This window comes from Balaenoptera acutorostrata, chromosome 4, assembly GCF_949987535.1.
Source record: "Balaenoptera acutorostrata chromosome 4, mBalAcu1.1, whole genome shotgun sequence".
NCBI classification, from domain to species: Eukaryota; Metazoa; Chordata; class Mammalia; order Artiodactyla; family Balaenopteridae; genus Balaenoptera; species Balaenoptera acutorostrata.
Window position 1 is genome coordinate 31,156,972 of NC_080067.1, and position 144,179 is coordinate 31,301,150.

Below are 144,179 nucleotides of genomic sequence, written 5' to 3' on the forward strand. Positions count from 1 at the left end.
TTTCCACACAGTTATTCATTTAAAAATTTAATTAGATCATATGACTTCCCTGTCGTCAAGGCTTCCCCTCACACTTGGAATAATATCCAAAATCCTGATAAAGCCCAAAATAATATTGCTCCTGGCTTCATCTCTGAAATCATCTATCATTCACTGCTGCAATAGCATTGGTTTATTAATTTTTCTGGTACGCACAGCCCTCCATCTCAGCATCTTTGCACTGCTTTCTGACTCTAAAACAGATCACCCCATTTAGGAGAAAGGATACTCTCTCACCTCAAAGAGGCCTTTGCTCAAACATCAGGGAGGACTTCCCCTCCCATGAAACAAAAATATCATCCCCTTCCTTTCTCTAATTCAGGGGTTGGGTTGGTAAATATTTTCTGTAAAGAGCAAGGTAGTAAATATTTTAGGTATCACAAGCCACATATAGTCTCTGTTGCTTTTGTTTGTTTATTTTTACAATATAAAATTTTAAAATATAGAAACCATTCTTAGCTTGTAGGCTGTACAAAGTCAGGCCACGGGCCACTTTTGACCCATTGGCTATAATTTGGCCACCCCTGCTTAGGTTCAGTCCATTCCCTGGCTCCACTTTTCTTCACACCACTTATCATATAAGAGCAGGGACTTCTTAAGTTCAATGTTATATTTCTAGCACCTAGAGCAGTGCTTGGCAAATAGTAGGTAGAAGAGGAAAGGCTGTGATATTAAATTCCAGGCTTTGCTGGATTTCACTCTAAGCAGCCTCATTTCTTGACTCACTCCCCCTTGCTCCTTCACTGTTTATCCACATTTGCCTTCCCTTAAGTCTCCTGTTTCAGGGACTTTTTCACAGGCAATTTTTTCTGCCCAGAATCTTTAACTCTTTATACTCTTTCAGTTTTGTGTTTAAATGTCATTTCCTCAACATGGTATTTGCTTCCTTAACCTAAAATAGCTTACCTTCCATCATCTGTACTTGCAATATACTATTATTTTTCCTCCACAACCTTATGAAAATTGTGACTCTATTGTTATTTGCATGATCATGTGTTTATTGTACAAACCTCTCCCTTACTAAACTGAAATCTTCATGAAGGCAGGGATTACATTATTTTTGTTGTTTTTCTCATCTTTGTATTCCTAACTTCTAAAATTGTGCTTAGCATCTGAAAAGCACTCAATATTACCCTAATAAAATCTGTGCCTCCTTAGAGTTCATCACAAAGTGGTGTCATATTCAAAAGCAATGTTATAAGTAATTAATGCTGTAAAGTAATTGGAATCTTTACTGAAGTCTCTGGAAGAGGCACCAAATGGGCAATTTCTTTTCATGAATACACCTGTCTCTTGAGTTCTCATGGCAATCACTCCAAATGTCATTTCTCTCTGTATTTATCTATATATGCCTGTCTGTCTGTCTATCTATCTATCTATTTATCTATCTCCTCCATGTCTATCTATCTATCTCCTCCATGTTGTGACTTAGCTCTTCAATGAATGGATAAATTTAGTCTTTTTAGAGTCATTTAAAATACTGCAATATTTCGATTATCATAAATAATCCCCCCAAAACTTTCAGATAAATACAAAACTATCCTTATCAATCACCAGGCAGTCGAGTGTTTAAATACTTACAAGTATTTGTCCTTTACAAAAATGGATAAATGGATGATTGATAGAACAGTGTTCTGCGTGTGAATGGGGGTATTGTAGTGGACGAGCATGGCTTTCAAATCAGTCTGTCTTGGCCCAAATTCCTTCTACAGCATTTATTAACCGGTAAACATTGAAAGGTTAATTATCCTCTCTAAAACTCATTGTTCTGGTCTGTAAAATGGCAGTAAACATACCATGTGTAGAGAATTGTGAGAATTACATAAAACGATATTAAATAACTAGCAGATTAGACAGAGCATAGTGCCAGCTCAACAAATATACTATGCCTCTTCTTTAAAAAGGCAAGTAACCCCATATAAATGTGTGCTTTTAGCTTTTAGCGCTGGGTGCTATCTCAAGTTTTAGAATTCTTCACATCAAACAGGTCATATTCGCTTAAGAATGCGGTATCAAGGAAACTGCATTTTCTCTCTCTTGAAGGGCAGGTGAGACTCCTCAGCTACTTTTCACCACTGATTATAAACCACTTAGCATCTCTTTATCAAACAGCAAAAAAATGACAACATACATTTTATAAAATTCCTGGGGAAAGTGATTTTTCACTTAGTTGTGATGTATTCTTACCCGTCACCTGGGTTGGGAGGTACTTTCTGTGATTTGATGAAAGAGGCAGTGCTATTCTCTTCCTCATTCTTACATTTATTCTTTAGCATCTGGAAAAAAAATACAACAAAATACCCAAGTTGTGTTTTTCCTGGCAGTTGACAACAGCTGGATTCTGAGAGATGAGTAATACCTTGAGCAGCCTCAACACCACGATTCACAGATTCCTTTGAACCTGAATTGAGTGCTGATAGTTCTATTTATTCTATATCTGAGATGACAGTTACGGCTAATATTTTCTCTGTGTGAAAAACATCCTTAAGGAAACAAGTTTTGCAAGCTTAACAGTGAGTTGTGCCACAGCAACAGTAAAGACCCATCTTATTCTTAAAATTTCAGCAACAACAATAGATGAAAGATATGATGTCATAAAGTATATATTATAATATTTGTTACAGTGATAGAAGGTGAACCACATGTTATTGCAAAAGAAGATCCAATTTACTGCCTGCTGCCTTCAATTTTGATTTGACAAATGCTCAATCTTGTGCTGAATTTCAACTCTCTTCATTTATCTTTTGGAGCATATACAGTAATGTCTCCTTAAGGCAAATAAAAGAATCTTTCCATTTCATTTACTAAAAATGTTCATGTATGTTGGAGTTTACTAAATGCAAATATAGGAAAATCATTTTCTGTTGTTAAGGATTTCTTTAACAGTGTGAGATTGATCCTGACTTTATTGTTTAAGGTTGAAACTACTGATCGCATCTGTGTTTGTGTGACAAGAAGCAAGCCTACCAAAGTTATTCTTATTTTCCACACATGTACAACATATAATTAAGTGATCCATATCAGATTTATTTAAATAACTGCATCAAGTCAAAGTGTTTAATTATTCACCTTAATTAGTTTAATTGAATATGAAAGCAAAAGTTTTCTATAGGCTTTTGTTATTTTACATTTTGCATTTAAAATCAAGAGAAATCTCTTAAAACATCAAAAAATGTTAGTTCTGTTTATTCATTCACTCCTAGACAATTATTGTAGAAAAATACAAAATATTATGTGAAAGCATATCTCGGAAACTAAATCTCAAAATTTTTAAATAATCACAAAGACTTCCAGCTAAACTTGTCATATGAGACACATTTGTTTCTTGCCACTCTCTCTAAAAATTCCAACAAAAGACAGCAAATGAATAAAAGGGATATATTCTCTAATACATAGAGAAAAGAGAGGGAAAGAAAGGCGGTGAAATATACCAACCACAGTTTAGGAGGATGAAAAGTGTATGGATGAGTGCTACCTGACTTTCAGGGTAGAAAAGCTGAAATCTAGATGCCAAGTGAAGAGAAAGCTAAAACTTAATTCAATGCACAGCAAAATACTCAAGAAGAGATTAGGAACTGATGGCAACAGGTGTCTCTGGTAGACTTACCAGGTAAAATATAAAACTCAGCTAAACCTGAAAATTATAACTTTTGGAAGCATAAATGTGTCCCAAACAATGCACGGGGCCTACTTATTCAAAGATATATATTTACTGTTTTTCTGAAATTCAAATGTAACTAAGAATCCTTTAATTTTATATATCTTTCCACCTACTCTGAGAGTGGGTGAGAAGTGTTGCTGTATATGGATTAGTTGAAAGTAGGTATAAGAAGCAGTGTCGTCTCTAGATTTCCTCCCCCCACCCCACCCATCCATGGAGGACAAGATACCTCCTGAAGCCCGGTAGACATTGCAGAAAATGAGTCAGAGAAACTGGGTTTAGGGGCAAGTACTCTGTACAGCAAATCAGGTTGAGTCATCATTCTGAAAACACTGATATTAAGTAAAAGTCTAGATAAGGAAGAGTGAGACCCTCTAGCATCCTTTCCCCACTCAGGTTATAGATTCTAGAAGACAGAATTACCTACATCCACATGCATCAAGCCAGAGATTAGAGAACCCTTTTAAGAATAGGCCTAAGAGAAAAAAATCCATAGATACCCATGTTTGAAAGTCACCAAGCAAAATGGTCCACCTCTCTCCCTGTGACCACTCCACAGTAAAACTGAGACGCTGACAAGTTCAAACCTGCTCATAGGCATTCATAACAGATTTTCAGTATCTGCTTTTAAAATAAAGACTGCCAAATGATCATCTATTCTTCCAACAAAAAGTACTATTCTAGACACTGAGATGCCTCAGTAAACAAAAGATCAAGAAATATTTGACAAAATTTTCTAATATGGGAGGAAGAAAACAAAAGAAAAAAGATAACAAAGAATAAACAATAAGAAAAACTATAGTTAATAAACTCAGAGAAGGAAAAATATATTTTGTCCCTAACCTAAAAACAGTTTATTTTTAAAAAGAAACATTTAGATGATAACAAAAAGCCTTTGGAAATTAAAAGAATAATAATAATAACATTACAGACAAAAATTATTAGAAAGATGACAATAAAGTTGAGAAAATATCACATATAAAAGAAAAATCAGACAGAGAATAAGAGAGAAATGATTAAAAAATTAGAGACAACAGTTAATACAACCAACACAAGTTACCAAAAGGGAAAAAAGGAAGAAAAATGGAGCTGAGGAAATTACTTAAAAATTACACAAAAAATAAAATTCCACAACTAAGGAATATGAGTTTTCACATTGAAAGGTGTGCAAAATGTTCAGCATGATAGATACACACACACAAAATCTCATGTTTGTGAGACTGTAAAACAATAGAGATAAAAGGAATATCCTAAAAGCTTCCAAAGTGAGGGGAAAAGGTTCAGGTCCTCAAATGAAGGACCAGAATGAGAATGACATTGTACTTCTCAAAAGCAGTACAAGGTGCTATAAGAGCAATGAGTAATGCCTTAAAAAAAACTCAGGAAAATTTATTTGCAACTGAGAATTCTAACAAATTTACCAATCAAATGTGAAAGTAAAAAGAGCATGTTTTCAGATTTGCAAGATCTGAAAAACTTATCTCCAAAGCATCTATTCTCAGCAATAAATGTAAGAGAATTTATCTCTTCCACAGAAGAAGACGATAGGTAATGTGTGTAGTGAAAAAATAGCATTATAAACTGTTATGTTTGCATCAGAAGAGGTAAAGAATTGAAAGTGATTTCCTCTGGAGCTTGGGATATGAGTGTGTTATGTTTCATGTAAAGGATTGTGTTTTTTGTTTTGGGCTTTTGAGTATTCTGCCTTTTTAAACTAGGTACAGACAATACTTTGGTAAACATAAAAGTTAAACAAAACAAAAATTCCACAGAGTACTACACAATCCAATTACCCCTCTTAATAAAATAAGGAACACAAGTAAACGTTATATAAATTGGAGCCATAGAATTCCAATCAACTTTTGGAATTGATTTGTGCAGTTTGGATAAAACATTTGCTTAACTGTGACTTTAATTACTTGAACAAAATAATGCTAACAAAGCAATGTTAGAAAAGCACAAAGTTCTGCACAGCAAAGGAAACTATAAACAAGACGAAAACACAACCCTCAGAATGGGAGAAAATATTTGCAAACGAATCCACAAAGGATTAATCTCCAAAATATATAAACGGCTCATGAAGCTCAGTATTAAAAAAACAAAAACAACCCAATCAAAAAATGGGCAGAAGACCTCGATAGACATTTTTCCAAAGAAAACATACAGATGGCCAAGAGGCACACGAAAAGCTGCTCAACATCACTAATTATTAGAGAAATGCAAATCAATACTACAGAGAGGTATCACCTTACACTAGTTAGAATGGGCATCATTGGAAAATCTATAAACAATAAATGCTGGAGGGGGTGTGGAGAAAAGGGAACCCTCTTGCACTGTCGGTGGGAATGTAAATTGATACAGCCACTGTGGAGAACAGTATGGAGGTTCCTTAAAAAACTAAACATAGAATTACCATATGACCCAGGAATCCCACTACTGGGCATATACCCAGAGAAAACCATAATTCAAAAAGATACATGCGGAATAAAAATGATGAGGGGGAGGGAGAAGATGGCGGAAGAGTAAGACGCGGAGATCACCTTCCTTCCCACAGATACAGTAGAAATACATCTACACGTGGAACTGCTCCTACAGAACACCCACTGAACGCTGGCAGAAAACGTCCGACCTCCAAAAAGGCAAGAAACTTCCCCCGTACTTGGGTAGGGCAAAAGAAAAAAGAAATAACAGAGACAAAAGAATAGGGACGGCACCTGCACCAGTGGGAGGGAGCCGTGAAGGAGGAAAGGTTTCCACGCACTAGGAGCCCCTTCGCGGGCGGAGACTGCGGGGGGCGGAGGGGGGAAGCTTCAGAGCCACGGAGGAGAGCGCAGCCACAGAGGTGCGGAGGGCAAAGCGGAGAGGTTCCCGCACAGAGGCTCGGCGCCGAGCAGCACTCACCAGCCCGAGAGGCTTGTCTGCTCCCCCGCCGGGGCGGGCGGGGCTGGGAGCCGAGGCTCGGGCTTCGGTCGGATCGCAGGGAGAGGACTGGGGCTGGCAGCGTGAACACAGCCTGAAGGGGTTAGCGCACCACAGCTAGCCGGGAGGGAGTCCGGGGAAAAAGTCTGCAGCTGCCGAAGAGGCAAGAGACTTTTTCTTGCCTCTTAGTTTCGCTGCGCGCAAGGAGAGGGGATTCAGAGCGCCGCTTAAAGGAGCTCCAGAGATGGGCGCGAGCCGCGGCGATCAGCACGGACCCCAGAGACGGGCGTGAGACGCTGGGGCTGCTGCTGCCGCCTCCAAAAAGCCTGTGTGTGAGCACAGGTCACTCTCCACACCGCCCCTCCCGGTAGCCTGTGCAGCCCGCCACTGCCAGGGTCCCGGGATCCGGGGACAACATCCCCGGGAGAACGCACTGCGCACCTCGAGCTGGTGCAACGTCACGCCGGCCTCGGCCGCCGCAGGCTCGCCCCGCCTCCTCCGTACCGCTCCCTCCCCGCGGCCTGGGTGAGCCAGAGCCCCCGAAGCAGCTGCTCCTTTAACCCCGTCCTGTCTGGGCGGGGAACAGACGCCCTCAGGCGACCTACACGCAGAGGCAGGTCCAAATCCAAAGCTGAACCCCAGGAGCTGTGCGAACAGGGAAGAGAAGGGGAAATCTCTCCCAGCAGCCTCAGAAGCAGCGGATTAAAACTCCACAAACAACTTGAGGTGCCTGCATCTGTTGAATACCTGAATAGACAACGAATCAGCCCAAATTCAGGAGGTGGACTCTGGGAGCAGGAGATATTAATTTTTCCCCTTTTCCTTTTTTTTGTGAGTGTATATGTATATGCTTCTGGGTGAGATTTTGTCTGTATAGCTTTGCTTTACAATAGTTTTATTTTACTTCACTATATTATAGCCTCTTTCTTTCTTTCTTTCTATTTTTTCTCCCTTTTACTCTGAGCTGTGTGGACGAAAGGCTCTTGGTGCTCCAGCCAGGCATCAGGGCCGTGCCTCTGAGGTGGGAGAGCCAACTTCAGAACACTGGTCCACAAGAGACCTCCCAGCTCCACGTAATACCAAATGGCAAAAATCTCCCAGAGATCTCCATCTCAACATCAAGACCCAGCTTCACCCAACGACCAGCAAGCTACAGTGCTGGACACCCTATGCCAAACAACTAGCTAGACAGGAACACAACCCCATCCATTACCAGAGAGGCTGCCTAAAATCATAATAAGGCCACAGACACACCAAAATACACCACCAGACGTGGACGTGCCCACCAGAAAGACAAGATCTAGCCTCATCCACCAGAACTCAGGCACTAGTTCCCTCCACCAGGAAGCCTACACAACCCACTGAACCAACCTTAGCCACTGGGGACAGATACCAAAAACAACGGGAACTACGAACCTGCAGCCTGTGAAAAGGAAACCCCAAACACAGTAAGATAGGCAAAATGAGACGACAGAAAAACACACAGCAGATGAAGGAGCAGGCTCAAAACACACTGGACTTAACAAATGAAGAGGAAATAGGTAGTCTACCTGAAAAAGAATTCAGAATAATGATAGTAAGGATGATCCAAAATCTTGGAAATAGAATAGACAAAATGCAAGAAACATTTAACAAGGATGTAGAAGAACTAAAGAGGAACCAAGCAATGATGAAGAACACAATAAATGAAATTAAAAATACTCTAGATGGGATCAATAGTAGAATAACTGAGGCAGAAGAAAGGATAAGTGACCTGGAAGATAAAATGGTGGAAATAACTACTACAGAGCAGGATAAAGAAAAAAGAATGAAAAGAACTGAGGACAGTCTCAGGGACCTCTGGGACAACATTAAACGCTCCAACATTCTAATTATAGGGGTACCAGAAGAAGAAGAGAAAAAGAAAGGGACTGAGAAAATTTTTGAAGAGATTATAGTTGAAAACTTCCCTAATATGGGAAAGGAAATAGTTAATCAAGTCCTGGAAGCACAGAGAGTCCCATACAGGATAAACCCAAGGAGGAACACGCCAAGACACATATTAATCAAACTGTCAAAAATTAAATATAAGGAAAACATATTAAAGGCAGCAAGGGAAAAAAAACAAATAACACACAAGGGAATCCCCATAAGGTTAACATCTGACCTATCAGCAGAAACTCTGCAAGCCAGAAGGGAGTGGCAGGATATACTTAAAGTGATGAAGGAGAAAAACCTACAACCAAGATTACTCTACCCAGCAAGGATCTCATTCAGATTTGATGGAGAAATTAAAACCTTTACAGACAAGCAAAAGCTGAGAGAGTTCAGCACCACCAAACCAGCTTTACAACAAATGCTAAAGGAACTTCTCTAGGCAAGAAACACAAGAGAAGGAAAACACCTACAATAACAAACCCAATACATTTAAGAAAATGGGAATAGGAACATACATATCGATAATTACCTTGAATGTAAATGGATTAAATGCTCCCACCAAAAGACACAGGCTGGCTGAATGGATACAAAAACAAGACCCATATATATGCTGTCTACAAGAGACCCACTTCAGACCTAGAGACACATACAGACTGAAAGTGAGGGGATGGAAAAAGATTCCATGCAAATGGAAATCAAAAGAAAGCTGGAGTAGCAATTCTCATATCAGACAAAATAGACTTTAAAATAAAGACTATTACAAGAGACAAAGAAGGACACTATATAATGATCAAGGGATCTTTCCAAGAGGAAGGTATAACAATTGTAAATATTTATGCACCCAACATAGGAGCACCTCAATACATAAGGCAAATACTAACAGCCATAAAAGGGGAAATCGACAGCAACACAATCATAGTAGGGGACTTTAACACCCCACTTTCACCAATGGACAGATCATCCAAAATGAAAATAAATAAGGAAACACAAGCTTTAAATGATACATTAAACAATATGGACTTAATTGATATTTATAGGACATTCTACCCAAAAACAACAGAATACACATTTTTCTCAAGTGCTCATGGAACATTCTCCAGGATAGATCATATCTTGGGTCACAAATCAAGCCTTGGTAAATTTAAGAAAATTGAAATCGTATCAAGTATCTTTTCCGACCACAACGCTATGAGACTAGGTATCAATTACAGGAAAAGATCTGTAAAAAATACAAACACATGGAGGCTACACAATACATTACTTAATAACGAAGTGATTACTGAAGAAATCAAAGGGGAAATCAAAAAATACCTAGAAACAAATGACAACGGAGACACGACGACCCAAAACCTATGGGACGCAGCAAAAGCAGTGCTAAGAGGGAAGTTTATAGCAATACAAGCCTACCTCAAGAAACAGGAAACATCTCGAATAAACAACCTAACCTTGCACCTAAAGTAATTAGAGAAAGAAGAACAAAAAAACCCCAAAGCCAGCAGAAGGAAAGAAATTATAAAGATCAGGTCAGAAATAAATGAAAAAGAAATGAAGGAAACAATAGCAAAAATCAATGAAACTAAAAGCTGGTTCTTTGAGAAGATAAACAAAGTTGATAAACCATTAGCCAGACTCATCAAGAAAAAAAGGGAGAAGACCCAGATCAATAGAATTAGAAATGAAAAAGGAGAAGTAACCACTGACACTGCAGAAATACAAAAGATCATGAGAGATTACTACAAGCAACTCTATGCCAATAAAATGGACAACCTGGAAGAAATGGACAGATTCTTAGAAATGCACAAACTGCCAAGACTGAACCAGGAAGAAATAGAAAATATGAACAGACCAATCACAAGCACTGAAATTGAAACTGTGATTAAAAACCTTCCAACAAACAAAAGCTCAGGACCAGATGGCTTCACAGGTGAATTCTATCAAACATTTAGAGAAGAGCTAACACCTATCCTTCTCAAACTCTTCCAAAATATTGCAGAGGGAGGAACACTCCCAAACTCATTCTACGAGGCCACCATCACCCTGATACCAAAACCAGACAAAGATGTCACAAAGAAAGAAAACTACAGGCCAATATCACTGATGAACATAGATGCAAAAATCCTCAACAAAATACTAGCAAACAGAATCCAACAGCACATTAAAAGGATCATACACCATGATCAAGTGGGGTTTATCCCAGGAATGCAAGGATTCTTCAATATACGCAAATCAATCAATGTGATACACCATATTAACAAATTGAAGGAGAAAAACCATATGATCATCTCAATAGATGCAGAGAAAGCTTTCGACAAAATTCAACACCCATTTATGATAAAAGCCCTGCAGAAAGTAGGCATAGAGGGAACTTTCCTCAACATAATAAAGGCCATATATGACAAACCCACAGCCAACATTGTCCTCAATGGTGAAAAACTGAAACCATTTCCACTAAGATCAGGAACAAGACAAGGTTGCCCACTCTCACCACTATTATTCAACATAGTTCTGGAAGTCCTAGCCACAGCAATCAGAGAAGACAAAGAAATAAAAGGAATCCAAATCGGAAAAGAAGAAGTAAAGCTGTCACTATTTGCAGATGACATGATACTATACATAGAGAATCCTAAAGATGCTACCAGAAAACTCGTAGAGCTAATCAATGAATTTGGTAAAGTAGCAGGATACAAAATTAATGCACAGAAATCTCTTGTATTTCTATACACTAATGACGAAAAATCTGAAAGTGAAATTAAGAAAACACTCCCATTTACCATTGCAACAAAAAGAATAAAATATCTAGGAATAAACCTACCTAAGGAGACAAAAGACCTGTATGCAGAAAATTATAAGACACTGATGAAAGAAATTAAAGATGATACAAATAGATGGAGAGATATACCATGTTCCTGGATTGGAAGAATCAACATTGTGAAAATGACTCTACTTCCCAAAGCAATCTACAGATTCAATGCAATCCCTATCAAACTACCACTGGCATTTTTCACAGAACTAGAACAAAAAATTTCACAATTTGTATGGAAACACAAAAGACCCCAAATAGCCAAAGCCATCTTGAGAACGAAAAATGGAGCTGGGGGAATCAGGCTCCCTGACTTCAGACTATATTACAAAGCTTCAGTAATCAAGACAGTTTGGTACTGGCACAAAAACAGAAATATAGATCAATGGAACAGGATAGAAAGCCCAGAGATAAACCCACACACATATGGTCAACTTATCTTTGATAAAGGAGGCAAGCATATACAGTGGAGAAAAGACAGCCTCTTCAATAAGTGGTGCTGGGAAAATTGGACAGGAACATGTAAAAGTATGAAATTAGAACACTCCCTGACACCATGCTCAAAAATAAACTCAAAATGGATTAAAGACCTAAGTGTAAGGGCAGACACTATCAAACTCTTAGAGGAAAACATAGGCAGAACACTCTATGACATACATCGCAGCAAGATTCTTTTTGACCCAGCTCCCAGAGAAATGGAAATAAGAACACAAATAAACAAATGGGACCTAATGAAACTTAAAAGCTTTTGCACAGCAAAGGAAACCATAAACAAGACCAAAAGACAACCCTCAGAATGGGAGAAAATATTTGCAAATGAAGCAACTGACAAAGGATTAATCTCCAAGATTTACAAGCAGCTCATGCAGCTCAATAACAAAAAAACGAACAACCCAATCCAAAAATGGGCAGAAGATCTAAATAGACATTTCTCCAAAGAAGATATACAGATGGCCTACAGACACATGAAAGAATGCTCAACATCATTAATCATTAGAGAAATGCAAATCAAAACTACAATGAGATATCATCTCACACCTGTCAGAATGGCCATCATCAAAAAATCTAGAAACAATAAATGCTGGAGAGGGTGTGGAGGAAAGGGAACACTCTTGCACTGTTGGTGGGAATGTAAATTGATACAGCCACTATGGAGAACAGTATGGAGGTTCCTTAAAAAACTACAAATAGAACTACCATACGACCCAGCAATCCCACTACTGGGCATATACCCTGAGAAAACCATAGGTCAAAAAGAGTCATGTACCAAAATGTTCATTGCAGCTCTATTTACAATAGCCAGGACATGGAAGCAACCTAAATGCCCATCGACAGATGAATGGATGAAGAAGATGTGGCACATATATACAATGGAATATTACTCAGCCATAAAAAGAAATGAAATGGAGGTATTTGTAATGAGGTGGATGGAGTTAGAGTCTGTCATACAGAGTGAAGTAAGTCAGAAAGAGAAAAACAAATACAGTATGCTAACACATATATACGGAATCTAAGGGAAAAAAAAAAAAAAGGCCATGAAGAACCTAGTGGCAAGACGGGAATAAAGACACAGACCTACTAGAGAATGGACTTGAGGATATGGGGAGGGGGTGGGGTGAGATGTGACAGGGTAAGAGAGTGTCATGGACATATATACACTACCAAATGTAAAATAGATAACTAGTGGGAAGCAGCCACATAGCACAGGGAGATCAGCTCGGTGCTTTGTGACCACCTAGAGGGGTGGGATGAGGAGGGTGGGAGGGAGGGAGATGCAAGAGGGGAGAGAAATGGGAACATATTGTATATGTATAACTGATTCACTTTGTTATAAAGCAGAAGCTAACACACTATTGTAAGGCAATTAAACTTCAATAAAGATGTTAAAAAAAAAAAAAAAAAAAGATACATGCATCCCAATGTTCACTGCAACACTGTTTACAATAGCCAGGTCATGGAAGCAACTAAATGCCCACTGACAGACGAATGGATAAAGAAGTTGTGGTACATATATACAATGGAATATTACGCAGCCATAAAAAGGAATCAAGTTGGGTCATTTGTAGAGACGCAGATGGACCTAGAGACTGTCATATAGAGTGAAGTAAGTCAGAAAGAGAAAAACAAATATCATATATTAATGCATATATGTGGATTCTAGAAAAAAGGTACAGATGAACTGGTTTGCAAGGCAGAAATAGAGACATGGATGTAGAGAACAAATGTATGGACACCAAGGGGGGAAAGTTGTGGTGGGATGAATTGGGAGATTGGGATTGACATACACACACTAATATGTATAAAATAGATAACTAATAAGAACTTGTTGTATAGCACAGGGAACTCCACTTCACTGTACAGTAGAAACTAACACAACATTGTAAAACAACTATACCCCAATAAGAAAAAAAAAAGAAAACGGTGGGAAAAAAAAAAGCACAAAGATTCATATACTCTCTAAAACAAAAAGTCAATAAAACATATTTCCTGAAGGTATACAATTTACCACACTTCTGAAAGCTACTCCCAAGTCATTTAGTCACATAAGTACTATAAGATGACACATGCTACTTAATGCTTTTCATAGATCTAGGTTCTTTGGTTCCAAACATTACACAAACTTGGTGAAAATAATTTTGTCAGTTAATCACAGGCTTAATGATTAAAATATAGGTGACTTTTAGTACAATGATGAAAAGGTAATTAATAGTAGGTCCTACCAAGGAAATCAAGCAGAAAATTGCTGAGTCTATTTTAAAAAGAAGAGCAAGATAGAAGTGACAGCAAGGACTAAGACAGTTTTATGCTACCTTAGTTACCCCAAAGTAGTAATTATTTGAAGACACACCAATCTAGAGTGGGTCCTGACTGACATGAGCCTCAGATGGCTTCTATCTCTTCAAATATTGTCACTTGAATTATCTATAGAATGATAGACCATGCTTAGAATGAGAAAGTTTATTTATACCAAATATTCCTGGTATATGTGTCAAAAACTGGTATATGTGTAGTACCCAATAAAATAGCTCCTTGGCTGGCTTCTTTGGTAAAGCTTTGGCCAGATTACTTATCCCTCTCTGTTTGATCTATACATTTTATTTACCCTGTGGATAATAATGGTAACAGTGAGTATGCCCCTCTAGATTGTTGGGGAAACTGCCAAAAAGCTGTTATTCCTATCCTGCTTCTTACTACACAAGAGAGCTAGGAAGATAACTTATGGTAGAAACAGGACTTAGACTGCTATGTGTTTATGTGCAAACCAGAAAATATAAAGATATAGGGTTTTCTGATGCCAGGCAGGAGTCAAACAAGAGGGAAACTAGGGAGGTTGGTAGTGGAGAGAAGTGGAAAACAGACCCAAGGATGAGAAGGAGTCTACTCTTTAGCACATAGTGTTAATTAATTATTTATTGATATTTTTTAATAATAAATGATGACTGTCATGCAAACATTCAGTATCTCTATTAGAAAATTGTTGTTGCCCTGGAAATGATTTCTAGGTTGTTTTATTCAGTCACTTAAAAATATTCATTGAGAAGTGTTTATTAAAACATACTTAAGCTCTCACTGTATACCAGGTCTTTTTATAAGTACAAAAACATTTTATAAGTACAAAACTGTGTACTAAGAGACAATAGTCTCTACTTCAGTGAAACTTACATTCTAATGGAGGCAGTAGGAGGCTGACAATAAATCAAAAAAGTAAGGAAATATATATTATGTAAGATGAAGATAAATACAAAAAACTAGGAAAAACAATAGAATATTTCAATAATCCATCGAAATATGCTGATGGCTTGGCCCAGGGTAGAGGTGGTGGTTGGAAGACAGTAGTAGTGTAGTTGTATGATTGCGAAAAATTTTAAGAAAAACACTTTTCTAAATTAGACTGTTGTTCATTGCCCATATTCAAAGAAAGGATTTTGGATGAGTTCATGTTGACCCTTGACAGTTAGTTTTTAGGATTAATTGTTGCTGATGTTAAAAATTTAGCTTGTTGGTCATTTTTTTCTTAAATTTCTTATGCTGCCAAGAGCAAATCTATAATCACAGAATTTGCTTAAGCCTTTTACAAATGGATTTATTGGCCTGTCTCTACTGATAGTTCCTAACCTCCTGTAAAGCAGTCTCCAAAACTTGTCTATTTATAACAGTCACTTGGCTTGCTTATTAATACTGCAGATTTCTGAGCTTCACTGCAGATGCAATGAATCAGAATCTCTGTATATGAGACAAAACGGTTTTAATAAACAGCCCAGGTAATTTACACATACCTGAAAGTCGGACAGTCACTCATTTGCTAATGTGGTAAGGTATGATGAACAAATTCTTATTCATTCAGTTCATACTCTCATATACTTAGAAATCGAGTACAAGGACAATCAGATTCTGTCTCTCCAGCCTTACCACCCTCTATACATTTGTGTATAATCAGAGGATTACCATAAAGATCATGAAGGATAAGCTGCAGAGACCCTCATTTTCATTTGCCTCTTCCAGGGCTTTGTACTTCAATTTGTGATGATCCCAAACACTGCATAAGCCTATTGTCTCACCAAACATAAGGGGTCCCTGTTTACTTATTCTTTTAGAGAAGAGTTTCTTGCAAACTAGAAACCAAAGGTGAGGCTCACAGGAAGAGCCAAGATTCCAAGCCAAGTTCTCTTAATATTGTATTGTATAAATTACACATTTGCAACTGTTTTAAACCAACTGTCACTTCTTGATATAAAGTTTTACTTACTAGCCTTTTATTGAATTAACATATATAGAAAAAAAATAAAATTTTGGTATTTAAAATTTTAAATACCAATACCAATCATCTGAATGAACATCTATATTTAATGTTCTTCACTTTTGCTGTTGATTTACTACTACTACACAACTACTACAATTACTACTGCTACTGCTATATACACACACACACACACACACACACAAATTCACAAAAATTTTATATTTCAGATTATCAAGAGGTCATTTAGTATAATAGAATTGTGTTATAAAAATATGAAAGAATGCGTTTGCCTGTTTAGGAAAAGATGCCTTGATAAGTTTTAAATACTCAGTTTGTCTAATTGCTAAAATACTTAATATAGTCTTTCCATATATGTTTTCAGATTTAAAAAGTAGCTGGTGGTTTATCTTGCACAATTAAAATATTATAAAATTACTTTCAAAATAAATGAAGTCCTATAGTGACTTCCATTTTGTAAGGTCATCATAGCCTTAAAATCAGTTATTCATTCAATTTTTGTTGTTATCTTGAGACACACACACAATCAGGAAGGACACACACACACACACTCACAATTGCTGGCAGATTATTGAGAATGCAATTTTTCTGGCATAGAAGATATGTTTATGGAAAACTAAGAGGAACTCAAGGTCAGTAATAGGTGTTTCTGGAACACTTGTGGACAGCACAGTGAGTAAATGCAGGCTTGGCATTCAATAAATGTTTGATGATGAATGAATTCATATCTATGTTCTAGCCTGAAAACTAAAGTGACTTCTTTACCATGTGCTTGAATAAAAAGATGTTTAATTACAAACTTGATCACAACTATTGCTTCAATAGTTTTTAGACTCTAAAATACAGTAAACAGATCAATTTATCAGGAGATCACTATTCATGATCCAGCATTATTGGTTCAGGATTGAGAACTAATGGCTTCTTCCAGTGTCGAAATTCAGACTCAAAAATAATTTATTTACAGGCATCCGAATGACACTCAGTTTCAGTTCCTATAGAAACACATTAGAGAAAATGGGTGTTTTTTTTTAAGAATTGTTTTCCCTGACATATGTTGCAGTGTGATATTTATACTGCTGTCTCTGCTCATTATGGATTGCATTGATTATACAGCAGGAGTGTCAACATAACAGTGGTTTATTCCTCCATGGGACCATAGCACAAATGAAGTAGTCTAGCTTACCTCAGTGTGTCCTTATTGCTTAAGAAAATTTTTCATAAATAAAATCCTATCAACCCTTCCTGTTTCAGATTTAACCACACCCTTCAAAAAAAAAACAAAGTTCACTGCAGGGACTTTTATTAATTAATTGTGGAAATTGAAAATTAATGGATTGATGTATTGCTGTCAAATAATGAACTAGCAGAAGGTTTGTACAAAATAAGGCAATCCAATGTTCTATCAGTGCATTCAGGCTCTAGATAGCCTGTGTAATACTTAAAGACTTTCTTAAATAAGTCAGAATGGCAAAACAATAAGACTTGTGCAATTTTATATGAAAATTATCTTTGGTAGGATTTTTTTTTTTAAGACAAGACAATAAATACTGATCCTAAGGAAAAAATCTGGTATCTTTGATCCGTTATAACATCAAAAGACATCATGCAGAGAGAGAAAATAAAAGCTGCGGAATGTGAGAAGAGCTCAACATCACATACAGCAGACAAAGATTTTATATTTACTTTATATAAAAAGCTCTTACCAGTCAACAAAAAAAATATAAGAAAATGACATATCAGTTTTCATAAAAGAGGATAAAAAGGATATCCAAGTGACCAATAAATATAAGGCCATGAAATCTATATTAGGGCAACAATGTAATACCATTAATAGCCAAAGAATGGTTGTAAAAGAAAAAGGCTGAGAAGACGAGGCATGGTAAGGATGTAGCCCAAGCAAAGCTCTTATATATTTCAGGAGGCAGATAAATTTGTAAAGTTTGGCATTGTCTACTAAAGATGAACATACACAACTACTCCTACTCAGCAATGCTGCACCTAGGTATAAAATCAATACAATGTGTATGCTTATATACCAAGAGCCATTTACAAGAATAATCATAGCTCAATGATTTGTAACAGACAAAAACTGGGAACTATTAAGATAATTATCAACAGTAGAAAGGGATAAAAAGAATGTATACATGTAATAGAATAATACACAAAAATAAAAATAAACTACAGCATTACACAACATGGATGAATCCCACAAACACAATGATTATGAAAGAAGCTCAAATACAAAAGAGTACATACTATATAATCTCAGTTCGGTGAGTTCTATGCAAAACATAGTGAATTAAACATTAGGTTTTGTGATACATATCACACCATGCAATAGTAAAAATAATATGAAGAAAAGTGGAAAAAATTAATTGCCCTCGCAGTCAGATAAGTTGTTACATGGTAGGGAGGGAGCTGTGGGGGATAACTTCTGGAGGACTGGTGATTTCTCTTTCTTGACCTGACTGGTAGTTATGGGGTATTCTCTTTATAACAATTTATTATACTTAGCATTTATATTGCATTTGGCACTGTAAGTAACCTAGAGATGATTTAAAATATACAGGAGGATGTGTGTAGGTTTTATGCAAATACTACACTGTTTTATATGAGGGACTTGAGCATCCTGGATTTTGGTATCCATGGGGAAAGGCGGGGGAGTCTTGGAACAAATCCCTCAAGGATACTGAGAGACAACTATATAAATAACTGAAAATCAAAAAATAATTAATGAAAATCAATCTCTCTCCTTAGAGAGACAGACAGATATATAGATAGACATAGGTAGATATCAGGAAAAGTGGTTTGAAGCAAATATTTTGGGTATGTTTTTACAATAAAAATCATATTATTTCATTTCTGCCCTTTTCATCAGCTTCTTCATTAGAAAATCAAGGATATTTGTGCTTGGTGGAAAACTGTGGGTTTGTTTTTTATTGCTTTCCTCATGCCAAAAGAATGAATTTGAGATATAAAATAGATTAGTGGGATTAGAATGTTACTCTATTCAATTTTAAACTACATTTTCATATAATGTATTTCCCAGTATGCATTGATAATATGGTCTAAGTAGTGAGAACACAGAGAACGAAATAATTACATCAAATTCTATTTACTCTATTTTCAGCAGAGCCTCTGTTCCACACTAAACAATCCTCCTCTGGAGGGTAAAAGCATTTTCCCTAAACAGACAGAATCAAATCCTGGAGCAGCACCATTATTTCCTTCCACTGTTACCAGGAGACTTAGGGGAGAACTCTAGCTTTCTATTCCTGATGTTTCACCCAGTATTTACCACATTTTACCTACATGGCAAATAAGGAATTTGACTCCTAAGTAGCTTTTTCCATAAACTTACTTTTAAGCTCAACCTATCTTCAGAGTGGTCATATATTATCAGTGTACCACAGTGACCTGAAATTTTTTCATAGAAATTTTCTGTGCTTAAATGACAGATAGATTTGGTCTCAATATTTGACAATGCCTCTTTTCAAAATTTACCTTAAGGAATACATATTTGAAGGTTCAATGCTCATACATTAACACATGTACACAATACATGCACATTATATATATTCAGATACTATTTATATGTACGCACACATATGTATACATGTATATATTTGGTTAGAACTATTTTTTGTACTGTTACTACAAGTAACCTCCTTAGGCACATCAAATATCTGCTGATTTTTTTTTTTTTAATGATGAAGTAGGAAACTGCAGTGAGGATGTAGCTTATTTTTCCTTATTCCCCAAAGGTAGTTATCTCATGCCCTAAGCCACAAATTTAATTATCTACATCTTTACCATGCTTACTTCACAAACTAGAGCTATTTTTAGCAATCATTTAATCTTTTCTTGAATCCAGTGACAGCATTTCCATATCCTCTTGGAACTGAAAAATCTACAACTTCATCACATAATGTACTGGGGAGAGGGGGAAATTTTATTTTATAATTACTTTAAGTTTTATCTAGGTTAATTAGTTCTGTCAAATAAAACTATTATTTCATGTAATGCCTGAGCTTATGCATTTTTCCTCTGGTAGAGATAAATTAGGCAAAGGAGCTTTAAGCTCCTTAATAAATACCAAAGAACTTTCTTCTCAGGATAAAAGAGTCGTAAATGCAAATTCTGAATTAGCATTAACTTTTCCATTTTTCCTCCTGATTACATCCAGCTACTTTAAAAGAAATTTAAATCAAATGTGTCGTGTTTCTTTAGTTATAAAAAATAATTTTTCATAGTAAGTCATTTACTTTGATGAAAGACAACTCTATTTTAAAGTTAATGGTATGGAAGTTTTTAGCAAACTTGAGCAGAGTACCTACTATGTATAAGGAGGCTCTAATCTAGAATTTTTTAAATAATGATTTTTTTAAAATAGTAAAAACATAATTCTTGCTCTCAAAAAAAAGTCAGTGTAGGATGAACCCCGATGAGAAGTGAACATTGGATGCTATTTGAAAATTAATGAATGCATAGTAATTTTTTCCTTCTGGTGTTCAATATCATATTGTAATACCATATTATCATTGAGAAAGTTATCGATTCACCATTTTTTAATGAGCACTATGTCTAGATTAAACTCTGCCACACATTTCATAAGAACATAAATAATGACAGTAGGACCATGTACAGAGGGATTACCATGTGTAAGGCACTGCTCTAAGCTCTTTAGAGGCATTATGAAATTTAATAACTATAGAATAGTTATTGTAATTATCCAGTTTTTTTGTTGAAACAACTGAGTGATGAACATGCTAAATTTCTCATGATTACAGAACCTTCAGAAATTTACTTTAACATTTTAAAGTTAAAATTCAGGCAACCTGATTCCAGAACCCACACTCTAAAGCCTATGCAGTGCCCTTTACTTTCTCATATAATAACTCTTCAAGTTCTTTAGCTTTCAGTTTAACACGACGATAAGTGTTAACTTCTATCTTGTTATGTGTGTGTATGTTTTTTTATTTGTTTATTTTTTTAAGCAACAAGGATCTACTGTACAGCACAGGGAACTATACCCAATATTTTGTAATAACCTATAATGGAATATAATCTGCAAAAAAAACCCCAAAAAACCCAAATCCCTATGCTTACACCTGAAACAAACACAACACTGTAAATCAACTATACTTCAATTAAAAGAAGAACTATGTGGAACTTATATACCAAGATCTATCAAGACAGTATATAGGATGGCCAAGCAAAAACTGGACCATTACTTAGTATAAAGATCTTGCAGAAAACATAACTCTGTTAATGACTTCACTAACGATAATGTTGCTTAAGCAATTAAAAGAAAACTATCTGAAAATGCTTTACTAAATAATCATATAATTTTCCTTTTTAATTTGGTGTGGGTCCAATCTTATAACTAACACTATAACACAAAGTACTCTTGTTGCTAATTAGTTTGCCTTGTTGTGTAACAATTTTATGCTAATATAGATAGTTATAGAATACTAATAACTAAAAAAACAGTAAGTATTACAGTAAGATTATAGATTCTGAAATACTAGAAATCTCCATATTATGAAATATCTTAGGTATTATCACTGAATTTTAAAAAACAGGAAAATGTTCCTTCTAAACTTTAAAAATCATGTTTATTTAGCTTATTTTTTAAATATGTAAATTCTAAAAATATATCATATCGAGTATCTGATAAAGACTGTTTATGTCTTCTAGTTCTGCCAGTATTCCCAAAATACATCCATGATGACAATGGCATCATTGGGTATAGGCGGAGGAGGTTGGGGTCCAGCTTCTGAGATAGTCATTGAGGAGGGGGCACACCTCAGTGTGAGTCAAGTTACAAGTAGAATTTAGCCATGGAATAATATGCCTACCTCAGGCATCTTTGCTTACATTTAAATTATTCTTCCATTTTTTTCCCTAAATTTAACCTTTCTTTCCACTATCTCTAGTTCTCGTGTAAGCCCTCATCCTAAACACTCATTTATTTTTACTTTTTTCTCTCTTTTGTTCCACTGGTGTCACATAAGAGGTTATGTTCAGTAAACTATCTTCTGGAGAAGAAAAATCAAAATGTGATCAAAGATAAGAGCTTACCAAATTTAAGTTTTAAAACTCTAAAATACCTAAGTGGTTTAATCACTGGTTGCCCCAAAGTATTCTTTGTTTCTTTTCCAAGAGGATGATAATTCTTCATATATTTCCTTTTTCCATATGGGCACCTTGGCTTTTAAAGTATTAATGCCATAGCTCACAGCTTCGAGGGATGCAACCCTGTGGGCGGAGGACACAACAATGATAAAGCTTGCTTCCGACACTGGAACTAAGCCAAGTGGATAGAACACTGCTATGTGTTGGGTCATTTCTGCCTAATGTCACTACCAATTTTTCTGACTTCATTTTCTGCCATTGGTGGATATGCTTCATACTCTAAGCTAATGACTTTTTTTCCCTTCAAAGTTATTCCTTGTAGTCCCTACAAATAGGGATATTGTACCACAGAGTGGAGAAATCACCAGCTGTGAGATTTCATCTACTGAAAATTTCTCAGATGTGAATTTCATTATATCTTTAGATTTCTCTTCAACTTCATTCATATCTTCCCAAGTGGAAGAGAAGCCCTATCCTCCTATTCCCCCCATTAGGGGGGAATTTTATCTCCTGAATGAAGCAGGAGGAGCTGATCTCCAACCTCGGCATATTCTTGACGAACAGCACGTTACCTGATTTCTGACATCAGCCAGTCTAGGATGGCGCGTTTCTCTCATTCCACAGCTGCAATGCTTTTATTTCTTGTGGCACAGAAATGGTCTCTGAGTGAATTCCTACTATTTCAGCACTTTTTGCAAAATACTACACTACAACCTGGCACCGTGGCACAATCCCGTTAGGGAAGCCTCCCGAGGTATCCCAGTCCGCGGAGGCGGAGGCGCCTTTGTACACGTTTTAAGAAGTGAGGAAAGTTCTATTGAAAGACTGCAATATTATCAACTTGAAAGTTTAAAACTTCAAAGTTAGTAAGTGGTGCATCATTTTAGAATCATTTATATCTAATTAGATAATTTTTTAATTAGAACATTTGTTAGAAATAATTTTTTAATGTGTGATTTTGTTACTTTTCATTTTTAATGAGAAATATACAAATGTTTTATGACTTGTAACAATTAAAATAGATTAATTTGGACTAAATAATCTCTAATATATTATATTTTGCAGGTCTAAAATCTAGGACAGTGAATTTATTTACATCATGAGCAAATACGTATCATTATGATTTAAGGGGAAATAATCTCTGATAATTGGAAACCTGAAATGGTTATTTATATTGTATTCTAATACGATATAAACATAATTAAATAAAAGCTTTTTTTCAATTAATTTAACCCTAAAATTGTGATCACTAACTTAAAAAATATTAACAACAGTCAAAAAACAATTTCCACTTAGGTTCACATTTTTTTTGAAAAACTAACTGTATTAGTTTGCTAGGGTAAGAGATATCAGAGACAGTGGCTTAGACAACAGAAATTTATTTTCTTATAGTTCTGGAGGTTAGGACTCTTAGGTCAAGGACTCTCCATCCCCTAAGGGATTTTATTTTGACCCTTATATGAATATACTGCAAGAAAAGGAAAATAATGGAGAGTAATGAACATCTGAAAAGGCACTTACAGAAAAGTAAGACACATTATAAAACAATGACCAAAATGCAGAGAAAGACTATAATAAATGAGCTGAAAGATGTGAAGAAAATGTTAGAAGTCAGAAGAACATAAACTAGAATTATAAAAGCTCTTAAATGAGATGGGTAGACAACAGAAACACATAGAAAGAGATCTTACAGTTCTCAGAAAATAACTTTAAACATTTCAAATATGAAGCTTAAAGTAGAAGAAAAATAAGAGCAAATGGACACCAGGAAAAGTTGGGATATTAATCTTTAATAAGGTTTAGAGTGAGAATGTCTATTGTGGGCAAACATCTACCTAAGCAATTAAACATACATACAGATTACCTTGCCAGAGGAGGCAAGATACTCTGTCTATTGGATGGACTGTTTCTGCTGATAATGGTGGATAACTAGAGGCCCTGTAATTAAGCAGCAACTTAATAAAAAGTAATTGTTGGGTCACTTTGTGATGACAGTGGAATAAATGTTTTGGTGTTAATCCAAGATCTGACAGAAAAAGACACATTACAGTCAAATAATTGAAGACCCAGGCACTATCCTTTTAGCCAGTGAATTGTTTCTTTCCTTTGAGCAGAATGCTAGTCTAGGCTATGCTGGACTGTGTTTTAGCAATGTCATTGTGATACCCCATTTTCCTCCTAGTTTGTAGCAAAAGCACTCTCGTAAAGGGTTTTTACTTTGGCAAAGTGTCTGCTAAGATATTAACTTCAAGCTTTAAAGAAATTCAGTAGGTCAAGAATAAGGAAAATTCTCTGTCTTCAGTACTCAAAGCAACAGAAATAGTAATAATCCTGTAACAACTCTAACATACTGATCATTTACTATTTACTAGGTATTCTGATAAAAAATCTTATATAATGCAATTACAGTGAGAAGAGATGCACAAGAGGCATGTTTAATCCTGTTGGTTTTTTTATATAACCTGTTTTGTTTTTATTTGATTTTTGTCTTCATCCTTGACACCAAGTGGGGAAAAATAGGTGAATTATATAAATGCCAGACTGTTCAATTAATTTGGTAAAGATCATTCAGCCAGAAAGTAACAGAAACCTACATTCAAACTTGGATCAGCTGACCCCTAAATTCCAAACATTTTACATTATTAATTTAACTGAGTCATTTAGCAAAAAATATAAAATATATCAGAAATGTTTTATTGTTTTTTTAAAAAATTTTCATAAACTAAGGCATTCAAGGATATTTTCTTTTGTTTGGCCATGTGGACATTTAATTTTATCAAGTTCTTCAAAATCTGTTAATTCTGTTCCCAAAGAGAAGGTAGTGCTTGATTATAAATTCATATGTTTCTGATTAATCTTTCAATGATTAACTAAAATTCAGTGCAGCAAGCTTTAATAATTTTTTTTTACAAAATATGATTGCATTTAATTATAAAACATTAAATATAGTCTTAACTGTTGAATTTTTAACACTAGAATGCTCATTTTAAATATGATTCAAAGAATAATAATTTGAAGAAATATGAATACTTGAATTGAATCAGGTAATACTTTATTCCAATCCTATAAGTTTTACACCTATTACTTAAAATTAATTAGTTTTCCTCATTGAGAATAAGTAAACAATAGCGTAAAAGTGACCTAGAGGGACTATATTTAAATCAGACAATTTCTAGGTTTATCTTAACCTTTGATTTGGTTGTCTCATCTTTGGGGATGCTATAAAATTTATTCATTATATAAATAGTTTTCTTATATTTGACTATTATTCCCTTGATTTGCCTGCTTAAAATTATTAAAGTTATATATAAAATTCAAAACATTCAAAAGGAACTAAGTCAGAGTAATTAAATTTTCAGATGATTCTTTTTTATGTTTGTGCCGTTATAGTTACAAGGTTATTGAGACTCAAAACTGCACTATGGTTTTAGGACACCCTCTAGATACGATTGTATTTTCTATTTAGGAGAAAGGTTTCCTTCTACTGTTTTGTCTTTCATTCCTGTTTGTGATAACCATTATCACCTGCTTACTCATAGGCTAAATCAGTGAGTGTGAGCCCTGAGACATAAAAAGACAGGCTCTGCACCCAGATAGCTACCATAACCCGCAGGGCTAGAGGTAAACCTACCAGAAGTTGATAGAACAGGAACTGTCGCTAGCTTTGCAGCTCTGTCCTCATACTGTCACTGGTGACAAACTCCAAGCCCCTACCATCAAAACCAGCATCCTCAACAGTCAGAGTAGAACTCATCAAAAATGAGTTAACAGCTATGCAGTTGAATATTTATAACATGGGGTATGCTAGTAAATGTTTAATAACCAACTCTTAAGAAAGAAGGAAAAAAGCCCTTATTTGTGGCATTGCTGATTAATATGGCATGAATATTTCCACCAAGGTCTCCTTCAAGCTGACAATGTCATGTCACTGAATGGAGTTGGGGAGAAAGGCACACGATCAGCTCCCTGGGCCAGTCTGAGTCAGCTGCAGCACACTGATGACTGTTAATACAACAGGGCACTGATTTTCATTCCCTTAGAAAATGTTTAGTGAGGTCCTCCTATACCAGATATTGTTTCAGGTGTTAAAGATATGTAGTGAACGTAGCAGAAATGGTTCTAATTTTTATGAGATTTACATTCTAGTTAGAGCAAGCAAAAAACAAACCTTTAAAGATATATAAGATAATACCAGATTTTGTATAAGTGTTGAGAATCAGTAGAATAGAGTGACCAAGGGTACAGTGGGATTAATTTAAAGCAAGTAGGGAATACTCACATTCAAGCCGATGCTGAACGATAAGAAGGAAACAGGGAAAGCTCTGGACTGAGAATTTCAGACGGAGAGAACAGTAATGGCAGGAACTAGTGTGGTGTACCAGGTACAGAAAAAAGACAGTAGGTGAGGCAGAGAGTGAGGAAGAAAGTAGGGGGAGATGAAAACAGAAACATGGCAGAAGTCAGATAACATAAAGCCTTAGAGAGAATGGTGAGGAGGTTGGAATTTATTCTAAGTGCAAAGTGAAAACTTTTGAGGGTCTTAAGCGGGATTGAGACCTGAAATTATTGATATTTTGAGAATATAATAAGAGTAAAGCAGGAAGACAGTCAAGAGTCTACTGCACAAAAACTGGCAGAAAATATTGGCCATACAGACAAAAGACTGTCAAGAAATTTCACAACTCAACAGACAAACCCATTTAAAAATGGGCAGAAGGTTTGAATAAGCATAGCAAAAGAAAAATGACAAATTCATTCTCCTATGAATGATGAATAAGTACATGAAAAGGTGTTCAACATCCTTAGTCCATATACTGTTATGATGGCTAAAATTAAGACTCACTTTATCAAAGGTTGGAGAGGATGGTGTAAACGAAACTCTCATACACTGCCATTACACTCGTAGGCATTTAGCAAAGAGAAAAGAAAACATATATCCACGTAAGCACTTGTACACAAATGTTCATGGCAACTTTAATTATAATAGCCAAAATACTAGAAACAATCAAATATCCATCAACAAGTGAATGGATAAACAAAATTTTGTAGTGTATCTATGAAATGCAATATTAGCAGGCAACAAATGATAAAATCTCGAAATAATTATGTCAAGCGAAAGAAGTCAGAAAAAAAGACGAGATAAGGGATACATTTTATATACAGAAAATTCTAGATAATTCAAACAAACTTTTAGTGTCATGAAGCAAATCTGCTTAGGGGTGGAGAGAAGGGAGAGCGAGTTATAAAGGTGCATGAGAAAATTCTCAGAGGTGATAGATAGGTTTATTACATTGATTGAGGTGATATTTTAATGGTTGTATACTTATGTCCAATCCAATCAAATTACACACCTTAAAAATGCCAGTTCATTGCACTTCAAATGTGCCTCAGTATAAAAGGAGGAGAAAATAGCATTGATTGTATATCCAAGCAAGAAATTATGATGGTCTGAAATGGCAACAGTTTCAGATGAAAGGAAATGTCAGATTTAAAATAATTTTGAAGTTGAAGCTGACAGGAATTTTATGTGGCTTAAGGAGGAGAGTTAGGACAGAGGGAAATGCACACTGATTTCATGGTATATGTATCTGGAGAGTGGCTATTTCCTGTGTAATTGCTCACCTTCTTCATTATTCTTTTGTACCAACTGATAGAAACATGTTTTGATCTTTCATTACAAAATACTTCTGGCTCATCTACACTGCATGCGTCTCCACTAATTTCAGTTTCAGCCTCTAAAAAAATGTTGAAAATAATAATTTGTTCAATCAGATTCTTAGGTTCTGGCTTTCATAACAATTTATTACCTTGGCATTACAGGTAAAGAAACAGGATACTGAAATTTCTGAAACATTAGTTTCATGCTTAACTATAAATGGATATGCTAACATATTACTCACAAGGAATATTAGCTAGGGTCAAGGAAGAGAAAAAAATTTCATTATATATTCAAAATATATAAATTAAAGAAGAAACACAGCAAAAGTGATAATATTCTTAAGACTGTCAACATTTATCTCTCATATCGTGCAATAACTTTAAAATAAGTGAACCGTTTAATATTTATAATATTTGTTAGCATTAAAACCATTTTACAAATAAGACGGTTGAATTTTGGAGAATTTAAATAACATCCATGGGCAGTCATAAGCGAGCATTTGATGATGTTAGATTAAACTTGATTACTCTAATTCTTTCTACATCAAACCATCACTTTTTCTAATCCACTTATTATAATCAAGAATATTATTTTAAACCTTTACCTTCAGACACTTTAATTTCAGGTTACTTTTTTTTCCCTCTAGCTACAACATTTCTTTTCTTAGCATTAAAAACTTAGAGATTGAGCTGTCAGAACTGAGCTAGATCACTTTCTTTTATTCTAATGTACAGAAAACAACAGAAGTAATCCCCACCCCATGTCCACCATCTTACTGGGAGAACAGTAACTAATGAACAGTGTACCACTTTTTTTCCTATAGCCAAAATTTGTGAGTCTAGGAACAAAGGAGTTGAAATTGGAATGTCACTTGTTTGGCGCATTTGAAAGCTACATGTTTCATTCTTATTCTTTTGAATTCTGCTGGGTTGGAAGACTTAGTACCAGTAAAAGTAGGGATAGGGTCGGTTATGCTATGGCAAATAAGTAAATAAGCAAACAAATCTCTTTGGCATGACAAAAATCATTCTTTCCACATATACTTATCACAGTCTGATGCAGACTGGTCAGTATTTCCCATCTGGTAACTACAACTAGGACATGTGACCTCCAATTCCATTGCAGAAGGGGAGAAAGGGCGATAGGTTCAAATGGGGTTCTTTTAAGGACCACATCTGGAAACAGCTAATGTTATTTCTGACCATATCACATTAACTAAACTTCAGTCACATGGCCCCAAACAAACTGCAGAAATGGATGGGAAAAGTTTTCCTCTGGGTCTTGAAAGAGAAAGCAATGTGGTAGACACATAGCAGAGTTCCTGCCACAAAACCCAAGAAAGGGATATTTCTACATAGTGAAAAACCATTGATTCCTTTAAATTGGAAGCCAAAATTGCTGAAAATATGCCATTAATGGACTCCTTGTGGCACAGAAGAATGGACAAAAAAATGAGTTATGATGTTGACTGGATAGATTGATCCTGATTATCACGGTCCTAGAATCTCAGGACCATTTGCAAAAATGACTCTAACATCTGAACATATAATTTATTCTTATAGCAAACATACTGTCTTCTCTCCCTCTCTCTCTCTCTCTCTCGTTGTATATATATATATTCATATTTTAACTGATTCTTCTTTTCTTACTCTTCTAACATTAGCTGTACTATTTTATACAAGGTAAACTTTTGGAGATTTACTTTACATATTATGATAGGTTACGGAGTGTCAAGATGGGACTTTGAGGAGGTGGTGTAGGGATGCACATCACCTAGGTATCTTGGACTTGGTACAATGTGCCTTGACTACTGGAATGTAAGGTTTCAACCTTTTCAGGAGGTGAGTATGTATCTTCTTTTTTTTTTTTTTTTTACCAGAGGAAAGTTGCATCAGCTTGTGTGAGATGACTTTTCTGTTGGAAAATTTAAGGATAGAAAAAAGCTATATATTGACATTGAGGAGATGCTAGTGTACATTTATCAAATTTTGTGGTCACCCAGAATTTTTGAACACTCCTCTGCCCCATATTAAGATATTTATATTAGTAAGTGCTACCTGCCCAAGGGAAAAGCTAGAAATTTATTTTCTCAACTTTCTTGAACATAACACATGGGCAGGTAACCTAGGCTCTACTAATGAAGTGTAACTGCTTCAGACCTTGACTTGTAAAAGCTACGTGAGGAGGGAGGGATCCTGCAGGAACTAATATCTGATTGAGAGGTAAAGGATGTGTCATGCTTTGCAGAGTGAAGATTTTGACATCTGATTCACAGCATCACGGTATGAGCTGTGTTGTCTGTGCCCTAGGGAAGCAGCCGTGTGGGCTTTCTTAACAGCAGAGTGCAGTGTGATATGGGCATTTGTCCTTGCAGGAAAGTCACCAGATCAGATTCTCTGGTCCTCCTGAGTGTTGATTGACTGTGTGATATCCTTTTATGAATGTTTTTTCTTCTTTAACTAACCACTGATTTCACTGCTTGAATTTAGGAACCTTAACTGGTACAATATAGCAGAAGTTTAGAGACACAAACTTACTTGCCCATGGTCATTCCACAGTGGAAGGAAGGGTCAGCAGGAACATAATTCTTCTAACTCCAAAATGTATTCTGCTCCTATAACTTTCACTCTTACTTTTGCACTATTTCAGAATTGCAGTTTTACATTTTACTTTGGATGGATCTTACTTCATGTCCTCCTGTCTTTCCTTACCCACTTCTAAATTAAATCTAATTTCCTAAACACTAAAAGCTGCTTGGTTTATGTTACTTGGGAATTTCAGGGCTGATATTTATTCTAATTTATTCCCTATCTTCAGAAATGAAAAAGAGGAAAGAATAATGTAATAAACAAGATGAGAAAAAAAACCATAATATGGAGATGGATGAGCAAATTACCAATTAACTAATTACCAACAGTTATAATTTATCTTCATTGAAATATTGAGACAAGTATGATTGGCAAATTGAATGTGAAGGGGAATGCATCCCATTTAGTGACTTAATAGAATAGGTAGGTCCAGATATACAAATGGAATTAACTATGCCTTTAAACTAGTTTATTTTCCATTAGTGCCCTCCAGAAACATTTTGAAAAGAGTGAGTTTTTTTTTTCAAATATGAAAATAAATGTGTTTTTTCTAGAATTTGGGAATTAAATCTTGCTGAGCAAAGCTCTCATTTGCTAATGGAACTTGAAGAGTGTCACCTAAAAAGTTACTAAATAATCAAGTCAGAATAATTTAAAATAGAGACTCTGTTTTCTCAAAGCCTATTCATCAATACCTCAATGAAACTGGTTGTGAATACTCTTTCCCAGTCAGGGTCAAAGATAGTTTTAATTCTATTTAACAGTGTGTGTGTGTGTGTGTGTGTGTGTGTGTGTGTGTGTGTGTGTGCATTTCAGAAGAGAGGTGTAAGTGAGGAAAAAAAAAAATGACAAGCCTAAACGGATCATTCCTAGAAGGAATCTAATCAAATCTATAATGACCTTATAGTGAAGTGGGGGAAGTGTTCTGGTTTCTGATTCAGACCTAGGTTACCCCCAGTCCAAAGAAAATTATACTTCAGAGTATCTTTTATTTATTTACATCTTACCTAGGAAGACACTGTTTCTCTCAAGCAGGTTGTTGTACAAAATGACAAATCACAAAAATGCTTCTATTAAAATATGTAAGCAATGAACTCAGGCTTGTCAAAATAGAAAATAGCAAGTTATCTGGCTGCTTTCAATATTGTTTTTTACTAACAATGATATGGAAAATGCACTTATAGGCCAAGCTTTGTGCTTGTACCCAGAAATGAAGAAATCTAAATAAGCCAATTAGCTATGATAATTACAAATGTGTCACAATTCATTTGCTTACAACTACTAAAGGAGAACACACTTCACAGAGTCAGTAATAATGGGCCATAAAGACACAATAAATATTTTACATTTTTGTTCCTCACCCTGTCCTTCACTTTACTTTGGCATGCTTTATGCAATGATAATTTTTCCAGTGTGTAAAATGAGAACACCAAGACAATAATGGCCTAATTATAATTTATAATTTAAAAGGTTTACAACTCTTTCTTGATGTGTATTTAATATGGTCTAGATCTCCAGATGGTCCCTACACCCTCCATGCTGCTAAGTGCTCAACAGTAACTCTCTTTCCCAGAGCAAATATTCACTATTTCTTGAATTAATGAATTATGAATTTCAATGAATATGAAAGTTAAAAACATATCTACTTTCAAATAGAACTTACTTCACCTCAGCAAATTCTTATTTTATGGTGAAGATAGGGGTAGATAGAGAATCCTTTGGTCTTACTGTATATTTAATAATTATCTCTGAGGAGGTGTACATGAATCTTTTGTTATTGTCTCACAGGTCCCTGAAACTCTGTTCATTTCTGTTTTTTCTCTACTGCTTAGATTAGGTAAATTCTATTGATACACTCTCAAATTCACTGAATCTATTCTCTGTCATTTTCACTCTACTACTGGGTCCATCTAGTGATTTGTTTTTAATTTTTTATTTTCATTATAATATTTTTCAGTTATATCAGCTTCATTTGATTCTTTACTATTACTTCTATTCACTGTTGAGAACTTTTATATTTTCATTTTTCTTAAATGAATTTTTCATTGATTTTGAAACATTTTTATGGTGGCTGCCTTAAAGTCTTTGTCAGATAACTCCAGCATCTCAATGTTGGAATCAGCTGATTTTCTATTCTCATTCAAGTGTTATTTTTCTGGGCTTCCCTGGTGGCACAGTGGTTGAGAATCCGCCTGCCAATGCAGGGGACACGGGTTCGAGCCCTGGTCTGGGAAGATCCCACATGCTGCGGAGCAACAAGGCCCGTGAGCCACAACTACTGAGCCTGCGCGTCTGGAGCCTGTGCTCCGCAACAAGAGAGGCCACGATAGTGAGAGGCCCGCGCACCGCGATGAACAGTGGCCCCCGCTCGCCGCAACTGGAGAAAGCCCTCGCACAGAAACGAAGACCCAACACAGCCAAAAATAAATAAATACAATTAAAAAAAAAAAAGTGTTATTTTCTGATTCTTGGTAAGATCGGTGATATTGGTTTGTATGATGAACATGTTGTCTGTGTTAGGACAGCCTGAGTCCTATTTCAATTTTTTATTTTAGCAAGCAGTCACTCTGTTTAGGTTATGTGCACTGTTGCTATTCTACCTTGTTGTTCTGTGACTCCATAAATTTAATTTTCAGAGACTTCGGTTTACTTGGTTTATCTGATGCCAGTGGGGTGCCCAAACCTAGCTGCTGATGGCATCAGAGGGAGTAGAAGTGTTCCCCCAGTCCAGGCCAGTGTCTCTTGGTAGGAGAAAGGAGTCTCAGGTGCCTAGGGACAAAAAGATTTCCAAGGTTGAACTGCTTGTTGTAGGGTTTCCCATGCTAGTGTCACCTAAAACCTTGGTGTTATCGGAGTCTCTTGAAAAGCAGTTGTAATTTTGATGATGTTCATATTACCATTTTTTGTAGTGTGCATGTGTGCATGTGTACTCACACATGTAATTTTTTGTTTTGTTTTGCTTTTATGCTTAGTGTTTTGTGCATCCTAAAAAATATTTTCTACTCAGTGGTGTAGAGATGTTGTCTTCTGTTTTCTTCTAGAAAATTTTTTTTTTTTTTTTTTTTTAAAAGGCTGTTCTTTAAATTTATTTATTTATTTGGCTGTGTTGGGTCTTCGTTTCTGTGCGAGGGCTTTCTCTAGTTGCGGCAAGCGGGGGCCACTCTTCATCGCGGTGCGCGGGCCTCTCACTATCGCGGCCTCTCTTGTTGCGGAGCACAGGCTCCAGACGCACAGGCTCAGTAGTTGTGGCTCACGGGCCCAGTTGCTCCGCAGCATGTGGGATCTTCCCAGACCAGGGCTCGAACCCGTGTCCCCTGCATTGGCAGGCAGACTCTCAACCACTGCGCCACCAGGGAAGCCCCTAGAAAATTTTTTAACTTTTTGTTTTAGGTGTATGATCCAAAAATTAATTTTCATGTATGGCATGAGGTAGGAGTTGAGAATTTTTTTTTTTTTTACAAATATTTTTCTGGTTGTTTCAGCACTATTGCATTGAAAAGACAATCCTTTCCCCATTGAATTACCTTAGCAACTTTATAAAAAAAAAAAAATCAGTTGACCTTAAATGCTTGGGCTATTTCTAGACCCTCTATTTTGTCCTATTGATCTATTCTTCTAAAATTAAACCAATACCACATATCTTGAGTATTATAGATTTATATTGTCTTGAAGGCAGGTTGCATGTGCCTTCTAATATTCGTCTTCTGTTCAAGAAGTTTTGGATATTCTAGGTCCTTGAAATATCCACATAAGTTTAGAATCAGATTGTTAATTTTACCAAAACAAATGAACAAACAAAAAACCCTTCTAGGGATTTCTATTGAAATCATATTAAAACTATAAGTAAATTTGTAGGGTATTATGTATTGAATTGTGTCCCCCCCCAAAATTCATGTGTTGATCTCATAACCCCTAATACTTAAGAATGTAGTCTTATTTGAAAATAGGGTCATTGCAGATGTAATTAGTTAAAAAGGAACCATACTGGAGTAGAGTAGCCTTCTAACCCAATATGATTGGTGTCCTTATTAAAAGGGGAAATTTAGATACAGACATACACACCAGCAGAACGCCATGTGACATGAAACTAGAAGTTAGGGTGATACCTGTACAAGCCAAGGAACACAAAAGATTACCAGCAAGCCGACATAATATAAGAGAGCAGCATGGAATAGATGTTCCCTCACAGCCAACAGAAAGATCTTAATTTCAGCCTTCTAGCCTCTAGAATGTGAGCAGTAAATTTCTATTATTTAACTACTCAGTTTGTGGTACTTTTCAATGGCAGCTTCAGAAAACTAATACAAAAAGAAAGGACATCTTAACAGTATTGAGTCTTCTCAATAAGTTCATAAACCTGTTATTGTTACCCTACTTACTTAGGTTTTCTTTAATTACTCTGAAACATTTTGTAGTTTTTAGTATAAAGAGATTTTTCATAGCTTAAGTTTTTTTGTTTCTTGATATGTTGTGAGGGATTTTTTTTTTAATTTTCATTTTCTAATTATCTATGCTAGAATATTAATATTTACTTGATTTTTATATATTGACCATGTGCCCTACCTTACTAAATTCACTTGTTAATTTGAGTAGTTACCATTCCAGAATATATGCCATTATTTTATTTTCTTGCATTATTGTCCTGACTAGGACTTCCAGTACAATGTTAAGTAAAAGATAAGAGAACGGTCATCCTTTTCTGATTTCTCATCTTAGATGAAGCATTTAAAATATAACTATTGAGTACTATATTTGATGTAGGATTTCCTTAGTTGTCCTTTAGAAGATTGAGAAACATCCATTTCCCTCTTAGTTTGCTCAGTTTTTATCATGAATGGGTGCTGCATTTTGCCAAATGCTTTATTTCCTATTTAATGACATGATCACTTGATATTCTCCTTAGGCCACCTGCTAACTTACTTTATGTAGATACATATAATACAAATTTTCTTGAATCATGAATGTACTTTTCGACTGCAATTCAATCAGTTAACTCTCTTTTACTTTTCCTGCCTATCAAAATACACATTTAAAAATGAAATCATTTCTAATAAACTGTCTCAGTCTTTGAAAATAAAGTGCACGCATTCTTCCTGTGACAAAGATGACAAGACTATGTATATATGAATATAAATATACATCTTTACAGTTTATACTGAGTCAGGCTTCAATGATTTTAATTACTGCAATCACTGTAATAGAAAATCTTTAATGTAAAACAATCTACTGCTTAATGATACAAAAAATTAAGTGGTGACACAAGGTATTTAGAAATATTAAACTTTTGATAGTGTCACATCATTAATAAATCCATTATAGGCCTATCTATAATTTTAGACCTGTGACCTTACCATGTTAAACATATATAATATGCATATTTGAAAAGCAACATTTAGCATTTAGAATTTCTCATGAGGGACTGAATTAATTATCATAAGATTTAGCTATACATCAGAATAAAATTAGGCTTACTTAGCCCCAAATAAGTCATCTAGATCATTTTTTCTACCCCTACAGGATTAATCCTAACTCTGCCTAATCAGGGGGTCTAAAATCCTCAAGCCAACTGTCATAAACTTTCAAAATTGTCACCCAGGGTAAACATGCTATGATATAATTGTCAGCCAGGGCAAACATGGTAAATAGACACTTCAAGAAAAGGTTTAGACATTATTTATGCCTATATGTCTCAGGAAAGTTAACACAATAGAAAATGATTAATTTTCTAGTACTCAGTAAAACTGACCATCAGTTCTACTAATGTATACAGTTACATTATATGCTACATCTTGTCCAGTCAGTGCAAAAAGAGAACAGCTGGGATCTACTCTCAAAGTCGATAACTAAGGAATCCATGAATTTCACGAGTGCAGTACCTGGTGTGGTGTGCCTCCCGGATTCCTTTCAGGAGTCTGGCACTAATTCCCCCAGCTGCCTCTGGTCATTGTCCTCCAGAAGAGAGCTACCTGCTCCTATTTATGTACTCTTCTCAGAGGCAGCCCACATATAATAGCTGGACAATGTTGGGATAGTAAGGCTCAGCCTTTCACCTTGACTGGAGACGACTCTGTGGGACTGTCCAGCTCTGGAGCTTCAGAAGATCTCCCAAGGCTTCTGTTCCAATAGCATCACGGTTAAACTTTCCCCTCTGCCCAGTCCTGCTTCCCCCTTTAGTACTGTTGTTCCCAAGATGTCTTTCCAATCAACCTTCTGCAGCAAATCTCCAACTCAGAATCTGTTTCTCATGGCATTCTACCTAAGATAATGAGTCACAATGTCTCATTTTTAAGAACACTTTACATCTAGAAAGTTTTTTTTTTTTAATTTATAAAATGCTCTCTCTTACCCTCTATTCACCAACTGGACCTCCTATATGCTACTAATTATTTTAGTACCAGTTCAAAAATAATCTCCTCTTAGAAGACCTCACCTGATCTTTCCCATCCTTGAGAAGGAGCTGTTGCTTCCGTTGTGTTACCATACCACTCTGTTCATAACCTTTTTCCAGCATGTATCATACTATTAGGTAGTGAATTATTATTAAGTAAGAGAAAAATTATATTTACCAGGATTTCAGAGGGTTTTAGACAGGCAGACTTCCTGAGGCACTGGAGAAGGGGGAGTAGGGTAGCAGGATGGGTCTCATGAGAACAGAAAGTAGCGTAGAGAACAAGGAGCCACTGTTCAGGCTGCTCCATGTGGCAGGTGGATAACTAGAAGGGAGTGGGTAGGCTTCAGAAGGCAGGGGAATATCAAGGTCAATAGCATTGATGTGGATGTGACTGAGGCTGCACAGGGTACTCTATGATTCTGCTCTATACACTGAGAGTTAAGAATAGGGCACTATATCCACACTGCTGAGCACGATTGTATCTCTCATGGAATATAGTAAAGGGGGCCAAGTTTCATTCAGGTTTTATACGGACAGAAATAATACAAGTTGCAAGATCTGAGAGCGAGAAGCTTCAAAAATAAGGCACAGAAATGTAGCAATGGCACACTTGGCATCCAGAAGAAGGCTCTTAGGAGTCTGGGCCTTCCTCCCTGGAGACATTTGTAGCTTATGAGTGGATTGTATGGATCTTCATCTTTCTCATCATCCTCCTATTGGTAGAGCTACAGTAATGCGATCAGATTTCAGTGTGTCATCTTAGTGGAAATGTCTACTCATAACTATATATCTGTATAGCTCTATAAGCAGAGTTCAATGTTTAAAGTGTTTCCCTCACTCTAATCTTTTATAGCAAATCCAGATTTTCACTGATCTCTCCTCTTTCTTTCAAGGCCACTATATTAGAAGCAAGAGTTTATTTCTCTCTAGGTTACATCTTCCCAAGACTAAACAAAGCCCTGAGAACTCTTATTATTATATTTGCTCAACAGTTATGCCTTATTAGGAATACAAAATTTATCCCTAATATATATCAAAATATTTATCAAAAAATAGGATTCTTAACTGGTAGATGTGTATTTTTGTACATAAAAACATATTTTTTATAAATTACAATAAATCAGAAAGTTCACAAATTGGTGTATTCTGTTTCAGTATATTTTGTATTTTTATAAAGAGTAAAGATTTTGATTCATGTACTTGACTTTTCTAGTTCAAAATGCCAGTTTCTGAACATAAGTAGAATCCCTATTGGAAGTGAAGATAATTTCCTACAGTGAAAAGGAGCTCAAATCATTTGGAAATTAAAAAATAACAAAAACAAAAAGTAGCTACAATAACTCTCCATCTGCAAAGCATGCTATAAAATGACAATTGGGGGGCAAAAAACTGCAGTGCTGTGAATATATAATGTAACACAGAGAACTGATAAAATGATATGCCTGGAATTATGGCTCTCCTATGTTGTATAAATGTCTTACAGCCAAACATTTTCAAAAAGATATTAAGAATTTCAAAGAAAAATGTAGTAGATGTAGCAAATACTTGATTTCAAGGTTATTAAAAATGATAGAGGCCAATTTAGCAATATCTATATGATCTCTGAGAATGATAGAGTTTAAAGGTCTGTAAATCCCATCCCTTATTTTGGCTATTTCAATAGAGCCCTCAGAACTGAAAATACAGCAATCCATGGCCTCTTAGCCAGACACTGGCTGCTTATCACAACTTAACAGTGAGATGAAGCTTGTCAAGAAGAAAATATGGAGCATTTTAGTGGAAAATCCACTAAGACTAGGCTGCATACAATTATTTGATAAATTTAAAATAGACCGGATTGTCAGAATTATTTCCCAGCAAAGACATTGCTGAATGACAGAGAACTGATGTGTTGCAGAAATAGCTGATAAGGGACTAGACTGCAGCCAACACTAATCAAATCCCAGACTCTAATAGCCCAAGGGAGTTCAAACTCTTCAAGCCAGGGGCACAAACTACAGCCAATTCCATCAGAGTCATTATAACAATATATTTATACGGTAAGCGTGTCTTCCTTCACAAACATAATGATAAATGCTAACCTTCTCTCCTTCAACACCTCCTCTTAAACACCCATGGGGTTTAAAAGCTAGACCAGAAGCAGCCATACATTAGAACCTGTTCCGAATACTAGGCAGCATTCTGCGCTTGATATTTGAGGACCTAAGCAATTTGACTTATCCCTCTAAGTTATGTCTAGTTAAACTGGACAGCTACTGGAGGTATATGGAATGCAGTCTTAGATCAGATTCCCTAGAAGCAGACCCGGAAATAAGCATTTGGGTACATGATATGAAGGAAAGGCTCCCAGGAAAAGCTAGTAAGGGGGCAGAGGAAGGAGAAGAGAAGAGAAGTGGTGTCCAAGCAAGATGCCATCTCAGGCAAAGTCCTGCCATCTCAGGCAGCATCAGCCTGATCCCAGGCGGTCTAGCATACTGTCTTGATTACTGTAGCTTTGTAGTATAGTCTGAAGTCAGGGAGCCTGATTGCAAGGTAAGCCACTGCTGAGTCATCCTGAGCAGGGGAGCTTGGCTCTTACATTCTAGCACCAGTTTGGTCATTGGCTAAAGCCTTCCTCCAGGAACTAAAACTCCCAGGCACTTATAGGTCTTACAGTTTATACCTTAGGGCCAGCAGGCTCCAGTAGCCCAAGGGTTTTCTTCTGATAAAGATATGCAGGCTCTGGCTGTTGGAAGAGAAACTGTACCAGGTGGGAGTAGGGGAGGAAAGAAGGGAGGACAAGAAACAGTAAAAGCGATCCAAGGAAATGTGAGTAAAACATCAACAGATTTCACTATAGGGGCCATTCCTTAAGGATGCTTGTACAGCATAACTGCACCACTTTGTTAAGAATTCTTAGGAATATATACACTCAAGCTATAAGAGGGACACAAAGAGAAAAGCCAAAGAAAGGAGCACCAATATCCAGTTGAGGCACAGCCCAGGCAGAAAAATTCTCATTCAGAGGAGACATCTGAAAAGAACTTTGAAGGATGAACGTGCTTTTTCAAAAGAGCATATGTCACATAGCCTTCTAGAAATAAAAGTAGGATGAACAAAACTGCAGAACTAAAAATATATAGGGTAATCCTGAGATACACTGAATAAAGCATTCTGGGTTATCTATTGGAGGTAGGGAGTGATAGACTTTGAAAAGTGAATAAGCCTTTTTATGAAGACTTTTTAATCAAAATCAATGGTCATTAATTTTTTTTCATTAATTATTTTCTATAATATATTTATTGGAGTAAAATTGCTTTATATTGTTGTGTTAGTTTCCGCTGTATAACAAAGTGAATCAGCTATACGTATACATATATGCCCATATCCCCTCCCTCTTGTGTCTCCCTCCCATCCTCCCTATTGCACCCCTCTAGGTGGTCACAAAGCACCAAACTGATCTCCCTGTGCTATGTGGCTGCTTCCCACTAGCTATATATTTTACATTTGGTAGTGTATATATGTCAATGCCACTCTCTCACTTCATCCCACCTTACCCTTCCCCCCTCCTTTTGTCCTCAAATCCATTCTCTACATCTGCGTCTTTATTTCTCTCCCCCTAGGTTCTTCAGAACCTTTTTTTTTCGTTTTTTAGATTCCATATATATGTGTTAGCATACGGTATTTGTTTTTCTCTTTCTGACTTACTTCACTCTGTATGACACACTCTAGATCCATCCACTTCACTACAAATAACTCAATTTCATTTATTTTTATGGCTGAGTAATATTCCATTGTATATATGTGCCACATCTTCTTTATCCATTTGTCTGTCGATGGACACTTAGGTTGCTTCCATGTCCTGGCTATTGTAAATAGAGCTGCAATGAACATTGTGGTACATGTCTCTTTTTGAATTATGGTTTTCTCAGGGTATATGCCCAGTAGTGGGATTGCTGGGTCATATGGTAGTTCTATTTTTAGTTTTTTAAGGAACCTCCATACTGTTCTCCATAGTGGCTGTATCAATTTACATTCCCAAACAGTGCAAGAGGGTTCCATTTTCTCCACACCCTCTCCAGCATTTATTATTTGTAGATTTTTTAATGATGGCCATTCTGACTGGTGTGAGGTGATACCTCATTGCAGTTTTGATTTGCATTTCTCTGATGATTAGTGATGTTGATCATCCTTTCATGTGTTCATTGGCAATCTGTATATCTTCTTTGGAGAAATGTCTGTTTAGGTCTTCTGCCCATTTTTGGTTTGGGTTGTTTGTTTTTTGATATTGAGCTGCATGAGCTGCTTGTATATTTTGGAGATTCATCCTTTGTCAATTGCTTCATTTGCAAATATTCTCTCCCATTCTGAGGGTTGCCTTTTTGTCTTGTTTATGGTTTGTTTTGCTGTGCAAAAGCTTTTAAGTTTCATTAGGTCCCATTTGTTTATTTGTGTTTTTATTTCCATTTCTCTAGGAGGTGAGTCAAAAAGGATCTTGCTGTGATTTATGTCATAGAGTGTTCTGCCTATGTTTTCCTCTCAGAGTTTTATAGTGTCTGGCCTTTTGTCTAGGTCTTTAATCTATTTTGAGTTTATTTTTGTGTATGGTGTTAGGGAGTGTTCTAATTTCATTCTTTTCCATGTAGCTGTCCGTTTTTCCAGCACCACATATTGAAGAGGCTGTCTTTTCTCCATTGTATATTCTTGCCTCCTTTATGAAAGATAAGGTGGCCATATGTGTGTGGGTTTATCTCTGGGCTTTCTATTCTGTTCCATTGATCTATGTTTCTGTTTTTGTGCCAGTAGCATACTGTCTTGATTACTGTAGCTTTGTAGTATAGTCTGAAGTCAGGGAGCCTGATTCCTCTAGCTCTGTTTTTCTTTCTCGAGATTGCTTTTTCTATTCAGGGTCTTTTGTGTTTCCATACAAATTGTGAAAATTTTTGTTCTAGTTCTGTGAAAAATGCCATTGGTAGTTTGATAGGGATTGCATTGAATCTGTAGATTACTTTGGGTAGTATAGTCATTTTCACAATGTTGATTCTTCCAATCCAAGAACATGGTATATCTCTCCATCTATTTGTATCATCTTTAATTTCTTTCATCAGTGTCTTATAGTTTTCTGCATACAGATCTTTTGTCTCATTAGGTAGGTTTATTTATTCTCCTAGATACTTTATTCCTTTTGTTGCAATGGTAAATGGGAGTGTTACCTTAATTTCTCTTTCAGATTTTTCATCATTTGTGTATAGGAATGCAAGAGATTTCTGTATATTGATTTTGTATCCTGCTATTTTACCAAATTCATTGATTAGCTCTGGTAGTTTTTTGGTGGCATGTTTAGGATTCTCTACGTATAGTATCCTGCCATCTGCAAACAGTGACGGTTTTACTTCTTCTTTTCCAATTTGGATTCCTTTTATTTCTTTTTCTTCCCTGATTGCTGTGGCTAAAACTTCCAAAGCTATGTTGAATAATATTGGTGAGAGTGGGCAGCCTTGTCTTGTTCCTGATCTTGGTGGAAATGTAACAAACAGAAGCCCAGGACCAGACGGCTTCACAGGCAAATTCTTTCAAACATTTAGGGAAAAGCTAACACCTATCCTTCTCAAACTCTTCCAAAATATAGCAGAGGGAGGAACACTCCCAAACTCATTCTACAAGGCCACCATCACCCTGATACCAAAACCAGACAAAGATATCACAAAAACAGAAAACTACAGGCCAATAGCACTGATGAACATATTGCAAAAATCCTCAACAAAATACTAGCAAACAGAATCCAACAGTACATTAAAAGGATCATGCACCATGATCAAGTGGGGTCTATCCCAGGAATGCAAGGATTCTTCAGTATACGCAAATCAATCAATGTGATACACCATATTAACAAATTGAAGAATAAAAACCATATGATAATCTCAATAGATGCAGAAAAAGCTTTCGACAAAATTCAACACCAATTTATGATAAAAAACTCTCCAGAAAGTAGGCATAGAGAGAACTTACCTCAACATAATAAAGGTCATGTATGACAAACCCACAGCCAACATCGTTCTCAATGGTCATTAATTTTTTAGCGATGGGGAGTTATTAGAGTTCTGAGAACTAAGGGGTTATGATTAAATGTATGTATTAGGAAGGACAATTAGCAACTGTGTGTTAGTTGACTTGAAAGTGCTTTAAGAACCCTACAATCTTGAATTTGGGTCCCAGAAAAGAGAATGAAAAGCAGAAGTATTGCAGAAATGGGATCTACAAGGTTTGACAGCTTCCCAAATAGAGAATTCAATGTGGGTATGGCTTTTTTAATCTGGGTAACTGAAAAAATTTTGGTATATTTAATTTCAGACAAAAATCAGTAGATGGTTTGGGAAGGATGATTCAGTTATTTTGTTTGTTTGTTTTTATGCACCCTGATTATTTGCAAAACTGATTTGAGGGAAATTACTATGCTAGAAGTAAAATAAATTATAAAAATAAGTCTAAGAGTGCTTCAGTAAGGCGAGCAAAATGCTTTCACCAAAACACAGAAACAAAGAGCAAAGACAGTTTTTAAACATGTGATGTTAACTCCAGCTGGTGCCTATTACAATCATTAGTAAATGTCTGTTTCTTTGCATATTTTTGATCATTAAACATTATATGGATAGCACATGCTTAGAAGAAAACAAACTAGAACAGATGATGTTGATGTCAAACAAGGTAGACCAGAAGGGCAAACACTCACAAATCATTATGATTTGGTCACTTAAGGAGATGGATATACATGCCCAGTTTGAATATAGGAGTAGGCTGCATTATTGGGTTCCTTGGGAAGTAAAATTACTTCAGGAAGATACCTTGTCAGAATGAAAACAGAGGAAAATTGTTGTGTAAATGTGTAAATACACAATATATATTTGAGAACTTGTGGGAAGTAGTGCACTTACTGCCTATCCCACATGGTCAGTCAACGTAATCAGTAAATCCTATGGTCTGATAACCACATAGTGATATATGTGGTCCCTCACATGTTCTATCAACTAGTTGACATCTTTGCCTCGTACAAACCATACCTGGGAAAAGGTGGAGATTCACTTTCCTTATGTCTCCTGAGAGTGGACTTGGATTGCAGCAAATCAGGCTGCAAATCAGGTCTCCCTGTCACTGTCTTCATGTTAGAGAGGTGATCACCTAGAGGGGTAAACAGAACCAGGAGATAATATATGCCACATGTGTGACCTCAAACATCTAATGGTCATTGATATTGCATAAAGGACAAATCAGTTAAGCCATGGGGGGGAAGAGAAAGAGAAAAATATATATATATTCTTTATATTATATATACATAAACATAAAAGAAGCCCCTGATGAGGAAGTTTTAAAAAAAACTTAATTTTGTAGCAGCCTGAGCAAATGGATTACCTAGCTCTCTTTTTCTATTAGAGGGAAGCATAGAAACCTATGACAGAGACGTTTTGATAGGAAGTTGCTACAGAAAGAAGTCCTTTATATATTGGGCTGAAGTAACTTAATAACAGACATAAGTATAAAAGGGTGTTGGGATAATCATTCAGCAATCATTCTTTTATTCATTCATTCATTCATTCTTTAAATGTTTATTCAATACATACATATTATAAGCCCAGTAGAGAATATTGTTACTAAAAAGGTAGCAAGAAAAAAATCTCAAATGGAACTCAAAATCACTTTCCGTAAAGAAAAATATTGATAAATTGGACCTTAAAAATAAAAAATTTTATTAATCAAAAATTCCCTTAAAAGTATACAAAGTCAAGCCACAGTACGGTGTAAGATGTTTGCAACATAAAATCAACAAAGGGCTAGGATCCAGAATAAAGAACTCTCGCAAATAATAAGGAAAAAGACAGATAATCAAACAGAAAAATGAGCAAAATACTTAAGTAGACACTTCATAAAAGAAGATATCCAAAAGCCCAGTAAACATTATGGAAATATGCTTAAGTGCTCAACCTCATTAATAATCAAGAAAATGCCAACTTAAGATATAACACAAGTGTAATGTGAAATCCTGGTACATATTCACCAGGACGCTTCAAGTGAGAAACACTAATAAACTGTTGGCAAGGATGTAAAGCAAGCAACTAGAACTCATGAGAGTAAAACATAGCTTAATCACTTTGGAGATTAGCATAGTGATGTCACCCAAAACTGAATACACACATGTCCAATGTCTATGCTATTTAACTCCCAGGAATATTTTCAATGAAAACATGTATTCCCCAAGACACAAGTAATTGATTATTCAAAAAAGCATTATTCAGAATATTCTTAAACTGGAAACAACCGAAATGTCCATCAACTACACAATGAATAAGTAAATTGCCGTATATTCTATCAGTGGAAAACTATAGAGTGATGAAAATAATTAGCTACAGTCCACACAATAAAATGTATTAATTTTAAAAGTAAAATATTAAGCAAAACAAGCTACATACACACACACAGGCATGCATGCTAACACACACCCACAGAGCCTTGCTATGTTATTCAACTTCAGAATAGACAAAACTAAAAAAAAAGTTCAGAATAGACAAAACTAAAAAAAAAAAAAAAGGTGTTGTGAATAAGAGTGGTTACTTTTGGAATGGAGGGAGGAAGGAGAGATTCAGAGATGGCACGAGCTTCTTGAGTACAAGCAATATTCTATTTTTATCTGTCATGCTTCATGTGTTCACTTTGCAATATTTTATTGAATTCTATATATTTGATTTTTATACTTTCTTAATAAGTTTTATATTTCTATAGATAAATATTTTTAAAAGTGAACTCTGGATATGAAAATGTAGATAAACCACAATTAATTTATTTCACTTGTATTTCTTTTTCTTTTATGTATGTATGGCAGGTAGAATAATGGCCTCCAGAGATATCCACATCCTAAAATCCCCAAAATTTGTGATTATGTTACCTTATATGCTAAAAGGGATTTTACAAATGTGACTAAATTAAAGATTTTGAGATAGGAAGATTACCCTGGACAAAGGTCCTTATAAGAGAGAAACAGGAGGTTCACAGTCAGAGAAGTTAACGTGATTACAGGAGCAGATGTGAGAATTGGGGAGAGATGGCAGTGGATGGAGAGAGGGAAGAAAGAAGAGAAGAATGGAGGGACAGGGAGAGAAATCTGAAGATACTCTGCTGCTGGCTTTGAAGATGGAGAAGTGGGCTTAGCCAAGGAATATAGGCAGCCCCTAGAAGCTGGAAGAAGTAAGGAAAAGGATTTTCTCCTATTGCTCCAGAAGAAACACACCCCTGCTGACCCATTTTGGACTTCTGATATCCAGATCTGTAGGACAATAAATCTGCATTGTTTTAAACCATTAAGTTTGTGGTAATTCATTACAGCAACAATAGGAAATTAATATAATATGCAAAATGGTGGTGATTTATGAAGGAGTTCAGAACACATCATCCCAAAATATGCCACTGGAACATACTGACTATTTTAAGTTAAAGGCATTTGGAAAAAAGCAGATGCAAGAAGGACACTCTGACCTTCTTCTATTTTATTTTTCTTCCCTGAAAGCAAGAGAGAACAGTCATGGGAAAAATGTTTTCTTTATACCATGAGGAAAGAAACATTCTCACCAGAGATGGGAAGTTGAGGTGGAGAGAAATCTGCACAAATAAAGCTTGTTAAACCAATTCTTATCCTCTTAGTCCCTTTTTCATGATTAACTACCCTAGCCCAACCCCCTTTGACTTGTCAAGGTTTCATAATTTACTACTCTTTGTCCAACTCTGTATATAAACATTTGACTCCAACTGAAACTTTGGGTTTTCATTTTTCTTATGAAGACTCCTGTATACGTGTTAAAAAAAATACTAAAACATTTATGCTTTTCTCCTGTTAATCTGTCCTATGTCCATGTAATTCTTAGGCACAGCCAGAAACACTAAGACAGTAGAGGAGAAATGTTTCCTCCTCTGCATTAAAAAAACAAAAACCTAGGTCTGACTGAGTTGTAAAGATCTTTTTTCCAAAAACATAAAACTAAATTTTTAAATAAGAAAATATTATATTATTGATTAATTAAAAGTCACTTTTTACTTAGTGATAGGTAAAAATAGTTGTATTAGCTTACCTTTGGTGAAATATGGAATGTATTTCTGCAATGGCTGGATTTTGTATAATGAACATAATGAAAGTGTATTTACTTTCTTCCATTAGAACCCATTCCTTAGTTCAAAAAGCTTAACCTACATAAGATTAATTGTAGGATATGTTTATGAAAATGATGGCAAGTGAATTCATTTGGGCTAGTGGGCCTCACTGTCACTGCCTGGGGAAATCATTAGCCTCTGAAATAAATAGATCTTTGCCACTACTCATTGGAGGAGCTTCTTACAGCTATGCATGTGACTGTGAAAATAGGCTTCTTTGAGGAATAATTATATTTTTGAGGTACAGTCTTAACCTCCAAAGTAAATTTTGAATGTGTCACATAACATGTATTCCAAATGGACTATCCAAAACTTACTCTCCAAAATTTGGTAAAAATTTATCCAGCAATTTTCCCAAAATGTGATAACAAATAAAGACAATCAGAAAAAAAAAAAGGTCCTTTTACTCATACAGATTATTTTTCTATTGACCGTAACTGGTAAAATATTTTGACGTGTTCTATAAAGCCTTCATTGCTCCCTGAATCTATTATCACTGCCCTGTACTTTAGGATATATACCAGGATGAGGGGTAAGTCTGGCTACTGTGAATTGAGAACTAGTCTGAGATAGTTGCTATCAAAATGGCAGAACCACTAGGTGTAAAAATCCACCTCACTTATTCCAGATCAGAACAACTGGACACCATCTAAATGCTGTTGCTATTTCACTCATGACTGGAATAAATGTAGGACAAGATGAGATTCTAAAACGCTTTAAATCACAGAAAGAGATGGCAAAATACTGGCTTTGATTAAATCATTTACAAAGAAGTAAGTTGCCATTTAAAAAGATAACACTTTATTTATTTATTTATTTATTTTTTCACACACACACACACACACTGTATTTTATTTTTACAAGAGATAAATAGACTGACACCAAGCATTGTACATGGATGACCACAACTAAAGCAACAATGATTGCAATTACCAAACATGAAACACACTCATACTATGTCATAATATTGACATTCAGTCCAGTAATCCTCCACTGCAACAGCTCCTTTACTTTGCAGTGAAAATTGATTTGTATATTCTTTGCCTCTGAGTCCTTGTGGGATTTTTTTTTTTTTAAATTCAGACAGAAAGTCACAAAAATTATACTCATCCTCATCAGTTCACTCAGTCCCATGTAATTAATTTTTTTTTTCATCTTGATCTTTTGTTAGCACTTTTATGAGTTCATCAGTTTTTCATTAGAGTTCTGAAAATGCTTATTCATTCAGTTCAGCAGTACAGTCAGTTACCAGAAACCTGTACTTGTCAGAGTCTTTTCCATGAATTTCTTGAAGATGAAACCCTTTTATAGGAACATATTTGCAAAATCATCAGAGTACACCCAGAACTGTCTGTAAATGACAAAAGACTTAAAAATGACCACGGTTAAAGATTTGATGAAAGTTGATAATAATGCAGTTGACAAGAAAATTAGTTATTTCTGAGATATACATTTTAAAGTAATAACTAGGATTATTACTTATAACATTATACCAGAACATATAAGATTTTTAGAAATTTCATGTAATGTCTGAAACATTTATTTAGGTAACTGTCTAAAGCAGGGGTCCCCAACCCCCGGGCCACGGACCTGTACTGCACAGCAGGAGGTGAGCGGCAGGTGAGCGAACGAAGCTTCAGCTGTATTTACAGGCGTCCCCCGTCGCTCGCATTACCGCCTGGGCTCCACCTCCTGTCAGATCGGGCGGCGTTATATTCTCTTAGGAGATGGAACCCTACTGTGAACTGTGCATGCGAGGGATCTTGGTTGCGGGCTCCTTATGATAATTTAATGCCTGATGATCTGAGGTGGAGCTGAGGCAGTGATGCTAGCGCTGGGGAGATGCTGCAAATACAGATTATCATTAGCAGAGAGGCTTGACTGCAGAGAGACCATAGTAAATCAATTGCTTGCAGACTCATATCAAAACCCTATCAGTGAGTAGAAAGTGAAAACAAGCTCAGGGCTCCCACTGATTCTGCGTTATGGTGAGTTGTATAATTATTTCATTATATATTACAACATAATAATAATAGAAATAAAGTGCACAATAAATGTAATGCGCTTGAATCATCCCGAAACCATCCCCTCCCCCCACTGGTCTGTGAAAAAATTGTCTTCCACGAAACTGGTCCCTGGTGCCAAAAAAGTTGGGGACCTCTGCTCTAAGGGACCTCTTAACAGTGCAAAATACAATTAAATGTGTCTCTTTCCTTTGAAAGATGGCTAACAGGTCAACCTGTTGCTGTACCATGTTTAAGATACCTATTCTTCACTCTTGAATGGTAATTTAATCTTGTTTTATTCACCTTCTAGAAATATTTGCTACCACTTTTTTAAGGTTATGGCTAAACAAGAACCAGCTTATTATTTTAATATTTCAGAATATGAAGAAGCTAATATTTAAGATTAATTTTCCACAGTTATAAACACAAAGGATGTTATTTATCATTTCCTAAAATAAAAAGGTTTATAAAAATTTTACTATAACTACATTTTCATGCTAATAATATTGCCAGTTCTTATTAGTAGAGTTACTTAACTGAACCACTGGTCCTGTAACAATGAAAAAAGCATCAAATTTTTTAAATATAAAAAAATTATCATTCTGCAGGTCTATTGATTCATCTGACTTTACTATTTTATAAATTATTTATTTAATAATATATTCATTCCCAGCAAAACTTTTTAATAGAAATTTATAAAGAAAATTACCCAGCTGTGAAATTGGAGGCAAAACTTTTGCAGCTCAACTGAATTTTATTTTTTACTATTTTGCCAACAGTAATCTGCAGTTGCTTTTATAGTGCCTCCAACTAAAAAAGGATTATCTAGTCATAATATATCAGTACATAATAAATGTGCTTCATTTCTTCCAAGTTCTTTTAGCTGACAGCCAAAATGAATGTTTGTCTCAGTGCTAGCACCAGGGTAACTTCAGCAGAGACTATTTCATGGTCCACTGAACCCTAAAGGACATTGTTTTTAAAGGCATATTATCAGAAATGGAGAAGCAAGCCATCGGAGAGGCTATTACAGGTATTATTGAAACTGGAGCATGTACTTCTACTTAGTTGGTATGTTGAAGACACTGCTATTCCAAAGATATCAGCTATAAATTGTACATTTCTCAAAAACTTCATAATTTTATCCACCTGATAAATAAAATATCTATCTGTGTATATTTGGAAGGTTTGGCAAGATAAGCATGCAAGTTGTAATGTCTTAAATTGTAAATACTTATGGATGTAAGACCTTTACTTCTCATCATTCAAACCTTTCATCAGATATCCTAGCTTCCTTGAATCTTCACCTGGCCATCCAATCACTAGAAAGAATTATACACTTTGTAACCCTGTATTTCTCCTCTGTGCTGTTGCTGTAATATGTTTAAGACATTTATTGATGCCCTTGTAACCAAGCACTGTGTTTTTTGTTTATATATGGGCTTTCCCTACAAGATTGAATTACTTGAAGGCAGAGTCCAAGGTTTTTCATCCTTATATTCTAACATCAAGCACAATGACTGACAATACTGAAGGAGTTTAATTTTTTGAATATGGAGCAGCTATCAAAATAAATGATACTAGCTACATTACAAATGTAGAAGGTCACACAACTCCATGTTTTATGTTTGGTAATTGGCATAATTTTCTAATGTATTTTTTAAGCTTTGTTCTCTTACCTTATTGAATATTTTCACACACACACACACACAAATATATAACTTTTTGTATTAGTACAATAAAAATAAGTCAATTCAACTGAATCCAAACCACCCACTTGGTGAGTAGAGGCCATCTTATTGTTCAGTTTATAAACAATAAATATATACAGTTTGTTTTTATTGTATCTCGGAAACCTTTTGCTAATGCAGTTATTTAATTTGGTAATTTATAAAATCATTGAATTTTATAATTAGAAAACTCTATGATTATCAAGTTCCTGTACATTGGACATTTAATTGGTTGGTAAGATTGAAATCCTTAGTAAAAACTGAGGTACCTAGGAAAGATTTTTCAACATAATTAATGGTCAGTTGTAATAGTAGAGGTAATTATTTCTGCCTGCACAACAAAAAAATCACCAAAACTCAGCACTTTCTGAAAATAATGGGTTGTTTCTGACTTAAAAGAAAAAAAAAAATGTCCACAAAAAGCCCGTGCATGGATTTTCATATCAGCTTTATTTCTCATCACCAAAACTAGGACTCAACCGAGATATTCTTCACTAGGTGAATAGATAAATAAACTGTGGTAAACCCAGACAATGGGATATTATTCAGTGCTAAAAATAAATGAGCTAGTAAGCCATAATGGAGGACCCTTAAATATATATTACTCATGTTATTAAGTGAAAGAAGCCAATATAAAACATACAATTCCAAATATATGACATTCTGGAGAAGACAAAACTACTGAGACAGTAAAAAGATTAGTGCAGGGGCTATGGGGAGGGAGAAGTTAACAGCCAGAGCAAAGCAAATTTTTAGGATAATGAAACTATTTTGTATGATACTACAATTCTGGATACATGTTGCTATATACTTCTTAAAACCCATAGACTGTTCAACATCAAGAGTGAACCCTAATGTAAACTATGGGCTTTGGATGATAATGATGTATCAATGTAGGTTCATCAATTGTAACAACACTCTAATGAGGGATGTTGATAGTAGGGCGCTGTGCTCATATGGAGACAGGGTATATATGAGAACTCTCTGTACTTCCTGCTCAGTTTTTCTTTGAACCTAAAACTGCTCTTAAAAATTGAAGTCCATTTAAAAGGGGAGGAAAAGGCTGAATGTGGCTTAGAAATCTCTGCTCCATCTTGAAGGTAGTCATGTGGAACACTCTAGAACACACCCCCTGCTCCTGTACACTGAGGTACTTCAACTCCATACACGTTCCACATTCTCCTTGCCTCTATGCCTTTGCAGACATTGCTGTCACTGCCAGGGTTGCATATTTCCCTGCATCCCTCTTCATTGAACTATTGGCAAGTTGTTTTGTAAGACAAAGCCTGGGAAAAATTTGTCTTCTTAGATCCTCATCTTTTCTAGGACAAACCAAATTTAAGCTATGTCAGCATCAGTGAAGTGTAACCTGCATATTAACTTTTCTTTACTTGGAAATTTTGAGGAACTCTGTCTACCTGCCTGCTTTTCATGCAGGGATGTGTGTCTGTCCAAGATTCCTACACATACCAAAATGAGTCATCCTTATTTGAGGGAAACAAATCAACACAATTGCAGAGAAAATCCATACCAGCTACAAATACTGTAGTCTTAGAGTCTTAAATAAAACCAGACCATCCTAACACCAGACACTAGAAGAAATCAAACAACATGAAAATGATGGACTAATCTGAATTAGTGAAGCAAGTGAAATTGGAAGCGTCTATTAATGAAAGAAAAAGAAGTTTTCATGCAGCTGTGCATAACAAGAGATAAAAAGTGTAAGAGAAACATAAAGAGACACATGGAGATAGAACCAAGAGATAGAACATCTACATAATAAAATTTCAGAAAGAAGAATAATTAATTGAGAGGATTGAGAGGAACTCAATAAGAAAAAATAAGAATAAAAAAATAAGAATTAATTGAGAGGATTGAGAGGAACTCAATAAGAAAAAATAAGAATAAAAAAATAAGAATAATTAATTGAGAGGTTGAGAGGAACTAATAAGAAAAAATACAATCACCAGAATGAAAGGGAGCACCAACAATACAGCAAATTTTTAAAATAACACCAATATTTGGAAATATCTTTCTGAATTTTCAAAACTATGAGTATAAAAGCCAAGAGAGAAAAAAAAGAAAAAATGAAAAGTGCCTGTCTTCACATTTTTTACAGCCAGCCTATATCCCAGATGACAATAGTCTGTTGAAGTATTAAGAATTAACTCCATTCTTAGAAAAACTGTCGGCCAAATTTTAAGTCAAAATAAAGTCAGACATTCAACTGACTCAAAATATCTTGCTGTAAAACAAAACAAAACAAAACAAAAAACCAAACAAAAAACAAGATCTCAATAAAAGAATGGTGAGGGTTTTTTTTGGCGCATCTAAATATGACTCAGAAGACAGGAAATGTTAGAAAAAAATTAAAGGAGATTATGCTAGAATATGACACATATACATTCTCCAATTTTTAGAATCAACCTATCAATAAACATAGAAGGCCATCGTCTTTAAAGAATCATTTATAACTGTTATAAACCTGAACTGTGTGAACAAAACTATAAAAAACAGAAATTGGAAAGCAGAGATCGGCAGTAGAGGTTGGGGAAAAAGAGAAATAAGAAATTGTTGCAGAGTCAGCTTGAAATCAGTAAATTCTGTGTCTAATTAACAAACAATCAAATTCGTCTTAATAATATAGATTAATATTATATATAGATTAAGTAAATTATAAATGATTTATAAATATATACATATATATTGCAAAAATATATAATATAAATTAATGAATATCTACAACAAATTGAGTTAAAGAGAAATTGGTAGGGAAGCTAAAAATGTCATTGCTAAAATTAAGAAAATACTAAAGGAAAAGAGAGAGGAGAATGAAACTCAATTATACAAGAAGCCAGAAGACCCTGTTCAAAATTAATATATTCATAAACAATGATATAAACATATAAATATAAATATATAATGTACTCATTTGAAGAACTAAATAAAGAAAAATTCTGGGCAATGTTTGCCTCAGAAGACTGGGCTTAGGAAGGGGTATAGTGAGGAAAATAAAATCTTCACTTGTGCATTCTGTACCTTCATGTGCTGTGGCTGTTACTTTTAAGTGGTCTACAAAGATTACATCACTATTATATCGATAATAACTAAAAACAATAATGGTAGTAAAAACACATTAACTCTTCCAATCTTCAACATTTAGTTGTGTGTAGAAAATCGGGCTCTTTATGAACTTGTACTAATTTAAATGATCAAAGAGTTACAACATTTTTATTAAAATAAGAGAAATCTAATAGAGACTCACACTGTATTTTACTTCCATACATGTAGAAGAGAGAGGTGCTTAAGAACTTATGTTAACTTAATAAAACTCAAAGTATAAGTGTTTATATCATTCAAAAAACAGTGATATCCATTTAAATACAATTTTCAATCATAATTATATATTATGAGTGGTTAAAGACAATTTTCACAGTGGCTGAAATGATCCCTAAATCCAGGTATTCTCTCAAATGCCTTCATTGGAAATGATACTTTCAAGAACAGTTATGAAGCAGGAGAGTATTTGCTATAATATAGCACCATGGAAAGAATAAATCATTTTCTAATTTTTATTTTACTGACCGGCTCTGAGAAAGCTCATAAGTTATCATTGTAAAGAAAACAACCTGGCCTCTTAAGTTATTATTATAAAGAAAAAAACAATCCCTTTAGTATTGGTCTAATTTAAATTTACAATCAAGAACCAGTATTAAAAGAATCCTTTTAAAATTAAGAAGTTAGAAGGTCAAAAGGTTTTGCTTTTTCTTGAATAATTTTAGGAAATGGAGCAAGAAATATTTGGCAATACATTCTTTCTAAAACCCTACTCTGCAATTTTTAAAAATTATTTTACAGTATGTTCCATTAAGTGTTAATAAATCCCCAAGCTTTGTTTTTCTAAGATTTTTAATCACACAGAGATTCCCAATATACTAATTCCAGAAAAGTGCTACACAAAACACAATTTCTATTATTTACTCCTATTTTCCACAGATTTCCAATGTAAAATTTGAAATGTGCATTTATTGAAAAATAATAGCCACCAGCAAGCTTATAACGTACACTGTGAATGACAAAAACAGACAGGTTAGTCAGGCATGAAGAGAAAAACTAATGAAGTGAGAAAAGAAATAAGCCAGGAAATCAAAGGGAGAAAATATAATTAAACAAGAGCAATAATGCTACAGCAAATACACTTTTATTTCCTGCTGCTTCTCCTCTCCATTTATTTTTTTAATATATCTCATACGCAGTACAGGTCTTACACATGCTTAGAGCTAGGGTCTTAAGAAGGCATTGCACTCATTTTTTATACATTCACTAGAAGCAGTAGAGTCAGGCTAATTAGTCCAATATTTGCAATATGGTTAGTGTAACTATTCTTCTGGGTTTGCCAGGAACAGTCACAATTTATATCTTTTGGTCCTGTGTAATTATTAATTGTTCCACCTTTTCCTCTAAAAGTTATTTTGATATAAATGATTTGGGATCATCCTATGTATTGAAGGTTTAACTAAGAAAAGCTTGATACTCAAGTCACATCAGGAAAAATTGTGATCTTACTCCTTCTATTGCAATGGGAAAAAAAGATCTTTAAAAAGTCTTGCTTAAGAAATTTAAAAATTGGCTAACAAAACTGGAAAACTCAGAAATATTTTGGTTTTTAAGTGCACAAGAACCTATTTCAGCGACAGCACCAATGGATAGGGCAGAACTTTGAGCAGTACACCTGGTTGTTAATTTTACCTGGAAGGACAAATGGACAGAGGTACAAGTCTATTCAAGTCCATGGGCTGTACCCAATTATTTGGATGGATGGTTCAAGGATATGGAAGGAAATGATTGGAAAATTGATGACAGGAGGTCTGGGGATGAGGTATGTGGATATATATCTCTCTGAAAGCCAAAACTATGAAGATATTTACCTCTCAGGTGAAGGCTCATGAAAGGATGACTTCAGCACAGAAGAATTTTAATAATTCAGTGACTAGGATCACCTGTCTGCGGAGGCTAGTCAGATACTTTCCCAACCATTCCTGCCCTGCCATTGCTCAAAGGGCCAACGGCCAAAGCAAATATGGTGGGAAGGATGGAGGTCATACACAGGCTTGACAACATGAACTTCCATTCACCAAGGGTGATCTGGCTACAGCCACTGTAATACAGCCTATTTGCCAGTAGCAGAGACCAACACTGAGTCCCCATTATGGCATCATTCCCTGGGGTGATCAGCCAGGCCTCTGGTGGCAGGTTGATCATATTGGACAGCTTCTATCATGGAAGGGCAGGATTATTTTTATTTCTGCAATAGATATTACTCTATATGGATTTATCTTACCTCTAAGCAAATTTTCTTCCAAAATTATCATCCATGGAATTGAAACATGTCTAGTCCACCATGGCGGTATTCCACAGCATTGTTTCTTGTCAAGGAGCTCATCTAATAGTAAATGAAATATAGCAATAGGCCTATGCTCATGGAATTCACTGATCGCACCACGTTCATCCTGAAGCAGCTGGTTTGACAGACTTGCAACAAAAACCTTTTAAAGACGCAGTTACAGTGTGAACTATATGGAAACACTTTGCAGGGCTAGGATAATGTCCTCCGGGATGTGGTGTATGTTCTAAATTAGCATTCAACACATGGTGTTTTTCTCATAACCAGGATTTGTTGTCTAGGAATTAAGAGGTGGAAATGGAGGTGTCTCTGCTCATTATTGCCCACTAGTGATCTACTTGCTAGTGTCGATCCACCAGCAAAACTTTTGCTTCCCATCTTGGTCACCTTAGGTTCTGCTGGTCTAAAGGTCTTAGTTCTAAATGAATGAATGCTTCTCCCAGGAGACACAACAGTGATTGAGTTGGAAGTTAAAACTGTAACCAGGTCAGTTTGGACTCCTCATGCCTTTTAATTCAGAGGCAAAGAAAGGGTTTAATGTACTGGCTGGAGTGACTGACCCTGGTTACCAAGGAGAAATTGGACTGCCACTCCACGACAGAGGTAAGGAAGAGTATGTCTGGAGTACAGGAGATCCCTTAGGACATCACTTAGTACAATCATCTTGTGACCTGAGTCAATGTAAAACTACAACCTAAGTCAGTTCAGGACTACTAAGGTCCCAGACCCTTCAGGAATAAAGGGTTGGTCAAACCACCAGACAAATTACCACAATTATCTGAGGTGTTTGCTAAGGATAAAGGAAATATGGAATGGATAGTGAAAGCAAATAGTTAAAAAACATCTATGACCATGTGACCAATTACAGAAATGAGGACTGTAATACTTATATTTTCTGTAATTTTTTGAATATGTCATATATATGAGATTATCCTAAATAATCTGTTCATCTGTGTGGGCCTGATTCAGTAAATTGAAAAGGTCTTAAGAGAAGAATTGAGGTTTCCCCGAAGAGGAAGAAATTCCACTTATAATCAGCAGCTTCAGCCCATGCCTGAAACCTTCAACCTGACCTTCCTGACAGCCTGCTCTACAGATTTCAGACTTGCCTAGCCAGCCCCATAATCAGATAAACCGATTCTTTGAAAAACATCTTGTAATGTGTATCCCCTACTGGTTCTGCTTCTGTATTTGAATTCTAAGTGATATACTATTTTTCCTGAATGTAGAAAATTACACTAAAATCCCACCACTTCATATCATATGCTGAGCTAAAGCTCTCTGCCAGTTTTCATTCTGAATACTCTTATCAACAGACAGAGCTCACATCATGGATGCACCTTGTATATTTGCTTTTAGAAAAAATGAAAGAATGTTATTACTGAATATAAACTAGAGGAGTGTAGAAGCAGCATCCTTAAAGGAAGTAAACCAAGTATATGTGGACAAAATTTCTTGTTAATAGTTATGTGTTTTACAGGAAATTATGAGGGACATTTTTTCCAATCTAAAAATGTTAACATAATTGATGACCTGGACTTCATGAGAATTGTAAACTACTTTTCTGTGAAAGACAGTCAAGACAATGAGAAGACAAGTCACTGGGGAAAAAAATATTTATAAAAGACAAATCTGATAAAAGACTATTATACCAATACACAAAAAACTCTTAAAACTCAACAATAAGAAAATGAACAACCTGATTTAAAAATAAGCGAAATCCTTAAACTAACACCTTACCAAAGAAGATAAACAGATGGCAAATAAGCATATGAAAAGATGCCCAAAATCATATGTTATTAAGGCATTGCAAATTAACACAACAATGAGATACCACTACTGTTATAATGGTCAAAATCCAAAACACTAACAGCACCAAAGTCTAACAAGGATGTGGAGCAACGGGAACTCTCATTCACTGCTGGTGAGAATTCAAAATAGTACAGCCACTTTGGAAGACAGTTTTTTATAAAATAAAACATACTCTTACCATATGGTCCAGCAATCATGACCCTTGGCTCTTACCCAAAGTCACTGAAAACTTACGTTCACACAAAAACCTATACACAGATGGTTATAGCAACTTTATTCATAATTACCAAAACTGGGAAGCAATCAAGATGTCCCTGAGTAGGTAAATGAAAAATAAACAGTAGTCGATCCAGAAAATGAAATATTACTCAGTACTAAAAGGAAACAGGCTATCAAGCCATGAAAATATATGGAGGGATCTTAAGGCATTTTACTAAGTGAAAGAAGCCAAATGGAAAAGCCTCCATACTGTATGATTCCAGCTATATGACATTCTGGAAAAAACAAAACAATGGAGAGAGTCAAAGATTATTGTTTTCCAATGGTTAAGAAAGGGGAAGGAATAAATAGGTGGAATACAGGACTTTTAGGACAGTGAAACTATTATGTATGACACTATAACAGTAGATACATGCCATTATATTCTTGTCAAAACTAATAGAGTATATAACACTGAGAGAGAACCTTAAAGTGAACTGTGGGCTTTGGGTGATAATGATATGTCATAGTAGGTTCATGACTGTTACAAACACTCTGGTGGGTGATGTTAGTGGTCAGGGAGGGTGTGCATGTGGGGGGCAGGAGGTATATGAGAAAGCTCTGTACCCTTTATTCAATTTTTCTTTGAACCTAAAACTGCTCTAAAAAATAAAATCTATTTTAAAAAATCTCTTTAAGACTTTGCCACCATCACTAAAATGAATTCTAAGAGTATATAAAAAAAAGAAATTAACTATTAGGTCATTAAAGCTTGGGGCTGTGTGTTTCTTCTAATTATAGAACCTCCTTAATTAAATGAGTTGCTATAATGCAAATTTGCACCACCTGAGGTTTCATTATGAATTACTGGGATTTGTTATCATGAGACATTGAATTAACCATTTTGACAAACTTGAGATAGAAAAATAATCAAAATATCCACTAGACAAATAATTTATAATTGCAAAATCACAAATTATGACCAACTTAATATAATTGCACTTCATTAAGAGTATATTATATTGTGAACTCATTATATATTAAATTGCCACAAAGGGATTGTCTAGCTAACATAATAAGATAGTGTTTATATATGATAAAATATATTTGTCAGAAAGGATCTGAAAGAGAAAAATCTATTTTTTCTAAAGTATTCACCTTATTTATTAGGAATCATATTTCAGCATCAGCAAAAACTCCTTAGTGAAGGAGTTTACAATGCTGAAAGAATACAACATTTACAATGAAATGAATCTTTACTTGGATAGAGAGAGTATATTGAATTTTTTGGTTTAACAGCCACGGTGTCAAAGAACTGATAATTTCACTACCAAAAAAAGACCTACCAGTAGCAAAGATGTCAGCAATGAACATTTAACACAACACAGATGAGACAGTTCATTGCAGCTTCAAACTACATGAGTAAAAGAATCTATTATTTTTTACATTTCTCAAATTTTCACCATTTGCAAAGTAATCCATATCATAATTCACTGCCTCAGGGACCTCCAACCCACATATATATCCTCCTGGATTCAGTTTTCATTCTCTACACTGTGTAACTACCTCGTAATATTCATGCCCACCTGCTTTTTTTAATTGGCAGGGACATACCCAAGTCCTAAGACTCACAAACCTGCCTGAACTAGTAAGGAAACAATGACATAAGCCTTTCTATACTCCTATAAATCATATATGCCATAGTAGCTATAATTTTTATTGAACAATAATGAGTTCCGAACTCTGACAGAATAGGAGAGGTAAACTAAAAAATGTTTGAAATCAAAACTCATTGAACAGACACAAAAATTTCTAAGAAATAAAATTTGTCTTTGGAGCCTCTCAGGGCTACTTTCAAAGCTTTTATACACATCTTTGATATTTCTGGTCTTCACTACAAGTTACCAGAGTTGCTTCAACTCAACTCCATATGTCTAATCCATCCTTTCCCACCAGATAACCACACATATAAATCCCTCCTTTAAAAAAAATCCCTCCCTTTTTCCAATTCACCTATTATCACAGTGAAAAACAATAGTTATGAAATAATTTATTTGTATATGATAACAGTTTAATACATTAGCCTCTTTATTTCAACAGAATAGCACTATATTTATCCAAGACATAATATAATGATGGACACCCAGTCAGAATGACAGTTGGGTCAAAGTAATATTTTTGTACATGGGAACTTCTATCACTTGAGACAGTCACTCATGTTTTATAATCTTGACAGGAGAAAGTATTTTTCACCCTTTTCCCCAAACCTCAATTAATTTTGATTCCTCTAGTCATAACCAGGGTTAATTGTCTTCAAAGTGCTGTGTGCAAGGCAATCCATTGAAACGTGGGGAAAATACATTAATTTCTTGTTCACGTTAACAGGTATAGCATTACAGACTATCTCAAACTTAGTGCTGTAAAACAACAATCATTTATTTAGCTCATGAATGTGCAATTTAGGCAGAGCTGGTTGGGGACAGCTTGTCTCTGCTCTGCATGGCATTAGTTGGGGATGCTCAAAGGATGGCATGTGCCAGCCTCACTCACACACCTGGCAGTTAATGTTCTCAGGCAGGACTTAGGCTGGGGCTGCCAAGAAGAATATACACACATGGCTTGCCAACATGGTGAGTAGGATCAAAAAGAAGCAGCCCTGAGAGAGAGAGAGAGAGAACAAGCCCTAGGAGGAACCTAGATTGCCTTCCTGAGCTCAATTCCTGAGCACTCCATTAGTTGAGGCAATTACAGTGCTTTGCTAGGCTCAACAGAAGAAAGAATAGACTACAAATTTTGATGGGGGAATGACAAGGTTCTGGGTGCTTATGTGGGATAAGAAGTATTGTGGCTATTTTTCAAAAATAGAAATCACCCTTTATATTTATTTTTACCAAAAAATAAAGCAGATAATTAATCTTACTCATATTTTATGTGAGGCTCAGTATGGTCCCCTCTCTGAGTTCAGTCCTTATGTTAAAGAGTGACATGTTATTTACTATCAGTGAATTACCGTGAAGGATGTGTGAAAGTTCCAGAACACAGAGATATTGAGAGAGGTGCCTTGCTTTTTCCTTCATTTCTAGCCTACAGTGATATGTGTAGCAGTCAGTGCCCCTGGCTAACTAGCTTTAAGTATATTGTTACGTGGTCTTAACTAAATTATTCCTCACAAAATGGATCAGTGCATTAAAAAAAGAGTTCTGCAAAGAAACTTCAGATTAAGATCAACTCTAATAACACAAACTCATGTGAACCGTGAGAAGATAAGAGTTGTCACTTTCCCTTCTCTCCAGAAAGGTTGTAGATTGACCATTAGACGATGTAAAAATAATAATGACTTAGTCATACAAGAAAAAATGTTGTCCAAAATATTGGTTTTAAATTATCAAGAAGACCATTTGAAATACTGTTGAAGACTGTTATTCGTTTATATTGTACATGGAACTGTTAGCAAATTAATATGAACCCGTCGTGATTTGCAGACATTTGAAAATTAAACAACTGAACCCTGAAAGAAAAAACCTTTAATATCATACAATATTCATACTAGTAATGTATTTAATGTCTCTAAATACAAAATTGAAGCCAATTTCACATTTTGAAATATAGCAGTACCATATGTATGTGTGTATATAGTAAATAGAGATGTGTATAAAACTTTAAAAATAACTAAATATATACAATTATGTATATAGATAGGTACATGATTAACATGTATAATACATGTATAAATATGTCTATAGGAATCTGTGTAAATTCTCTATATAATATATATGAACACATATATGTGAGATAATTATTTTTTCAGTTTTTTTTTCAAGCTTTTGCTTGCTTGAAAGCTCACTTCCATGTAAGAAGTCCAACAATCATGAAAGAACTATGCTGCACGGACAGAGAGAAGAAGCATGAACCCTCTTGGACCTGCCAGCATGGGTGAACTACCAGCTGAATAGTGTAGAGTAAATGACTCTAGTCAAAGCCACAGAAAGCCACAGAAAGCAGAACTGCCCAGAAGAGCACCACATGGATTTCTGACCCATGAATGTTAACCAAATGAAATAAAATGGGTTTTTTTGAATTCCCTGAATTGTGGGGTATGTTCTTAATTTATATAGAGATAGTAAAAATACACACAGTTTTCGTGGAAATCATACGCTTTATCCTGCAATTGCTACTTATTAGCTGTGACTTTGAGCAAATTACTTAACCTCTTTGGGCCTCTATTTCTTTACCTTCAAAAAAGGATCATAAAAGTATTACTTCATAGGATTCTTTTTAGGAATTAATGAGTAAATATATATAAACACTTGAAACAGAACCTAGCACATTTTAAGTTACTTATAAGTGTTGGCTATAATCATTTATCATGAGGGTTTATATAGGTCAGTTCTCTAATAAATAAATCTTTTTTGTTTTCTATGGTACATTTCTTGACCATCACTCCTATTGCAGTTTAATCTCTTACAGACTCATTTACTGGACATATTTAAAACAGTAGAAATGTATTGTGTAAATGACTATATTTTCTCAGAAAAGTCTATCGAATCAATTCATTCATTTAACCATTTATAGAACAATTGAAATTTATCAGACATAAGTGCTAACAATAAATAATGAATTTATTTAAATAATGAATTATATTTCATCTCTGATCTTAAGAAGCTAATCATTTTTTGGTGATATAGAAAGACAAGCAAACCAACTAATGTCAATACAGTATAATAAGTGCTATAATTGAGATAGTAGGGTGTATGACAGCATTAGATGAGGGGCAACCTTTCACTATTTCATGAGAGAGTTTTGGGGTGGAAAAAGGTCAACAGATGACACCACAGGAAAAAGTTAACCTTGAGCTGAGTCATAAAAGATGAGAAGTACTTGGTAAGGTGGAAGACTGTAGAAGGATAATTTCAAAAATTTAGGTACAAATGAAATTTATGTGGATGAAGAATATAGAGAAGTAAAACTGATGAAACTCAAGAAAAATACAATGCCAAGTTGAGATGGAAAATATTTTTAAAGATTTTTTTTTCATATGGACCATTTTTAAAGTCTTTACTGAATTTGTTACAATATTGCTTCCATTTTATGTTTTGGTTTTTTGGCCACAAGGCATGTGGGATCTTAGCTCCCCAACCAGGGATCAAAGCCATAACCCCTGCACAACCCCTGCATTGGAAGGCGACGTCTTAACCACTGTATCATCAGGGAAGTCCCCAAATGGAAAATTTGATATGTAATCTAATGAGTATTAACTTCATCTTAAAAGGCATAGAGCCATTGAAAAGATCTGTTTAGATATCTGTGTTACACAGATTATCGTAGAGGGTAGTTTGGAAGATGAGGAGAATGAAAACAAGACCAACATGGAGATCATTGATAAAGTTTGGTTGATAAGAGTTAGTCTCAAGTAGGAGTAAAGTGGTTAGGAAACAGGGTACAAATTCAAGATATACTTCAAAGGTAGAATCAATAGGACTTGGTGATGGATTAGATGAAGTCAAGGTATTATTTTCGTATTAAAAATATAACAGCAGCATTACATGGTATATATTTTTTTAACATATTTATTAGAGTATAATTGCTTTACAATGGTGTGGTAGATTCTGCTTTATAACAAAGTGAATACATATATCCCCATATCTCCTCCCTCTTGCGTCTCCCTCCCACCCTCCCTATCCCACCTCTCTAGGTGGTCACAAAGCACTGAGCTGATCTCCCTGTGCTATGTGGCTTCTTCCCACTAGCTATCTATTTTACATTTGGTAGTGTATATATGTCCATGTCACTCTCTTTGTCCCAGCTTACCCTTCCCACTCCGCGTATCGAAAATGGGCAGAAGACCTAAATTGACATTTCTCCAAAGAAGATATACAGATTGCCAACGAACACATGAAAGGATGATCAACATCACTAATCATCAGAGAAATGCAAATCAAAACTGCAATGAGGTATCACCTCACACCAGTCAGAATGGCCATCATTAAAAAATCTACAAATAATAAATGCTGGAGAGGGTGTGGAGAAAAGGGAACCCTCTTGCACTGTTGTTGGGAATGCAAATTGATAGAGCCACTATGGAGAACAGTATGGAGGTTCCTTAAAAAACTAAAAATAGAACTACCATATGACCCAGCAATCCCACTACTGGGCATATACCCTGAGAAAACCATAATTCAAAAAGAGACATGTACCACAATGTTCATTGCAGCTCTATTTACAATAGCCAGGACATGAAAGCAACCTAAGTGTCCATCCACAGATGAATGGATAAAGAATATGTGACACATATATACAATGGAATATTACTCAGCCATAAAAATAAATGAAATTGAGTTATTTGTAGTGAAGTGGATGGACCTAGAGTCTGTCATACAGAGTGAAGTAAGTCAGAAAGAGAAAAACAAATACCTTATGCTAACACATATATATGGAATCTAAAAAAAAAAATGGTTCTGAAGTTCTTCAGGGTCAGGACAGGAATAAAGATGCAGACGTACATGGTATATTAGTGTATACTGAATTACACTAAAATATAATTGCATTTTCACATAATATATTTTCTTATATTCAGAGAAAAACATTTATTTTAAAACTGTCAAGTCTACAGGGTTGACGTAAGCAGTGTTGGAAGGAAAGTGTGGATGTGAAACAGAAGGTAAAAGAGCAAAGTAAGCCTCAGCATAGTGGCACTTACTCAAAACACTGCCGTTAGTTGTGAAAGAAGTATTTGGCATCAGGAAGTGGAATAGGCAGAAATATTCTGATTAATATTATGCAAATATTTTAGTCTTTCTTCCAGTGTCTTTTATAAATTATTTAGTTTCTAATGAGAGTATGATGATAATTCAGAGAGGAACAACAGGTAAACATAGGGTATTACTTTTAATGTGAAAACTTCATTTTAGATAATTTTAAGTATTCAGTTCATAACGAATTTGCATTACAATAATTTCTCAGCCTAATTCTTCAAGTAAGCCTGAATAATCCAAGAAACAAGACTTTTCTTTATAAATATAGGCATTAAGAGAACACAGAAAGTTAATTATTCACTTTTTTTAGATTTTCCATGTTTGGACTTAGTAGTCTTTCCAGAACTTACATAATAACTCAGCAGAGTGGCAAGATATATTCACGTGGTAAAATTACTTTAAAAAAAAAAAGTTAAATACACACACACACACACACACACACACACGATCAAGTTGGAAAAAGATCTACTATCTCAATTTTTCTTTAAAATGAAGTGACAAAATGAGTAAAATAATTCTTCCAGAATACTTTCAATAAAAATATGTAGAACCTATGGACTATTTCATAACCATGTTTGAAAAAATATTTTTTTCTCAGAAAAAATGTTTTCCTAAAAGCAATACTTGTCAGTCATTCTCCAGAACACATGTCTGCCCACTGGGAATTTATATTTCTTAGGGAATGAACTATATTCCCTGCATAAAATGCATGATTATTCACAAACATTAATATTCGTATTTAATATAGTCTACATTTTGAATATATAGTTGTAATAAATGTATTAATGATACATCCTCAGTTTAGCTCCTGTTTTAGTTAATTGAAAAAAAATCTTGGATTATCAAGTCTATGTTCTAACAAAAATTGTCTCCATCAATAAGATGAATTAACAAGTCATCAGTGAAGATATGTCTTTAAGTATCATATTAACTGTATAAAAATTTTATTTCCAAATGATTTGTTAGTATTACTTTAAGATCACATAAAGAAAACCAACTTAGGGCCATTAAGACATTTCAAGATTAAACTGCCTAACAATTTCTTTTATGTTAAAAACTTTCCAAATTGGCAGATAGCAAGTTAGAGTTAAGCTGAAATTAAACATGGGCTATAAATTTTAATTAATAAAGGTATGATACATAATTGTTTCATATGAAAAGTCATTATTGATGGAATTTTATTTAAAGATTAAGAAAAAGCTTAGATATAAGGCAGGATATGTTTTTCCTTTATTCCTGGATTCACGTTTACATGTTCCATTACAGAACTTACATTTTTAGAAAATAATTACTCTCTGTATTTTGGAAGAGCCTCCAGCATTGTCTGTATGTATCCTAATAGTTTGAAGTGTATAAATATAATAAGTATAATCTCACAGCAATGTGAAGCGCCCAAAAGAAAATTTAACAAAACAAATCGTTGTGTCAGAAATGTGCATGTGTGCCTTTAATTCACTTCTAGGTTCTTAATGTTCTTGATATTGTTTCTCATTGCATTTGATAAAAGTGAACTATTAAATGTGCTGTCAAAAAACCTAAGCATATTATTTTGGTCTTTTGAGCAAAAATATACTTGGTATTATGTTTAAGTGACAAAAGTTTGTTTTATCTAGAATACTTCTTAGGAGTCCTGGGGAGGACAACACCCAAAAACTGATATTTTTTTGTTTAGAATTTCTCTTTTGACTCTCCACCCCCGTGGAAGACATAAAGTCTCTTAAGGAGATTAGTTTAAAGGACATTCGATTATTAGAGACAATAATCTCTGCCACCACCCTCAAACAAATTCATACATATTTAAGAAGAAGTTTGCTGTGTTCAGATTGCTGCCAGGAATTTAAATTCCTTCTAATAAAATTATGTCATAACAATGGCAGAAATATTTTTTAAATATGAACACACACCAAGACAATGGGCAAGAAGACCTGAAAGGTATCAGTATAATTTTAGAATACATGAAGCAGCTTTATCTGATAAAATTAATAACTGAATGCCTGCAGATGCCATGAAAAGCAAGTCAGTCTACTCTGGAAGGGCTGAGGAACTGCACGTACAATGCACTGTGGAAGGCAGCATGAAGCTGTGTTGAAAATAAGAGGAGTGTTTAAATGTCTATATGAGGGGCAATGAGACCCTCAGTCTTCTCCCAGATTCAGCACCTTTCTCCTCCACCCAGTAGACTACAGGTTTAATTCGTAGAGAACTGGAAGCAGAGAAGCCCCAGCTCAGGGAAACCAAGCGTTGTAAAGAAAGCAAAGGCCCTACTGGAAATGGGACCAGACTCTATTGACAAATCCCAACCAGAAGCCAGACAAGGAAGCCCTAGAGAGGCAATCCGTACCCATCAATGCACAGTGATCAGCTGGGGGCACAAAGCAGAAGGGGGATATAAAATGAATCTAAAGGGATAAATAGAGAACTTTCTTCACAGAAAGTAATAAAAAATGAAAAAGCATATGGAAAAGAAAAACAAGAAAGGGCTCTAGGAAATTAATTAATAATAAGATATATGAAAATTAAAATATATATTGTATAATATGTATACGTGTATATATTATACACACACAAATTCTTTAGAAAGTTTGGATGTCTGTAAGATAACATTTAAATAATTTCCATAACATTAAAGCAAGAGGTAAGTGATGTAAAACAGGAGAAAATAGTTTAAAAATTAGAGAAATTGTCTATGAGTTTCTACATCCAATATTAAGAATTCCAGAAAGCGGAAAGAAAATTGAGTGGGAGAAATACAAAAAAAACCAACAAACTCTCAGAATTGAAAGAAATGACTTTATACATTGAAAGTGCCCAATACATGCTAAAAAGGATTAATAATAAAGACTTTAGTTCACCTAAAAGGTGAAACTGGAAAAATTTCTGAACCCCAGTGATAATGAATAAATTCTAAAAGTTTCTAGTCACCAAAAATCAGTTCTGTAAAATGGAATAAAAATCACAGTGGCCTTTGACTTTTCAGTGCCCACACTGGAAACTAGAAGACCATAAGTAAAGCCTTCAAAGGTCTGAGGGAAGGCAATATTCAGCCTAGATTTCTAAAATCAGTTCTGTCTACAATTCACGTTTTGAGGTGAAAAGATAGATATTTTGATACATGCAAGTGTTCAGAAGTTTCAAAAATCACAAATTATCCCTAAAGGAAGTTTCTTTAGAATTGGTGTCCATGAGACCACACTCCTCTGCTTTTCTCCAACCTCTCATTATTCCTTCTCTTTCTTTGCAGGCTAATCCTTCTTTACGGAAATATCAACGTATGCTTTGTTGGTGTGCACTGATAATTTTTTCTTTTATCTTTTTTCAGATAACTGTCACTGGAAATATTTATCTGTTAATATGTGTACGTAAATATGTACTAATACAAATATATGCTCATATCCATATCTAACAAAAATTATTAAATTCAGATTTTTATTTGAAACTATTTATTCAGAAAATTAGTGTTAAAAAAGTCAAGTCTTATTGTACCAATTTACAATGTGAAATAAATATATATAATCAAAATCTTTTCCTTTTAAATTCATACAACAAGAATTGATGAGTTCCACTTCCAAAACTATCCTTTTAAAAACTATTAAATGTAGGAAAGTTTTTCAATCCTCTTTCGGAATCAGTTACCTTATATTTAATATTTGAATGATGATAATACCTGTATTATGGGTTGATTGGGAGGCTGAAATGCAATTATGTCAGGTAAAATGACTAGATACAACTGGTGCTTTAAAAACCTTTAATTTTTTTGTTTTCACTTCAGCCTGCCTTATTTCTTCCCTCAGTCTGAGCATAAACAGAAAAGATGGAATTTTTTTTAGAAAATATATATTCCAAATGGAAGAAGATCTTGGCTAGATAGAGTGGAAGAGTGAAAAGTCAAGATTATCTGAGACTTGAGGAGGTAGAGTGATTTTATTAGCTGCCATGTGTATAGACTTTGGAGGTAGATGGTAATACCTAAACAGTAAATTTTAGGAGCTTTACTATGTTTTGTGAGCTATATAGTCTCTTATACTGATTTTTCAGAAATAACTCCAAGCCTTTTACCAGCCTGGTGGAGTTGAATTTGTGTATCTTTTGAATATAGCACAATACTGAATCTTATCTTGAGGAAAGAGAAAAATACAGACATTTGTATTTTTCTATTCAGATGCAGAGAAATCACTGCAAATAAGCTTATTATATTTCATACGGCCTCCACTGACAGTCCGTTCTAACAGACTTTTTCCTAGTCACCTTTTGACCAGAAATTACCCCATTTGCCACTTTGTAACATGGCAAACAGCTTGTGTTTAGAAATCTTCACCCTGTTTTACTCTGATGGTATTGAGAAAAATTATCCCTTTAACGTTCAGTGAAAGTTCAGAGTGACCTCTCATGGAAGGCACCCCAATATAAATGACATCCAATTCTTCCTTTTACAGATGAGAAAATCCTAACCCAAATAAGTGACTTAAATTTTCGAAGGTCACACAGCTAGCAGCTGGCAAAGGAGGACTCAGAGCCCACATCTCCTGAATCCTCGCTCAATTTGTCACCTTGTATTTCTCACCTTATATTTCTCTGAATACTCAGAGATTCATTAAAAGAATAGATAATGGTGATAATATGGTGATATCTCTCTAGAATTAGGCCAATATAACACCTTAATTTTCTCCAGTAACATTTCTTCAGTGTAGACCTGTGAATGCTCAGCCTCAATCCTTGAGGAAATCTACAAAGGCTTGCTTGACTTGAAACCCAAACTCATTGTTAAATAAAACCATTGTAGCATAAAGCATGGCTTTTGAGAAGCATGTCCAAATAAAAACATCCATTGCATCGAGTCACTCTTACTTAAATTTATTCCTAATATTCAATACTGTTTCTCATAATGATTTCAATTATCATTACACATCTACATTTTAAAAAATATCATAGTTGTGTGATTTCATGAGGAATCTTGTGAAAAACCATTAATTTCCCTATTTGCAAGTCTGTTAGCTTCACCTCGGGATTCAGTTGGAAAAGTAGTTTGAACTGCTAGCTGTTACAACTCATCGTTATGTTTCCTAGTCACTGAAGCAAAGCTGTCCTAAATGAAGACAAAGTAGAAACATTACACCTGTCAAATGAAGTTACCGGGATCTGACAGAAGCTGTTATTGCCTTATCACCAAATTTCGAAGTCTTCTATGCATGATCTGTTTCATTATAGGAACCTACTGTCATGGGATTTATTATTTTTATTCCAAAGCTGTTAAAAAGTATTTTGTTTTATTCACCTGTGTCTAATGATGAGATTAAGAGTCTGAATCCAAAAGATACCATTGACAGGGACATTGCCATTGATGTCAATGTGGTCAGAACAATAAAACTAGCAGGTTTGTCACAGAGGTATCATTATAGTGCTTTGTATGAGAAAAAATAAACTACTTAGCATACAAAGAGAAACCTCTGCCTTATAAATGAAGATTCGGAAATTTTCTTCTAGTTGGGTTGTATGAAAAATAGAAGTTGTTTGAAAGAGGTGACTTGGAACATTCAAAATGAGATGCCAAAAATTTAATCTGAGAATTTAATTAAAATATGATGTTATGTAATATAACAGGATATAAGCATTTCCAAGATATTTTTCTCTTCAAATATAGTTAGCATAAGATATCTTAATATTTCAAGACCAAATGTTTTATTTTGTGGCTCTTGTATTTTAAATCTAAGAAAACACTTGTTAATTTAATCATCACATATCTTTTAACAGTGATTTACTCTTTTTTTCAAAAAAAAGTTTTCTATTTTTATGTAGTCAAAATTATCCACTTTTTCCTTGTGATTTTTGCTTTTGATTTTATGTTTACAGAGACTAGTCCCATGAGAACACATAAATATTTGTCAATATTTTGTGACAGTACTTGTAAGGTTGAATATTATTTTTAATACCTGTGCATTTATTTCAGCAATAATTACTGTTCATGTATTTTATATTAGAGTCATAGATTCTTTTATTTTTCCAAATAACGAGCCAAGCTATACCAGGACATTTATTGAATAATTCATTCTTTCTCCACTCTTTTAGAATGCTATTTTTGTGATGAGCTAAATTCATCATAGTTCTTCTCCTGGACAAGATTTTGGGCTTTCTATACTGTGATAGACTGATCTATGTGATACTGTGCAAATATCACAACAAATTATAAGAACATGATAGTATATTTTAAACTATATAATTGACTTTTCTCTCATTACTCATTTTTTTATCTCATTTCTTCTTGGAAGTAAAGTTCATAATTGAGTAAGGTTCCTAAAAAATGCCTTTTGCTTACATTAGGATATATTTATTATGGATTACTGTAAAGAAGTGTGTTATGCCTCTCCCATTAAAATCATCTCTTTTGTTCCACGGCAGAATTTTGAACATTTTTGTATAGTTCAGTCTACTTCTTTTTGAAGTTCATTCCTTGGTATTTTATTTTTTATTTATTTATAGCTATCATTTCATTTATTTAGTTGCTAATATATGATCTTTCCCATTTTATTTTTAACTGATTAGTCCTCATATATTAGAAATATGTTGACTTTGTATATTTGTTTTAACCAGTATGCTTAATTCACTTAAACATTTTAGAATGTTTCAGTGATTCTCTTTGATTTTTTTAACTTAATTAAATCTATTTTTTATACAGCAGGTTCTTATTATCTATTTTATACATATTAGTGTATATATCAATTTCAATCTCCCAATTCATCACACTACCACCCCTTCCTCGCTTTCCCCCCTTGGTGTCCATACGTTTGTTCTCTACATCTGTGTCTCTATTTCTGCCTTGCAAAGTGGTTCATCTCTACCATTTTTCTAGATTCCACATTAAGCATTAATATACGATATTTGTTTTTCTCTTTCTGACTTACTTCACTCTGTATGACAGTCTCTAGGTCCATCCACGTCTCTACAAATGATTCAATTTCATTCCTTCTTATGGCTGAGTAATATTCCATTGTATATATGTGCCACATCTTCTTTACCCATTCATCTGTCGGTGGACACTTAGGTTGCTTCCATGGTCCTGGCTATTGTAAATAGTGCTGCAATGAACACTGTGGTACATGTCTCTGAATGGTTTTCTCAGGGTATATGCCCAGTAGTGGGATTGCTGCGTCGTATGGTAGTTCTGTTTTTAGTTTTTTAAGGAACCTCCATACTGTTCTCCATAGTGGCTGTATCCATTTACATTCCCACCAAGGGTGCAAGAGGGTCTCTTTGATTTTCTTGCTAGACAAGCATATCATCTGCTAGTAATAATACTTTGCAATTTGTGACTTTTTGCAACTTATGACTAAGTTTCTTTTTTGACCTTATTGATTTACTCCAAATTTCTAGAATAATGTTAAATCAGAACGGTGACAGTAGGTATAAATGTCTTTTTTCTATACATTCTTTGAAGATGATATAGACAGATGATAGATGATAAATAATGATAGATAGATAGGCACACAGATAGATAGGTTCTCAGTATTTTAGCCATAAAATTCTTTGCCACAAGCGGTTTCATCACACAACTAATTGGCTTTAAGGCTATTTTGCTGTAAAAGACAAAATAACTGGTTGATTGACAATTTTGGTTCCATCACACTAGAAAATGATAACATATCAGTTTTTGCAAATCCTTCAGTGAGCACAGTCACCCCTCCCACCCATCAAAACCAAAAGTTTACAAAGCTATGGCAAATATATAAGAGATGGCTAGTAATTCAGAACTCTCTGAGAGCATTATTTATCAATTCTTCAGCTAATTTAGATACAACAGCTTGTCCTTTAATGCCATCTTTACCAAATTTATCATGCAATATTACAAGTTGGAGAGAAAAGAAGAATCGAGCTCTTCTTATCCTCCCAAAAGAAGTTGTCATGTGATTCCTGGTAAGTATAAGTTTCTTTAAAATTCTGAAGATGTTTTGCTATTTGATAGTGGAGAACATGATGTAGACAGAATTTTGGTATTTGGCACAGAATCTGGCTTAGATGATTTGGTAAAATGTAAGGACTGAGCATGTGATGAAACACTTAAATATAGTCCAGATGTGTACTACCAGTTATATATAGTTACATATAAGACATATCAGCATCCCTCATCTGTTTATTTAACTTCTGGGGAAATGTAAAGAGACTTAGAGCAGATTTTTTTCGTATCATAAAGAATTTATGTCTGACATTAGATCCTGAATCCTTAATGATCAACTTTGAGAAAGGAAGTATCATGGCTTTCTCTAAGATACACCCAGATACAACTATAACCATGAATCTATACACATTTTAAATGTATTTGAATTTTTTTTGTATTTACATTTTCCACAATAAATTTTTTTTAATTTTATTAATTTTTCATATTCTACTATGACCTTTATAATGTCCCTCTTCCATTTTATTTTATTTTAATTATTTTATCTTTTATGGCAAAATTGTCTTATGGTCTATTAGTTGTACAGCGAAACTGCTTGCAGCAAAGATGTTTTCCTTGAAAATACCAGAGGAAGGTACATAGATAGATAGATACATAGATGATAGATAGATAGATAGATATTGTAATTCTATGGTATAATTTAAATATTCTGTGATCCCCTTCGACAAAAAGGAAGAACATGTTTTTTTAGCCACCTATGACTGTAGAAAACAGCACTATGTTTCTTACATAGGAAATGTTAAAAAAATATTTGTTGAATGAATAAATGAATAAGAAGTAAAGCAAAGAAAATTTTGTAGCAAATACATAATGAGTGCTCTTTATAACAAGTACCTCTTTCAATACCAAGCTACATTTGCTTCTTATTCCTTAAGTATTTTTCTAAGAGTATTCTGTTTTCTTTGTTCTTTGTCAATTTCTTTCTCAGGGTTCTGAGTTCTGCTCTTGAAGACCATTCTCATAGCTGGAAGCCTGAAACTCTTTCAGGCATTCCTCACGCTGAATGCCTACCCGGTCAGTGGATCACAGTTCTCAAGGTAACATCGATGACAAACACATTTGACAGTATCTGCCTAGAACAAAGTGATTTCCTTTCTCTGAGAACTGTCCCCCGCTGTCATATCTGTATTCTGTGACTCTGGTTAACCTGCCTCCTTCCATCAGACCAGAAGCGGACACCAGACCAAAGCCAAACATTAGAGACTCTGTCCAGGAAGTTGAAAGTGGGACTGAGAGCAGGGATCCCAAATGAAGAAGTCATAAACCTAAAGGCTTCCTAGAGACTGTATTCTACTTGACTTGCCTCATACAGGAAGAAGCCAAAAAACTAGTTTGAGAAAGAATGAAGCAAAAAAGAGAGTTAGGTTGTGACAGGAAATACAGAGAAAAGTTTATCATGACATCTAGTCAGTTTTATTTTTTAGTATCTTATCCTTTCACATCCTGATAGCTTCATCTTTGCTTTCAATTTCTGTAAACTATCCTTTTTTAAATTTTTATATAAAATCCTTGATTTTTAAAATTAGGTAGCTTTTGCTGGCTTCTGTGATTTCCAATTGAAGTATCTTAACTAGGACATGATCAATGTGTATCTCCTCCATCTTGAGAAAATTAATTGTCTCTCCTAAGACACTTAAGATATTTATATTTATTGATTCAGCAATTGAAATTGAGCACAACATCTGGAGCCAGCCTGCTTGTGTTTAAATCCTTTCTATAACGCTTCCAAGTCCTCAGTCTCTGGGCAAGCTACTTAACTTTTCCATGTCTAATTTCTGTCATCTGTGAAATAGTGATGATAATAGCACCTACTTCATAGAGTTAAGAAGTCAAGAAGGTATATTTGTAAGGCACTTACAACAGTGCTTCACACATAGTTGGATAAAACATAAATGTTTGGTAAATACTGAGGGAAGTAAGTCAGACACAGAAAGAAATATCAGATATTGCTTATATGTGGAATCTAAAAAAAAAGTGTTTAAATGAACCTAGTTACAAAACAGAAGTAGAGTCACAGATGTAGAAAACAAATTTATGGTTACCAGGGGATAAGAGTGGGGAGGAATAAATTGGGAGATTAGGATTGACATATACACACTACTATATATAAAATAGATAACTAATAAGAACATACTGTATAGCACGGGGAATTCTACTAAATACTCTGTGATGGCCTATATGGGAAAAGAGTCTAAAAAAAAGAGTGAATGTATATATACGTATTACTGATTCACTTTGCTGTACACCTGAACCTAACACAACATTGTAAATCAACTATACCCCAATAAAATTTTTTAAAAAAAGAAACATAGTTTCATTTATTTATTTATTGAGATTAAGTACTAGAAATTTATTGGTGGGGAAAACAAATGTGCAGATTTTTTTCCCTTTTTTTATTGTGGTAAAAGTCACATAATATAAAACTTATTATTTTAACTATATTTAACTGTACAGTTCAGTGGTACTAAGTGCATTCACATTGTTGTGCAAATCTCACCATCATCCATCTCTTGAATTTTTCACCTTCCTAAATGGAAACTCTGTCCCCATTAAACACTAACTCCCCATTCCCCCTCCCCCTCCCCATCCCCCCACCCCCTGGCCCCTGGCATCTATCAATGTACTTTCTGACTCTATGAATTTGACTATTCTAGGTACCTCCTATAAGTGGAATCAAACAGTATTTGTCTGCACCTACTGTATATTGGAATACATTTTTAAGGTTAACTTAATATATGTCCTACAAACAGATTGTACCTTCTTTTTTTACCCCCTGTATGATGCAGTACATTCTCATTACATATCTATTTTATACATAGTAGTGTATATATGTCAATCCCAATCTCCCAATTTATCCCACCCTGCTTTTCCCCCCTTGGTGTCCATATGTTTGTTCTCTACATCTGGGTCTCTATTTCCGCTTTGCAAGTAGGTTCATCTGTACTATTTTCCTAGATTCCACATATACATGTTAATATACGATATCTGTTTTTCTCTTTCTGACTTACTTCACTCTGTATGACAGTCTCTAGGTCCATCCACGTCTCTACAAATGACCCAATTTCATTCCTTTTTATAGCCAAGGAATATTCCATTGTATATATGGACCACATCTTCTTTATCCACTCCTCTGTTGAGGGACATTTAGGTTGATTCCATGTCCTGGCTATTGTAAATAGTGCTGAAATGAACATTGGGGTGCATGTGTGCTTTTGAATTATGGTTTTCTCAGGGTATATGCCAGTAGTGGGATTACTGGGTGGTATGGTAGTTCTATTTTTAGTTTTTTAAGGAACCTCCATACTGTTCTCCATAGTGGCTGTATCAGTTTACATTACCACCCACAGTGTAGGAGGGTTCACTTTTCTCCACACCCTCTCCAGCATTTATTGTTTGTATATTTTTTGATGATGGCCATTCTGACCATGAGAAATGTAGTTTTAGAAACTAACTCGCTGAATTGTTACCTGTGATTGCACTTACTGTATGCATTATTATCCTGTTAGAATAAGATTTCTCTCAACATGTGTGATCATCTCAACTCTAATTCTATCTACTGTCTCTTTTAAAAATCATTATATTCTCTAGGAAAGATAAGCTAAAAAATAGACCCAAATAAGACCAAGAAGCAATAGCTGAATGGCAAGAGAAATATGATTCTCTGCCATCAAGGTTTCTGTTGACGAAGTTCCAGAGGAGGAAGCAGCCTAAAGGTTGAATAGATTTGAGAAATTCTATCCTGAAAGCAATGTAAAGAGAGAGGAGTATCCTAGAAAATGTATCATTGGTTTAATTTCTTTTAGGTTTTCTTACTCTGCCCTTCCCTCACCATCCCTTCCTCTTTTTATCTTTTGTTTTCAATCAACCATTTGCATTTATGTGTGCATGCATGTGTGTGTTAATTGCACAGAACAGTAGCCCATAACTTGCTGCTATTATGAGTGTTCTCTATTTCTTTTTTTAAATTTTTATTTTATATTGTAGTATAGTTGATTCACAATGTTGTGTTAGTTTCAAGTACACAGCAAAGTGATTCAGCTAAACATATACCTATATCTATTCTTTTTCAAATTATTTTCCCATTTAGGCTATTACATAATATTGAGTACAGTTCCCTCTGCTATGCAGTAGGTCCTTGTTGGTTATCTGTTTTATATATAGTAGTGTGTATATGTTAATCCCAGACTCCTAATTTATCCTCTGTTCTTTATTTCTAAGTATGTGCTCCACTTGTTTCTTTAGGTTTCCTCTTTTTACTTATTGTTTTTCCTCACATTAAATATTTCTTCATATCCTAATATAAACCAGGGTCCTGTCAAGAAATAGGTGGCAGGCACACTCAAAAGTGGTGATTGAACAGAGTGTAATAAAGGGACTATTTACAGAGGTTTGGGTGGAGTTAAGGAGGAAAAATGAATGGCAGAGCAGCCAGGAACTAATATCAGCTGGAAGTTAATCACTCCCGGGAGTGAAGGGCAAAGACACAGAGTTAACACTGGCATCCAGTGAGCAAAGGACTATGGTAATCGAATGCAGGTTATGCCCCTCAAGATGTGCCAGAGTGGGATGATTACCTCAAACCCTCTCTCCTCTTGCTCCCTAATATCTGCTGGTGCCCCCACTCGCCAGCCTCAAGAGGAGGTTGGTGCCAATGGCTCACCAAATCTCCCCTCTCCTCCCTGCTCCCACACCCCCAGCATAGGGAAGGTAAAAATAGAATAAAGAGTGGATGTGAAGGAGAAAATGGAAAATAACAAGCAGGTCTTTAAAATTTTTTTAAGTGTTTTAGCATTATTTTTAGTAACTTCTCTAATTTCACTCTTTACATATATTTGCAGGTCTTAGATTTAATTTCTCAATCTTTTACATTAAACCATTTATGTCATTGCTTCTAGCTTCTGAATCTTTAATTTAATATAATTTTTAGAGAGAGTGATGTCAGCAAGGTAGCAGAAGAGCTGATTCGTGACTTCAGTCCCCTTCACATAAAGACCAACTAGCAACTATACATAGACAAGATGCCTTTGTGAAAATCCCACAACCTGGTGTGAGGTTGAAGCACCCCCTTTTGACCAGAAAAACCAAGGAAAAACACAATAGAGGGATAAGAGGAATAGTTGCACTTTGATTACATCACCTTTTCCCCCGGCAGCACAGTGCAGCATTGAGAGAGTCCCCTGGGCCTATGGATTCTCCAGTGGGAAAAAGAGAGCCCAGGGTGGGCATGCAGCTTCTCCAGTGCTTCAGGATACTTCCCAAGAGGACTACTTAGGTCTTGCCTCATGGGGATTACTGAGGGAATAAGTCCTGAGTCTAGACTAGACCACCAGGGATCAGCTAGAGATGGAGAAGGGGGGTAGGGCTCATAGCCACCAGCACGTGGATCTTGGCAGACTACATTTGTGCTGGTGAAGGTACCCAAGCAGAGATCCCAATCAGCAGCTCTGCCTATTTGCAGAGTCCCGCTGTGTCCTGTCTGGCCAGGGAGCTTGGCCAGTAGTTCTGCCTGGTTTGGGTTCCCAGCAAACAGATTTTATGGTTTTCCCAGGCAGAGAGCCAAGCCAGCAGCCCTGCCCACATGATGAGCATAGTCTCCAACCCCACCTGACCAGGGAACCCAGTGAGTGACCCTGGAATAGCCTCAGAGCCCAGCCCATGACCCTGCTCACTCAGGGAGTCAAGCAAGCAGCTTTACCCAACTACTGGGCATAGCCTCTAGCCCCACCCACAAGGAAGCTCAGCCAGTAACTTGTAGGCAGCCAAGGAACCCATACAACAGCCATGCTCAGGTTGGGGGGGAAACCAAGGCAACAGCCCCTCCCATCTGGTGAGCATAGACTTCAGCCCTGCATGACCAGAGAGCCAGGCAGCAGCCCAACATAACGAGGAAGCAAAGCTAGAAGCCCCAGTTGAGGGAGACTGTAATGGGTGAACTTGTGTGCCATTCCAAATTTACATGTTGAAGTTCTAACCCCTAGTACCTCAGAATGCACACTTATTTGGAAATAAAATCATTGCAGACATAATTAGTTAAGATGAGGTCATACTGATGTAGAGTGGAGACTTAATCCAACATGACAGATGTTCTTATAAAAAAGGAAATCTTGGGCACAGACATGCACAAAGGAGGAATACCATGTGAAGATAAAGGGAGAGTTCATGGTGATGCAGATGCCAAATAATGCCGAAGTTTACCAGCAAACCAGAAGCTAGGAGAACAGCATGGAATAGATCGTCTCTCATAGCCCTCGGAAGGAATCATCCCTGCCAATACTTGATCTTATATATCTAGCATCCACTCTTACTATAATTTTACTTTCGACAGAATGTTATATAAATGGAATCATACAGTGGTAACCTTTAAGTAAAGTTCTTTTCACTGAGTATAAGGTTTTGAGATGCATCTATGTTATTTTGTGTATCAATAGTTAATTCTTTTTTAGTGAAATTATTCCATTGATGGACTCCACCTTATTTATGCACCAATTGATTGTAATATGAGGTCCTCCAATTTTTGGCAATATGAATAAAACTAATGTAAGGGAGGAAAAATAATATTTGTTCTATTCTTCTGAGTTCTTGGCTGAGACCCCTAATAAAGTACAGATTAACAAGAGAAAAACAAACAGAGGTTCATTAACTTGTACACCTCATATAGAGAAGGGAGATATCAGGGGAAAATGAGTAACTCAAAGAGATATCTTGGAACTCTGGCTTTTATAACATCTTCAACTAAGAAAAATAAATTTGTGGGAAAATGCTGGACTAAAGCTAAGCAGTTTTAGACTTCCAAAGGTGGAGATAAAGGCTAATTAATAAAGTTTGCCATGTAAATTTCTCTGATGCTGCCTCCAGACTCATAGGCCATAAACTTGTCTAGGGGAAATAACATTTGTTCTTCCTGGTAGAGGCAGGAAGAGTAAAGCCTTTGTAAATTTATGTCCTCCTTTTAGGCAAATAGGAGGAGGTAGCGAACTTTTCTCGTATCTGCTTCTTCTCAATTGCCTTCAGCTTAAAATAAGCCTTATGCCAAAGTGGTATATTTGAGGGTTGCATATTTTGCTACCCTTCACTACTGTAAACATTTATAAACAGGTTTTGGGGGGTATACATCTTCATTTCACTTGGGTAAATACCCAGGAACATATTATGAGCATATTATGTCTGTTTAACAAACAAAAAAGCTGCCAGGGTGGTTCCGCTATTTTACATTTCTTCCAGGAATTTAAGAGAGTTCAGTTGTTCCAGATTCTCTGGCATGTGGTATAGTTAATTTGCTTTTTTTTTTAATTTTTAAAAATTTTAGCCATTCTAGTGGATGTGAAATAGTATCTCCAATTTATCCTTTTTTTATTCAATGTGTCCAATAGGAAAGGTTATAATTTTCAAAGACCTGGCTGTTAAAATGGGTAGATGTCTAAAACAGTTTGTGAATATAGAATAATTGGCAGATTTGTAGGGATTAACCTAAATGGAAAAGTTCTTACCAAAGTGATTTGTGTATAATTTTACATAAAATAACTCAAGTCTCAAAACAACATGTAAAGTAAGTATTATGGTTAAACCTATTATACAGATGATGAAAGTGTAGCAAGGAGAAGTTTTGCCAGCTCTTATTGCCTAGTCAGTAAGTCTAACCTGGGAACCTTAGAGCCACCGAGGAAAGTGCACTGATAAGCCTGAGTCATACAGCTACACTGTGATTAATCATCTTTGCTTAAAACTGTTATAAAACTAAAGGGGACTTCCCTGGCAGTCCAGTGGTTAAGATTCCACACTTCCACTGAAGGGGGTGTGGGTTCGACCACTTGTCAGGGAACTAAGATTATGAATGCTGCATGGCCTGGCCAAAAAATTTTTAAAAAAAACAAAAAAAATTAGATATTTTAAAACTGAGAGGAATTGATTATTTCCAATTCAGTTCATCTTTCACAAAGCCTTCATCCATCCCATACACATTTATGGTAGGAATATTATAAGAAACAACTCATTGAAATTACTATACTATACTTACTTGTAGAGTTTTCATTGAGGTTTTTACCAACCTCATTACAAAGTGTCCTCTCCATGAAGATCCTCAGAAAGTTTTCTTTGATTTCAACATCATGAATAACTAGTGTCCTCCTGACCATCTCTATGTATGTATGTATGTGTGTGTATCTGTTAGTGTAGCATTGAATCATAAATGATGTGATTTATTATATTCCTTTTTTTATATCAGTTGCTACCAAGTTTAAAGCCAAATTTGTGGTGACCTGTAACAAGAGTCTAACAAGAGTTCACAGAATACATTTGTTAACCTTAATCTATCCCTGGCTTTATCTAACTTATTTTTAACCTTATTTTTCTTTTCCCCAGTTCTCTCAACTAGTTTTATGTTAAATTTTATTTTAATGTATTGTTTGTATTTCTATGAGCCATGCAAAATGTTTTTTAGAATTAGAAAAATCATAAATAAAATGGCTGAATAATGAATAAAGACATACAGCAAATAATTGTATTTGTGTCTATTTGTGTTGCCCATTATATGTAAAGCACTATTCTGTGTGCTTGGAATACATCACAATTAAAATGAAAATAGCTCTCTGTCCTACTGGAGCTTGGAAGGAAGATGGGGGAGGGCAGATATGATAGTGAAGAGAAATAAGAAATAAATGAATAATAAGGCTTCTGGAACATGAAATAGTAGGCATATGGTGTCTCCATTATCTATATTAATGGATGAAACTACAACAAGCTCAAAAAGAAAAATAAGGAAGTGCAGCCAACCTTATTACTGGTTCCTAACTCAACCAAATACAATTGTTTCTTATATATCCTTCTTGTCTTCCTTTTTTTTCTCTCTCAAATATATTGAGAGTAGTTTCTTGTCTAGCATGTCACTCCACTTAAACCTCTTTACTGCTTCCACATCATTTTATCGTGGTGCTTAAAACTCTCAAAGACAAAGCCTCTGTACACTTACCAACAATTCTCAACCTCACAATTCCCCATAATATCATACCTGTAGTAACTTAGAACATAAAATATTCTAATGTGTATGACAATCATATAGAATTTTAAGCTTTGGTTTTATTGTCATAATTGTCTTCCAAAAGATAAGAAAAATATGCTTATTTAGCTTTAAGATGTTAGACAAGTTTTGCTTCTCAGGATCTTTAAACAAGACACTTGATTTCAAACACTTATGCACAAGGGAAGCAATCAAGCCTATTATCCTAAAATGTATTATCCTACCTGTCTTTTGTGTTTAAGTCAAACTGGAGAGTGTGGCTGGTGGCAATGAAGCGTTTCTGAGGAGAGAGAGGTGTATCTGGATAGATCATAGTTAAGGAGTGGGAGAGTAAAAGAGTTCATTTGCACTTTGAGTATTAAAATGAATATAACCCAGCAGTAATAGATTTGCTGGAACTAGAAATACTGGTCGCAGTTGTGGTAAAGAACAGAATAGACACCCAAGCCAACCTGGCACAGCCTTTCCAGGATGGCTGCGTCCTAAATGAGAATTGCAAAGTGTGTAACAGACAGGGTTAGGTTCCGAGAGCTTCCGGGAATTCTACCAAGGTTGCCTTGCATAAACTGGCACTTTAGAGGGGATTCTCCTTCAGTGCTGTGCTCTAGCAAAGGCTCACAGTTTCCTCAAAATGTATCAGCAGACCTCACACGGTCAAATTATTCAATCACAGCAGCATGCTCACAAGTTGAAGGACCAGCTTTCAACATCAAGACAACGAGGCAGTAAGGGATAACCACATCACCATCATCATCACCAGACACCTGGGCTCCCCTGCTTGGAAAAAGAGGACCAAACAGATGGTCCTCTCATGTAAACTATGTAAGCTTGAACAACACACCCATCCCTGCCACACACACACACACACACACACACACACAAATTTTTTTAATTATTTTTTTGGCCACTTCGTGCTGCTTGTGAGATCTTAGTTCTCTGACCAGGGATTCAACCTGGCCCTGGCAGTGAAAGCGCCAAGTCCTAACCACTGGACCACCAGGGAATTCACACACAAGAAAAAAATTTAATGTTCTTGGATGTTCCATGAGAACTGGGTTAATCCAAGAAGATAACACTGGACTCCCAGGCAATCTGACAGGTGGTGGCCCAAGATGATTTTCCTTTGGTATATATAAATAAGAGTTGTAAGTCCATATCTTCTGAGTGTCGTGGAGCAGTTCAAACCCGTTATATATGATCAAACAAGTGGATGGGATCCCTAAGAAGTACTATTACCTTTCATTATATTTAGCTATTTCTATATCTAACCTATTTCAGGCAGTTGAGAATTCATCCATTTTTAAGTTCTAACAAAGAAAGATTCCAGGGTACATATTATTGCTTTAATACTCTTTTGGATTTTTTTCTTTGACCGAAATCAACTTTTATTTAGCTTCACTACCTAAGGAGTGGGAAATGTTGCATGGTTTTATCTTTCTCATAAGTTGATGTGACTAAAGCTATTCTAAGAAATTATTAGGAAAACTAATCTGTCAGTGTTGCCTTAAAAATTACATTTTTGAGATGAATAAAAGTTCATAAAGGCAGAATTTTTGACAGCTCATTTTTCACTTTTATTCTTTAAACCATTGACATTTAATAAGATCATAAATGTGTCCAAAGTTTACCAAGTTTTATATCTACAATGTCTATAAGAAATTCAAATGCATGATACAGAGTTTGACAGCTTTATTTTTCATTTGTTCCCACAGGAAAGCTAGAATTTGGGCATTTGAACAGGAAAGAATCTATAAACTCACCACCCTCTGTTTCTTCCAAGTGCCAGTGACCTTTCAGGAAATTAGGAGATGGATTATCCCCTTTCTTCACTCTATATCAAAACTTTGTCTCAAGAATGAGTTGTAGATTAATTGAGAGGTGTGAATGGCTGAAAATTATATTACACTTTTGAAAATTGTTTTCCTTTTGGTAGGTAAAATAAGTTTAATCTAAAAATAAATATTTCTTAAAGAACTTTAGAAAAGAAATTCAATCAGAGCAATGGTTTACTACTCAATTTTATAAACTGATAGACTACCCTAGTTTTAAATTATATTTGAAATCTCTTTTTACACTTAAGAACACAAGCCAATTAATCACTTAAAAATTATACTATTGACAGAAGAGCTGATTTGACATTTAAGCATTTTACAATAAGCATTTTTTTCCTGATAACACTTATTGACCTAGACCTCTCATTTTGTGGGCTTTATCAATAAACAATAAGACATGAGTCAATGCAACATTTTCTAAAATAGATTCATTGAAACTTAGTGTTGCCTTCTTTCACCCTATTTCTAAGATGTTCTAAGAAAAATGGTTTCCTTGCTCAAATAAATTTTGAAATGCTGCATACCTTTGTAGGTATACTATGGGGAAATATTTTAAATAATAGCTATGATTTTTCTTATCTAATGCAGAATTCTCAAACTTATTTGGTCTTGAAAATCAATCTGTAAAATATATCTGTTAATGGGCTTCTAAACCTTTGATCTAAAGAACATATTTGGGAAATTTCTGAGAACTATGCATCTCCCAATGTGATTAATTTATAACTGAAAAATAGCAAACAAACAGGAAGAATCTAACTTGTGATGTTATATGTTTTTGCCATTCAAATTGGCATAGAGCTTAAGAATGAGACTGCAATGAGAAATTGAAAAGCAATCACTGCATTTTATCTAACACTAGTCCTAGTATTCCAACTTGGCCTAAGTTAGCTTCCTTTTCTAATCACAATTCATTTGGCAGGGAAATGGCATCATACTTAATTTCACTTGCAACTTGATAATTATAACCATTGCCCTCAAAATAAGATGCAAGCAATTAAATAGTCTTGCAATAAGCCACCTGGTGGCTTAATTAGCTGTGTATGCAATTTTGGAGGTGAGATTCATAGCAAAAGTAAAAGTTACAATTTGTAAAATGAAATCTACAGCTGAAAACTTGGCTCCATAGTCTTTTAATTTTCATTGGCTGATTCAAGTTCCAAACACCTGGATCCAAGATCCTTCTAGCGAGGGATATACTGATGTTGTTAAACATGGATATATTGTACTCCCACAGGAAAAAAGTGGAGCCTAAACAAAATATGTGACTAAGCAATAACAACTTTTGAACAATGTGTTGAGCACTCAGTATTAGTGGTAAGGGTCTCATCTAAGAAATGTTTCTCCAAATGCCTTTAATACGACTATGTGAGCAAAAATAACTTTGCTTAATATATCTATTATTTTCCCTGGTTAATTTCCAGAAAAATATGTCATATGGCATGATAGAATTAGACATACAATGAAAAGCATAGTGGGTATAATACCAGTGAAATGTGACTTTCTTCTTTGTATTTACTCCATCTGAAGTTTGCATATGCTTTGGGGAAATTTTCAGTGAGTGTTTGGAAGGAAGTATTTTATCAAGAACACAAAAAGAAAGATTATCTTTTATTACATTTTGGACTAGCAAATGGAATATTTTAATTTAAAAATGGTTTCAAAACCAAGCTTTTCTGAGAAAGAATAGATTTTCTAAATTCATTTAGTTTCCATTTCACTTATCAAAAATCAAGCCCTAAAGACTCATATCTGAGAATTTATTTCATAAAGAGTATATTCCCTTGGCCCATGATGGACATGAGGCCACCTGCCCTAAGGTAGAAAGTTAACATGACCTAAAGAAAGTAGAAAATCCATCATACCTCTTTCACCTGGGGAATCTGAGGAAGAAGACAAACATAGTTTGGAGAAGCAGGGTTCAGATACCTGAATTCAATAACACCCTCCTTGGACCTACCTTTGATATGTGAGAGGCTGAGAGAAAAAATATATATGTTTAAAGTAAGTTAAAGGAAATGATGATGATAGAATGCATTTGGCCCCAGCTGGAGGAATAGAGTCAAATGGTTGCCACATTTGGGACTGTGGGAGTATATAGCTAAACAAGGTTGTCTCACTCTAAAATGAGGTAGCCTTAGCCAAGTAACAGGATCAAACCAGAAGTCCCTAGTTTTTTTACTCCCAGACCTTCTTTAGTTCTTATGTCGAGGAGATACCCAGAATTTTTCACATTTCTCAGGAAGGTGATGACACCAAAGGGAAGGATTGCATGGGAATACATAATGGCAAGACATGAGGTGAGTCATTTAAGGCAAGAATTGGGTAAAGGACAAAGACAGAGAATCAGAAGGGTCTACTGAGCTAGCAGGACTCAAGCATTATCAAGGACCAAAGACCTGAAATAAATTTTGGGCATTATGGATAATTGTTATGGGTTGAATTGCATTCTCCCAAAATGTATATGATCCAGGCCTTCAGACTACAACTGTATTTGGAGATATAGGGTCTTTAAAAAGATAATTAAGTAAAAATGAGGTCATTAGGGTGGCTTTAACCCAATATGACTGGTATCTTTATAAATGAGGAGATTAGGACAAAAACATGTACAGATGGAAGATCAGAGAGAAGGTGGTCATCCACAAGCCAAGGAGAGAGGCCTCAGAAGAAAGCAATTGCACCTTGATCTTGGAGAGCTAGCCTCCAGGATTGAAGAAAATTAATTTATGTTGTTTAAACTACCCAGTCTGTGGTACTTTGTTATGGTCTTAGCAAACTAAAACAGATTTTGTTATCAGGGAGTGGTGTGCTGCTGTAACAAATACATGAAAATGTGGAAGTGGCTTTGGAACTGAGTAATAGTAGAGGCTAAAAGAGTTTTGAAGTGCACATTAGAAAAAGCCTAGATTATCTTAAAGAGATTTTTGGTAGAAATATGGACATGAAAGGCAATTTTGATGAAGTTTCAGATGGAAATGAAGAACATGTTATTGAAAACTGCTGAAAAGATAATCCTATTAAAAAGTGGTAAAGAACTTAATAAAATTTTGTTCAGATATTGTGCAGAAAGTAGAATTTGTAAGTTATGAACTTGGATATTGAGTAGACAAGATTTCTAAGCAAAGTATTAAAGGTGAAGCCTGGTTTCTCCCTGCTACTGAGAATAAAATGTAAGAGGAGAGAGAGAAACTGAAGAAGGACTTCTTAAGCAGAAAGAAACCAGAACTTGGAGATTTGGAAAATTCTCAGCATACTCATACTGCATCTTGCATTTGGGGTGGTGGCGCTATCAATAGTATTTTATTATTTTTTTTTAATTGAAGTATAGTTGATTTACAGTATTCTGGAGGGAACATCAAGAGTATGGCTGGACAACCATTTGCTAAAGAGGTTAAGCCTCATGAATCCAGTCAATCATCTCAGCAGAAGCAGGAATAGGGATGCAGCTATCTAGGAAAGGTCTATGGACAACCCCGTTGTCTGATGGTTTATGAGTTGCATGGAAGGCCAAAAAGGCTTTTGGGAATTTTATACTAGCAGAAAAGTGCCAGCTTAGCTTAAAGGGGACAAAGGTGGTTCAAAATAAAAGAAGGCTGTTAGACTTCTGGGGTCCTACAGGATGAGCCGATAAAACTACCCAGCTGCAAATATGCTTTTTCATTCAAGAAAATGGGTGAATGATCCCAAAAGCATCTCAAAGGTCAGCAGAGCTGCCACTGTCACCAGGAAACCAGAGGGCACAAGTCCAGTATGTTGGGAGAGCTTTATTCTCCTCAGTTCCAGAGGGAGGGGCCACCTGCTTGGTTTCAGAGAACCAAGCCACCTATGCCCAGTGCAGAAGGGGTGGGGCCCCTACACTGGTACACTGGTGGGCCTTGAAGTCAAGGTCATCTTCCTGGTGGGCCACAAAAGCAGAGCATCAAGCCAAAGAGCATAATTATCAAGCCTTTAAATCTAATAAAATTTGCCCTGCTGGGTTTCAGACTTGCTTGGGACCCTTCCTTCCTTGTGATTTTTCCTTTTTGGAATAGAAATGTCTATCATATGCCAGTCCCATTATTGTATTTTGGAAGTGGTATTTTGTCATGACAGACCTAGAGGACTAATAAAGCACTACTAGTTATAATATTCAATAGCAGACTGGAGGGCAAAAACCCCTCAGGAATCAGATAAAGCAAACACTTCTGAGTAGATATTTGCCAATGCACAAAACAGCACAAGGCCAACGGTTTGTCTCTTTCCCTCAAATGCGAAAGTGGGAAATGATTCTGAAAGAATGGGCATTTAATCCAAAAAGATGATCTACATTAACAGAAAATCTATCTGCAATCCACAGTAACAGAAAAATGATTGCAAATATTAAAATTTAATATTTTCCTTTAGCCAGCAGAGTTGAAGCTCATGAAGAAAGTTACATAAATTATAGCAAATAAACTATATATTCTTTGACTATCTGAGTGTAGTATGAGAAAATTTGAAACTTTGTTTTTAAAAAACTATTATACATATAGATACTAATATATGTAATGTACATATACTTAATGTAGGATAAGGGGAGATGGAGAAATGATCTAATTTTATGAGGAAACGTTAGATAAGAACAAATAGCTGATCTGAGCATGAAATGCAATCTAAATCTACAAAAAAGAAAACACATCACAAGGTAATGGGGATTATTTTACAAGTTAAAAATATATAATAAATGTTAGGTTATTAAAACCAGACTTCTAAAGACTTAGCATCTTAAGTATAGAAACCTGCCACTTTTTGTTTGAAAATAAGATCAGCTTGAAGGAAGTAGACAGTTCTACAGTCCCCTTTTAGTGAGAATTTCTGGCCACAGACACACTTTGGCTTCTTCCAACAAGAAGGAACCAAGCTCTTTGGGTAAGGATTATTTCTGGTCTTTGAAGTTATTTTTCTCTTTGAAATCCCTATGGAAACCTTCTCTCATGTCTAAATTGCCCGTCATTTGGTAATGTTTTAATGCTTCTGCTCATCTCACTTTTTTAAAATTTGTGAAAACTACTCAACTATGCAATTGTAACACAAAAACAGCCACAGACAAAAAGTAAATAAATGGCCTGGCTGGCTGGGTTCCAATAAAACTTTATTTACAAAAAGAGGCAGCTGAACTACAGTCTGTAGTTGCCAACTCTTAGAATATTTTATGACCTTGGAGTAGGCAAAGATTTTGTAGAGAAGACACAAAAAGTACTAACCATTACAGAAAAAAATTGATAAATTGAACATCAAAATTTAAAAAACAATTTGTCTTCATTAAAGGTAATGTTACTATAATAAAAACGCAAGCCATAGACTGGGTGAGATGTTTTTGAAGTAAATATATCTGACCAAGGATTTATGTACAAAACATGTAAAGAATTACTACAAATCAACAATAATAAAACAATTAAAAATAGGAGAAAGGCTTAAACACATGACAGAAAGATGACATAAGAATGACCAATAAGTACAGGAAAAGTTGTTCAATATCATTATTCATACTGGAAATATAAATTAAAACTACTAGAAAGGCTATAATTATAAAGATCAATAACACCAAATACTTGCACAGATGCCGAGCAATAGGACATGTCATCGCTGGTGAGAGGAGAAAATGCTACAACCCTTTAGGAAACTGTTTCATGGTTTCTTATAAAGTTAATCATACACCTACTCTATGACCGATCAACTAAACCTTGGTATTTCTAGAAGAGAAATAAAAACACACTCTGCTATGGTCTGCAACATTTACCCATTTACCTAATCCTTTCTAACCCTCTCCTTTCATTGATGTCAGGCTGTCCCTGCCCACTCCACCCTCCTCCCCTTTATCCTTCATAGGTATTTCCCCCAATCAATCTCTTGTACTTCTAATCCCACTGGTATCTACTTCTCCAAAGATACATAGGGGTTTAGGTTACATGGTTATGCATTTGTCAAAACTCATTGTACTGTACACTGTGCATTTCACTGCATGGGATCTGTGCATTTTACAATATGCAAATTTTACATTTAAAAATACAAATCTGCAAAGCCATTCTATCTTCAAACCTGCAAGCATTCTCATGAAATATGTCAGTAATAGAAAAAAATACTTAACACTTTTTTCCAGGATAATATTTTAGTCACAGACCTCCACACACAGGAAGGGATACACACATTCACCATCATGTTATTTAGTTGCTTGACTTTAAGAGAACAGATGTATTTACAATGATGATTTGAGACCAAAGAATCTTGTCTCTATACTGTGTGGTAAATGCTAAATGCTGTGTGGTAAGCTAGGTTCACTCACTAGTAGGTAAGCCTCCTGGATAGAAACCTACCACCACACAATTATGCCTTGTAAAGTACAAGTTATTACAAGTCTTGAAACCCCAGAGTTGTGTGTGAACTGTCAAAGTACGAATGGTACTTAACAAGCTCTAAATAAAGAATCCACTGTGTAAAGCCAACTAAATTCTTCATTTTAAATTATTCTTTACTTTCTTCGTGGATGAAGTGATAAATCATCATCTTTCTTTAATTCTAAATTTTTGCCACTTTCTAAGGTTATATTGGCCTCAGTTTTATGTATTTTTCTTGAAGTTTGATTTCCCACTACTTTGTATAATTCAACAGAAATTAGATTTCTGGAAAGATCTTTCTTTCACACTTTCTCAAATCTATTAAACCTTGTCATTTTTGATGTCTCACTGCCATTCATATTTCAACATTGTGTGACTCTGGCATATAATGAATGACACTTGTAAGGGTTATTTTTTTATGTACTAATCGTCTATGAACCACAAAGGACATTAGTAAACAGCTGAAATTACCATTTTTGTATATGGTGGAAATAAACTTCTCTGTAATCATTTTAGGAGAAGGTATGGATGGATAGGCTGAGCCTATTTCAGAGTGTTAAAATGACTCTGATCAGGAAAAGAGGCAGCCTTGATGTTCTTCCTGTAGTAAAAGAGAAGAGTGAACATACAGCAAGCTCTCACTTAGTGGCTGTCAAAGGTTTATTTGTCACCTGCTATGTGTACTCAAGCACTGCATTGAGTACACGTGGGAATATATATAAAGAGACATTTTCTCAACTCTCAAGGAATTTTCAGTCTAGTGAGGATGACAGGCAAGCAAATCAACAGTTTACAGCAAAACACGACAAGTCTCCGATAAACTCACTGACAGAGACCGGATTTGCCCAGTGTGAAAGACAACAGGCCCAAGATAACTAAGGAGATGACTGTATTCAAAGTATTGCAATATAGAGAACATTCATTAGTGAGGAACATTTCAAAAAATATGGAAAAAACCTGGGCTTTTATAAAAAAGGTGTCAAGAGGAAGGATGGAGACAGGTCTCATCTGAGATATTGAGGAAAAATGAGGTGAGTTTTATCTGAACTTTTGAGGGTAGGATGGTCCTTTACAAACACAGAAGAATGGGAATATTCCTCTGCCACTGGAGCTTTCTGGTACCACAGGGAACCTGGGGAAGAGGATGTAGTAGTGTGGACATGCTTGGGGAGAATAGGGATAAAGAGTTTGCACAAAAGATTACTCTTGACCTGAGCCTAAAGGGAATGTAGGATATATTCACATGATAAAGCAAGAAAGGGATATTCTAGGAGAATCCAAACACAAACAAACAAAAGTCAGGTAAGGGCTTCCCTGGTGGCGCAGTGGTTGAGAATCTGCCTGCTAATGCAGGGGACACGGGTTCGAGCCCTGGTCTGGGAGGATCCCACATGCCGCGGAGCAGCTGGGCCCGTGAGCCACAACTACTGAGCCTGCGCGTCTGGAGCCTGTGCCCCACAACGGGAGGGGCCGCGATAGTGAAAGGCCCGCGCACCGCGATGAAGAGCAGTCCCCGCACTGCGATGAAGAGTGGCCCCCGCTTGCCGCAACTAGAGAAAGCCCTCGCACGAACCGAAGACCCAACACAGCCAAAAAAAAAATTAATTAATTAATTAATTTAAAAAGTAGCTATAAAAAATAAAATAAAATAAAATAAGATTTCCTTTAAAAAAAAAGTCAGGTAAGTTTGGGGAATGTCAAGTAATTTGGGATGACAGAATTATAGGGTGTGAGTCAAAGGATGGCAGAAGCTAAGGCCTGGTGTGTATAAAAGAGTGGGGTTAAGAAGAAGTGTTTAAAAGAGTTTGAATTTGAAGATGAAGGCATTGAGGAACCAATGGATTCTTTTAAAGAGGTATATTATATGATTATATTTGTGTTTAGAAAGATGTAGGTAGTACGTGTAGGTAATATGTGGAATAGATAATGGAAAATCATACTTGAAGAAGACAAGGAAAATACAACGAAGACTGCTTTAATAATACATGGGATGAATGTTGAAAATCTGAACTAAGATGATACCAGTGAGTACTCCTGGCAGATTGTTAACTCTTACATGACAGAATCTTGACCATTCCTTTAAGACCAGATGTTAAAAGTCATTCTAGGGGGCCAAACTTTACCACCCCAAAATGTGTATCTTTGGCATGAAAATTAATTTAGGCTGGTTATACTTAAGAAACAGAAGACTCAGGAATCTCTTTTTGTTACCTCCCTTCTAACAGCCTAAAAGAATTTAGATAAAGGTCCTGTTCCCAGAATAGAGCTGTCACCAGAGATCTCTGCAAAGAATATGGTCTGGAAGTGGTGAAGAGAACTAGGGAGGACCCAGCAATCAGAGTCCACTGTGTGTCCCAGTTGTGTCTGCATGGTCCAGCAAACAACTGTTTACCAAATATTTGCTTTTCCATCTCCATGTGATTTGCTTTCCTCTCCTTTGATGTCCCAAACCACAGCCCCCAACATCCTCTTTTGTCTTTAGCTGAAGATGGTATTTAAGATGAGGATTTCAGCCATTTTGGCGAGTTACTCAGTTTTCATGGGTCTCTCCCATGTATACATATTACTAAATTTTGATTGTCTCCTGTTAATCTATCTCATGTCAATTTAATTTTTAGACCAACTAGAGAACCTAGAAGGGTAGAGGAAAATTTCTTCCTCCCTGACATCATCATAACATAGATTTCTTTGGAAACTTGAGTCTCTTTGATTCATGCACATTTACATTCTCCCTTTCGACCTTTGTTTTTCTATTTTCCTATTTCAGTTCTATATTTATCTATATCTCCCCCCACCTCTCCATCTCAGTTACCCCACACTCCAATTGCCAGCTCCTTCAGAAGAGAACCATCCTGCAAATTACTGTGTGCACCTGGGTCAGCATTATCACCCTTTGTGTACTTAGTAAATGGTTAATTAACAAACACATGCATACATCATTCTGAATGGCAGCGTTGGGTCAGAAAATCAGTGGATTTTAATGACTGACATTCAGAATCTAACATGCAAATTATCTCAATTTACATGTAAATATGTATGTCTCAGATTTAAATATATTTACATAATGTATATTTATTATATTTACATTGACATTCAGCTGGGAGTGAAATCAGAATGCATAAGTTGCTGACATTTTTATTTTCCTGGCTTCTCTGTCTTCTGAAAGAGCTCAATGTCAGTGAAAGAGATTGAATTGTATAAAAAAATGACCATTTCTGCAAAGGCAGAAACATGCTTACCTGGAAAGTGCTCTTATTAGGATCATAGCTATAGCTTCCTATTATTATAAATGTGCACATATTTTAGTTAAGAATAAAAAATATTTACGATATCAATCATCTTGTAATTCAGCCTGTAGGCAAGAGACTCAGAAAATGGTACCTGTAACCTCCAGGGACATATTCCATCATTAGATTAACAATCACTGAGGTAAACATACATCATTAAAACAGACAAGTGCTGCATGGGTGATGCAGGAATAATAAGCAGAACAACGTGTGGTATCACTTTATATAGGAAAACTGTAGACATTTTTTAGATGTGAGAATCTTGTTTGCTTTGGATAAAATATAATCACCACCTCTAGAGATAAGAAAAATTAAAGGATGAACCAAAGCTATATCCCAGGGATATACTTTCATTTATCTGGTTTGTCTGTACCGATAGCACAGAATGGAAATTAAATGCATTGAAGTTAGTGACTAGATTCTGCATAGTCAGTGGTGCAAAAACTGATTTTTCACTCATTTAACCTAAGCATTACACTGTTATCAGCATCAAAGAGAGCCTGTCTATAAACCTGATTTCCTTTGCAGAAAAAAATAGACTGGGTTAAATAATTTGGATTCTGTGCAAAACCTATTTTTTCCTTCCCCGTATCACATATTTCCATTTCTAAATGAGGATTGTGAATGCACATTTCCCATTTGCCTGCCCTTATAAACTCAATAATTTACCATTACAGTTATCTCAGAATTGATTTAAAAACTGTGTGCATTTATCTATAAAATCCTGGGAGATGAGGCCACCCATTGGATCTGACCTATAGGTAATTATGATGTGCATAATTATGTTATCTGAAGCAGAGCACTTCTGATGTAATCAAAACTGTTCAACTTTAGGGCTTTCAAATAACTACCCAATTCACCTAGCCATTCACAACATGGTGAAATTCTATAAGCATCAAGTTGTAAAACAGACAGGTTCTTATTAATAAATGAAATTCTTCCATTTTAAATGTTCTACTGTAAATTGATACATCACAATAGCTAATAGTTGATGTTTGGATGTCAGAAAAACCTGTAGCTTCTCTGTACTTCAATGTCCAGATATTTAAATTGGCAATAAGAATATTTACTAACAGAAAAGATTAAATTTGTAAAATTTAATTTTAAGTGTTATTGTATCATATTGTGAAGATTATTGTATTATAAATATTACATGTATGCAAATCACTTAGCACAACATAAGTGTTCCTAACTTGATTGCTAACCTTAGTGAAGTTTTGTCTGACTTTAGGACACTGGTAAATATGTCATATTGTAGTATTTATGTTGTTCAACAGAAGTTAAAGAGATAAGGGACAGTGTAAGTAAATAAAAACCAAAACTTTATTAGTTCACTTTTTTTCAAGGTTTACATAAATCATCTTGGTTTTTCACTCTCAAATTCAATGGCTTAGATTGTTAGCAATTAAGCCAAAACTTCAACTGAAAACCTAACATGGAAATTATATTTGGTCCAGTCCTGATTCCAATCCTTTCCTATTCTATTTCATATTACTCACATCCTTTTCAACCAAAAAAAAAAAAAAAAAATACTGGATACGTTTTGAAATATTAATCAAATTAATTCACGATCTTTGTTCAAGTGAAATACCAAAGACCAGAGAAATTTAAGTCAAGTGCATTTTATGTAAAGTAAAGTAGTTCTATTTTCAATCTGTATCCAAATTTTCTATTGTTTAATTAACATTTTAGCTATTCATTTAAGTAATTATGATCTAACTTTGCCAAATAATAATCATAATTACATTTTGATGGAGAATTCCAAGTGCTAATTGCTCCGTATTAATGCACTCATTAAATGTGTTTTAGTTATAAACACATTTTCATGCTGTCAAATTCAATTTTGTAAAAAATAAAAAACTCAGGAATAATACTTAAAAATTCAAACCATAATTTAAATTCAAAGTTAGAACTTGGCAAATTAAAAAATACTGAACCTACATATTCAGAGAACGTGAAAGGAGAATGTTTTGGAACGCATGTAATCAGATTTCAGTTATCTTCTTGAAATCTAAGATTTAAACTTTCATGCCATTCTCCTAAACAGAGATATCAACAAAAATTTCACTTGTATTTACCTTGACATTGGTAAGAATTGATATTTGTATTAATTTTGATATAATTTGGTCTGATTTCAAACCTCAGCCAAAGAAGTTAAAGATCAGAACAGTGAAGGTCGCACCTAAAATCAATAGAGTGAAGTACTTATTTGCACTAAATGCACCATTTTGATTTATTGACAAGCTACATGGAAATTTCTGGAACAGTCTGAATAAAACAATAAATCCACAAATCAATACATGAATTAATAAATTATTGAAAGGTACATATGTTTTTATTTATTATGAATTGTTGGCTCTCAAAAGCAGTTATTGCTTTTTGTACATCTTTTCCATTTTTGTATATTTAACCCTGAGGGATATAATATATGCTTAATAAATTTTGGTAATTGGGAGATAATAAAGGAGAAAATAAGGGGAAAAAGTAGAAAGGGAGAAATGAGGGGAAAATACAGAACAGTAGATAGGAAAAAGGAAAAGAAGGAAAATTTATCTAATTGAAATAATTAAAATTACGTATTGTATATTGATATTCAGATCCCCTGTTATTATACTAATTCCCATTTTTATTTTGAAACAAAATAAGGTTGCAAACAGGAAAATAAAATATATATAATATATAAATATTTAAACAATAAAATCTAAAAGTTATGGAACATTAAAACAAAAATCTTGGCTACAAAAAATATATAGTTAAAATCATTCATTACATGTATTTATTCGTCTATTATATTAACTTAAAATCAAAACAAAAATAAGGATAATAAAATGAGACTGGATCAAAGAATATGCCTTTCCTGATACCTAATAAAATTTATTTTAAAAAGAAGTAAAGGAGGGGCAGAGTCAAGATGGCAGACTAGGCGGACACAGAATTCATGTCTCTGCACAACTAGGGCACCTACCAGGCACTGGTGGGGGACCATGGGCACCTAAGGGGACGGGAGAAACCCCCAGCCACCAGCTTGCGGGATCTTTGTTCCCAGGCCGGAGGTCAGGCCCGAGCTCCTGTGGTGGGAGCTCCAAGTTGAAACCACTGGACTAACGAAAAACCTCAGACCCCAGGGAATATTAATCAGAGTGAGGTCTCCCAGAGGACCTAATCTCAGCACCAAGACCCAGCTCTATCCAACTGCCTGCAAACTCCAGTGCTGGACACCTCAGGCCAAACAACCAGTAAGACAGGAATACAGCCCCCCCATCAAAAAAAAAACCAAACAAACTGAAACGATAAAAAAAAAATGTTACAGACGAAGGAGCAAGGTAAAAACCTACAAGACCAAATAAATGGAGACAAAACAGGCAACCTATCTGAAAAAGAATTCAGAGTAATGATAGTAAAGATGATCCAAAATCTCAGAAACAGAATGGAGAAAATACAAGAAACATTTAACAAGAATCTAGAAGAACTAAAGAGCAAACAAACAGTGACGAACAACACAATAACTGAAATTAAAAATACTCTAGAAGGAATCAATAGCAGAATAACTGAGGTAGAAGAAAGGATAAGTGAACAGGAAGATAAAATGGTGGAAATAACTGCCAGGGGACAGAATAAAGAAAAAAGAATGAAAAGAATTGAGGACAGTCTCAGAGTCCTCTGGGACAACATTAAACATACCAACAATCGAATTATAGGGGTCTCAGAAGAAGAAGAGAAAAAGAAAGGGTCTAAGAAAATATTTGAAGAGATTACAGTGGAAAACTTCCCTAACATGGGAAAAGAAATAGTCAATCAAGTCCAGGAAGTGCAGAGAGTCCTATACAGGATAAACCCAAAGAGCAACATGCCAAGACTCAAATCAAACTAATCAAACTATCACAAATTAAATACAAAGAAAAAATATTAAAAGCAGCAAGGGAAAAGCAACAAATAACATACAAGGGAATCCCCATAAGGTTAACAGCTGATCTTTCAGCAGAAACTCTGCAAGCCAGAAGGGAGTGGCAGGACATATTTAAAGCGATGAAGGGGAAAAACTTACAACCAAGATTACTCTATCCAGCAAGGATTTCATTCAGATTCGACGGAGAAATTAAAATCTTTACAGACAAGCAAAAGTTAAGAGAATTCAGCACCACCAAACCAGCTTTACAACAAATGCTGAAGGAACTTCTCTAGGCCGGAAACACAAGAGAAGGAAAAGACCTACAAAAACAAACCCAAAACAATTAAGAAAATGGTAATAGGAACATACATATCGATAACTACCTTAAATTAACTGGATTAAACACTCCAACCAAAAGACATAGACTGGCTGAATGGATACAAAAACAAGACCCGTATATACGTTGTCTACAAGAGACCCACTTCAGACCTAGGGACACATACAGACTGAAAGTGAGGGGATGGAAAAAGATATTCCATGCAAATAGAAATCAAAAGAAATCTGAGGTAGCAATTCTCATATCAGACAAAATAAACTTTAAAATAAAGACTATTACAAGAGACAGAGAAGGACATTACATAATGATCAAAGGGTCAACCCAAGAATGAGATATAACAATTGTATATATTTATGCACCCAACAAAGGAGGACCTCAATACATAAGGCAAATGCTAACAGCCATAAAGGGGAAATTGACAGCAACACAATCATAGTAGGGGACTTTAACACCCCACTTTCACCAATGGACAGATCATCCAAAATGAAAATAAATAAGGAAACACAAGCTTTAAATGATACATTAAACAATATGGACTTAATTGATATTTATAGGACATTCCATCCAAAAACAACGGAATACACTTTCTTCTCAAGTGCTCATGGAACATTCTCCAGGATAGACCATATCTTAGGTCACAAATCGAGTCTTGGTAAATTTAAGAAAATTGAAATCATATCAAGTATCTTTTCTGACAACAACGTTATGAGACTAGATAGCAATTACAAGAAAATATCTGTAAGAAATACAAACACATGGAGGCTAAACAACACACTACTTAATAACCAAGTGATCACTGAAGAAATCAAAGAGGAAATCAAAAAATACCTAGAAACAAATGACAATGAAAACACAACAACCCAAAACCTATGGGATGCAACAAAAACAGTTCTAAGAGGGAAGTTTATAGCAATACAATCCTACCTCAGGAAACAAGAAAAATCTCAAATAAACAGCCTAACATTACACCTAAAGCAATTAGAGAAGGAAGAACAACAACAACAACAACAAACCCAAAGTTAGCAAAGGAAAGAAATCATAAAGATCAGATCAGAAATAAATAAAAAAGAGACGAAGGAAACAATAGCAAAGATCAATAAAACCTAAAGCAGGTTCTTTGAGAAGATACACAAAATTGATAAACCATTAGCCAGACTCATCAGGAAAAAAAGGGAGAAGACTCAAATCAACAGAATTAGAAATGAAAAAGAAGGAACAACTGACACTGCAGAAATACAAAGGATCATGAGAGATTACTACAAGCAAAAATATGCCAATAAAATGGACTATGTGGAAGAAATGGACAAATTCTTAGAAAAGCACAACCTTCCGAGACTGAACCAGGAAGAAATAGAAAATATAAACAGACCAATCACAAGCACTGAAATTGAAACTGTGATTGAAAATCTTCAAACAAACAAAAGCCCAGGACCAGATGGCTTCACAGGTGATTTCTATCAAATATTCAGAGAAGACTTAACACCTACCCTTCTCAAACTCTTCCAAAATATGGCAGAGGGAGGAACACTCCCAAACTCATTCTCCGAAGCCATCATCACCCTGATACCAAAACCAGACAAAGATGTCACAAGAAAGAAAACTACAGGCCAATATCACTGATGAACATAGATGCAAAAAGCTTCAACAAAATACTAGCAAACAGAATCCAATAGCACATTAAAAAGATCATACACCATGATCAAGTGGTGTTTATCCCAGGAATGCAAGGATTCTTCAATGTAGGCAAAACAATCAATGTGATACACCATGTTAACAAACAGAAGGAGAAAAACCATATAATCATCTCAATAGATGCAGAGAAAGCTTTTGACAAAATTCAACATCTAGTTATGATAAAACCCTCCAGAAAGTAGGCAAAGAGGGAACCTACCTCAACATAATAAAGGCCATATATGACAAACCCACAGCCAACATCATTCTCAATGATGAAAAACTGAAACCATTTCCACTAAGATCAGGAACAAGACAAAGTTGCCCACTCTCACCACTATTATTCAACATAGTTTTGGAAGTTTTAGACACGGAAATCAGAGAAGAAAAAACAATAAAAAGAACACAAATTGGAAAAGAAGAAGTAAAACCGCCACTGTTTGCAGATGACATGATACTATACTTGGAGAATCCTAAAGACGCTACCAGAAAACTACTAGAGCTAATCAATGAATCTGGTAGAGTAGCAGGATACAAAATTAATGCACAGAAATCTCTTGCATTCCTATACAGTAATGATGAAAAATCTGAAAGAGAAATTAAGGACACACTCCCATTTACCACTGCAACAAAAAGAATAAAATACCTAGGAATAAACCTACCGAAGGAGACAAAAATCCTGTATGCAGAAAACTATAAGACTGATAAAAGAAATTAAAGATGATAAAAACAGTTGGAGAGATATACCATGTTCTTGGATTGGAAGAATCAACATTGTGAAAATGACTATATTATCCAAAACAATCTACAGATTCAATGCAATCCCTATTAAATTACCAATGGCATTTTTCACAGAACTAGAACAAAAAAATTCACAATTTTTATGGAAACACAAAAGACCCCGAATAGCCAAAGCAATCTTGAGAAAGAAAAACGGAGCTGGAGGTATCAGGCTCCCTGACTTCAGACTATACTACAAAGCTACAGTAATCAAGACAGTATGGTACTGGCACAAAAACAGAAATATAGATCAATGGAACAGGATAGGAAGCCCAGAGATAAACCCAAACACATATGGTCACCTTATCTTTGATAAAAGAGGCAAGAATATACAATGGAGAAAAGACAGCCTCTTCAATAAGTGGTGCTGGGAAAACTGGACAGCTACATGTAAAAGAATGAATTTAGAACACTCCCTAACACCATACACAAAAATAAACTCAAAATGGATTAAAGACCTAAATGTAAGTCCAGACACTATAAAACTTTTAGAGGAAAACATAGGCAGAATACTCTGACAAAAATCACAGCAAGATCCTTTTTGACCCACCTCCTAGAGAAATGGAGATAAAAACAAAAATAAACAAATGGGATGTAATGAAACTTAAAAGCTTTTGCACAGCAAAGGAAACCATAAATAAGATGAAAAAACAACCCTCAAAATGGGAGAAAATATTTGCAAACGAAGCAACTGACAAAGGATGAATCTCCAAAATATACAAGCAGCTCATGCAGCTCAATATTAAAAAAAACAAACAACCCAAACCAAAAATGGGCAGAAGACCTAAATAGACATTCCTCCAAAGAAGATATACAGGTTGCCAACAAACATATGAAAGGATGCTCAACATCACTAATCATTAGAGAAATGCAAATCAAAACTATAATGAGGTATCACCTCACACTGGTCAGAATGACCATCTTCAAAAAATCTACAAAAAATAAATGCTGGAGAGGGTGTGGAGAAAAGGGAACCCTCTTGCACTGTGGTTGGGAATGTAAATTGATACAGCCACTATGGAGAGTAGTATGGAGGTTCCTTAAAAAACTAAAAATAGAACTACCATATGACCCAGCAATCTCACTACTGGGCATATACCCTGAGAAAACCATAATTCAAAACAAGTCATTTACCACAATTTTCATTGCAGCACTATTTACAATAGCCAGGACATGGAAGCAACCTACATGTCCATTGACAGATGAATGGATAAAGAAGATGTGGATATAGCTGACTCACTTTGTTATACAGCAGAAACTAACACAACATTGTAAAGCAATTATACTCCAATAAAGATGTTAAAAAAAAAATAAAAGTAAAGAATATCTAAAATAATGTAGCTTCTAATTATTCCTCTGACCCACCCACACAAGGGAAATGGTGGAATGAAAGTAAGTAGCAAACATCTTGAATATTACTATGATCATTAAATTTAGAGCGAAGCTCATGGAGGAAGCAACAGGCAATGTGAAAGAAAAATGTGATGGGGTGGAAAGCAGACTTGAGGAGAGAGGGACAGTGACCATGCAAACGTGGAATCTCTATCTCTCAGTCCAGTTTTCAAAGAAGTTGGGACCCACCACCAATGCTCAAAATGTTTATTTTAATTGTGTAGAAAATCTAAAAAAAAGACAGAAGAATCACAATATTAGAGTTACCACTTCCCCAGGGAAATGATGGATTTAGCAGACACAAAAACAAAACATGTATAAAGGAGCAGAAATCCAGGGGAAAAGTCACCAAGTAAGTCCATTTGAAGTCTCCTCTATAACACTGTCTTGCCCATGGAACCAATTAACACTATATCCATGCATTATTCATCACTTGGTTCTCCCTGCTGATTCTAGGAAGAGCAGAATGGAACCGCTAAGCGCATAATCTGACCTGGCTCTTTGGTCTCAGCAACTCTTGGACATGTGTGCTGCATTGGAGCAATGGTCTGATGCTCCGAGTTAGTACCTTAGAAGGGAAGATACAATCCTCACACTACGTGGAATAAATCCTGGTACAGGACATATAACAGAAGGAACAGCAGCAACCAGGACCTCCCACAATGCTAAACCCTCTTTCCCACACTAGCTCTCAGGTTACAGAAGATACAATAGAGGGAAAGACTTAAATCTCAAACTGTAGCTCTGAAATGAAGTGTGGGAAGAAACAATTCACATGTCCAATATCAAAACAGGATAGGAGTTTGGCAGTGTCAGATCTTTCTATAAGATTCTTTGTAAATAGTCTAATCTCTTCCTAGATGTACTGCACTTAAAATGTTACTAGTAATTATCAGAAATATATTAGTCAAAACTGCTGGTTTTAAAAAATTCTTACACTGAAAATCCTTATATTTATCTTCAATTCATTATATCCATCTGCCCTCACCCCCACCCCCACAAGTGTGACTTCACCTCTTTGTATTTTAATTTTTTATGTTATTCCTTGACGTGCCCTTAATATCTCTTATGAAATAGTTTATCTTTAGTTCAGTGGAAGTCAACTGCCAAGATAGCAAATACTATCACAAAAATATTTGAAGTTATAAATCATGCTTTTTTATTTTATATAATCACATGGAATTTATAACTGATTCATGTAAACCCTATTAGCACTTGCAGATTTTGATTACATTATTCTTAAGAATCAAATTATTATCTAATTGCCATTATATGGTAAAAATGATCTGAATCATTTGGTTAAAAATTGGAAAGATAATATACAACTATATACAAAATTTATAATATGGTTATGATTATATATAATATTCATAAAAAATAAAGCTGGTTAAAAGGGATAGAGAATGCAGCTGGGGTGGATTTAGAATCACTGGGGTGGGGCAATGGCGGAGGAGTCAGAGGTACAGGGTGATAGATCAAGGTGAGGAAGAGAAAAGCAGTTCCCAACTTCAGAGCTGGCCAGGCACTCTCAGTTAGGTCATGGTGCTTTCTTGTTGAACATAAACAATTCCACAGGACACTAACGTCAGTCAAAGCCACTCTGACCATGATAGATCAAGACAAAAAGACCATTTGGGAATCATTTCTAAACATACAAAACATGAACATGGTTCAAACCACAAAAATATCCAAACATCTCCCTGTCCTGGATAATATCTATGACAGTTGCTCCTTACCAATTATACCTTTAACCTTGTTTAATTCTTGCTGCCTTATAGATAAGATTGATTTAGATAATCAGTCATAGAATGCCCACACTGCCTGACAGCATCCAAATGCATAACAAAGTCCTGCTTCCTAAACGCTTCCTAAAATTACCTAACATGAGACCAACTCCTAAGAATTAGCCTCTTGTAACAGACTTACTCAGATACTAGATGGCTCCCCATGATGTGCATTGTACTTCCTTAAAAGGAACACTAAACCCAACTTGTTCAACTATAGGTTTATTATTCCTGGTGTTTTATGGCTGAAGGGCATTGACGGTGGGAAGCAAGTGGCAGTGAAAAAGGTAATAGAACCAGTGGATTGAAGGGTCTTAAAGAAAAGAGCTAGAATGAGAGGATGTGTAAATCAGAAAGTGGGGTACTTGAAACTGAGTCTATGAAGGGGATACAGTTATTCATAATGTCAAGGTCTGGATAATGGCCATGGGAATAGAGAGGGTGAATGTGGAAGGGGGGATACTGAAACAGATCTGGGAACTATGAGATCAGAACATTACAAAGATCATACACAAGGACATTGCAACCATTAAGACTTAGGACAAGAGTACTGTTAGAGTGACAGGAGACAAAAATTAAAATATTTAATTCATGAGTCTGTAGATAAGCATAACATAGACGTATATTATAGACTGGGAGCAGAATCTTCAAAGATAAGGAATTTTAGGAAAGAGAGAAAGAAAATTAGTTTGAAATTAGCAAGAATGAGTAGGGAAGACATCAACTCCACCTACAAGCCACGTGCGGTGTGGAGAGACAAGAGCTATTGGTTGAAAGGGCCACAGGGAAAAAGAATCCTTCTGAGGAATTCACATTTCAATATAGACTGAGAAGTTGAAGAGGACATTTAGGGAAGAGGAGGGTATAGAGGATTTTCAAATGATGGACCAGAAGCTCAGAAGTCACTATGAAAGAATCAAAGATTAGAAGACATATGAACCCTCTTACACTGTTGGTGAGAATGTAAATTGGTGAAGCCACTATGGAGAACAGTATGGAGGTTCCTCAAAAAACTAAAAACAGAATTACCATATGATCCAGCAATCCCACTCCTGGGCATATATCCAGACAAAACTATAATTCAAAAAGAACAAACACCACTATGTTTTTAGCAGCACTATTTACAGTAGCCAAGACATGGAAACAACCTAAATGTCCATTGACAGATGAATGAATAAAGTGATGTGGTACATATATACAATGAAATATTACTCAGCCATCAAAAAGAATCAAATAATGCCACTTGCAGCAACATGGATGGACCTAGAGATTATCATACTAAGCAAAGTAAGTCAGAAAGAGAAAGACAAATACCATATGATATCACTTATATGTGGAAACTAAAATACAATACAAATCAACATATCTATGAAACAAAACCAGACTCACAGATATAGAGAACAGACTTGTGGTTGCTAAGGGGAAAGGGGGCTGCGGGAGGGAAGGAATAGGAGTTTTGGATTAGCAGAGGCTAACTGTTATGTATGGGATGGATAAACAACAAGGTCCTACTGTATAGCACATAGAATTAATTCAATAACCTGTGACAAACCATAATGGAAAAGAATATATATATGTATAACTGAGTCACTTTGCTGTACAGAATAAATTAATACAACATTGTAAATCAACTACACTTCAACAAAAGTTTTAAAAAAGAACACATATGAAATCATATGGGGATGTGAATCTCTATGATGAGTACTAGACTATAGCTGTGGAAGAGAAAGGCTTAAGATTTTCAAATATTGTCACCAAACATTGGATAACTTTCAGGTATGGAAGAATAACACGCTACATGTTAACATTATTTAATTACTGGGACTATTTTAAATGTGAGAGTCCCATTTTGTAGAAAAGGGTCATTAGAGACCAGGAGAGAGGCATGGAAAAATACCTCTTAAGAGCCTCCAGGAAGAACCAATTCTGACTCCTGGATTTTTGGACCTCTTGCTGGACAGAATAAATTTCTGTTGCTTTAAGTCACCAAGTGTGTGGTAATTTGCTATGCTAACCCATAAACACATAAAGAATGTCTATAGTTTTTAGAAATAGTCTAAATGGAATAGTCCATTTTCTTAATGGCAAACCATCTGGTTTTAAAACAGTTTATCTTTATCATAAGTGCAGTCATCTTTTCAGAACCCAAATATGAAGCATTTGTTATTTAAATATTTCAGAGTTTCAGGTCTGCATCATATTTTCAAGTACATTATGGTTGATCTGAGACTTCGAGATATGAAAAACCTAGGTTTTATTCCACACTATTACATACGCACCATGAAGCAGTAAACAATATATTTAATATGAGTTTCAGCTTATTCATCTTAAAGTGGGAAAAACACACTACCTCTAGAACTGTGTTGAATATATGTAAAATGCAGTGGCAAACTACATTTTCTCCTCCTAAAATCTCTTCCACATCAATAGATGGCATCTCTATTATCCCAGTTCCAAAGGCCCAAAATGTTAGATTTATTCTTCTCCTTCTCATACCCCACAGCTAATTCATTTGACAAAACCTATCCACTCTATTCTCAAAATATGTCCATAATTTACTCTTTGCTCTATTGTGACCATCTTTCACCAAGTCACCATCATCTTTTGCTCAGTTTATTTCAATAGATAATTGTGCCGATTTGTTTATAGAATGTTAAAATGCTCCCTTAGAGATTTCCTGTATTAATCTCTGGAATATTTGAATATGATGAGCCATTGCTCTTGCGATTGTGTTATGTGATATGATACAGGTGACTTTAAGATAGTGGGATTATTTGTCTGGGCCTGATCTAATCACATGAGACCTTCAGAGCAAAAACTTTTCGCTGGCTGAGGCAGAAAAGAATTCAGAAAGATTGGAAGTGTGAGAAAGACTCAGCATGCCTTTGCTGGCTTTAATCTTGGAGTAGGTCACATGAAAAGGAATGGATGTTGTTAAGAAGGTGAGAGAGGTCCTTGGCTGACAGCCAGCAAGGAAATAGGTATCTCAATCCTACAATCAGAAAGGAAATAAACTCTGCCAATAACAGACACACATACCCTTGGAAGAGATTCAGGTAAGAATGTAGCCCTGGTCAACACCTTGATTTTGGCCTTATCAGACCCTAAGCAAAGATCCCAGTTAAGCCGTCTCGCACTTCTGACCTACAGAGCTTTAAGTGAAAAAATTTGTATTGTTTTAAGTCACCGTATTTATGGTGATACATTAGGCAGCAATAGAGAATTATTACAAACCCAATGTCATTAAAATTCCAAACTTAAAGCTGCTCTACTCCTTTGGCAAGTGTCCCCTAGGGGCCTACGAGGGGAAAGGAAGGAATGAGGTGTGTTGCCCGTGTCTTCTCCACCTTGCTGCCTTATACTATTTCTCCTTATGTCTTCCTAGTCATGGTGTCTGACCCCACAAGCGTAGGAATAGTGAGAAAAAAAAAAGGTAGGAAATGTCCCATTTGACTGATACTGCCTTGATCTGGTGGTGGTGGATCTCTCTGAGCTTAGGATTGTTTAAAATTGACTACTCATTGGGCATCTTTGATAGTCAGAGCTAACTTCTCTTTTTGGTGGCATACCTGTGGTTTCTTTGGAGACTTCTAATGGTCTTCACTGCCCAGATCCCTGATGTATTTAGTTCATTCTCCAATGAACCACTCCCATCCCACCCAGTCATATCCCAGAGACCTTTACTTCTGGGTTACTCTGCTTTGAGAGGCTGTCCACTGGGGCAGGGTCTTTTCCAAATGGCTTCAGCTTGGGTAACTTGTGGGATATTCATGTGACACAAAGCAAAGTCACACCTCCTGGTCAAGCGAAATGGTGGAAGTATATCCACCTCCACTGCTGTCCTCTCTCCCCCTCAGCCAGCGCAGAGAGGTACACCCAGACTTTTGCTTGGAGACATTTTCAAGTATGAGTCAGTTACCAGTCCCTCCAGCCTCCACCTGGAAAACATCAAGCTCTCAAGCAGTCTTACTGAAGGAGAGGTGAGGGAGATGAGGACCTCTTTCCCATGAGAGATGGTGATGGGTTTCCTAGCATGCAGACACCTATCTTCAAAGAAATACTGGCATTCCTTCTGAACTCTCAAGTGAAAATTTGGCTTAGGGTGACTCAAAAGGTTTTTGACCACCTTCTTTGAGTGTCCAGCAGTGGTTGCAAACCTCACTTTGGAATGAGGGAGCCCTTGCCATCTGTTGCTTTGTCCTTTGTGTTTGGGAACTGAGAGAGAAAGAATCTCATTGTAACACAGTGTTAATATTAATTTTGTGTGTTTCAGTCTTTTCTACAGTTAGACTCTATCATTTAAGAGGCAAAGATTATGTTTTGAAAAATAAAAATAGGCACTATTCATTAATCATCTTCTATATGTCAGGCTGTATGTTAAGATGGAGTCTCTCTGACAATACCATGCGATAGATAACATTGTTCTTATTGGATGGATAAAAAAACAGACTCAGTCAAATTAAGTAAATGCACAAGGTCACCCAGATTTTTTAAATTACAGTCTGAATTGATATTTATATCTTCCTTAACTCTACAACATATTTGCTTTGTGTTAGGCTAATGATCTTATAAAGAGAACACTTGGGATTAAAGGATCCATCTTCCAAATGTTTCAAATATTTGTAGTTGCAGCCTTCTATGCTGTTGTAATGTCCTGCTAGTTTATTTCCATGGTACATCCACATTCATCCCACACACCTTCAATCACAAACATCAGAGTGTGAATACTGCAGTACCTGGAATAAGATGTTTGCATGTCCTTCTACAGCAAAGCAAGAGTGCTCCCATTTGCCTTACCCACCCAGGTCCTTCTCCTCTTTTTCTCCCACTGTCCCTGCTAGTTTCCCGTTCTAGTTTTTTCAGATGTTAAAGACACCCATAAAAAGTTTGATAGAAATGTCTATTGAAAGGGAATGATTACCTCTAGAACTACTTTCTAACCAGTCCCAACATGTTCTTTTAAGAACACGGCTGTATAAAAAATAAATAAAATAAAATTCAAAAAAAAAAAAAAAAAAAGACCACTGCCTCTTCCCTCCCCACCTCTCTTTTCCTCTTAGCAAACTCGAGGGATATCACTGAATGCCTTACTTCAAAATAAGGGGTCCAAGTGCACAAGTACTATTAATAAATCAACAAAAACAAATTAAAAAAAGAAAAATATAGCCATTCCTACTCTGACCACTGCCACCAGATAGTTTTATCAGGGACTACAGAATCTTCTGTAGGAGTGAGAACTATTTTAAAACATGATGCTATCTTGTATGAAGGCATTCAGCATTCCTGAGGTCCTTCTCAAAGCCTCAGTTTGAAATCAACTCTGTGTAAATGTTAAAGCCTTTAGCTGAGATCTCAGACAGTCACAGTTTTAATCTTAGTTAGTCCACTGTTAGCCACGTGATTCGGGACAAATTGTTTAACCTCTCAGTCTTTTTTCTCTATAATAATAGAGGATTTAAATAAAAACCACCTAAATATTTTATTATTACAAAGAGACTTAAGGGGATAATGTAAGATAATAGGAAAAAGTATACAAAGCACTCAACACTGTGGTTAATACCAAGCATTTAAAAGAATTGTAATGGTTACCATCATCGTCATCATCATCTTAAAGAAGTAGGATGTAGAGGAAAGAGCATAGGCTTTGGAATCACAGAGGAAACAGTTGGAATCGTGGCTCTGACAAACTCTGTGCCTTTGGACGAGTTCCCTAATACTTACAATCTTTGGCGTCTACAACGTAAAATGGTTTTGATGATGATATTTACCTTACAAGATTGTTGTGAGGATTAAAGTAATCTATTTTAGATGCCCAGCATGGACACTTTGAAAAGGCTAACCTATTACTTTCTCTTAGTTCTGTGAAAGCCTGTACAAGTGGGGCACAAAGATGCACAATTGTGCCACCCAGAAGCTCAATCAGGGCTTCCTGATGGGTGCTTGCAAGCAATCCATGATACTTAGGACCCTGACAACGTATCATCAGTTGTTGCCTGCATGTTCGGGCTACGTTGCTTCAACACTACCTGTAAGAAAACAGACAAACAAGATTTTACAGGGGTTCCCTGGCGGCGCAGTGGTTGAGAATCTGCCTGCTAATGCAGGAAACACGGGTTCGAGCCCTGGTCTGGGAAGATCCCACATGCCGCGGAGCAACTGGGCCCGTGAGCCACAACTACTGAGCCTGCGCGTCTGGAGCCTGTGCTCCGCAACAAGAGAGGCCGCGACAGTGAGAGGCCCGCGCACCGCGATGAAGAGCGGCCCCCGCTTGCCGCAACTAGAGAAAGCCCTGGCACAGAAACGAAGATCCAACACAGCCAAAAATAAATAAATTTTTTTTAAAAAAATGATTTTACAGCGTTATTTGTCTTTGATAACGCTATCCTATGTGACTAAATTGTTGTTATGTGCAAACTTGACAAGAGGGCTATTCAACAATCCTCAATATTTTTTCTTTTTTATTAGAAATGGCTAGCCACTATCACAATTCTTTACAGAATCCAAAGCTATGTACCCAGGCAATTAAATAAAAAATATTTACAAACTAGACCTATTAATTCACTGTTTTTATTAACTTTTAAACATGGTTTATTCACTCTTTCTGTTTTAAATTTTTAAATAAAGCCACAATATATCCTAGAGAAAGTCTGATGGTCCAGTTCCTTAGAGAAAAAAGTGAGCTATGTTTCTGGATTAATCTGAAGTTTGCAATTTTTGTAATGCTAGAAAATATTACAGGTTGTATCATGATAAATTCATATAATAAAAAGAATTAATTACAATTCTCATATACTCTTACTTCCCACCTGTACCCTTATCTCCCCTTTTAACTTCCTATATATTTAGTTCTGATATTCACATTTTTGTAAGAAGTCAGATGTAGTTGAAGGATGTTATTAAGAAAAAGAGATAAAAATAAAATAATAAATGCTTATCCCTTCTCCATGTTAATCTAAATATGATATTTTATAGTTGTATGATAAGTTCATATAAAATGAAAAAATAACTATCCACACATTTCATTTGTATCACATAAATTGAAATTTCATGATTTGCCTTATAAAAATCTTATGGGAGATACTTTGCCAGATATGTTTTTAAAAATCATAGGTAAAAAATAAACTCACAAAAGATTTGGTGAGTTTACAATAAGGTGATGTAAGCAACATAAATCAACAAGTTGTGATAAAAATAAAGATGAAGGGAAAAACTAAAGACTGATTATAAAATAAATTAAAAATTCCAAGACAATTATTAGAAAGGCAAATCTTATAATTTTTAAGACTGACGTTATAGGCAGGTATTTTCTAAATATTAAACATTTCATAATACTCATGTCAAAAATGTGAAATACTTCATTTAAAAATCATATTCTTATAATAGAGATAATGTCCCACTAATTGACTTTTAGTCATGAAATAGCCTTTCCTCTAAAGTATTATTACTATGTTCTTTTCTGCACGTAAATTATCTTGGGGAGATGAAAGAGGCTTATATTCTAAAGGTTATTTTTTTTTTTTTCTGTGTCCCTCAAGTGAGGGCTTCCCTTAGTGTGCAGGGAAGGAAAATTTTTCCTTTTTATTTTTCTAGGTTCTGTGGCTGGTATGAGGATCAAGTTTGATGTAGGACAGATTAACGGGAGGAAAAAAAAATGTAATTGCATGCATACACACAGGAACCCCACAATGATATGAGACTCAAAATGTGGCCAGGCAATTAAGACTTTTATGCCATCCTGAGCTGAGGAAAAGGATAGGGGTTTGGGGTTTCAGGTGGGGGGTTGTGGGGGGAGGTTTCTAACAAGGGAAGGTAAGAGGAGGAAATTACGGTAAAGTTTGCTCAGCCATGCAGATAAGTTTTTCAGGTATAAAACTGATCTCTGGGGATAGCTCTCTCCCTATGCTAAACATGTAAATTTCCTCTATAAATGTATATATCTCCCACAAATAGAGAAATGTATACTTTCTTTTAGGCAGTTAATGGGGAGATAAAGAGCTTTTCCTGAGTCTGCTGGATCTTGATTGCCTTCAACTCAAAATAACCATCATGCCAAAGTAGCATATTTTGGAGTGGCGTATTCTGTACCCATTTAAGTGCTATTTCCTCAACATTATTAAACCTGAGTTTCCAGTTACCATTTGAAATTACATTCAATTTTGCAAACAGATTCTTACAGACTATTTTCAATAAAGATTCATTTTCTACCTTTCATAATTTAATAAGCAACAGTGAATTTGCCAAGAATTTCCTTTACACTTGGAAAGAAATCAACTTTGAAAAAAGTTTAGCAGCTGGCACTAATGAAATAAAATTGAATTAACTCAGTGAGATTGAATATATTCAATAAAAATAGAGCTACACAATAGCACCAGTGGTCTCCTTACAGAAGTAATGTAATTTTGAAAATATGTTCCCCTTTTTTTTTTATCCTCAAACACCAAATTCCACTGAAAAACTAGCATTCTCACTTTTTCAGAGAAAATAGACTTTGGACTACATAGTATACTCCTAGTTTCAGGAATACTCTAAGCTATGTATTGGTTTATACTTTCATCTCATGTCATTTTACTGAAATGCCCTTCCAAGTATTTGGCATGCAGTACCCGTCAGGCAGTAGGTACTAATAGCTTACATTATTGTCATTATGCCAGTGAACAAACAGGTATTTGTTTGATTATGGCTCAAGATGTCTTCTTATACCAAAGAGTCCATAGTTGTAGGACTCTGGAAAGTCAGTTCCATTTTTTCTCAAGACCATCAGATGTACACTGAAAATTTTTAAAGATTGAAATTTTTAAGAAATAAGACTTCTGCTTTGTTCACTTTCATTCAGCACTTACATTCAAAGCACTATATCTAAAGTAAACAGATATGTCCAGGGTCCTTGAAGAGATGGAGCTAATTTCACTTTAATAAGAAATCATCCAATCAGAATCCTGGGAAAAGTCATCACCTCCAAAAGGTGGAACAATATGAACACCTTAGAGCTATAGGAATTTTACTTTTAAGCCAAATTTCTCTGTTTTTTTTTTCATTTTGGATGAATTCTTGAATAATTCTGGAATTTGGACAAGTTCGGCAAGGAAACTCTTCTCTGCCCTATGCAACAAGCACTGGGTGACTCAACTGGGGGTTGGAGGATCCACTTACAAGTTGACTCACTCACATGGCTGATCAAGTAGGTGCTGTTGTCAGGGAGGTGCTCAGATGGGGCCAGAGGCCTCAGTTCCTATCCAGGGGCCTCTCCCTGAGCTGCTTGGCTTTCTTAGCGGCATGATGGTTGCATTCCCAGAGAAAGTGTCCCAAAAGAACCAGGCAGAAGCAGTATCACATTTCATGACCCAGCCTCAGGAGTCACAAAGTGTCACTTTCACCACAGTATGCAGCCCACCCCAATCCAAGGACAAAGAACATGGAGCCCCGAGTTCAACTGAAGAAGTATCAAACTCGCACTGTAATAAGAACATGTGGTCAGGGAGATGTTTTGACAGCCATTTTTGGAAAATACAACCTCAGAGTTTGTCTTCTGACCACAAAAATTCAGTTCCCTCCTACTTGCAAAATATATTCTCCTCTTCCCCAAGACCCATCCCATTACAGAATCAGCTTGAAGTCCAGAATCTTTTATCTCTATCAAGCCCAGGTGTGGATGATGATTTTGGGTAAGGTGTCTCAAATACAACTTCTTAATTCCTTTTCTTTTGATCTAAAGAACTGAGAGCTGAAATAATAAATGATTTACCCACCACGCACATACAGTGGTGAGATAGGCAACAGGGATAGGATAACTGCTACAGACACTCTCATTCAGAAAGGGGGGAAATTTGAAGGACACAGCAGCTATTAGTCTATAAAAATTCTGAAATACAAAGAGGCGTGGGTTGTCAATTCCTTGATTAGGGCTAAGATTTACTGCCTGGAACTTCTTTTCTGTAGCCCTTATCTCCACCCTTTGGACTACTGATTTTGTTCTCTGAGTCTCCCATCCTTTTCCACAAAAAACAATCTGTGTTTACACTAGTTTTTTCGGCCTGCTTCCTGCCCACAGTCATTTGGGAGTCCAAGGTATCTTTTTATCATGTACTTTTTCTGATATTTCCAGTCTAAGCTGATACAATTTCTTCAAGAACTTTGAGGCTTCTTGCCCATCAATTTATAATCCACTTTATTAGACAGAAACCATACCCATTCTTTAAGGTAAGTCCTTCTCTATAGTCTGCTCCATGTGAAATTTCTGTGGGACAATGGCCTTAAGATTCCTAGAACACCTATTGTTTAATAGCATTTGTGAGACATACTCTTAAATCTTCCTGAGGGACTCTTTGAAAGGGCTTATGATGCAACATTCTGGATGTTTTCTTCTGAGGTCTTCCAGGATTTCATATGTCTACTCTGAATGAGATTTTTACCTGGAAGCCATTTCTTAATTTCAGAACAATTTGCCATCTGGAGCATCTGGAAATGAAAAACAGTTTTCTGATTTAATTTCAAAATCATTATGTCCCAGTTCATTTTATTTCCTTGAAATTTTCCTTAAAATTTAAGGGTTTTTTTAAGCTCATCTCTCTCCTCTCGCATTTTCCTATGTACAGCTATAAGCAACAAGTCAGCACTCCAATATTCTGTCTCAAATTTTTCTTACCTACATCACTGAAGTCACTAAGTACATTTTCCAGTCTCCCCTACTGCAGGTGACCATGTTGCCAAACTATCCACCACTACATAACAAGGGTCCTTTTTCTTTCAGACTCCAATAACATTTTCCGTACATTCCTTTAAGCTCTCACTGCAAACACTGCATGGAAGTCTCGTTAGGCTTTTATTAATAATTTATTAGAAATTCTGTTGGGCATCACTTACCACAGTTACAAAGCCAATGCCATTTCCTTAAGTTGTCATGGCAGTATGCCACTGCCAGTACCAAAATCTGTTTCATTTATTTATTTCTGTGAAACTAACTGCACCCAAATCTTAGCAGCTTAAAGCAACAATAATCCTTTGTTTTGCTTACAAACAGGCAATTGGGCAAAGCTTGGTGGGAATAGCAAGTAGGTGCTAGCAGACAGCTGGGAACTTAGTCAGGGCTATAAGACTTGGACCGATGTTCCTTTCTATGCAGATTTCTCCCCAGACTGCTTGGGCTTCCTCATGGCCTGGTGACTGAGTTTAAAGAATGAATATATCAAATCAGGAAGAAAAATGATTGCATTTTATGATCCAGTCTGAAAAAATCATACCGCCTCACTTCCATTGTTTTCACTAGCTCACCATTGTTCAAGGGTAGGAAACATAAATCCAACCTCTTGAAAAGAGATGTGTCAAATTCACTTAAAAAAAAAAAAAGGCACGTGCAATGGGAGATATTGTTGCAGCCACATTTGGAAAATATGTCTGCACATTGCATAAAATTGTTTTATCTACCACAAATCATATATTAGAATGATCAGTATGTTATAGATATAATTATAAAATAATAATTGTTGATGCCCTTCTGAGTAGAAAATAGTATTTTTCTGCAAATCTATTTATTTTGGCCAAGTTATGAGTCTACTTTTTCTGTGGGTTTTCCCCTTTCCACTAAAGAATATCAACTTTAATTTATGTCAAGAGTTTAGGTAGAAGAAACTTTAGTTTCCCCCTTATAAAAAATGTTTTTACTTGATTTTTTTAAAACTTGTCTAAGAAGACCTAAAAGTGTTATCACAAATTTTTACTCTACAAGATGCTAAATTAGGAGAATGGTATTTGATACATGGTATCTGCAAGGGTTCCTTCTCTCTATTTAAAACTGCAAATGATTTTTATCAATCTTCCTTTAAAAAAAATAGGTATTTAAGCTTAGCATATTTCTTAGAATTTACCTCATTCTTTCTTTTTTATAAATTTTAAAACCCATAATTCAAACCTAATAAATTCCTGTTAAATAGCTGGGTTAAGCCAAAATTAGACTTAATTTCTTTAAATTGATTTTTCTAAGCATGGTACATTTAATTTAAAGAAAAAATTTAAACTGATTTTAATTAAAGATATTCCAACATGAAAATTCTAATGGCAATGTAGAATAACATAGCTACAAACCCCATAAGCCAAATACATATATATATATATATATATAAAATGTGTGTTTATATATAGTATGTGTGTATGCATGTGTATATATATATAAGTAAACATTACATATATGTTTATATAAGTATATATTATATATTAGTTCTATACATATATGTGTAAATATTAATATATATAGCACACACACACACACATACACTGTGATGCAATACTATGAAAGAGTGAAAGACATTTTCTTCCTGAGAGGAAAAAATAAGGCACTGGTATAGGCTTAGCAGTTACAAAAGTATTGTTCATGTATGTTGGCTTCTTAATTTCTTTTATAAGCCTATGTATAAAAAGTGTTTTCTTGAACTAAAAATAAAGAATGGAATTTTCTTCAAAATACAAGCTAGGTGAGAACCTAGCTTGTATTTTGCAGCACCAGCACTCAATTCAGGATTAAATTTGATAGAAGCACAGAGATATTTTCAACAAAAAGCGTTTGATTCTTGAGGCTTGTTAAGCATGGAAGACCTCGCTGGTACATGGAAGAAGTTGAAAACTACAGCAAAATGTACACTAAGTAGTGAATGACAGGATACTTGTCTTTTATATAATTCTGAGTTTTTCTATGGGAAGAATAGAATACATCTCATCTTGAGTACATGATCAGACTGTAGCTCATAAATTCTACTCTTTTCTCCCCAAAGCCAAATTCTCAAGTTTAACAGAAAATTCAGAGAAAAGACCACTTTCCCAATCTCATACCTGTGTGGAAAAGAAAAAAAAAAAAACTATTTAATTTTGATCTGCAGTTCTTCAAGGAGACTTTTGATGTCTTAATAGTCTCCCTTACTCTCAAGACCAACCAGCAGTAAAGATATTTCAAGATTTTCTTCTGCCACATGATTTTTCCAAAGATTCTGCTTTCTTTTAAAGCCAAGAGTCTTCTCACTTGAACTGAGCAGACATGGAGAATTTCAAGAAGACAGCTCACATTTTCTCTAGTCTTGCAACTGGTTCATGGGAGGAAACTTTCTGACAAGTAGGCTATTCTCTGCATCCATTCTTCACCTTCAAAGCATGAAGCAATAGCTGCATTTCTCCTTTCTTGAAAGCACCCCTACAATTCACCTGTTGGCTCAGATTCCCTGTTGAGAACTCATCCTCTGCTAAGCCGCCAGGTTTCTGGACAAAACAGAAAATTTATGTGGTCTTCGTCCAAAGTTTTCCCACAGATTTTAAACATTTTTGAGTGAGTGTAGTGGTCTTTTTAAACTAATGGTGATCATTTTTGTAGCAGTAACTAGAATGTTTTTCCTTTCATCTTCAAGAATTTTTGAGACCAGCTTATATCTGTGAAGAAAGCAGTTCATTGTGACAATGTCAGAAATGGTTTTTGTTACAAGAGAAGCAAACTTTTCATAGAGACAACAACTGATGAGACACCACTAGTACAGGTGCCAACACAGTTCCTCCAAAACAAGCTTTTTTTGTTTCCAGATAGGAAGACAAAACATTAAGTCTTTTCTTTTCCAGGCAGCTCTTTGCAGAAGGTAAACATTTCTTGAATTTCACTGTCATTTACAAATCATACAAATGCTATGACATAGCATTTACTAGGGAAAACTGATGACTCATCAACCTGGATAGAAAAGCTCTCTTTGACATATCATCAATATATCAGTTTCTGGAGCTGTTTGAGAGTGGAATTGTATAAGTTCTTGTACAAAAATTGCTTGAGTATTTTACACACTCTAATGCAATATGCTGGGTTATTAGGTCCTTGCCATTTGTGTGCCTTTTTCTTTTCTGGACAGTAAGTTCTGCTACTAAATAATTAGCTTCTTAAGTCTTTTCCATGATTGTGAGTATTTAAACAGAAGTTCAACTCTAGGAGGATTAACCAAGATGGTGGAGTACAAGGACGTGCTCTCACTCCCTCTTGCGAGAGCACCAGAATCACAACTGGCTGCTGGACAATCATTGACAGGAAGACCCTGGACTTCACCAAGGAGGATACCCCATGTCCAAGGACAGAGGAGAAGCCACAGTGAGACGGTAGGAGGGGCGCAATCAGAGTAAAATCAAATCCCATAACTGCTGGGTGGGTGACTCACAGACTGGCGAACACTTATACCACAGAAGTCCACCCACTGGAGTGAAGGTTCTGAGCCCCACGTCAGGCTTCCCAACCTGGGGGTCCGGCAACAGGAGGAGGAATTCCTAGAGAATCAGACTTTGAAGCCTAGTGGGAATTGATTGCAGGACTTCGACAGGACTGGGGGAAACAGAGATCCCACTCTTGGAGGGCACACACAAAGTAATGTGTGCATCAGGACCCAGGGGAAGGAGCAGTGACCCTGGGGGAGACTGAACCAGACCTACCTGCTGGTGTTGGGGGGTCTCCTGCAGAGGCGAGTGGTGGCTCTGTTTCACGGTGGGGATAAGGACACTGGCAGCAGAGGTCCTGGGAAGTTCTCCTTGGCGTGAGCCCTCCCAGAGTCTGCCATTAACCCCACCAAAGAGCACGGGTAGGCTCCAGTGTTGGGTTGCCTCAGGCAAAACAACCAACAGGGAGGGAACCCAGCCCCACCCATCAACAGTCAAGTGGATTAAGGTTTTACTGAGCTCTGACTGCCACAGCAACAGGGAGGGAACCCAGCCCCACCCATCAACAGTCAAGTGGATTAAGGTTTTACTGAGCTCTGACCGCCACAGCAACAGGGAGGGAACCCAGCCCCACCCATCAACAGTCAAGTGGATTAAGGTTTTACTGAGCTCTGACCGCCACAGCAACAGTCAGCTCTACCCACCACCAGAGCCTCCCATCAAGCCTCTTAGATAGCCTCAACCACCAGAGGGCAGACAACAGAAGCAAGAAAAACTACAATCCTGCAGCCTGTGGACCAAAAACCACAGTTACAGAAAGACAGAGAAGATGAAAAGGCAGAGGGCTATGTACCAGATGAAGGAACAAGAAAAAAACCCAGAAAAACAACTAAATGAAGTGGAGATAGGCAACCTTCCAGAAAAAGAATTCAGAATAATGATAGTGAAGATGATCCAGGACCTCAGAATAAGAATGGAGGCAAAGATTGAGAAGATGCAAGAAATGATTAACAAAGACCTAGAAGAATTAAAGAACAAACAAACAGAGATGACCAATACAATAACTGAAATGAAAACTACACTAGAAGGGGGCTTCCCTGGTGGCGCAGTGGTTGAGAATCTGCCTGCTAATGCAGGGGACACGGGTTCGAGCCCTGGTCTGGGAAGATCCCACATGCCACGGAGCAACTGGGCCCATGAGCCACAATTGCTGAGCCTGCGCGTCTGGAGCCTGTGCCCCGCAACGGGAGGGGCCGCGATAGAGAAAGGCCCGCGCACCGCGATGAAGAGCGGTCCCCGCACCGCGATGAAGAGTGGCCCCCGCTTGCCGCAACTGGAGAGAGCCCTCGCACGAACCGAAGACCCAATACAGACAAAAATAATAAACAAATAAATAAATAAAAAATGTCTTGTTTAAAACTACACTAGAAGGAATCAATAGCAGAATAACTGAGGCAGAAGAACGGATAAGTGACCTGGAAGACAGAATGGTGGAATTCACTGCTGCGGAACAGACTAAAGAAAAAAGAATGAAAAGAAATGAAGACAGCCTAAGAGACCTCTGGGACAACATTAAACGCAACAACATTCGCATTATAGGGGTACCAGAAGGAGAAGAGAGAGAGAAAGGACCAGAGAAAATATTTGAAGAGATTATAGTCGAAAACTTCCCTAACATGGGAAAGGAAATAGCCACCCAAGTCCAGGAAGCGCAGAGAGTCCCATACAGAATAAACCCAAGGAGAAACACGCCGAGACACAAAGTAATCAAAGTGGCAAAAATTAAAGACAAAGAAAAATTATTGAAAGCAGCAAGGGAAAAGAGACAAATAACATACAAGGGAACTCCCATAAGGTTAACAGCTGATTTCTCAGCAGAAACTCTGCAAGCCAGAAGGGAGTGGCATGATATACTTAAAGTGATGAAAGGGAAGAACCTACAACCAAGATTACTCTACCCGGCAAGGATCTCATTCAGATTTGATGGAGAAATCAAAAGCTTCTCCGTGTATAGGAGTATAGGAGCACCTCAATACATAAGGCAACTGCTAACAGCTATAAAAGAGGAAATAGACAGTAACACAATAATAGTGGGGGACTGTAACACCTCACTTACACCAATGGACAGATCATCCAAAATGAAAATAAATAAGGAAACAGAAGCTTTAAATGACACAATAGACCAGATAGATTTAATTGATACATATAGGACATTCCATCCAAAAACAGCAGATTACACGTTCTTCTCAAGTGCGCACGGAACATTCTCCAGGATAGATCACATCTTGGGTCACAAATCAAGCCTCAGTAAATTTAAGAAAATTGAAATCATATCAAGCATCTTTTCTGACCACAACGCTATGAGATTAGAAATGAATTACAGGGAAAAAAACGTAAAAAAGACAAACACATGGAGGCTAAACAATACGTTACTAAATAACCAAGAGATCACTGAAGAAATCAAAGAGGAAATCAAAAAATACCTAGAGACAAATGACAATGAAAACACGACGACCCAAAACCTATGGGATGCAGCAAAAGCGGTTCTAAGAGGGAAGTTTATAGCTATACAAGCCTACCTCAAGAAACAAGAAAAATCTCAAATAAACAATCTAACCTTACATCTAAAGAAACTAGAGAAACAAGAACAAACAAAACCCAAAGTTAGCAGAAGGAAAGAAATCATAAAGATCAGAGCAGAAATAAATGAAATAGAAACAAAGAAAACAATAGCAAAGATCAATAAAACTAAAAGTTGGTTCTTTGAGAAGATAAACAAAATTGATAAGCCATTAGCCAGACTCATCAAGAAAAAGAGGGAGAGGACTCAAATCAATAAAATCAGAAATGAAAAAGGAGAAGTTACAACAGACACCGCAGAAATACAAAGCATCCTAAGAGACTACTACAAGCAACTTTATGCCAATAAAATGGACAACCTGGAAGAAATGGACAAATTCTTAGAAAGATATAACCTTCCAAGACTGAATCAGGAAGAAACAGAAAATATGAACAGACCAATCACAAGTAATGAAATTGAAACTGTGATTAAAAATCTTCCAACAAACAAAAGTCCAGGACCAGATGGCTTCACGGGTGAATTCTATCAAACATCTAGAGAAGAGCTAACACCTATCCTTCTCAAACTCTTCCAAAAAATTGCAGAGGAAGGAACACTCCCCAACTCATTCTATGAGGCCACCATCACCCTGATACCAAAACCAGACAAAGACACTACAAAAAAAGAAAATTACAGACCAATATCACTCATGAATATAGATGCAAAAATCCTCAACAAAATACTAGCAAACAGAATCCAACAACACATTAAAAGGATCATACACCACGATCAAGTGGGATTTATCCCAGGGATGCAAGGATTCTTCAATATACGCAAATCAATCAATGTGATACACCATATTAACAAATTGAACAATAAAAACCATATGATCATCTCAATAGATGCAGAAAAAGCTTTTGACAAAATTCAACACCCATTTCTGATAAAAACTCTCCAGAAAGTGGGCATAGAGGGAACCTACCTCAACATAATAAAGGCCATATATGACAAACCCACAGCAAACATCATTCTCAATGGTGAAAAACTGAAAGCATTTCCTCTAAGGTCAGGAACGAGACAAGGATGTCCACTCTCACCATTATTATTCAACATAGTTCTGGAAGTCCTAGCCACGGCAATCAGAGAAGAAAAAGAAATAAAAGGAATACAAATTGGAAAAGAAGAAGTAAAACTGTCACTGTTTGCGGATGACATGATACTATACATAGAGAATCCTAAAACTGTCACCAGAAAACTGCTAGAGCTAATTAATGAATATGGTAAAGTTGCAGGATACAAAATTAATGCACAGAAATCTCTTGCATTCCTATACACTAATGATGACAAATCTGAAAGAGAAATTATGGAAACACTCCCATTTACCATTGCAACAAAAAGAATAAAATACCTAGGAATAAACCTACCTAGGGAGACAAAAGACCTGTATGCAGAAAACTATAAGACACTGATGAAAGAAATTAAGGATGATACCAACAGATGGAGAGATATACCATGTTCTTGGATTGGAAGAATCAACATTGTGAAAATGAGTATACTACCCAAAGCAATCTACAGATTCAATGCAATCCCTATCAAATTACCAATGGCATTTTTTACGGAGCTAGAACAAATCATCTTAAAATTTGTATGGAGACGCAAAAGACCCCGAATAGCCAAAGCAGTCTTGAGGCAAAAAAATGGAGCTGGAGGAATCAGACTCCCTGACTTCAGACTATACTACAAAGCTACAGTAATCAAGACAATATGGTACTGGCACAAAAACAGAAACATAGATCAATGGAACAAGATAGAAAGCCCAGAGATTGACCCACGCATCTATGGTCAACTAATCTATGACAAAGGAGGCAAAGATATACAGTGGAGAAAAGACAGTCTCTTCAATAAGTGGTGCTGGGAAAACTGGACAGCTACATGTAAAAGAATGAAATTAGAATACTCCCTAACACCATACACAAAAATAAACTCAAAATGGATTAGAGACCTAAATATAAGACTGGACACTATAAAACTCTTAGAGGAAAACATAGGAAGAACACTCTTTGACATAAATCACAGCAAGATCTTTTTTGATCCACCTCCTAGAGTAATGGAAATAAAAACAAAAATAAACAAGTGGGACCTAATGAAACTTCAAAGCTTTTGCACAGCAAAGGAAACCATAAACAAGACGAAAAGACAACCCTCAGAATGGGAGAAAATATTTGCAAATGAATCAACGGACAAAGGATTAATCTCCAAAATATATAAACAGCTCATTCAGCTCAATATCAAAGAAACAAACACCCCAATCCAAAAATGGGCTGAAGACCTAAATAGACATTTCTCCAAAGAAGACATACAGACGGCCACGAAGCACATGAAAAGATGCTCAACATCACTAATTATTAGAGAAATGCAAATCAAAACTACAATGAGGTATCACCTCACTCCTGTTAGAATGGGCATCATCAGAAAATCTACAAACAACAAATGCTGGAGAGGGTGTGGAGAAAAGGGAACCCTCTTGCACTGTTGGTGGGAATGTAAATTGATACAGCCACTATGGAGAACAATATGGAGGTTCCTTAAAAAAACTAAAAATAGAATTACCATATGACCCAGCAATCCCACTACTGGGCATATACCCAGAGAAAACCATAATTCAAAAAGACACATGCACCCGAATGTTCATTGCAGCACTATTTACAATAGCCAGGTCATGGAAGCAACCTAAATGCCCATCAACAGACGAATGGATAAAGAAGAGGTGGTACATATATACAATGGAATATTACTCAGCCATAAAAAGGAACGAAATTGAGTCATTTGTTGAGACGTGGATGGATCTAGAGACTGTCATACAGAGTGAAGTAAGTCAGAAAGAGAAAAACAAATATCGTATATTAATGCATGTATGTGGAACCTAGAAAAATGGTACAGATGAGCCAGTTTGCAGGGCAGAAGTTGAGACACAGATGTAGAGAATGGATATATGGACACCAAGGGGGGAAAACTGTGGTGAGGTGGGGATGGTGGTGTGCTGAATTGGGCGATTGGGAATGACATGTATACACTGATGTGTATAAAATTGATGCTTAATAAGAACCTGCAGTATAAAAAAACAAACAAAACAACTAATACTAAACTTTCATTGGGTTATTTGTATGGAAATATGTTAATATAAATGTTTCAGACATTACATGAAATTTCTAAAAATCTTATATTTGTATTTGTATGGAAGTATGTATGGAAATATGTTAATATAAATGTTTCAGACATTACATGAAATTTCTAAAAATCTTATATGTTCTGGTATAATGTTATAAGTAATAATCCTAGTTATTACTTTAAAATGTATATCTCAGAAATAACTAATTTTCTTGTCAACTGCATTATTATGAATTTTCATCAAATCTTTAACCGTGGTCATTTTTAAGTCTTTTGTCATTTACAGACAGTTCTGGGTGTACTCTGATGATTTTGCAAATATGTTCCTATAAAAGGGTTTCATCTTCAAGAAATTCATGGAAAAGACTCTGACAAGTACAGGTTTCTGGTAACTGACTGTACTGCTGAACTGAATGAATAAGCATTTTCAGAACTCTAATGAAAAACTGATGAACTCATAAAAGTGCTAACAAAAGATCAAGATGAAAAAAAAAATTAATTACATGGGACTGAGTGAACTGATGAGGATGAGTATAATTTTTGTGACTTTCTGTCTGAATTTAAAAAAAAAAAAAATCCCACAAGGACTCAGAGGCAAAGAATATACAAATCAATTTTCACTGCAAAGTAAAGGAGCCGTTACAGTGGAGGATTACTGGACTGAATGTCAATATTATAACATAGTATGAGTGTGTTTCATGTTTGGTAATTGCATCATTGTTGCTTTTGTTGTGGTCATCCATGTACAATGCTTGGTGTCAGTCTATTTATCTCTTGTAAAAATAAAATACAGTGTGTGTGTGTGAAAAAAAAAAAAAAAAGAAGTTCAACTCTATTTTGAGGTTCCAATAACTATTTAACATAATCAGCATCATTGCTTGTCAAATGACTGTGATTTTTAGTAAGTGACTTTCCAGTTTTGCTGGAGCCTTTGGTGTATTTCTAAGTTGTCTTCCACTGGTGATGTGCAATGGAATAGGCCAATTTGGACTATCAGTCCCATTGGTAAGTACCCTTCAGTGTGAAGACAGACTTTTTTTGTGTCCCTTGTTATATGGCTACCTGAAATAACTCAAAACATTGTAATTTTTCATCAGTAACATTACCTGAATTGTCAGTAGTCCCAGGTATAGAAGCCTCCTCTTTCATCTCACCCTTTTCTTTCAAAAGTTGTCACATTGGATCATCAGACAGGTCTGTAAAGCAATAAAATTAATAAACAGAGGGCAAAATAAATAGCTAAATGAGAAAATTGAAAAATACATAAATAGTCATAATATAATTTATTTCTCACCTACATAATCCATACTTTGCAATGTTTACAATAGCAAAGCATACAGGGGGAAGCTGAGCCATGGTCAGTGAAAATGTCTTTTTTAGAATGGACACTTCCCTCTGATTTTCTATTATCCTAGTAAAGTCTGTTACTCCTTTAAGTTGCCAGGCTACCCAAGGAAGTAAATCAGGCTGCTGTCATCAGCTTCTGTCCTGTCCTTTTTAGCAATTGTCAATGGCGTCTCCTATCACAGCAAAAAATGAGAACTTAACCAAAGGAACTCCATCTTACCGCTCACTGCCAAACAGGACTGAAGGACCTCTCATGAAATTGCTAACAAGGCAGCTGGATCACTGTTCACGACCACGTGGAGGTGTGAAGACTGTGTAGAAAGTGAAGTTCAAACACATAAGGTTTTGTTTGTTTTTGTTTTGCTTTTTTAGTCATGTTCTCTCACTGAACTCCTAGCACTAAATCATGGAACCCCAGAATTCCACAGAATCCTGGTTGAGAAACATGTTCTAGAGCAAGTTTAAATCCTGTTGTGAAGAGGCATTGACCTGCTTTCTGGGTGTCTTGCTTATATTTGCGTATCTATCTGCTCTATATCTCTATATAAGTATATGCATACTTGTTAAATAATTATTTGGTGAGTGAGAATGAAATGGAAGATGCAGAGAAATAACAAAAGCCAATCTTTGCTCTTAATAAGACTAAAATCTAACTGAAGAAAAGATGAACATAGTCAGAAATATTAAAGAGCTAAATGTAGCATTGAGAGAATGCCCTATGAAAGAAATACTTAGGAAGAACATTGCAGAAATTAAAACAAGGAAACAAGCAAGCAAACAAACAATATCAGACTTTACAAATATCCTAACACCAACAATTTGACAATGTTGAACTTTATCAGAGTCTTGTGCTCCTGGAAAATAGGGAAATATAAGAAATCTTCCCATCCTTTTGTGTTCTAGGAAATGGCTTACTCTAAGCAACCACGCTTGCCCATGTGATTTAGATAAGACAAGGCAGACAAGGACCCTCCAAATTCCTATTTTTAGTCACATAAATGATTAGCTGAACTATTGATTCTTATTGATCAATCTGGACAGAATGTCTACTTATGTGCAAACTTTAGTCAGGTTTCTCCCCTTCTCACAAGCCTTGGTCCTTGAATTATCCTTGAACTTAAGCAAGCTCTGGGATGCAAAACCACCCTTTTAATGGCCTTTCCTGAGAATCCACTGATCTCAGGAAAAGACCTTCCCTAATCATCTTTCTCTTGACTCCCCCTGCTCATCCCACTTCCCCACAACCAATTCTTTCTAGCCTTGTTTGCTCCTCCTTCTCAAACAAAAGCCCTTTTGTAACTGAGCAGGACCCTATGGGCCTTCCTGGGACAGACCCTCCCCAATATCCTCGGCTGTAGCTCCTCTCTGAAGTGCCTACATAATAATATCTGATGCACATTTCCTGAGTTGTTTTACAGATGCTAAAACCATCACCAAATGGAAGAAATTAATTACTTGATGATCATGAGTACATAGCCCCCAGACCTACTGGTGCCTAAGGATTGATAATGTTAACCCCAGTGACACCACCCTGTTACCTCACCATCAACCAATCAGAGAATTAAGCATGAGCTGATCACACACCCTTTGACCCCCACTCCCTCACCTTCCCTTTAAAAATTCCTTGCTGAAACACTTCTGGGTGTTCGGATTTTTTCAGTACTAGGTGTCCTAGACTACTTGCTTGGTGCCCTGCAGTGAATACTGCACTTTCCTTCACCACGGCCTGCTGTCAGTAGAATTGGCTTTACTGTGCAGGCAAGTGGACCCAAGTTTGGATGGGTAATACTTTCTGTCTGATCTTTGAGACACTCGTACATCTTCTGGTTGCAACTTCCTATGGCAATGTCCTCTCCCTCATTGCAATAGCCCTCTTCCTTCTATTGCAAAAGTTTTTTTAATTTTTTTCAAAAAAAATCTATTCAAGTCTAAGTCCAGATTTTTTTCATTAATGGACAAATTCTGCTAATTTAGCATACAAAAGGAATAATTGAAATCTAGAAAGATTTATGTGCAAAATATTCCTACTCAATATTTTATGTAATAGCAAAACAGTGAAACAACCTCAAATTCTACAAAAAAATTGATCTAAAAAATTATGATAGATCTATGCAATTGGGAAAAAAAATGAGAAAGACCTACATGTATTGATAAGGAAAATATCTCATATATTATTAAAGAAAAAGCATAACACACATAGGAATGAATTAGCTGTGTGGATATTCATACACATATTCTAACATACTGATGCTTTATATTATAGAGGAGGGGAAAAAAATCTTTTTCTTTTACCCATCTTAGGTTCTCCAGCTGAGGCTCTGTAAATTACACCGACAAAATGATCTCAGGTGACCTCAGCCTGCAGCGGCTTGAAGCAGGTTCTTAGCTCCCCATCCAGAGATTGAAGCCAGGCCATGTCAGTGAGAGCACTGGTTCCTCACCACTAGACCACGAGGGCCAGTGGCTAATGGCAAGACCCTGGCTTGTCTGCTTTGTAGAAATGAATTCCAACAGAGATGGAAAGTAGTGAAACAAGTAATGTGTTTATTAGGAGGAAAAAAGTACCTGTGAATAGACACACATGGGCGGGCTCAGAGAGAGAGTCACAAATTGTGGTAGTTCGAATCTCTTATATGGGGTATTTCTGGCGGGTTTCCTCTGGCCAATCATCTTGCTTTGCCTGGCTCTGAGTCCATATTTGGTTTATCTTATATGGGTCCCCCCACCCCATGCACGCACATCTCTTAGCCAAGATGGATTCCAGCACAGAGGCCTGTGGGAAGGTTGACACCACCTATTATGGGGTGGTGTCCCCTCCCTTTTTGGCCCCCGAGGAGCCTTTCTGCACATCTATAGTCAGGAGGTCTCCTTGACCTCAAGAAAGAGAAATATGTGGTCTGTTTATCTTTTATCTGGCCAGGGCTCATCTCCTCCTTGCTGCTGCTATTATCTTTATCTTGGAATATCTGTCCACAGGAGAGAGACTTGAGCTGCTCAGCCTGGGGCCCATTTACCTCCTGCCTCAAGAAGACTAATAAACAAGAGAAAAATAAACAGAAGTTTATTAACATGTGCGTAGCTCATGTACATATGGGAGCACCCAATGATGAATAACCAGAATAGGTGGTTAGAAATTGGACTTATATATTGTCTTAGGTTGAACTAAGGAAAAGGGGTTTGGGGACTTCCAGGTAGAAGAGGGAAGTTTTGCGAAGATGACCAGGTAGAGTGTGGTAAGCAAGCGTTTTTTTAGTAAGGTTTGTTATGCAGATTTAAGTCAGTGCCTTCCCCACTGATAAGAGTTGTTCAGAGTCCTCCCCTTCTTGGTACAAGAGGGAGGCACCTTTATAAATGGAAATTTCGTGCCCTGGTTTTAGAGGTTTTCTTGCATCTGCTGTTTCTCAACTGCCTTTAGCTCAAAATAATCCAAAAAGTCATACTTTGGGGTGGCATATTCTGGTGTAAATACTTGTATCTGTGATGACCAGTTCTAAAATAATAGCCAAATAAAGATGTTATAATAATTGTTGTTGCTGGGAATAGGACTAAGGTTTGGGTACAAGAAAAATTTATTTTAATTCTATAATTTTGTAGTGATAGAATGCTTTAAGTATGCATGTATTATTCTATTTCTTTTTCAATAAAATAATAGTTAAAAATGAATGCACTATAATAGAACAATTCTTAATAATAAAAATAACAGTTCTGTCTGACTCCAAAACCCTTATTATTTTCATTATTCCACAGTGAGAACTGGAAATTGAAAACCTTAATCTTTCTCTCTGATCCCTCAGATCCTCCTGCTATTAAGAACAAGTACAAAGATTGGAGAAAACTGCAATCCTAGAGAGTGGACTCCAGTCCCACACTTCTTTTTGGTCCATCTCAGAGTTTTCTGTATACCTAGTAGGTACCCAAGAGTAATTTGGTAATGCAATGAAAATAACAGTATGTGAAATATATATACAGAATTATAGAATGGTTCCATTTATATGGTTGAAATAATTTTATTTAAATAAATTATTATTATTATTATTATTTTTGCCCAAAAAACAAAGTTAACTTGAAAATCAATTGCTTTGTTGATGGTAGGGCAGGAATAAAGATGCAGACATAGAGAATGGACTTGAGGACATGGGAGGGGAAGTTGGGGTGAAGTGAGAGAAGCATCGACATATATACACTACCAAAGGTAAAATAGATAGCTAGTGGGAAGCAGCAGCATAGCACAGGGAGATCAGCTCAGTGTTTTGCAACCACCTAGAGGGGTGGGATAGGGAGGGTGGGAAGGAGGCTCAAGAAGGAGGGGATATGGGGATATATGTATGCATATGGCTGATTCACTTTGTTATATAACAGAAACTAACACAGCATTGTGAAGCAATTATACCCAAACAAAGATGTATAAAAAAAGAAAAGAAATCACTCATTATTCTATTTGCTTGATAAAAAAATAAAATAAAATAAAATAAATATTTTTCTAATAGCCCCAATTACCTTAGCATTTGCAGTTCTATGGGCAAAATATAGTTTGATTTTTTTTTTTTTTTGACATTTACAGGCCAGCTAAGCTCCCTGGAGGGACATTGTCTCTTTCCAGAGATTTATGTGGTCTGAATGGTAGGGATGAAAAACACTTTCTGTTCAATAGTGTAGTTAATACTCAGCCCCAGGATAAGAGAGCACTGAAGCATTCCCTACGCTGAGGTACAGTGGTTCAGTAGCAATCAACAACACTGTTACTTTATGTGAGGAAATTTGCATCAAAATGCTTAGTCCACAGGGAGCTCAACATTCACTCACTTCTCACTGCCCAAGGAAAATAGCTATTATGGTCATTTCCCAGTCTTTCAAGGCAGAACAAAAAGAAAAGCAAAGAAAAGAAAAAGAAACACTATTGTAACAAGAATGGCTAGAGGAACAGAGCTGTCTTAATAGGAATATAATTCTGCCTTAAGGTGTACCTTACTTGAAACATATTAATATCTACCGATGATTATGAATTATTATTTTTCTCATAGGTACCATATTTATGGTAATGTTAAATAAGAGTGAGGAGGGCAAATCTATCTTTTTTTGTTTTGTATTTCATCAAGTATCTTATTTTGGGTCTTATTTATTTTCATTTATTCAATAAAGAGAATTTGAAAACTTTCAGGATTTGTTCCAAGAAATGAATGAATAAATGAAAAGGAGGGAAGGAGGGATTAGTTAAGATGATTTGGACGTTTCTTGCAAAAACATTTAGGTTAAGGCTGAAAACTGTACTGTTCTATTTATGTTTAGACATCATAGAGGTAACATTTTCTTTGCTGCAATGCAATTTCCTCTTTCAAACAATCAACAAGAATTAAAACAAGAAGACAAAATAACATATTTGGACTAGAAACAGCTCCAATACAGCGTCCTACCCCATGTAATGGGTTATTCATAACAATGAAAACAGAATCAAGTGAAATAAGGTTGCCTGTAGGGGACACTGCAGTTATTCAGTAACAGGCCTTGTTCCCGAGTAGGTGGCATGTCCAGAAGACCCAAACCAGTATGTTGACTTATGCTGCTGAGTGCAAGGGGGGGTAGAGATGAACACAGAAACTTTCAGACATGTCAATTATAAAAGAATATGACTTTCTTTTTGCAAGATAGAGGAGGAAATGGGGAATTCTGAAAAAAAAGAAAGGAATTCTGCAAGTGATTTAGGACAGCCGAAGAGTCTCCCTGGTTTGTAAACCTGGAGAGACTTCTTGTTAGTTGGGCATCACTTCAGTCAGCCTGGAGGGAGGCATGAAAAAGCAGAGGATGCATGAGAATGGTTTTGGTCATAGACCAGACCCAAGTTCTCTGCTGATTAGTCTCTGCCTCACTCCCTTCTCCTCTGATTTCTTTCAGTCCCATGTTGGACAATTCAAATACCTACTGGAAACAAGAATGAGAGCTAAATCAAGATGGAGGAAGGAAAGAGATGTAAGGATATGTACTATAGAAAGAAACATCACAAAAATCTAAGCCACAAAGAAATTTTAAAATATGACACTAATCAATTATGTTATAGAATTTGGAGAAAAACTATTCTATCTAAAAAAAAATCTCAGCTAAAAGAGTAGTGGACTCATTTAAGGAATAGTAAAACAACAGATGGGGTGATATAATTTAGTTGTGCCAGGGATAATATAGAAGGAAAAAAGTAAACTATTATGGAGTTATAGTTAGAGCAAAAGACATGATCGACACAGCCAAAACAAAATCAGGCAGTAATATCGATGTCCAGATATTCTGAACACCCTCTTACTATAAATCATTTATAACATTATATGTTTAAATTAAAACATCATATATTTTAAAATAATAGCTAAAATATTTCAAATGCATAACTGAGTTTGACAAACAGAAAACTAAATTTTCATACCTGAAAAAAAAATTAAGCAAGTCAATGACCCCAGGCAGTAAGTGTTTCATAGGCTTTTCAGGAATTCTAAATCCAAATTCTTCTTTTTACCTGCTTTTTCCCCATAGCCCTTAAAAAAATGCCCAACATCTGCTGTACTAAAATTTTAAACTTACCTAGAAATTCTCTTTAGCTCCTCTTGTCTTTTTCCTCCAAATTTCACAAAATAGTTTTCTGTATTTCCACCTCTCTCTCCATCTTCAAAATCCAAGTTCAATCTGATAACTTATTTTACTGGATCACTGAAATTGTCTGTTATCAAGTCTCCTTGTATTTATTGTTACTCCATTGCATTTACCACACTGAATGCTATTAAAAAAAAAAAAACATTTTGAGCATGTGGTCATGTTATTTCTGTTTCTCATTGTCTCGAAGTCTCAAATTCTTAACATGGCTTATACAGCCCCTACTTATCTTTATATCCACCACTTACACCATTATCCCACTCATTTCTTACCTTTTAGTTCTTCCAAAACTGTGATGCTTCCCAACTCAAACCTTTGGCACATGCTGTTCTCTTTGGATTTTCCTCTCCTCCCTCTATACATGATTAATTACTGATCTTTACTAAGAGGTCAGCTCACTTGTCGTTTTCCTCCAAGTACCCTGCTCTGATAATCCCTGACTAAGACATGGCCTTTTATTTGTTCTTTTGGATTGGTCCCTTTTTCCTTGATCATGCTTATTACAACTGCTATTAAAAATTAACTCAATATTTATTATTAAAACCCTCTTCCACACCAAAATTAGGTTTAGAAACCTTGAGGTAGTTTTTCCCCATAATATCCCTAGTTTCTCTACATGATGTCTTATAATGAGTAGAACCAGAAGAAATATTTTTGAATAAATGAATAATACCATTTACTTGCTGTATCCCGCCTCTTCCTCATCTTCAGTGTTCAATACAGTTCAAAGTTCTGTTTCTTCCTAACCATCTTCTGAAACTGCTCTCACTTAAGTCACCTGTTATCTACTTGTGTCTGAATATATGAGACTTTGTAACTCTGGTGTAACTGAACCACTCTGATGTATGTTTTGGTGGCCACACTTCTCTTGAAAACCGAATGTGAAGGCATCATATACAAAGGAAAATAGCCAAATGGGAAACAAGGTACCAATAATAATTGGGCAAAAAAAAATCTCCACAATCCAGATCTCACTGATATTTGAAAACATGACTAAGACCTAAAGACCTAAACAAGTCCTCCTAAATCTAGAATGTTTCAATCTGCAAAAGAAGCCAGGGGATAAATTTGATCCACCTAGTGTCCATATAGAGTTATAAAAATGGAAATAAGAAAACGAAGAGTTAGGCAGCTTTTTAACACCTCCCAATGATCCATGCCCTTGTATATAATCCCTTTTCTTTGGGGGTAGGCTGGACCCAGTTAGTAGCTTCCATCAAATGGAATGCAGATAGGATACAGCAAAAATGATGGTATGACATTTCCAAGATTAAGTTACAAGAGACTGTGACTTCCTTCTTGCTGGAGCTCTCTTGCCCTCTCTTTTGCTCACTTTGATGACGCCAGCTGCCATGTTGTGAACTGCACTACAGAGAGGTCCACATGGCAAGGAACTAAGGGTGGGTTTCGTCCAACAGCCAGTGATATACTGAGGCTCTCAGTTCAACAGCCCATAAGGAACTGAATCCTGCCAACAACAACTGAATGAGCTTGGAAGCAGATCCTGCCTCAAGCAAATCTTGGGTAGACTGCAGCTACAGCTGACATCTGGATCAGAGACTTGTGAGAGACTCTGAGCTAAGCAAAGACCAAGTTCCTGATCCACAGAAACTGTAGGATGGGTTGTTTTAAGGGACTAAATTTGGCAATTTGTTACATAGCAATAGGTGCTAATACACAGGCTATCTCTCAGAGGCAGACCTTGCTATTTAAAACATGCAAGCCAGGAATGGAAAAAGTGGGCATCACTCATGCATGCTGACCTTTAAGGTCCAGGAACCTATCTTTCTTATAACCAATCCTCTTATATATTCAGCCCACTGAATACTCAACTATAAACAATCAGGTGAGTAACCTCCATGTTGTCCAACATAATTCACAAAGATCTTACAATAGACCTACTAAGACAACAAATGCCCCAAACTTAAATTAAAACCATCTTTAATTATTGAACTCCCAGAGAGACATTAAAATCCCCAAATCAAGTCACATCCCGTTATAGAACTCAATGACAAATAAATTAATATACAACATTTTCTTCTCCAAAATTTTATATTTTGCTCAGTTTAAGCCAAAATTAGCAGTAGCCTGATGACTGAGTACAAGTATGGCTCTTTATTCAGCACTGAAACCCAAGGCCACTTTTACTGAATTATGTATAGAATTCCTTCAGCATCTCCAAATTAAATCTGTCTTGATCTGTCTCTATGTATCTGTATTAGGTTTCTAGGGCTGCCCTAACAAAATACCACAGACTGTGTGTCTTAAATAACAGAAAATTATTTTCTTACAGTTCTGGAGGCTCAAAGTCCAAGATCAAGGTGTTGGTAAGTTTGGTTTCTTCATGGCCTCTCTCCTTGGTTTGTAGATGGCTACCTTTTCCCTGTGTTTTCACATGGTCTTCCCTAAATGTGTGCTTGTGTCCTAATCTCCTCTTCTTGTAAGGACATCAATCATATGGGATTAGGGCCCACCCATATGGCCTCATTTTGCCTTAATTACCCCTTAAAAGGTCCTATCTCCAAATACAGTCATATTCTGAGGTACTGAGGGTTGGGAATATATTATATGAATTTTGATGGGACATAATTCAGTCTATCAGTGTAATAGTACCCAACCTTTCCACACTTCCAATTGGACAATAGTACACAAGAACATATCACAACAACAGCTCTTATCACTATATCTATAATACCTAAAACTAAACACAACCACTGCAGCCATCACATTTTCCAAGAAAAGGATTTCTGTTATTTCCATGATTTTTTTATTTCCATGGGCCATAGAAGAGATTTAAGAATACATAAAGAGGATCTAAACGAGACAGAGGAAATAAAAATAAAAATAAAATTCTAGCTTGGTTTGAATCTCACTAAGATGTCAATCTTTTGTTGCTAATCTTCTTTTCCACTAACTATGAATTTAATCTCTATCAGGAGAAATTCCTACCAAGACATTAATTTTGTCTGCTATTTTCCACAATCTTGCAAAAAATCAAAAGTTTGCTAGCCCTATGCTTTTTCTTCGACCCTCCCTGATCTCATTCACTTAGTGCCCTAAGATGAAATGATAACTGTTGCAACATGCTTTATTCAATTCTTATCTTCCCGGGCTACTAAAATTCTTAAGGCTTGGTTTTATTTTACTAAGCCACTGAAAACATCCATATTTCTTCTCACGCCTCCATTCCAGAAACAGCAAGATCTGACTTGCCCTGAAGAAGCACAACAGACTTCATACCAGGTGTGAAAACAAAATCTGAAGAGGTCAATTTTGTTTTTTTAATTCTGGGAAATCCTCTTTTCAAGAGAACTTCCACAGAAAGCTTTCCCTTTCCACATTTAAATGTGAATTTATAGAGAATCAAAACCACTTCTGCAATCAAAGTTTCCTGAAGAAGGTCTCCTTTCTCTATAAATAAACCTTTAGCTTCAACTAAGATCAGGTGCTTGCTGAATATGAGATCTTGAACCTAAAACATGCTCTCTTGATTGCAGTTGTTGATCCCAGCCATACCTGTTCAAACTAGCTGCCCAAATCATGAGATTCAACCTCCCCATGTGGAATTTTGCCCTGCAACATAAGTTCCTCCTCCCTTCCCCATGAAATAAACATATCAGTTTCTGTAGATTTGACTCTGAACTAGTTTACTTGCACCATTACAGTAACAAGGTGGCAGAGAGCAGAAACAGAGAAAATGGGTAAGTTGCTTAGGCCTTCTAGAACACAAGGTATGACCCTCAGAGATTTTAAACTTTAAGGAATACCAACTCAACACAAAAGGATAGGAGAAGCTAAGTAATGATTATTTTTATAGGCCCCTGAAAGGGTAGTGTTTTGTCTACTAAATCTAATTTTTAAAATATGGACTTAACATTATAATTTATCACAGGATATTGAATATAGTTCTCTGTGCTATACACTTTGCTCTACAGCTGAAATTAACACAACATTGCCAATCAACTATACTTCAATAAAATAAATTTTTAAAATAAAAATAAAATAAAATAATAAAACAGAGAAAATATTGCATTTTGTTTGTCTATTTTTATTTAATTTTTCAACTATTTTATTTTTATTGTAGTTTACTAAAGCATCAATCTATGACAAATTGGAAATACAAAGGACTGGTCTTTTACCACAGATAGCACTGCTCTATACTCTAATGCAGCCATGCTACCAAGCACTGGACATGAATGTCCTTTCAGCTTACAAGGACACTTCAAGGAATATGTTATCTTTAGCAAACCTTTAAGAGCAAAGGTTAAGAAATATTTATTCCCTCTAGTGATTTGCTACTCTCTGCTGTATGAATCTACTTCTATGTTTTCTGAAGCAATTAACCAACTCACTGTCTTCTCTGTTTAACTTTTTTCTCTCTCTTGGCTTTAGCTTCCTCGGTTCACTTATGGACCATTATACTCATGGTCATCTTTCCTGAATTCTTTATCATCTGCATTCTTGGCAGCTGACCGATATCATATTGCCCAGTTCAAGTCAAAGACAGAGTCTCTAACTGGCCTTGATAAAACGCATGTTTCTCTGGTGTGGAAATTTTACAATGGGCCACGTTACAATGTGAAGATTAGCTGTTGTAATAGCTATTCTTGAGGCCAGTATTAGCAACTATGGTCAAGTGGTGTTACAGAGTACAGAGCAAGCCTACTACTGTGTAAGGAATAAACCAGACGAGGCAATGGCAAGCATTCTGACTGACTTACTCAATAATATTAACTGTGAGAAAACAATTTTAGATAAAAAAGAAACTCGTGTACACAGATATTGCAATCTTCTTCAATACTGCTCCGAATGAATTATTTCTGAATATGTTCTATTTTTTTAGCTGGATGGTAAATATAAGGATGTTCTTTTATTATTATTTTTAAACCATAAACACATACTATGTATATTTTTGTATCTTTGATATAGTTTATAACAACTTAAAACTATAAAAGATGTACATCTTTAGTTTTAAATAACTAATATATATATATGATAATTTATTTGTAACGTAAACATAAACTCAAAGTCTGCCTTGAAGCAAAGTTCTTGCCTTATCTGTGAAAACAGTATCAAAGAAATAACTTGTTCAACTATATTTTATAATTAGACAAAGTCTCTGCATTGGATTATAGTGAAAATGTTTAAAGAATTTTAGAATTAAATAAATGAAACCATTCACCTTTGCAAACAAATATACATAGCTGTTTTTCAGAATTTACTAATTTTCTGTTTTGATAATATCTATGTTTGTAACAATTCCATACTTTGCCAATTTTCAGGCTGCTTTTGTTAATCATCTTTCCATGTATTTGAATATTCCAATAGATGAGAAAAGAAAAGAAGCAGTCAGTATTAAATCAAGAGAATGAAAAGTAGATAAACAAATACAAGCTCATTTGAATAAGAAAAATAATTTAAAACGTATTCTAGAAGACGAAATTTGTTACAAAATAATACTGGATTCTTCCATTAGAAATAGTCGATTAGGGCTTCCTTGGTGGTGCAGTGGTTAAGAATCCACCTGCCAGTGCAGGGGATACGGGTTCGAGCCCTGGTCCGGGAAGATCCCACATGCCGTGGAGCAACTAAGCCCGTGTGCCACAACTACTGAGCCTGCGCCCATGAGCCACAACTACTGAAGCCCGCAAGCCTAGAGCCTGTGCTCCACAGCAGGAGAAGCCACTGCAATGAGAAGCCCACGCACCGCAATAAAGAGTACCCCCGCTCGCCACAACACCGCAACAAAGAGTACCCCAGCTCGCCACAACTAGAGAAAGTCCGCATGCAGCGACGAAGACCCAACGCAGCCAAAAATAAATAAATAAATTTATTTAAAAAAAAGAAAGAAATAGCTGATTATACAACAATAACTTCCTTAAATGTGTTCTAACTGGAATTTTGCTTTTGTACTTTTTTTAATGTTTGTTTTAATTTATAACACTGTGGAAAGAAGAATAATTTATTTGAATAAGTTTGGTTTTTCCCTGGTTCAGGAATGGGCATATCACTATGAGATCCTTAGAAAGGCTAGGCTATTCATGTAATAGTATTTTGTATGCAGGTAATGAGTATGTGTAGATACAAAATACTTTTATTTGACCTATCAAAACTTATACTAGCATAAATTTTGAAGGAAAAAAGTTAAAATGGGGTTATGATATTAAAGGATTGTAGGAATAAGAATATTGGGGAATAATTAAAGACTTAAGGACATTTATTTTCTTAGGATACATATGAACTTGTAGATTGCTAATATGATTATAAGATTGACAAATTTTAACTTTCAGGATCTGAAAATAAAGATAAATGCTAAAGATAAATTTTCTTCCTCTCATGAGATAAATTACAAAAATTAAGAAAACCACAGATATATCATTTTGGAACATATCACTGAAATTAAATAATTCAGTATTCTCATTTTTTTCAATTTTTAATTTTTTATTATATATATTATTGAAGTATGGTTAATTTATAATGTTGTGTTAGTTTCAAGTGTATAGCAAAGTGATTCAGGTGTATATATATATATGTATATGTATATATATATATATATATATATATGTACACATATACGTATATATACTTTTTCAGATTCTTTTCCTTTTCCATCATAGGTTATTAGAAGATATTGAGTATAGTTCCCTGTGCTATAGAGTAAGTCCTAGTTGTTTACCTATTTTATATATATTAGTGTGTATATGTTAATCCCAAACTCTTAATTTATCTCCCTCTATCCCCTTTGGTAACTATAAGTTTGTTTTCTATATCTGTGAGTCTATTTCAGTTTTGTAAATAAGTTCATTTGTATCATTTTTTAACATTCCACGTATAAGTGATATTATATGATATTTGTCTTTGTCTGTCTTACTTCACTTAGTATGGTAATCTCTAGGTCCAATATTGTTGCAAGTGGCATTATTTCATTCTTTTTCATGGCTAATATTCCATTGCATATATATATACCACATCTTGTTTACCCATTCATCTGTAGATGGACATTTAGGTTGCTTCCCTGTCTTGGCTATTGTACATAGTGCTGCAATGAACATTGCGGGTGCATGTATGTTTTCAAATTATGGTTTTCTCAGGGTATGTGCCCAGGAGTGGGATTGCTGGATCATATGGTAACTCTATTTTTAGTTTTTTAAGGAACCTCCATACTGTTCTCCAGACTGGCTGCACCAATTTACATTCCCACCAGCAGTGTAAAGTAAGCATCTAAAACTCAAAGAAGGGAACTGAATTTTGTAACAGCCTATTCAGGTTTAGTTTCAAGTGTCCTGACATCCAGGTCACAGCTCTCTGTCACCCTACTATTTAGCCATGAGTTTTTCAGTCATATGGTTTTCTATGCCTTGTGTCCCTGTTGCTACAATCAACAGCAATAGTAATGTTTGATTAAAAGACTTTTTATCAATACATGCTCCAAACAGGAGTTCTACAACTTCTAGAAATGAACTTGCTCAAATGTTTACTCATATTGTAAAGCCACATCCAGAACAATTATCTACAATTTTAGATAAAATGCTATTTAAATTAAATTTAAGATAAAGTTAAACTTAAGACAAAATACATAAGGGAGATTTAGTGAATGAAAAACAGTGCATAGCGTAAAGCATCACTATATAACTCAAATTTTAAGAGTGCCATATTAAATAAACATGGAATAGTTTTGTGAGATTATATGAAAATGTAATGGTTATAAACATGCATACAGTTACAAATTTTTCTGTATGTTACTCCCAGTTGCTATAAATCAAACCAATATTTATGGCAATTTTACCATGTATAGTTGAATCTATCTACAGTAAATTTATTTCATTTATTATTTGTTCTGATTTATCTGTTCTGATCTGATACAGATTAATTTACACATATACTTAATTTTAAATAGCTAACTAATACTACAATAAAATATGCAAATGTTTTATTTCTTCAGTTATTAACCATGACCCTGAAACAATTTTTCAATATGGACTAAATAGGTTGTAAATAATTACATTATAAGTCACTACATTCTTAAATAAGAACTATTATAGATTTTTAAGGCTGGAAGAAACCTTAGCATAGTTACGTAGATTTAGCAGGATATTGAACTTGTTTGTTTAAGGAAAACAAAAATTGCCTCCTGGTGTGTAATAACCACTCATCCCATCACTAGTGGGTTGTATCAGATCTGTCAGAGCTCAAACTAGATATCATGGATTAACACATCCAAAAGAGAATGTCATTAGAAGAACTGTTTAGAAGCTATGAAAATGGGGGGGAAAAGCCATTGATGACAGTTGTCATGCAAGCACTATCTGGGGAAAAGAACCAGTGGTCCCCTTTGCAGGCGACCCTAGTCAAATGTCCTTGAGGATTCTGGTCCCTTTGCGAAGAGCATTCTCAAGCGTCTAGGGTCTATAATCACACTACCTGGCCTTGAAATTTTAAAAATACCTTTTTGTTCTCTGTATGTTACATAGGTACAATTTTAAAAATAAAAGACATGCTACTTCTTAAGTATTATTGCCTAATGGTAGAATAGTAAATGTGGATATAATACAGGGTAACTGTAGTCACTTTTACTACTGTTCCAAAATATTTGCTTTCCCTTCCAGTAAGAGGTTATATAACCCTACTATTGCCACGTGACATCTAGGACCTCCTGTGAAATTACAAGCCCTCACCCTCATTGTTTTGGCCAACAGCATTGGAGCAATGTGACACATTCTACATCTGAGCAGAGGCCTTAAGAACTATTGTACATTTCTGCCTGTTCTCGTGCTCTTTTCCCTTGCCATAAAAACAAGCATATCTTGGAAAGTGACAGCTCCCTCAGCCTGGACTCTGTAACAAGAAGACAAGAGGAATAGGGCCACAGCCAATTCATAGCAAGGAACCCCTAACATGAGCAAGAAATACACCACTGTTTTGTAGGTTGCTGAGATTCAGGGCATGTGTGTCAGTGTAGCTTAATGAGCAAAAACTGACAGTTAAGAGCTACTGCAGATCCTTCAGCAAGGAAAGGTACAGGGTCTTCATCTCTTATCATCCCTGCTGAAAGGCAGGCAGGGCCACAGAGGCTTACAGTATGGTTCGTCTTCTAGGAGAGGGACATGATCCTATAAAAATTTAGAGCAGCAGAAATGAAAGCATGATAAAGAAGCCTTATTCATCAGAAAAGAGCAAGCAGATTGGTGAGGCTGGCTTTAGGTTCCAGCCATTTGTTTGTAGGAGTTGCCTTAGAATTCCAGATGCCCCATGAGGATCTTGGGGTCCAGAGATAGCAGAATATGGGTACAAACCCCTCCTGCTAAGAGAAGAGGTCATGGTTCCCAGCTGGCACATAGTCCAAGCAACTTAGATTGAGAGCCCAAGGTCACTGTCAGACAATTCTGCACATTACTCCAGAGGAGGCTGGAAAGGTAAGTAGGAACAAATTCCAAACAAGCAGCTTCCACTGTACCTTGAAGAAAATGGAGAATCAATAAAGGATTTTAAGCAGGTGAGTTATACAACCTGATTTGTATTTCAGAAAGTTAACCTAGCAGGAGGGTAGAGGAGGATTTGAATCAGAGGCAAACTGTAAATCGGGAGATTAATTAGGATGCCAATTTCACAGCTAAGAAGACATGTTGAATACCTGAAGTATGGGAGTGATTTTTTCAATGACAACCACAAAACCACAGTATACTTCCACAAATGTACTTCCTTCTTGAGAATTGCCCTGCTTAGAAGCCGTTTTAACCTCCTCTTAGTTCCTGTGACACTATGTCTACAATTCAAATTGCACACGCAGTGTCTCAAAAGTTTGGGGTCTTCTTTGTCTATCCGCCATTGCAGATCGAAAGCATCTTTGGTACAATGTCTGTGTCCTCCGGAGCATCCGGCATAGGTCATTTCAAATGGAAGGGATTTCTTATATCTTTACTAAGTAATGGATTATAAACTATAGTAGGTCGATTTTTAAATGTTGACTCCAGAGCCACATCAAAGGTTTATGAACTTAGGGTGTCACACATAGGCACCCAGCAGCGGGACTTGAAGTCAGCGCTGTGTGGGCCGAGGTCCAGCTGGAACGTTAAGCCATGCAACCAAGAGAAAGGAATGCTTATAAAAAGTTGCATGAAAGCAATGGATTACTGGGGATAGCTCTGAATTAGGCCCCCCAAAAAAGAAAAAACAACTCAACAAATAGACCAAACAATTATTTTCCCAAAGACAAGATAATATTTTTGAGGGGATGGGGGTTAAGGAGAATGTGGAAAATGGTCTTCCAGTCCTTACAGCGTTTCCATACGTTTCACTGAATAAAGGCTTTTCAACTTGTAGTAAGCTTTTTGGTCAGTCTCTACAAACTTGGAATGATTGTCTTTGTTAATTTTGACCAACTTAATATGTATCCCTTTGGGGGATAGAATTACAGAGTTCCTCACACATTCTTTCTGATAATCCTACACTGTTTTATTTTTTTAATCTTCTTTTTCTGATGCCTGAGAAACCCAGAGGATTATTTTAGTAGGTTAACTATCCCACATCGTTTATTTCATTTGACTAAATGTTACCAGTGTGTATTGTTAGATCACCAGAACCCTGCATTCATTAAAAAAACTGTTGCCATAAAAATCTGTACATTTGACATTTGCCTCAAGAACTATTCAATTTTGTCTCAATTATATTAAAACACCATATGTTCAATAGTAATAACAAAGATGAAAATGATTGCTACAGAAATATTGTGTTGACGTTTCTATTTCTCTTGCCAGAAAAGTTTCCAATTAAACCAATGATATATAATCAATTAAATATGAATTGTTAAAACAAAAGTGTCAGTTACAAAATAGAAAAGATATTTTGGGGGGCCATTACCATTATTCTGTATTTTTAGGACATATTTTCACTATGTATTTAATAGCTTCCATTTTCTAAATAGTAAAATTTAGGGAGGGAAATAATATAGAAAGATTAGTAGGTGCTTCACTTTTCAGGAATATTGCAGATAAAATAATGTTTGAATTTCAGGGGGAACTAAAAGATCTAGAAATGCTGGGTTAATATGTATGATTATTTGTTTTTTTGTTTATATAAATGCATCACTGAGTATGCAAAAATGAAGGGAAATCCCCAGAGGTCAAAGATGAAGAAGGGCCTGAAAACGGGAACATAGCAACATCAGTAACACTGGACAACTTCTCTGGCAGATGGTTGTATACCTAACGTATCAATTTGCGAGGTAAGGTGTATGTGTGTGTAAACCCTGAGAAACTAGCACAAGACTGCGGAGCTTCAGCAAAGTATTAAATTCACTCATTTAAAATATATTTTTTTAAAATTTCTAATATCAGAACATTCGATACATTAGTATTGCATACTTACAATTAGATATGAGTATTGCATAGTTTGGGAATGCATCTCAGATATTCTGTTACAGATAAGAATGCAGTTTGGAAACCACTAACACAGGGACTTTGGTTGCAAGGAAAGGAAAAAATGCCCTTGTCTTGTTTTGACACTATTAAAGGGCCACACTATTGAAAAATAAGGATAAGAATAAAATCTGGCACTAAAAATAGTAAAAGCTTACGTACATCAGATAATGAGATATAGAAAAAGCAGGATGGATATGAATGAATAGATATTAAAGAAAGAAAAGAAAAACAGACAGTACAAAATCAGATGTCAGAAATGAATTTAAATATATAGTGAATCAATAAATATAAACATATAAATGTTTCCAGTTGACAGACTAAAAAATTGGTTAAAAAGCCAAATTGGGGCATTTGCCTTTCATAATATGCTCATATAAAACATGAGGTAGGGAAATGTAAAAATTAAGTGATAGAAATTTCATACCAAGCACTAACAATAATAACAATGACAAAAGTCTTTTTAAAGTAAGATCAAACAGACATTTTGCCAAAAGGCAGTATTTGGGGTTAAAAATAATACAGTAAGATAAATTATTCACCAAGAACACATAGCCATAATATATGTGCATGTAGTTAATAAAATTGTCTCAATTTATAAAGCAAAAATTAACACAAATAGAAGAAAACATTGAAAACAGTATTATTGTAAGAAAATTGAAACACAAGTTTCTCAGTAACTAATGGATCAAGCAAATTTTAAAAACTGTAACAACAGAGATTTCAATATACAATTGACAAGCTTGATCTAATGGACATATGCAACCTTATACTCCAAGATTACAGATTTACCTTTTTGATCAAGTACCCATGAAACCTTCCAAACAGCAGTGATATAAAGTGATGATGGTGGGGAGAGTGTTTTGTTATTTCCTATGCTTATCACTAGACCAAGGATCTTAAGTTTTCCCATGTTTCTAGAAACATCCATGATTTTAGAGAGGAGCCTAGGGGTGCCTTTCTTATGGCCCTAATTACCACAGGAAAAGGAACTGGCAGAATCTTGCTTGCAGGCAGCTTCCAGACTGAGCATAAGCTTAATTGGAAATTGACTGGAAAAGTTTCAACCATTAATTTGAAGCCCAGGTGGTAATTGGAGGATATCTAGGAAAAGAATCTCTGCATCTCCTTAAACCATACTTAATCTCCAAATAAAGACAATAACAAGGTCATAATTCCATCGAACATGTTACAACTATCCTGTGTACAACCAAAACAGCAACTTTTCCAGAAAAGGAGGTAAAGACTTTGAGTGATGTTTACTTTTCACCTGATATCCCTTATCTTAAATACTATGATGTAAAATTAATAATACTTAAATACTGATATAAACTCAATATTCAATACATCTTACATTACATGAAAAGAGAATAAAGAGGAAAGGAGACAAAGATATTTGTTTAATATGTGCATATATATACACAAACATATTCATAATAAAATAAGGAGGAAATGCTCATGACTATTAGTCCTCATTTCAGTACCTGTCATGTGGTCATGGCTGGTATTTATAACTGACTTCTTTAACTATCCATTCTGTATTCCCTTTGCCTTCATAAAGCACCTCCCTGGTTGTGTTTCTTTACCTGGTGGGATGAATTGAAACTTTATTCGTGAAGGATCTGGACCAGTAGCAGTCGTGCTTGGCTTGGGTTTTTGTAGTTTTCCATTGAC

At 35.7% G+C, this 144,179-nt stretch overlaps 1 long non-coding RNA gene and 1 pseudogene across 1 annotated transcript; both read right to left on the minus strand.

The window, feature by feature from the left end:
- Nucleotides 1-2,235: 2,235 nt before the first annotated feature.
- Nucleotides 2,236-48,769, minus strand: LOC130708145 (uncharacterized). Its single transcript, XR_009008221.1, has 3 exons — nucleotides 48,632-48,769; nucleotides 43,909-44,026; nucleotides 2,236-2,315 (listed from the first exon to the last, which is right to left on the minus strand). It is a non-coding gene; the product is annotated as an uncharacterized LOC130708145 (long non-coding RNA).
- LOC103021088 (molybdopterin synthase catalytic subunit-like) lies at nucleotides 22,218-22,782 on the minus strand (annotated as a pseudogene).
- Nucleotides 48,770-144,179: the final 95,410 nt, after the last annotated feature.